This window comes from Muntiacus reevesi, chromosome 5, assembly GCF_963930625.1.
Source record: "Muntiacus reevesi chromosome 5, mMunRee1.1, whole genome shotgun sequence".
NCBI lineage: Eukaryota > Metazoa > Chordata > Mammalia > Artiodactyla > Cervidae > Muntiacus > Muntiacus reevesi.
The window spans coordinates 124,110,217-124,235,251 of record NC_089253.1 but is presented as its reverse complement, the minus strand read 5'-3'; the positions used below and the strand labels follow the sequence as shown (position 1 = coordinate 124,235,251).

At 61.6% G+C, this 125,035-nt stretch overlaps 3 protein-coding genes across 4 annotated transcripts; all 3 read left to right on the top strand.

The window, feature by feature from the left end:
* Positions 1-28,179: 28,179 nt before the first annotated feature.
* TMEM9 (transmembrane protein 9) lies at positions 28,180-40,197 on the top strand. The gene is made up of 6 exons (XM_065936345.1): positions 28,180-28,271; positions 28,698-28,800; positions 29,773-29,864; positions 33,533-33,641; positions 34,516-34,647; positions 39,410-40,197. Exons 2-6 carry the CDS (start codon positions 28,735-28,737, stop codon positions 39,554-39,556), a joined length of 546 nt encoding a protein of 181 aa, XP_065792417.1. The 5' UTR covers positions 28,180-28,271; positions 28,698-28,734; the 3' UTR covers positions 39,557-40,197.
* Positions 40,198-56,180: 15,983 nt separating this feature from the next.
* Positions 56,181-56,723, top strand: ASCL5 (achaete-scute family bHLH transcription factor 5). The gene has a single exon (XM_065936398.1). The coding sequence runs from the start codon at positions 56,181-56,183 to the stop codon at positions 56,721-56,723; it is 543 nt and encodes a 180-aa protein (XP_065792470.1).
* A 1,120-nt stretch (positions 56,724-57,843) lies between these two features.
* CACNA1S (calcium voltage-gated channel subunit alpha1 S) lies at positions 57,844-115,786 on the top strand. Of its 2 annotated transcripts, none has more exons than XM_065936344.1 (44): positions 57,844-58,256; positions 59,531-59,636; positions 72,339-72,478; positions 74,568-74,710; positions 74,840-74,992; positions 75,316-75,521; positions 76,625-76,728; positions 78,887-79,032; positions 79,433-79,514; positions 81,207-81,367; positions 83,061-83,286; positions 84,268-84,475; positions 84,635-84,755; positions 85,070-85,184; positions 85,569-85,662; positions 86,238-86,307; positions 86,814-86,946; positions 87,515-87,644; positions 88,575-88,634; positions 90,100-90,206; positions 90,573-90,660; positions 90,910-91,017; positions 93,003-93,055; positions 93,259-93,405; positions 93,788-93,989; positions 94,601-94,759; positions 96,114-96,224; positions 96,736-96,819; positions 101,814-101,867; positions 102,657-102,785; positions 103,149-103,214; positions 103,846-103,937; positions 104,486-104,645; positions 105,717-105,844; positions 106,822-106,918; positions 109,329-109,431; positions 110,068-110,169; positions 110,349-110,473; positions 112,126-112,254; positions 112,847-113,097; positions 114,020-114,105; positions 114,766-114,857; positions 115,034-115,174; positions 115,271-115,786. In XM_065936344.1, the coding sequence occupies exons 1-44, from the start codon at positions 58,105-58,107 to the stop codon at positions 115,520-115,522; spliced, it is 5,616 nt and encodes a 1,871-aa protein (XP_065792416.1). In that variant the 5' UTR covers positions 57,844-58,104; the 3' UTR covers positions 115,523-115,786. The 2 variants fall into 2 exon arrangements, with proteins under 2 accessions (XP_065792416.1, XP_065792415.1); XM_065936343.1 differs by having other exon boundaries at positions 57,974-58,256; positions 101,814-101,870.
* Positions 115,787-125,035: the final 9,249 nt, after the last annotated feature.

Here is a 125,035-nt window from a genome sequence, read left to right as displayed (position 1 = left end):
CCCCGCTCGCTCCTTGAGGACAGGGATCCGGTTTGTGGAATCCAGTGAGCAAGGCGTGATCGCAGATCCAGACAAAGCGAAGGGGCCGAGGGTCCTCTCAGGGGAGGGCACGGTGAGGCACGCCCCTGGCACACCGCGGCCCCGGGCCTCACTTGTGCGTGTACTCCCGGGGCAGGTGTCTGACCGCTCACACTCGGGGCGGTGTGTGCGTGTGTGCGTGTGTACACACACACGGGTTGCGTGTTCCCAGTGCCGCATCGTCTGGGCTGGCGCGGGTAGCTTGTAGTCTCCCCAGAGCCCGAGGCAGCCCCCAGGCCTGCTCAGACGCGCCGGTCCGCTCCGCACTGGCCACGGTTGAGATGCCTGGACTCTGAGGAGACGGGCCCACGGCTCTCACGCATCCTCTCCCCTCCATCCCGCATCCCGTGTCCTGTCAAAGGAACGTGATGTGCAGCCAGGTCGGCCACGCACACCATGGAGGTGAGACTTCCCTGCACCCCCCGTCCTGGGCTAGCACTGGCGTGGGCCTCTGTGACGGCAGAGGGTGAGAAAGGGGTGCAAACGGGGTCGCCTAGCCCCCAGCCCAGCCCCTCCGAGGTATTCGCTGGCTACCACGCACGCCCATGTGGGGTGTTCTGACCGTCCTCCAGGACCTTTCCCAGTGAGCCAGGGAAATCTTACACCCTTCCCTGGGCATGGCCTTCCTGGCCCTCCTGAGGGCTGGAGGCTCAAGCCCCGGGGGCCCTTGGTTAGAGGAAGGCTCCCCACCCCCCAGAAGCACCCCGGGCGGGAGCTGTGCTGTTTTCTCCCCCTGGGTGACTCTGGGTGAAGACACAGTCGGCTTACTATCACTCTCCTGTCCCCACGGGACGAGGAGCTCAGGCCCGCACGGGACCCCTCTTGCTCCCCATGGCTTGGGGCGACTGGGATGATCTCCGGAACCTTCTGGAGTCCTGTCACCTGCTGCCCGAGTGGGTTCCCAGGTTGAGGCCCATGGATTTGGAGGCCGGGTGACTGATACGGGGGAGCACTTGAACTCAGAGGCCATGACCTCTCTGTGCGGGTTGGCTTAGGATCGCCTCTCTGCTGGCCTGGGGTGCAGGTGAATGTGCTGGGCAGGCTTCTGACTGAAGACCTGTACACACGTGCCCACGTACATACATCACAGCGACACCAAAAGACGGGACTCTGCATAAATGAAAAGCCTGCCTGCGGCCCTGCGGAGACGGCTGCAGGATCTGGGCCCACGTATGGGCTGGGGTCAGACCCAGGGCTCCACTCCACCGCTCCTTCCTCGGGGAGGCACAGCTGAGAGCTTGAGGGCGCACACCCCGGCCCCCCGCCTCCCTCCAACCCCCAGCTGCTCTCCGGACCCGTCCACACCCACCCCCCGGCACACAGCTGTCCGTGCCCCCCACCGCCCCAGCTCCAGCCCCGCCACCGGTCAGGCTCAGTTCACGTCTTTCTCACCTCCTGCTTGTGACGAACCCCTGTGGCCTCCCAGGAATGAAGCCCTCAGCCCCGAGGGCAATTTCATGCTTGAAAGGCAGCTTTTAGCCTCGGACGAGCCTGGGCCCACACTCTCCTGAGAAAGGGCCTGCAGACCCTGGCTTCCTGGAGGGCCGGGCCTCCGCAGGCCCCGTCTCCTGGGGCAGGTGGGGCCTCCCGGGGCCTGGGGCCCGACAGAACCTTCCAGAGCCTCCAACAGCAACAAGACAAGCTCCCTTCCGGTGGGACACTCTTGAGTCTTCTCTTGAGTCTTTGATGACTCGGTCTGCAGTTTCTTTACGTGAACACGGCCAATGTACAATAGATACCCTGAGCCTCTCCAGGGTCCAACATTTGCTCCATCATGAAATGCTCTCCATGACGAAACGCTCTCCAAGATGAGTCAGCTTTCCCAAGTCATCCCTGTCCTGTTTGCTGGGTTCCTTGTGTTTTCCATCGCTGCCGCTTGTTTTTTTACAGCTGGAGACTGGAACCTCTTAAGGCCCTTCCTCCGTCCCCCACCTGCACCCCTGTCACCCCAGAGCGCCGTTTGCCCTCATGACAGCCCCGGAGGTGGACGCACCGCGTCGGTTCATGGAGAGGTTCATGGAGAGAGGTTCATGGCGCCGGGCCGAGAGCCGTCGCCCAGGGCTCCCTCGGGCCGCAGCTCGTGAGTGATCCAGGCTGGGGCAGCAAGGGTGGGCTCATCTCGTTACAGCTCAGCCTCCTCCCCCTGACGTTCTGACTTTTAAAAATTAGATAAGTCAACATTTTCAGAAATAAAATAATAATAATAATAAAGTCAACATTTTCAGCCTCCAAGCTGTATTCTTTGCTTGAGAACCTCATTGAAAGGCACACCAGGGCCTCTCAGAAGTTGAGAAGGGCCCAGCTGTTTGCAATTTTTGAGCCTTCTGGTATTTTTTTTCAAGGAAGAAATGATAAAGCAGGGCTAAAGCATGAGTAGTAACCTGAAACTGTTACAGCGATGTTTGTTAATCGGCTGTGAGCTCAGTTGCCCAGTTGTATCCGACTCCGTGACCCTGTGGGCTCCTGTCTGTGGGGTTTTCCCAGCAAGAATACTGGAGTGGGTTGCCATTTCCTCCTCCCGGGGATCTTCCTCACTCAGGAACTGAACTCGCGTCTTCTGTGTCTCCTGCATTGCAGACGGATTCTTTAGACTGAGCCAACGGGGAAGCCCCATTAATTAGCTATACCCAATACAAACTTAAAAATAAATAAAACATGAGTAGCGTATTTTAAATGTTTACATTGGAGCACTCGGCACCTGTAGCCCAGAGGCACACACGCCAGGCACAGATGACCGCTGGCGATGAACGGCTAATCCTTGGCGCTCTGCCAGTAGCGCAGCGTGGGTGTGAACACCATCTGTGCATGGAGATGTAAAACGTGCCCTTGTCTTTCGCTCCCATCGGAGTTTTTTCTGACCATGTGGATGACCTACTGGAGATGGTGAGGGCCCTGCCTCGGGAGCCCTGGAGGCAGCCCAGCTCAGCCTCCTGACTTAGACCCTGGGGCCCCTTGGAGCCCCCAGCCGTGCAGAGCCTGTTTGCCCTGAATCTGAGCTCCTGGTGCTGGCCGAGCTTTCTCCACCCACTGACACCCGCCCCCACTCCCAACCTGCATGCTTGTCCGCTCCAGCTCGGGCACACCAGCCTCTCGACCCCTGCATTCACCGTCTCTCCTGTCCGCAGGATGACCCGCCCACCCTCCTGTGACCCCCACATGGAGCATCCGGTCCCTGTGGCCCCACGGGCTCGCCTGCGCGCGTCTCAGGCCTGCCTCCCCCTAGCCAGGGGTCCCCCAGGGCCCTGGTGTCTGCCTCCACCCTGCACCCAGGCAGGCTCTCCCGCACCCACAGCCCCCGGGCTGGCAGCTGGTCAGAAGTGTCTCTACCCTGCGCCCTCCCCGCCCCGCAAGGACGCGTCCCCTCTGGGCAAAGGAGAGCGCCGCCTGTCCTGGGGGGGCCTCCGGGCTGGAAGGGCCTTCTCCAGCAGGCCCACCCCCGCCAGCACTCATAGTGATTTCTGCGCCTGCCAGGAAGTTGGCATTTGTTTTGGAGTGGGTGAGGAGCCGCGATAGGTTGCCAGGCAGAGAAGTGACGGGGCTGTGTTGTAGGAAGAACTCTTGGGTGTCAAATGTTGGCTAAATTGAGCGGAGAAACGCTGAAGTCAGGACCTGTCTCCCCAGTAGACTGGCGCTCCCAGGGGAGGGGCTGGGTCTCCCACATCAGCCCAGGGCTTCCAAGGGCGGGGACGGGGACCCCCACCCCTGTGCCTAAGCCCGAGACACCCCCAGGGAGAGCTCGATGCTGTGGGCTGCTTGACCCGGGGAAACTGAGGCCCACTGGGGTCATGGCTGCCCCCAGACCCCCATGCCCACTGCCCAGCTGGGGCCAGGACCCCGGCGGGGGGACCGTCTGAGGCCGCCCCGCCTCCGGTCCCAAGGGCAGCAGGGCTGCCTCCCGGGGTCGGCTCTGCTCCGTCTGGCACCAGCTCCCCGAATTCCCAGCAGCCTGGCCGCACACAGCTGGTGCTAAAGATCAGGCTGAAACCCCATCCCCGACCTGCGGTGCGGCCTGGGGGCGCCGTGCCCAAGCAGGACGCGTGGGCAGGGTCCAGCCCAGAGCCGGGCAGGGAGCTAGGCTGCAGCCAGCACTCGGGTCCTCGGGGGCCCAGCCGTGGAGGAGACGTGGCTGTCAGGGCCCCGCTGAGAGATCCATGGACGGGACCCTCCCAGGGGCCTGGAGTGGAGACCGCCTGCCCTGGGGTGGGGGCGGGCTCCCCTTCCTCCTCAGAGAGCTCCCGTCCAACTGGGAGGCTTCAGCTGCATGGCCAGGCCACAGTAAACGGCGTCTGTCCCCGCCCCAGGCGGCGCTGGCGGCCACAGTAGGGATGGGGAGCCACTGGTTCTGAGCCTCTGCAGCGGGTGGCTGAGCGGCACTGTGGTGTCACTCACCACCTCGCCTGCCCTTCCGGTTGCCCCTGGGGCGGTGGGCAGCCTCTGCCCGCCTCCTCCTCCTCTGACTCTCCAGGGCCGAGTCGCTCCGGCCACTGTGCTGACCGAGCCCTGTGTTTGTTTACTGGCCCTCTCCCCAGTTCGCAATGTAACCCCCAGCCCCCTGGCAGAGATCGTCTTCTTTCCCAAGTTGTGAGTGTGCTTGGCCCTCACTGGTTGAGGGAACGACCAGCTCCCACCCCCCCAGAGGGTATTCGGGGTGCAGACACTTCTGGTCACCACTGCTTGGTTTCAGGTGGGCACGGGGGACCGCCGGGAAGGATGGTGCCTGAACGGCAGGGAGGCAGGAGCCTCGTCTGTGCTCTGTACAGGAAAACTGGGGGGACAGGACCGCTGAGCCTCCAAATGGAGCGGGGCCACGCGGGATACACAGGTGCTTCAGCAGCAGCTGCGGGAAGAGCACTTGGTCACAGCCTCAGAGTGGGGCCTGGAGGGTGGGGGGCAGGGCATAGGATCAGTCGAGGGCCCTTCCTTCCTCCGCCCTCGCCGCCTTGTCCCCAAGCCATCCACTCCCCTGCTTCTGCGTGGAGAGGAAAGGGAAGTGAAAGTGAACGTCACTCAGTCGGGTCCCACTGCTTGCGACCCCACGGACTGTACCCCGCCAGGCTCCTCTGTCCATGGGATTCTCCAGGCCAGAATACTGGAGTGGGTAGCTGTCCCCTTCTCCAGCGGATCTTCCCAACCCAGGAACTGAACTGGGGTCTCCTGCGTTGCAGGCGGATTCTTTACCAGCTGAGCCACCAGGGAAGCCCTGGGTGGAGAGGGAGGGTTGGTTAACATCCGAGGACACAGGGGGAACCGCAGCCAACAGGCAAATCCAGCTTCCCTTCATTGATTAGGGGCTCGGCTCCCAACCCGAATCAGAGATGCAAAGTGTTGGAACTCCAGGAAAGAGTTAAATGTTCTCGAATACAGATACTAGAGCAGCAGCAGGCAGTAAGCACCGAGTCTGGGAGGACTCAGGTCACTGCGTAAGGATGAGAATCACACTTTACGAGGGCCGTCCAGTGAGACACAGGCACGGTCTGCAGATGCTGGAGGAGCCGGCCTGAGAGGTCTCAGCGCTTTCGACACACGTCACCTCCCTAACCTCCACCAAATATTTCTACTGCAATTGGTCCCCACGCAGTTAACTTCTCAAACCTGGCTCCAAATAAATGCTTGATTTCTTTTCCAAAGCCTACAGTTCAAGATCCCAGGAGGTGTGGGCTGCTGTCAGAGTCCAGTTGACGACGGAGGGGTCGGGCAGACGTGACATCCTTGACCAGACGGTTGCCAAGGGCCCTGACCTCATGGCAGGCGCCTCCTGGGCTCTTGTAGGCTTGGGCACCTCTAAGCCCACAGCTATCCTGTGGGGGGTTCCTGTCGCCATGAGACGCTGGGGCTGGGGAGCCCTGACAACTCAGCCACACGGCTGGGAAGGGTGCCAGGTGGACAAGCCTCTTTGCACCTCAAAACAGGGGTTTCTCCATTTACAAAATGAGAGACCCAGGTCTGCTCGCCCACAAGCCTGTCCAATCCCCACTACAGATCTTCCTCCTAGGCACCAGAAAAGACAGAAAAAGAAAGAAAGCGAGGAAGGAGCGAGAAAGAGAGAGAGAGAGAATCCCTACCCCCCGTAAAACAAAGAGTGTTCCAGCAGAGCAATAATCCAGTGCCAGTCACGGAGGAAGGTCACTGAGCCTTTGGTTTGCTGGCTCGGTGACACTTTGGTGCTGCTCCTTCCAAACGCCCAGCCAGCAGCCACAAGTGATTTCATGACCCAGAGGTGCACCTTTGCCTAGGTCCCCACTTCCCTCTTCCTAAAACCCTCATGCCTCCCACCGTCCTCGCAGAGAATTCTAGAGAATGCCCCCAAGCTGCCCCGGGCTCCCCACCTACCACATCTGGGGAGGGGGCACCTGCTAGCCTAGGTCGTTGGATGCCTGCCCCGGGGAGATTGACAGCGGCCGGCTGGGTCTCACTAATGCCCACGGCGGAAAAGGAATTTACTGCCTGGTGACGGGTTTGCGCTCCTGGAGGCGTGCTTGATGGGACCCCAGGGTGCTGACTCCAGGGACCAGGAGCCTGACCACCTGAGGCCCAGTCGCGTCCCAGCCTGGTGTCCACCCTGGAGGAAGTAGCCCTGGGCCCATCTCCACGCAGGAGAAAGTAGGCCAGGGCCCTCTTGTACGGGCGTGATCTGAACAGTGTGGGTGGGACATGTCGTCCGGAGCTTGTGGGCCCCTCAGGGGCCTGCTACACTTTCCTCTGCTCCCCGGCGACGATTCCGCTGATGATGCAGCGAAGGCCGGCACCCTCTGAGACCGGCCTGGACTTAGCCTCTCTGCAGAGGCTAGGGGCAGGAGTGAACTCGGGCCTCCCAGGGGCCAGAAGGCTTTATTTACAAAAATTATGGGGATGAAAAAATTGCCCTTATGTGGTGGGTAGCATGAGCATTTAAAGGAAGAAAATTGTCGTCTCCTGGCTTTCTGAGATGGGTTAAAAATGATCCCAGGCTAAAGAGACCAAGCCCACAAGTTGGGCTGTTGAGGTGGTTGTTCAGTTGCTAAGTCGTGTCTGATTCTTCGCGACCCCATGGACTGCAGCACGCCAGGCTTCCCTGTCCTTCACTATCTCCTGGAGCTTGCTCAAACTCATGTCTAAAGAGTCAGTGATGCCATCAGACCATCTCATCCTCTGTTGCTACCTTCTCCTGCCTTCAGTCTTTCCCAGAATCAGGGTCTTCTCCAATGAGTCGGCTCTTCGCATCAGGTGGCCAAATATTGGAGCTTCAGCTTCAGCATCAGTCCTTCCAGTGAGTATTTAGGGTTCATTTCCTTTAGGATTGACTGATTGTTTGATCTCCTTGTTGTTCAAGGGACTCTGAAGAGTCTTCTCCAGCACCACAATCCTGAAGCATCAATTCTCTGGCACTCAGCCTTCTTTATGGCCCAATAAGCTGGGCAGAGATAAAATCCAGGGGAATATGGTGGTAGAAGTGAACAGCCAATGACCTTATTACCTGGTCAACACTAGTGGACATTTGTGATCTTCTATAAGAAGCGGTGGGAGATGCCCCAGGATTTAATTCTATGGATAATGCTGATATAATTTCCTAGTCACATAAGCATAGCCTGGTCTTATGCAACCTAGAAACTTATTTATTTGTTTCTAGGTTGCATAGCAGGTGGGACTCAGTTCCTCAACCAGGGATTGAACCCCGGTCCACAGCAGTGAGACCACGAGTCCTAACCACTGGACCGCCAGGGATTCTCTAAACACATTGAACATCTGTTTTCTCGTTGGTAAAAGAGGATGATACTGTTCTCAATGGAAAGGGTGTGAACTCTTGAATCAGATGGACTCCGGTTTAAATACCACTTTTACAACCTGGAGGCTGTGAGCCTGGAGTGGCTGGGACAGAGGGAAGCAGAGGGAATTTTGTCAGCCAGGCAGAGGGTCATCAATCACGGGGCCGCGGGCCGTGGTGATGAGTGGCCTCGTACTCTGAATGAGACGGCAAGCCGCTGCAGTGTCCTGAGCGCAGGGATCATGAGGTCTGACGTGAGCTGGTGGTTTTCAATATTTACTCACTTATTTTACTTCTGCGGCCGTGCTGGGTCTCCGCTGCTGTGCGCGGGTCCTCTCTAGTTGTGGCGAGCAGAGGCTCCTCTCTGGCGGCGAGCAGGCTTCTCGCTGCAGTGGCGTCTCTTGTTGCTGACCTCGGGCTCTAGACACGTGGGCTCTGTAATTGGGGTGCACAGGTTTAGTCGCCCCACAGCATGAGGAACCTTCCCGGACCAGGGACGGAACCCAACTCCCCTGCATCGGCAGGCGGATTCTTAACCCCGGACCACCAGGGAACTCCCGGATGTGCGTTTCTGAAGGACCCTCTGGCTGCTGGGTAGAAAACAGACGGAAGGGAAAGAGAGTGTGCAGGGGAGCAGATGGGCTTCCCGGAGGGCTCGTGGTAAAGAACCCTCTGCCAGTGTAGCAGACGCCAAAGACACAGGTGCGATCCCTGGGTCGGGAAACTGGGAGGAGGAAATGGCAACCCACCCCAGTGTCCTTGTCTGGAAAATCCCACGGACGAGAAGTCCATGGGGCCGCAAAGAGTCAGACACGACTGAGCAGGCCTGCACACGCCGCCAGGGGAGCAGGTGAGCAGCCCCGCAGTCATTCGGAGAGAGGAGGTGCCCCGGGCCCGCCGGGGAGGGAGACCTGGTCAGGTCCTGGAAGCCCCTGCGGGCAGGACGATGGGGGTCTGGCTGGACCGTCACAGTCTGTCACTGAGTGTTGGGGTCACATCAGGTGTCAGTTCCCCCGGACGGAGCTCCCGGCAGAGACGTGAGCTGCTACTGTCGCCCGCCGGTGCGCCCAGCTCAGCCGCACTTGGTGAAGGACGCTGAACCGTGGCTGCCCCCGCGTGCCCCTGACCCCAGGCCCTCCCGCCCGCCCTGCGGCTCCGCCCCGGGTGTTCCGACTCCAAGGCCAGAGGAACGAGGGTGGGGCGGGGCTGCAGCCACAGCAGGCGGCCGGAGGAGCCGGTGCTGAGGCGAAGGGCAGGGAGGGCGGGAGCAGAAAACCCCGAGGCCGAAGAGGAGTGGTGAGGAGAGGGCCCGCGAGGAGAGAGAAACAGGCCCCTGCGAATACAGCTGGTGAGGGCTTTCCCGGCGGTTCAGAGGTTAGGAATCTGCGCTTCCACTGCAGGAGTCGCATGTTCAACCCCTGGTCGGGGACTAAGATCCCACGTGCTGTGTGGCACCGTGCGGCCAAAAGGAAAAAAGGAAGGAAGCAACAAGAGGCTCACGGCTGACCCGACGCTGGCTCTAGGGCAGCCCACCAGCCCCGGGGTCAGGGGAGCGGGGAGGGGAGGGGGTGCCTGCACACCTCGTGCAGGAGCTGGGCCGTGCGCCCCGCTGGGCCCCGAGGACGCGCCCACACCTTGGCACAGGCGACTCAGCCTTGGGATGGACGGCCGCCTGGCTCCGGTCTGCAGGGAAGAGTCTCGCACTGGCCAGCAAACCTCCAAGGGTTGTGGTCCTGCCCTCCCGAGGCCCCCCAGTTGCCTTGAGCCCTGTGTGGATGTCACTTAATCCTCCCTGAAGCGGGGTCATTTTCTTTCTGTCAAGCACCATTCTTTAAGGCCTGCGAAGGCCCTCCTCTGCCAGAATCCTTCCCTGGTTCATCCGTCTTCACCCACACTGCCCCCTGTCCTCCCGTTCCAGCTGGTGCCATTCCAGCGTCGCACACATGCCAGGCCGCCCACCTGCGTGCGGTCCCCTCTGTCCTCTGTGCCCCCTGAGGAGAGGATGGTGCCACCGTCTCCCTCTGGCCATCCCCACCACCCCATCCTTGGGTGTCTCCCGGGAGTTACTCAGCCTTGGGAGCCGCGCCAGGAGATGGGAGCCTTCAGGCAGAAACCTGAGCAGATGCAGCTGATCACGTGTTTGCAGATGACCCGAGGAGAGGGGGGTCGGGCCTGGCAGGTGGGATGGTGGCCGTGGCCCGCCCGGGGCTGCCGGGGAGCCAGGCCCAGCGTCCTTCCCGCGTGACCTACAGGCGGTGCCCTTGACAGCTGGAGAAGGTTTAACGGGTCTTAGCGCTGGCGTTTCATGAGCCAGCCAGGCTGTTAATTGCTTCGTCAGCTTTTCTGCCAGGGCCACTCTCTGGCGAGGACAGGAGACGAGAGGCTGCAGAGCGGCCTGGAGTCGTGAGGGCAGGTGTCTGCGGGCCCGGGGAAGGCACCGAGGGCAGTCAGGCTCCTGCCTCCAGGGTCCCCGAGGCGAGTAGCAGAGCAGAGGCCAGGAATAGGAGAGATGATGTCTTTGTCTGAGATCTATTTTTTGCTGTTTTGCTCATCACCAAGGCCTGGCTGAGTTGGCAGGCAGGCTCATCCCAGTTGCGGTGCCCGCCACCCACCCACCCAAAGGTCATCCCATCAAAGACCCAGAACCCTGAAATCAAAAGAGGCAGCCACTGCCCAGCCGCAGGCTGGTGTAGCGGGGCAGTGACCCTGGGGCCCTGGGGCTGTGACAGTGGCCGTGTAGCCTGGCCCCAACGAAGAGCTGACAGGCATCCTCAGACAGGCTCACTGAGAGGTGAGCAGAGGGGGGCATGAAGGAGAGCAGCCTTGAGAGCAGGGGGGCCCTCCCTCCGGCCCCTCCCCGTCTGCCCCTCCCCCACCACGTGGAGCCCATGCGGCCTCTCTGGACCCCGGCCCTGGGGGTGGCCCTGGGCTGGCAGGGAGCAGCGCACCCCTGCAGGGACCACGACAGGGGAGGGACCAAGATTGGGCTTGGAGGTGGGCTGCGATTTCAGTTCACTTTCCCGTGGGCTTTGGACCCGATTTTCTTCAACTTGCCTCCCAGGCTGCCCAACTCTACAGCACCCAGGTCCGCCCCTCCCATCCACTGGGGACACGGGCTAGCCTGGTGCTGACTCTTGGGAGACAGCCACTGTGCCCACTGGGGTCCTTCAGGGCCCCTGGACTGCAAGCCTGGCCTCCGTGCCCCAGCCGGGAGGTGGGTGCCGCGGGTAACCAGCGGCAATGTGGAATCCTGACCCGGATACAGCCAGTGAGCTAACAACAGGCGAGTTCAGAAACTCCCTTTAACAAGAAGACCCCTCCAACCACTCAGAGATAGCGTTCACTTTCCGGAGGGTTCCTTCACAGACATGGATGCCAAGTCTGACTCCATGCTGGATCTGTTTCTGTGACTTTCAGTGTGAGGCTGCGCCATGACAGGCAGCCTAGATTAGGAGTAGGCCTGGTTTTCCAGGGTAACATGATTATCAGGCCACCTGGAGCCAGCCAATCAACATGCGCCTAGCAAGCAAAAGGGAACCTATCAGGGGAAAGCTGAAAAGCCCGCGAACGCCCAAGTTTGAAAAAAGCCCGCAAAGGTTTGGGCCAATAAGATTACTTTGCAAACACATAACCAATCTGCTTAAGCCAGCTACCAACTGCTTATGCTCACCCTATAAATTTGGGTAACAGCTTGGGCTCAGCACTCTCTGACCCCGCACCACTGCATTGGACGCGGCAGGAGCCCTGACTGGAGTCAGCAATAAACTTCCCTTTTTTTGTGAGTTGCATTGTCTTGGAATCCTTCTCTCTTCCCGCTCAGGGATTCGGACATCGGGCATAACATCAGTTCAGTCACTCAGGGTGTCCAGCTCTTTGTGACCCCACGGACTGCAGCACGCCAGGCCTCCCTGTCCATCACCAACTCCTGGAGCTTGCTCAAACTCATGTCTATCAAGTCAGTGATGCCATGCAACCATCTCATCCTCTGTCGTCCCCTTCTCCTCCTGCCTTCAATCTGCCTGATATCAGGGTCTTTTCCAATGAGTCAGGTTTCTCACATCCAGTCCCATCACTTCATGGCAAATAGATGGGGAAACAATGTGGCCAAAGTATTGGAGCTTCAGCTTCAGCATCAGTGAATATTCAGGACTGATCGCCTTTACAATGGACTGATTTGATCTCCTTGCAGTCCAAGGGACTCTCCAACACCACAGTTCAAATGGATCAGCTTTCTTCATGGTCCAACTTTCACGTCCATACATGACTACTGGAAAAACCACAGCTCTGACAGGATGGACCTTTGTCAGCAAAGTAATGTCTCTGCTTTTTAATATGCTGTCTAGGTTTGTTGTAGCTTTTCTTCCAAGGAGCAAGCATCTTTTAATTTCACGGCTGCAGTCACCATCTATAGTGATTTTGGAACACAAAAAAGTAAAGTCTGTCACTGTTTCCATTGTTTCCCCATCTATTTGCCATGAAGTTATGGGACCAGATGCCATGATCTTTATTTTTTGAATGTTGAGTTTTAAGCCAACTTTTTCACTCCCCTCTTTCACTTTCATCAAGAGGCTCTTTAGTTCCTCTTCACTTTCTGCCATAAGGGTGGTGTCATCTGCATATCTGAGGTTATTGATATTTCTCCCGGAAATCTTGATTCCAGCTTGTGCTTCATACAGCCCAGAGTTTCTCATGATGTACTCTGCATATAAGTTAAATAAGCATATAAGTTGATATCTGTGACTTTAACCTTTGTTTTTCTTTGCTTTTGTTATTATAATAACACATAATGACCTCCTGGGGAGCCCCGCCCCTCTGTTGAAGAGATTAACACACCCCTTTCTGATGCTGGCCATTCCTGGAGATATTTGAAAGATAATGGTCTTTCTTTCCTCACCTCCTCCCCTTCTCTGTCCTATAAAAGAAGCTGGCACCCAAACCCCAACAAGATGGTTATAATTGGAGACATTATTTGGCCATCTTCTCAGTCAGATCACTTTCTGACTAAAGTCATATTCCTCGCCTCAGCACCTCATCTCTGTTAATTGGCCTGTCGTGGCGCAAGCAGTTGGAGCTTGGACTCAGTAACACTACCACAAGCCTATCACAACACCCCACGTTTCCACACCATGAAAGTGAAAGTGAAAGTGAAGTTGCTCAGTCGTGTCCGACTCTGCGACCCCACGGGCTGTGGCCTACCAGGCTCCTCTCTCCATGGGGTTCTCCAGGCAAGAATACTGGAGTGGGTTGCCATTTCCTCCTCCAGGGCATCTTCCCAACCCAGGGATCAAACCCAGGTCTCCCACATTGCAGGCAAATGCTTTACCCTCTGAACCACCAGGGAAGCCCACACACCACGAACACATTATATATACACACCCCACAAACACCCCACAAACACCCCAAAAACACCCCACAAACACACCCCACAAACACCCCCACAAACACACCCCACAAACACCCCACAAGCACCCCACAAGCACCCCATACACACCCCACAAGCATACACCACAAACACCCCACAAGCACCCCACAAACACCCCACAAACCCCCCACAAACACTCCCCACAAGCACCCCACAAGCACCCCACAAGCACCCCATACACACCCCACAAGCATACACCACAAACACCCCACAAGCACCCCACAAACACCCCACAAACCCCCCACAAACACTCCCCACAAGCACCCCACAAGCACCCCATACACACCCCACAAGCATACACCACAAACACCCCACAAGCACCCCACAAACACCCCACAAACCCCCCACAAACACTCCCCACAAGCACCCCACAAACATCCCACAAGCACCCCACAAACACCCCACAAGCACCCCACAAGCACCCCACAAACACCCCACAAGCACAGTAACTCCCCCTTGTGAAGGTGTCAGCTACAGGTGGCCCTTGCCAGGAGCGCTTGCCGGCGACTGAGCAGCAGCAGTGTTTGCATCCGCGTCTGCAGACTGAACACGTTGCTGCGGCTGTCGACCTCAAGACCCCCGAGGGAGCTCAGGGTGCAGTGAGGCGCTCTGCTCCGGGGAATCTAGTGGCTCTCTGCAGTTAGATATTTTCAGGAACTGGCTTCCTGATCCCAGTCCTTGTACGCCTCATATCTGGAAAACCACTAAACCCCTTCATGGTGGCATCAGCGCCACATGGCTGGCAGAAACCCTTTTGTGAAGCAAGAGCTTGATTGCGCTGACGCCCCCTTCGCCATTTTCTCGCCTGCGGGCCTTCCCCACCGCCCCTCCAGGGCAGCCTCTCAGAGCTGTCTGACGTGCCGTCTCCCGGGCACATCCTCGTCCACAGCCCTCGTGTTGCCCCAAATGAAACTTCACTCACAAGTCTCAAGTGGTGCCTGTGCTTCAGCTGACAGGAAGTGACCGGGCACGAGGCAGGCGGGAAGCCTCGTTTCGGCAGAGCTGGGGGAAGCATCGCCCCAACGCCGGCCCTCCCCCGGCGAAGGCCACGGACAGAACGTGCCAGCCTCCACCCAGACAGCCCGGGCGTGTGTTCAGATGTCAGTCCATGGAGTCGAGCTGAAAGGAAAGACTGTCTCTGTCACCACAGAAAGGACTGTGAACAGAGAAGGTGGCCGCCCTGGAGAGAGGACTGGGCGGAGCCTTCTTGACAGCAGCGAAGCCATTTTTGGCCTGAGTCGGTTTGTGATCTGAGCCTGGCACGGCGCTTGTCCTTGAATAGGTCTTAGAAACCAGCACCCTCAAGGGGTTCCCCTGAGAGCAAATCGTTACTGGGCAGAGCTGTAACGGCAGCAGTGACAATACACCAGTTGTGAAGACTCCAGTTCTCAGTCAATGGTGAAGGTCAGCTTGAAGCTCGGCCACCGGACAGACAGGGACACCCGGGAGGAGGACGCTGACCTTTTCTGACCCCATGACTTCAGTCGGCCAAAGGCCGGGCTCTGTGGACCGCTGCCCCGATCATGTGCTGACTTCTCCCCTGCTCAGGCCCCTTCATGAACATACCCTTAGCTTAAAAACCCCCGAGTCCTGCTGCTGAGGACACACCACTTTGGGAAAGATCCCAGTTTTCTTCTTACTTGTTACAGGAAAAATAATAATAATAACCCTTCCTTCTGATCTCTGGCTTGGTTGTGTCTTCTGGCTCAACACTCACGAAAAGGCAAACCCAATTTTGGGGGTAACCGTTTACCCCAGACTGGGACTCAAACTCATGTGCTGGGACTTGAACCCATGGTACCTGGTTTCAGGACCTAATGAAGCTCAGGTTCTTGATGTCTCATCGCAGAAAGAATTCAGTGAGAGACAAACTGATAGGTAAGAAGCAGATTTATTCTGATTCAGAGAGAAGTACACTCCACAGACAGAGTGTGGGCCACGGCAGGGGGTGAGTGCAGCCCCGAAATTTGGCATGGTTAGCTTTTAAGGGCTGGGCAATTCATATGCTAATGGTGACAGGATTATTCCAACTGTTTTGGGAAAGAGGTGGAGATTTCCAGGATTTGGGCCGCCACCCACTCCTTGGTCTTTCAAGAATGCCTTGGAACTGTCACGGCACCTCTGGGTTTGTCATTTCACTTGCGGATTGAGGATCAAGGCCTAGCCTTAATCTGCCAACTTGGTCCCATTTGATGCTAGTTGGTTTATGTCGTGTCCCTGGGTTATGTCATTTTCAAAAGTTGTGCCCTGCCCCTTCCCTCCTGTTACAGCAGGACCTCTGCCCCCTCCAGCTTCTTGGGCAGTTTAAAGAGGGTGTGGCACACACATTTATTCCCACGGTAGTTATGGGAAATCTCTGCCTGTGACGCGGGTGAGATCCATGCATTCACTGCATCAGTATCTGTCAAGCAACTGCCGTGTGCCGGGCGAGAGCTGGGGTCCTGCCTCCGGGGTTTTCAGTCTGACTCACATTCTAGCCGGGGATCCGGGAAAGCATGCGATTATGAAGCAGGAGGCGAGGGGGCAGGTCTCAACTTCTGAAAGAATGAAATAGCCTGAGGACACGCCATAAACTGATTCGAACCAATGGGTCCAAGATGGCAGACGAGCCCACCTCCACTGGACCTGGAGCCTCAGTGCACACTCGCCGTGACACACGGCAAGCACGTGACACCCCCAGAGTCAGCGTGACTGTTCTGAGACTGACCACCAAACACCAAAAAGTGAAGTGTGTATGTGCTTAGTCACTTCTGTCCGACTCGTGTCACTCGTGTCTGTCTGACTCTTTGCGACCCAGGAAAGTGTAGCCTGCCAGGATCCTCTCCATGGGATTCTCCAAGCAAGAATGCTGGAGTGAGTGGGTGCTGGTCCAACTCCTGGAAATCCCACCTCTTCCCCCAAATACCTGGAATAATCCTCCCACTCATTAGTTTACGAAATTACTCAGCACACAGAAACTAACCATCCCAGATTTTGGAGCCTCTCTCAGCTTCTCAGATGACCCACCCTCTGTACAGTGTTTCTCTGTAAATAAATCCACTTCTTACCTATCACTTTGTCTCTCACTGAATTTTTTCTGCCGTAGGACAGCAAGAATCTGAGCTTCATGAAGTTCTGAGATCAGGTGTGTGATCTCAGTTAAAAGATCACAGGGTCAAGTCCCAATGTGAGGTTCAGTTCAGTTCAGTTGCTCAGTTGTGTCCAATTCTTTGTGACCCCATGGACTATAGCATGCTGGGCTTCCCTGTCCATCACCAACTCCTGGAGCTTACTCAAACTCATGTCCAATGAATCGGTAATGTCATCCAACCATCTCATCCTCTGTCATCCCCTTCTCCTCCTGCCTTCAATCTTTCCCAGCATCAGGGTCTTTTCCAATGAGTCAGTTCTTCGCATCAGGTGACCAAAATATTGAAGCTTCAGCATCAGTCCTTCCAATGAACACCCAGGACTTATCTCCTTCAGGATGGACTGGTTTGATCTCCTTGCAGTCCAAGGGACTCTCAAGAGTCTTCTCCAACACCACAGTTCAAAAGCATCAATTCTTTGGCACTCAGCTTTCTTTATGGTCCAACTCTCACACCCATACATGACCACTGGAAAAACCATAGCTTTGACTAGATGAACCTTTATTGGCAAAGTAATGTCTCTGCTTTTTAATATGCTGTCTAGGTTGGTCATAGCTTTTCTTCCAAGGAGCAAGTGTCTTTTCATTTCATGGCTGCAGTCACCATCTGCAGTGCTTTTGGAACCCAAAAAAATAAAGTCTGCCACTGTTTTCATTGTTTCCCCATCTATTTGCCATGAAGTGATGGGACCAGATGCCATGATCTTAGTTTTTTGAATGTTGAGTATTAAACCAACTTTTTCACTCTCCTCTTTCACTTTCATCAAAAGGCTCTTTAGTTCCTCTTCACTTTCTGCCATAAGGGTGGTGTCTCTGTGTATCTGAGGTTATTGATATTTCCCCCACCTATCTTGATTCCAGCTTGCACGTCAACCAGCCTGGCATTTCGCATGATGTACTCTGCATATAAGTTAAATAAGCAGGGTGACAATATACAGCCTTGACGTACTCCTTTCCCAATTTGGAACCAGTCTGTTGCTCTATGTCCAGTTCTAGCTGTTGTTTCTTGACCTGCATACAGATTTCTCAGGAGGCAGGTAAGATGGTCTGGTATTCCCATCTCTTGAAGAATTTTCCATAGTTTGTTGTGATCTACACAGTGAAAAACTTTGGTGTAATCAATAATGCAGAAGTAGATGCTTTTCTGGAATTCTCTTGCTTTTTCGATGATCCAACAGATGTTGGCAACTTGATTTTTGGTTCTTCTGCCTTTTCTAAATCCAGCTACACATGTGGAAGTTAATGGTTCACATACTGATGAAGTCTGGCTTGGAGAATTTTGAGCATTATTTTGCTAGCATGTGAAATGAGTGCAATTTTGCGGTTGTTTGAACATTCTTTGGCATTGCCCTTCTTTGGGGTTGGAATGAAAACTGACCTTTTCCAGTCCTGTGGCCACTGCTGAGTTTTCCAAATTTGCTGGCATATTGAGTGCAGCACTTTCACAGCATCATCTTTCAGGATTTGAAATAGCTCAACTGGAATTCCATCACTTCCACTGGCCTTGTTCGTAGTGATGCTTTCTAAGGCCCACTTGACTTCACATTCCAGGATGTCTGGCTCTAGGTGAGTGATCACACCATTGTGGTTATCTGGGTCATGAAAATCTTTTTTGTACAGTTCTTCTGTGTATTCTTGCCACCTCTTCTTAATACCTTCTGCTTCTGTTAGGTCCCTACCATTTCTGTCCTTTATTGAGCCCATCTTTGCATGAAATGTTCCCTTGGTATATCTAATTTTCTTGAAGAGATCTCTAGTCTTTCCCATTCTATTGTTTTTCTCTATTTCCTTGCATTGGTCACTGAGCAAGCCTTGCTTATCTCTCCTTGCTGTTCTTTGGAACTCTGCATTCAAAAGGGTATGTCTTTCCTTTTCTTCTTTGCTTTTTGCTTCTCTTTTCTCAGCTATTTGTAAGGCCTGCTCAGACAGCCATTTTGCCTTTTTTGCAATTCTTTTTCTTGGGGATGGTCTTGATCACTGCCTCCTATACAATGTCACAAACCTCTGTCCATAGTTCATCAGGGACTCTGTCTATCAGATCTAGTCCCTTAAATCTATTTCTCACTTCCACTGTATAATCGTATGGGATTTGATTTAGGTCACATCTGAATGGTCTGGTGGTTTTCCCCACTTTCTTCAATATAAGTCTGAATTTGGCAATAAGGAGTTCATGATCTGAGCCACAGTCAGCTCCCAGTCTTGTTTTGCTTCTCCATCTTTGGCTGCAAAGAATATAATCAGTCTGATTTCAGTATTGACCATCTGGTGATGTCCATGTGTAGAGTCTTCTCTTTTGTTGTTGGAAGAGAGTGTTTGCTATGATCAGCATGTTCTCCTGGAAAAACTCTGTTACCCTTTGACCTGCTTCATTTTGTACTCCAAGGTCAAATTTGCCTGTTACTCCAGGTATCTCTTGACTTCCTGCAGTCCCCTATGATGAAAAGAACATCTTTTTGGGGTGTCAGTTCTAGAAGGTCTTGTAGGTCTTCACAGAACTATTCAACTTTAGCTTCTTTAGCATTACTGGTTGGGGCATAGACTTGGATTACTGTGATATTGAATGGCTTACCTTGAAAAGAAACTGAGATCATTCTGTCATTTTTGAGATTGCACCCAGGTACTGCATTTTGGACTCTTCTATTAACTATAAGGGCTACTCCATTTCTTCTAAGGGATTCTTGCCCACAGGAGTAGATATAATGGTCATCTGAATTGAATTCAACAGTATGAAAAGGCAATGTGAGGTACATAGTTTCAAGTACAATGAGGTAAGGGGACTTTTATTGACTATGCCAAAGCCTTTGACTGTGTGGATCACAATAAACTGTGGAAAATTCTGGAAGAGATGGGAATACGAAACCACCTGACCTGCCTCTTGAGATATCTGTATGCAGGTCAGGAAGCAACAGTTAGAACTGGACATGGAACAACAGACTGGTTCCAAATAAGAAAAGGAGTACATCAAGGCTGTATATTGTCACCCTGCTTATTTAACTTATATGCACAGTATGTCATGAGAAACGCTGGGCTGGAGGAAGCACAAGCTGGAATCAAGATTGCCGGGAGAAATATCAAGAACCTGAGATACACAGATGACACCACCCTTATGGCAGAAAGTGAAAAAGAACTAAAGAGCCTCTTGATGAAAGTGGAAGAGGAGAGTGAAAAAGTTGGCTTAAAGCTCAACACTCAGAAAACTAAGATCATGGCATCCGATCCCATCACTTCATGGCAAACAGATGGGGAAACAGTGGCAGACTTTATTTTTGGGGGCTCCAAAATCACTGCAGATGGTGACTGCAGCCATGAAATTAAGACACTTACTCCTTGGAAGAAAAGTAATGATCAACCTAGACAGCATATTAAAAAGCAGAGGCATTACTTTGTCAACAAAGGTCCGTCTAGTCAGAGCTATGGTTTTTCCAGTGGTCATGTATGGATGTGAGAGTTGGACTCTAAAGAAAGCTGAGTACCAAAGAATTGATGCTTTTGAACTGTGGTGTTGGAGAAGACTCTTGAAAGTCCCTTGGACTGCAAGGAGATCAAACCAGTCAATCCTAAAGGAAATCAGTCCTGAATATTCATTGGAAGGACTGATATTGAAGCTGAAACTCCATACTTTGGCCGCCTGATGCGAAGAGCTGACTCATTTGAAAAGATCCTGATGCTGGGAAAGATTGAAGGTGGGAGAAGAAGGGGATGACAGAGGATGAGATTGTTGGATGGCATCACCGACTCGATGGACATGAGTTTGAGTAAGCTCTGGGAGTTGGTGATGGACAGGGAGGCCTGGCGTGCTTCGGTCTATGGGGTCGCAAAGAGTTGGACACAACTGAACGACTGAATTGAACTGAACTGGACTTTCGGGATTCAGAGGGAGCGTGTGGGGTGACCCCAGGGACAAGACAGTCTGAGGAGCCTTCCGGGAGAAAGTGACAGGAGGAGCAGGGATTGGTGGTGGTTTAGTCACTAATTCGTGTCCGACACTTGTGACCCCATGGACTGTAGCCTGCCAGGCTCCCTTGTCCATGGGATTTCCCAAACAAGAGTTCTGGAGTGGGGTTGCCATTTCCTTCTCCAGGGGATCTTCCCAACCCAGGGATTGAACCCGGGTCTCCTGCATTGCAGGCAGATTCTTTACCAACTGAGCTACAGGGAGGAAGATGGAGGAAGAGTGTTCCAGGAGAGGGAACAGCATCTGCAGAGGCCTCCAGGTAGAAAAGAGAAAGATGCCCCCAGAGGAAAAGAAATAATCCTGTCTGGGAGGATTCCTCCAGTCCCTCCCCATCAAGGACAGGAAAGTCCTCAGGAGCCCTGGCCTTGGGTTTTCTCCCAAGCCCAGCAGCAGCTGAGGGTGTCAGCCCACGATCAGGCGGGGGCCGCCCCCCCTCATCTGTGCAGGTCACCAGGGCTCCCCCAGGGGTCGGCACCTTGGGGCCCCATTCCCGGCTGCTTCCAGCAGCAGCCCCGACCCTGCTCCCCAGAGGCCTCTGTCCGCTCAGGATCGCTGCAGGTGTGGGGGAGGCAGCTGCCTTTGTGCAGGGTGTGCCTTTGTGCCCCGCCTGGGGCGCTGTCGGTAACCCTGGCCCCCAGGCCGATCCAGTGCAGCCCGTCTTTGTCAGGAAGGTTTTACTGGAAACAGCCTCGCCCTTTCGCTGACATGTCTTCTACCTTTGTTTCTCTGTTACAACAGAAGAGAGTGACTTCCAGGGAGCTTGTACAACCTGAAAAAGTAGCCTACAGACCTCTGGGCTAGGTGCACAGAGTACCTCAGAGCCTGTAAGGACCCTCAGTAAATTCCTGGAGACCTGCCGCTCCCCACCCTTCCCTGAGATCCCATCTCAGCAAAGCACTGGTCTCATGGCCTTGCCATGGCTGAGGCCTGTTGACCAGCTTCCTGAGGAATGTCCTACCAGGGAGACTTTCAGGGAGAGCTTTTGGTGGGCAGGGAGGAGGAGATGGGGGCTTCTTAGCCCTTGGAGTGAGCCGGGACCAGGTGGCCAGGGAGAACCTGGAGGGTCTCAGGAAAACAGCAGCTGTGCGGGGCGGGGCGGCTGGAAAGGAGAAGGGCCGGGTCACGGGGAGGCCAGGGCGGGAGCGGGCAGCAGGCTCGAGGCTCAGCCCTGGGGGCAGTGAAACGGAGACGCCTGTCAAGTGATCCTGCTCCCTGGCGGCCGCCTCGTCCGTCAGCACCCCTAATCCCGTGGAGTTTGCACAGCCCTCTGCCGGCCCACGACGACAGCTGACGGCCTTCATCGCGAGGCCGGACCAGCCTGGGGACGGGGCGGAAAGGAAAGCCAGGGAGGCTGGGGAGCCAGGGCCTCTCGGGAGGGTGTGAGGCCGGCTGGCCCCGCTCCGGGGACGGCCGCACCCGCGGCTGGAGGGCAAGCTCTGGGTGAGGACTGAGTCTGACCACCACGGCCGGGAGCCTCGCCCCAGGCCCGTCCTCTCCAAGTGGCTGCAGCGTGGTCCCTGGAGCCGGACAGCCGGGCGGGAAACCCGCCCTGCCACTTCCCGCTCTGGGACTTTGATCAGATAATTCAACCTCTCTTCAGGTCCGTTTCCACACTTGCAAAATGAGGATGAAATAACACCTGCTTTGCGGGGTTGTTGGGAACGGTAAGTGAGACGATATCTGAGTAACACGTAGCAGAGAGGCTGGTGTGGGGGAGTCCCTGCGTGTGGTGCGGGGGTCCCAGCCCCTTAGGCGGTCCTGTCTCCTAATTTATACTCACTCGCTGATGTTCTAGGCTCAAGCATCACAACAAGTAGCTGGCAAAAGCAGAGGCAGATACTTCCTCTGATTTAGACCTTGAGGGGACCCGATGGCTCAGTGGTTGCTCTGGGGCACAGCCTGACTGTGGTAGAACGTTCTAGAACAGGACAGCTGGCCTTCCTACCCACTCTGTCCTACCCAGGACTCTGTGGGCAGGCCCCGAAAACCGGTCTTCCTGGTCTTGACCCCGAGAAATCCTGGAGGCACTCCAGACTTCAGGACCCAGAGCCCTCTGACTCCGAGGCTGTGGAGAGAGAAGGAAGCCCTGACTGTGATGTTCACATCGTGACCGCACCGGCCGGCCGGGGCCCCAGCCCGCTGCCCCTGGCAGGGCTGAATCTGCCCCCCGCTAAGGGGCTGCCTCTCTGCCCTCAGGGCGCTAACAGCTGCAGGGATCTCGCGTCCAGCCAGCAGCTGACGCCCCCAGAACCTCTCCTTCCCTCTCTCATGGTGACTGGGGGGGCAAAACCTCTCAAATACGGACTCCCTTCTAAAGCAGTCAGTAAGCACCTACTGTGCGCCAGCCACTGTGTCGGGCGCTCTGCTCAGCCCAGGGCATCTGGGGGCGCGTACCAAGAGGGAGACCCCTGTCGCGCGAGTCACCGCGTCCAGAGCACGTGTTCCCACCGGCTTCCCGGGACGGGTTTTTGGTTCGGGGTAACTGAAAGAGAAGGAGGCCCCTGTCTGAGCCAGCTGCCCGTGGCCGTGATTGATGGCCTCTATTAACAGCATGCTGTAAACTGATCGAGCGCGGGGGCCAAGCGCTCCCCCCTCGCCGAACCCCCACCAGGGAACACTCTTCACCCCCCAGCCTGCTGGCCCCGGCGTGAGGACAGCGTCAGAGAACGCCCCGCTGTGCTGAACCGCTCCTGAAGCCCATGCCAGTCCACCGGCCCCTGGGCAGAAGGGCCCAAACCCCGGAAGCCGACTCCTTGCGGGGGGGCGGGGGGCAGGCTGGTTAGGGAGGACTTTCCGGAGCGACCCTGGCCGGCAGGTGTGTCCCTCGGGCAGGTCACACGCCCTGTCTGGCCTCAGCGTCCTGGTGAGTCACAGGAGCTGCCTCCTCACCGGGACCTTTACAGTGTCTCCCTCCCCGCCCTCCCACCCAGCATCCCTGAGACAGGGCCTGCAGATCAGAAGCCCTCACCCAGGAGGGCACCCCCACCTCCCCTCTCCCCCGGACAAGCAAGTAGCTGGGGGTCCTTCAAGTTGATACAGACTTTGCAAAGGGAAAATAGCAGGCAAGCCAGAGGGGTGTGAGGGTCCCAGGCAGAGGAGACCTCTTTACTCCAGATTGACGGGCTTTAGCTTTTCGACTTCGGTGGGGTCTCTCTTTCATCCTTACAAGGCAGTGACGTGCAACCGGCTTGGTCTCACCCATTGAACAGGTGGGAAAACTGAGTCCAGAGAGAGGCTGCAATCTGGAGCAGGGGCAGCCCCACCCCTGAGGCTCAGTCCCACGGTGGCCCTCGTGCTGAGCCGGCCCCAGCCCTGCCCCGATCCCTCCAGTTGTGAGAGGGACATAGGGAGGAGAGGAGTGATGACGGTTAAAAGCCGTGGATGAGTGTCTCTGCGGACCGCTGGAGCGGTGACCTCAGGGCTCAGAAAGTCAGGCTGGCGCCAGAGCCCCCGGAGCGCCCCCCCGCAGTGTCCTGCTGCTTCCAGCCCAAGGCTCTGCTTCCCGCTGCCATCTTGGGTGGGCCGGGGGCTGGCGCTGGAGCCGGGACCCCCACGGAACCCCGCCGGCCACCCCGCGGCTCCAGGAAAGGGAGGAGACCTCCCCCCAGTTTTCTCCCCGCGTCTGCCAGACCCAGACCCGGGGCCTTGCCAAGAAGGCCCAGGGCTGGGCAGCGGCTGCAGGGCTGCCCAGGGACCTGTCACATTTTTTCGGGGTTAATTACCACTGCTTGGAATCTGAGCTGCGCCCGTCTGGGCACAACAAGCCTTGTGGCCGGGTAGGGGCCCTCAGTCTTTCTCAGGTGACAGCTGCTGGCCCAGGACAGAGCTGTCCTCATTCTGGGGGCACCACCTCCCCAGGGGACCCCAGCCTCTGGTCGTGAGCAGGGCCTTGCAGGTGGAGGGTGGTGACCAGACCGTCACGGTGTGAAGTGGCCCGTGGGTGGCGCAGGGGCCACGCGAGGGTGGCGGGGGCCCAGGCCAGAGGGGCGTCCTCCGGCCGGCCCCGGGCGCTGCAGGTGCCCTTTGCGTCTGAAGGGGCAAGTATGTAACCTTTCCATTTTTGCACCGGCTTAAACAGTCTCGGGGCCCCAGGCAGCGCTGGACGCCCAGCGGGCACCCGACACCGTGGTGGGTGGCGCGTCCCCCCGCCCGCCTGTCCCCCAGGGGAGTCGTGTGCCCAGCGCTTTGGCACCCCAGCCCCCGCCCCCCCGCGGGTGAGGACGTGTCACATGTGCGGCTGGTGAAAACCGAAGCATCCAGGGGGATGCGTTTTCACTTCTAAAGATAAGCTAGAGCCGGCCGGAGAGGATTCCTGATGAGATGTGTCACATATTCATTCTCTCAGCACCGAGGTGTCACCCTGATACGCGAGAGGAGGGCGGTGTGCGCGGGGACCCTGACTGTCGCTTCCCGGGAGAGGCATCCCATCCCTATTTGTCTATGAGCCCCTGTGCATTGATTACTTCAGCCCAGGCTCACTGTTCTGTCTCTGGAGGTCCACCCGCCCCGGCACTGTTGGTTGAGAAGTTTATCTTTCCTCCACCGCTTTGCACTTTTGTCAAAAATCGGTCACATATATTTGCATGGACCTATTCCCGGGTCTTCTGTTCTGTTCCATTGATCTATGCGTCCAATCCTCCACCAACAGCACACAGTCTTGATTATTGTCTTTTAAAAAGGTTCCTGGTGTGTAGAAGATGCTTGAGAAATGGTCATTATCATTTATTCATTCATCAGATATATATATAAATATCACTACTAACAGAATTGCTGATATTCTTTCTATTTCATTTGCAGGAAAATGTAGTTTATCCAGAGGCCAAAATTTTAGGAGCCCAAGGGTCTCTGAGTCCTAGAAATGACTGCCAAAAATGTCTCTGCATTTAAAGAACCAAAAAGTTCTTTTCCAAAAAGTGTGCATATAGAATTTAACTGACAGAAAAATGGATTCCAAATGGTAGAGTCCTATCTGTTGATACTCAGAAAAAGTACCCAGGAGTTACTGGAGCAGCATTTCCCAAAGTATGCTCCTTGGTACATGAGTCTTTAAAGATGCTTCTCAAAAAAAAAAAAAAAGAATTTATCATCAAAATGTTGGGGAAATATCATACACAATTATATGTATTTTTAAAGGAATTCACAATGTGTGTTATCACACTGAAGCATTCTAAAAAACCCTGTAGTAAAATCCATATGTGCAATTTGCTTTAAACTAAGGTCTCCCAAGAAGCTTCCCAAAGGCCTCCCAGGTGGCGCCAGTGGTGACGAACCCCCTTGCCAATTCAGGAGACTCAGATTCGATCCCTGGGAGGTCCCCTGGAGAAGAAACTGGCCACCCACTCCAGTATTCTTGCCAGGAAAATCCCATGGACAGAGAAGCCTGGCGGGCTACAGTCCATGGGGTTGCAGAGTCGGACACGACTGAGGTAACTTAGCATGCAAGGCTTCCCAGACTAATTTATTCATAGAAACCACATTTCTCCACCCCCCACAGTAACATCCCATGATATTATTCCAGGGAACATATTTTGAAAAACACTATCATGGGGATTGCCAGAAAGTCCACAGTATGTTAGGAGTCTGGGGCTTGTATATGAGCCGTGTTCACAGTGTGATCTGAGGACCCAGGGCATTCCCAAGGCTCTCTTGGGGAGATCAAACTGTTTCCTACAAATTCTAAGAGGGGATTTGCCTTGTTCACCCTCATTCCGCTGCAAGTGCACCGTGCTCTTTCCCAGAGGGTGGGTGACATGTGATCTCACAAGGGGCTGAGGGCAGAAGCACATGTGTGAACCCAGCTGTCTCCCACTAAACCAGACGCGGAGGAGATTTACCAAAAAATGTCAGACAACACCACTCTTCTCACTTGATTTGTTTTCTTTTGGAAAATGTAAGTTTTTAGAAAGCTCTTTATTGATTTTGTTATTACTTTCAGCTGCGCTGGATCTTCGTTGCCGCGTTCAGGCTTTTTCCAGCTGCAGCCGGGGCTGCGCTCTGCTGACGTGCACAGGCTCTAGGCACACAGGCTTCAGAGGCTGCAGCTCGCGGCCTGCAGCCCCCTGCGCGGGCTCAGCAGGCGTGGCGTGCAGGCTCAGAGCTCAGGCTCAGTAGCTGGGGTGCAAAGGCTGAGCTGCTTCACAGTATGTGAAGTCTTCCCAGACCGGGGACCAGGAACCTGTGTCTGCTGTATTGGCAGGCAGATTCACAGCCACTGGACCATCAGAGAAGTCCTATTACTGTCACTCTGAAACAAATACATGTGAAATTTCTGTTGTAATTTTAATGCTATAAATATTGATAGATATGACCATATACACAAAGCTTTTTGGGGTCCTCAATAATTTCGAAGAGTGTAAAGGGGATGTGAAAATGGGGAAGACACTCCTGTATCCCTTACTGTACTCAGCCATTTAAATCAATACTTCTGTTACCAGATGTGTGGGTTTCCACAAAGCAAGCAATTCCTCAATACCCGCTGGGAGTCTGACGCTAACAGATTAGTGCGGACTCACGGGCTCAGGCCCACGGGTGGACACGTCTCCCCCAGCTTCAAGTCAGTAACGAGTCCTGGTGGTCCTTGAGCTTCTGACTCATGGGTGTAAACAAGGTGTTCTTCCAGGACCTAAACTGTCCCTCCTGCCCCTACATAGCAGGCATTCTCTGCCCCAGCCTGCTCCCCAAAGCAGCCACTGTGACCTCCAGAATGAGCTGAGGTCTCCACTGAGACAGCCCCCACTGTTCCAAGTGCTTTGCACAGGTAGACTCATTATACCGTGAAAGTAGGTCACTTTATGCACATTTAATGGATGTGGAAACAGAGGCTCCCTAACGGATAAACCAACCGCCCAAATTCCCCCAACTAGGAAGGGAAGAACTAGGATTGGGTGCCTCCTGCCGGTCCTCCTGCTGGGAGGACTTAAATTCTACCCAATCTGGGACACAGGGACCCTGCTGGGGCTGAGGATACAGGGAGGGACAGCTCAGCGGGAGGAACCAGCACAAACCCCATGCGCCCCACAGAAGCGCCCACCCCGTCCACAGAGCCCGCGGAGGCCTGGGGCTGGCCACTTCAGGCCTCCTGGACCCAGCTGGCCCCCACGCAGGCCACATTAAGCACGCCCCGACTCCGGAATCCCAACACAGGGACTGAAAGCGTCTTTGCATCCAGCCAAAGCATTTCACAGACAAGGAAGTCGAGGGGGGAGGTGTCTTCCAGGTTCACACCACTACTTAGTGGCAGAGCAGGGCCAAAGCCCGGATGTCCTCACCGGGGTCGGCGTCCCAGACTGGGACAACTCCTCTCGTCCCTTCGCTGCTGGGCCGAGCTCACCCCCGCCCCTCAGCGGCCCAGAGGCCCACCGCCCACCCCCGCCGCCCGCACACCCTGCCCCCGCCTGCGGGGTCCAGAGCCCGCACCCGGCAGGGGGCAAGGCTGGGGGCTGCGGGCGCACCCTTCACGGGCCGGCCCCTCTCGCCGCCCTGGTCCCTCCTCCTGTGGGAGAAGCAAGGGGCCGCCTCTGCAGCAAACCCGCGACTCTAATAACATTTCCGGATTGTGAGTGCAGACACAGCCCTTGAATTTGCTTTCATCGTTGTCTTTGTTTATCAAGACACTTCTCTATAAAACGGCAAGACTGATCAGCCCAGGTCCTCTCCAGAACCCCGGCTTTTAAATACTGCAAGGGGCGACCTCGGCGGTGGAACTCTGCTGCCCCTAGGAGGCCAGGCCCCTCCCGCTGCTCGCTCGCTTGGCCGACGCTCCCTTTTCCTTTTTGGTCGGGTTGAGAAATGCCTCCCTCTCCCTTGCGCGGATCCTCGGCGCCCCGGCGGAGGCGGGCCTTGTTGCCTTGGAGACAGCCAGGTAGCGTTGAGGGGTCGCCCCGGCAGCCAATAGAAGCGTGAGGGGCGGGGCCAGTCGGGTCCTGTGCTGCCGCGGCGGGGCTTGCAGGTTAGCAGGGGCGCGTTGGGGGAGGGGGAGCGGGGGTTGTGGGGTCCTAGGGTCCCGGGTCCGCGGCCTGGTCGTGGGATCGCGGCTCGGAGACTCAGCGCCTCAGGGTCTCCTCCGCCCTGGGGGAGGAGCCGCGGGTGGCGATGGGGGAGGGCGGGGAGAGGCGAGGCGGGGGTCGCCCGCCGGCCTCGTCCTGGAGATCCGAGGCTCTTCCTCCCGCCCAGGAGGCCCCGCCGCCGATCCCGCGCGGTGGGCAGTGGGAGACCGAGGCCCGGGCGAGAGGGAAGCGCCTGAGCGGCCGGGCTTGGCATGCCCAGGACCCCGGGCCCAGCCCCCGCCCTCTTCCCGTGCCGGAGCAGGCCGGTTCGCACCGGGGCCGAGGGTGCCGCGTGGTCATCCGCCCCTTCCCCGCCTGCGTTTTTCCAGGTGGGGGATCTTGCCGGTCCCGTGAAGGCCCGAGAAGATGAAGCTCCTGTGTGTGGTGGCCGTGGTCGGAAGTCTGCTGGTGCCCCCAGCCCAAGCCAACAAGGTGCAGCGCCCATGCACAGCCCACCCTGCCTGTGCCCCGGCGTCCCGGAGGAGAGGCCGGCCCCTCGCTGCCCTGCGGGCCGTGCCGGGCTAGGGGCGTGTTCTCTCGGGCCTAGGCTGCAGGCCCCTGGGGAGGGGTGGGCCGCAGGGCCCACGTCTGGATCTGAAACGCGCAAGGTGGAGTTCCAGACAGGGTCCTGTGTTTGCGGAAGTTGTCTAGGCTCTCCGGCCCTTCCTTTGCTCTTGAATGTCTTTGGGCTGGTGCCAGTAGCACCGCTGTACTGGGAGCTTCAAGTCACCTAGGGAGTGGGTGTAATGTAAGGGGTGTGAGGTTTGTGCAGACGCAGGTTTCTGGGTGGAGAGTCCTCACCTCTGAGCAGGGATTCGAGATCACTTTCATTCTTTAGGGGTAATGACCCTGAGCTGGGTTTGAGTAGGTCTCTGGAATTTGAGATTGTGAAAATTCCTGAGGCTTTTAATCCGACTGAGCCTGTGGTTTGCTTCCAGTTCCTCTGGGCAATTCCTAACTGGAATGAAAATTCTGTGTTGTCTCTGACCTGTTCCAGAGAGGGAGAACTTCCAGAGGGTTTGCTAGAGTGTTTCCACGGAAACATCCACTTTCTGTGGTTCACCCCAGCCTTTCCTTTCCCTGACCTTTACCTAAGAAGTTGGAGGTGGGGTGGGGAGAAGAGGCCGGCCACTAAGACTGCTGGACCCCGGTACACACAGGTGTGAGGCCCAGGGCAAAGGGCTGCCACCTTGCTTGCCCCCCCTGAAGCTGTGAGTATCATTTGCAGCCCCAGACAGTTTCTTGAGGACCCTGTGCAGATGTCATTCCTGCTGAACTTGGGCCTGGGAGAAGGTCGGGAGCGTTCATACAGTCACTTTACGGAAGAGGGAGCTCAGAGTTGACAGTCTTGCTTGAACTTGAACCCAGTGACCCTGCCCACCTGACCCGCGACTTCTCTTGCAGAGTTCTGAAGATATCCGTTGTAAATGCATCTGTCCGCCATATAGGAACATCAGCGGGCACATTTACAACCAGAATGTGTCACAGAAGGACTGGTAAGGTGTTGCCCAGGCTGGCCCTTGAGGTTGTGGGTGCTGACTGGGCCTTGTGGACCCCCAGAGGATAAGCTCACTCCCCCATTTCCATGGAAAGCCTTACAAAAGAATATTTTGTCCCAGGTCATACATTTGATTGGAAATAAGACCCAGATGTCTTTAATTCTAGCTGAGGGGTTCCTGGTCTGAGGAGTGGACTTTGCTTTGTTTTGGGTGTTTGTTCATGTCTGCAGAATGGTAACACGTCGGGAGAGAGAGGTTTCAGGGCCACATACTGTGGGAGTTTTCTCGAAGCTCTGTTAGCTGTGTTCTTTGGTGCCAGGGTTGTGAAGCCATGCTCCCGTGATAATTGCAGAGATGGAGGCCCAGAGAGAATGTCCATTCTACTCCTGGAGTCTTGAATCCAGGAGTAGATGGAATTCCATCCAGATGGAATTCTGGATGCCTCACTTCAGAAAAGAGGGAAATAAATAAGCATTCCTTCAGAGAAAGGAGGTCTGCTTGTTGAAGGGAAGTTTCAACGTGCTGTCCTGGGAAGAGCAGTTTAAGGACCTGTAGTCCTTAAAGGAGTCCTTAAAGGCGAGGCCTTGGGGACACAGGTATCTGAAAGGGCGGGGAGTGGTGGTGTGCTCTGGGGGGGCTCTGTGTAGGTGCGTTAGAGCGGCGGGGGACCAGATTGCAGTGTGGTGTGAGGGGCCGCATCCAGGCCGTGTCAGGAGCTGGGGCGTGTGTCCTGAGGGCTCTGAGCACAGGGGGGCTGATGCCTGGGCCAGCTCCCTGTGGATGGGGTTCCTTCACATGATGGGAGTCGGGCCAGGATCACCAGGGGGCTTTGAGAAAATAAAGAGTTCCAGTACCCCCTCCCTTGAGATTTTTGGTTCTTCTTGTTGTTGCCAGCTTTTCTGAGATAAATCAGACATATGATGTTGTTTAAGGTTTCAATGGATGGCATGACTTGATACACACATATTGCGGGGTGAGGTTAGATAACACCTCCGTTGCCTCGCCTGATTACCGTGGTGGGGTGGGGGGTGGTAGATTGTTTAAGATCTCCTCTCTCAGCAGCTCTCCCGTGTATATAATACAGTGTTGTTAACTGTAGTCACCACGCTGTACAGTTGATTCCCTCCCCGCAAAAGACTTGGATTCAGTGACTGGGGGGGGGGTGGGGGGGCACGACTGTGATGCCGTGCCGTGGCCCAGAGACCACGTGGGGATTTGAACCCATCCTGCCAGCCCTGAGTCGTCAGAGTGTGTGATTTTCTGAGAACCATTCTGGTCAGATGCAGACCCTGGATCCAGCCTGCCCACCTTCAAACATAGCTCTGCTCCTTGTTCATTGGGAAACTGGTTGCTTAATCCCCAGTGTGTTCTGTTTCCTCATCTGTAAAGCAGTGGCAGTATTCCGAGTTTTGAATAAGAGTGTGTGTGTGGGTGTATGCATGCTTGCGCAATGCATGCACAGCATAGCACTTGGAACAATTCCTGGCATGTGCTGCGTGCTATATAAGTGTTGGCTGATAGTAATGTATATTGTGGCAGTCTGAGCAGTTAGAGAAGAATTCCCAGACACAGAGTCTTGTAGAAAGGAGTGTTTGTTAAGAGCAAAGAGCAGAGACGATGTGGGCACTGCATGCATAGTGGGCCATCCTCCTGACAGACCAGGGACAGCTGATGCTTTTTGTGGGTTGTCGTCATTGTTGTTAAGTCGCTAAGTCATGTCCAACTCTGCGATCCCATGGGCGATAGCCCGCTAGGTTCTTCTGTCCGTGGGATTCACCAGGCAAGAATACTGGAGTGGGTAGTCATTTCCTTCTCCAGGGAATCTTTCCAACCCAGGGATCAAACCCCAGTTTCCTGCATTGTAGGCAGATTCTTCATCTGAGCCACCAGGGAAGCCCCTTTGTATCTTGTGGTTTTCATTCAGATGGCATCAGGAATAAATGGATAGACTGTCCCAGCCTGACACCAGGCAATAAGGCTGCACCCCTCAGGTCCTGGGGCGAGAGTAAGGCCTGAAAACCCAAGTGTGGATTCCCCTGGAGGACAGGGTCCTACCTGGGCCTCTCAGGCTGTGGTTCATCTCCTTCCTGAGCAGTCAGTGTTAGGGGGCTCCAGTCCCATGAAGGCTGGTGGGTGGAAACATGCTGGGATGTTAGACCCCAGGGTCCTGCAACCCCGTGACCCTGGCCATGGGCTGTCACGAGGGGAGGCATCGCAGACTGCCTGGAGTTCCTTCGGGAGGAGTGGGGCCTGGCCCTGTGATCCTTGACCCTGGTGCCGGGGCCAGAGGAGCCCAGCCGTGTCCTCAGCCCCTTCCCCGAGCCCCGGGTCCAGCAGGGGAAGCCTGGGCGTCTGCGCTGCGCAGGCCTGCTCCTGTGTTGCCATGCTCTGCCATCTTGTGGTGGGGGTTCCCGTCCCTGCGAGGGGCAGAGACCCCGACACCTTCGCCCTGAGGGTGGGGCAGCCCCGGAGCAGCAGAACACCTGAGAAGCTGGCTAGGGCAAGTCTTCCATATTTCTAAAAAAAGAACCTTTTTTCAAACCAATCTGTTTGGAAACACACCGAGTAAAGCAGTCAGGACTGCCCTCCCTCCAGCCTCCCGCACAGAGGGCCCTAGGGTGCGCCAGGGAGCATAGTTCAGCCTGCTCTATGAGGATCCCGAGGCCCAGAGAAGTTACCCATATCACCTGCAGGAGACAGAGCCTTCAACCAGCTGGCGCCTCTGTGACCCTCTCCCCTAAGGTGTTGTAACTGATCCCCCTGAAGTTTCATGTCACGGTTTCACTGTTCTCTGGGGGAGAGCACATCCCTGGTGGGGAACCCATAAATCCTGCTGACCTGCCAGAGTGACCTCCCAGACCCAGGGAGGAATCCGGGCCTTGGGAGGTTGGCCCCTGAGATGGGAGGCGCCAGGAGTGATTACCCAGTGCCGGGAGTGGGCCTGACCCTGTCCGTCTGTCGGCCCCTCCCTGGGCGCTGCGCTGAGTTAGAGCAGAGAGCCACACGCCCAGCGCGAGAACTGGAGTCATAGGGGTTTAGGTAAAATCACACCACATACTGGACTTCTAAGGGGACAGAGGCCATGGAGGACAGGCTATCCGACACTGTTGGTGCCTCTGCCAGAAGCCCAGCCTCAGCCTGAGGGGCCCTGGGGCGGCTCAGGACAGGCCGGTTGACTTCAAGGATTCAGGTCAGAGCTGGAAGGAGGGCCTAGAGGGTCATCTGGCACTACCCCTGCAGCTCCTTGGGAGGGTCAGGCCGGGGGCATGGTCAACGCCAAGGCACAGCCCCGGCTGAGGCAGGAGTGGGAGGGGGTAGGGAAGTGGGGTTCAGAGACCTGGAAGGAGGCCACGTCACCGGTGGGAACTTTGGTGGATTCATGGGTCAGGTGTGGCTCCTGGCCTGACCTGGTCAGGGGAGCGGCTGGTGGAGGCGCTGCCTGCAGCGGGGACAGACCTCGGACCCTCGGGACTGGAGGTGGGGTGGGGGTGGGGTTTGTGCCAGTGGGACCCTCACCCAGTGAGTCACCGAGGGCAAGGGCCCTGAGGCTGTGGGCTGGGAAAGGGGTTCCCCCCCACCCCCAGCCCATCAGAGACCCTGCCCTCCCTGGGGAGCCTTCTTCCCCACCCCGCGCCTGGCCCCCCACAGCCCTCTGTCTGTTGCAGCAACTGCCTGCACGTGGTGGAACCCATGCCGGTGCCCGGCCACGACGTGGAGGCCTACTGCCTGCTCTGCGAGTGCAAGTACGAGGAGCGGAGCACCACCACCATCAAGGTGCCCGGCCGGCCCCGCCCACCACTGCAGGCCCCGCCCCGCGGCGCCCTGGCCCCGCCCTGCACACCGCGGCCCTGCCCACCACTGCAGGCCCCGCCCCCGCGGCGCCGCGGCCCCGCCCCCCCAGCTCGCTTCCTTTTGGAGCCCCTCTCAGCTCTCACCCCGTCGCAGTTGCAGGGGGAACCCAGGAGAGGGGCTGGATGCCCCGCCCCCTACTTTTCCCTTTTCCCCTTCCCGCCTGCCACGCGTTGAGCGGACAGTGGCAGGGTTCCCGTTGTGCCGTGGGCACCGTGCACCATACTGGGAGGGGAGGTAGCCGCCCTCCGGAACCCCAGGTTTGGTTAAGCTTCCAGAGCAACACCAGAGCCGCAGGCCTGGCAGGACGGGTCCCAGACGCCCCCCTTTGCTGCCCCTGAACCCCGTTCCCGTGGGTCACAGGGAGACTCAGCAGAGCTGGTGGGAGGCTGGGAGAGGCCTGGTCCCTGGCCCCTGCCCCTGCTCCCGGCAGGCTTGCCTCCTCCCGCTCCACCCCTACCGTGGGGAGCCAGGCTTGCTTGCTGGTTTCCAGCATAAGCTTCTCCTGGTCCAGCCAGCCTTTACAGGCATGTCTGTGTATGTTGTGAAGGGTTTGGAAATAATAGTGTCAGGAGAGAACCCTCCAGAATTTGGCAGCACTGCTGAGCCCTCATCGTCTGTCGCCTTGGTGCTGCCAGAGGACCGGTGATCCTTGTGGGGTCCCCTCCATCGAGGGCGTGGTCAGTGAAGGTGGGGTGCGCTGTCCCCCACGTCCGAGGTCTCCTGGCCCGTCTGCAGGCAGCAGTGGAAGCCACATGGCCCACAGTCCGCAGGGCAGCTGGGTCTCTTCTGCACGCAGGTCATCATCGTCATCTACCTGTCTGTGGTGGGCGCCCTCCTGCTCTACATGGCCTTCCTGATGCTGGTGGACCCTCTGATCCGGAAGCCGGACGCCTACACCGAGCGGTTGCACAATGAGGAGGAGAGTGAGGTACGGGCTCTGCCGGCCCCCCTGGTCCCTGAGTGGGGGCCGTGCTCCCCGCCCCCGGGCCCCCATTCACTCTTCTCCGTTCAGCGTTCTCCCTTCTGCAGTGTTTTCCTCAGGGAGGGCTGCCCTGAACCCCGCTGACCTGGCATCAGGCAGCCTTGGCGCACTGGCAGAGGGGCGTGAGCCCGCCCACACGTGGGTGCCCAGGTCTAGCGTCCGGCTGACAGTGGACTTGGAGCGGGCGCCTGAAGAGTCAGCAGAGCCCAGGGGGGCAGCTCTTTGTGGGCGTGGGGGCAGGGCACGCCAGGCCCAGGGCGCTGTCGGTGTCAGGGGCCCCTGGAGCGCGCCCCTCGGGCCTGCCCTGTGCAGCTGTGCCCGAGACGGGTGAGGGAGGAGCCCCAGCATCTGCAGGGGGCGGGGCTCAGGGCCTCAGGCCCTGGGTTCGAGCTTCTGCAGGCAGGGGCCACGGGCTACCCACTGCTGGGGGAGATGCTCCTGTGTTCTTCCAGGGGCGGACTGGGCCATGCATCCCCTGGGGGCTGTACCAGGGCCATCTGGTGGTGGAGGGTCTGAGTCCAGGGAGAGTTAGTGGAAAACATGGAAAGATGTTTTAGCATGAAAGAAAAACAAGTCCAGGCTGAAGAAGGTGCGTGAGAGCCTTCCTTCAGGGTGTCGCACAGAGCTCGGCCTCAGCCTGGTTTACGTAAAACCAGGGCAGAAGGACCAGAGCCAGGAGGGTAGCGCCAGGTCAGAGGGCCTCCTTTCACAGAGACAGGGTGAGCCAGGGCGAGGGGCGCTCCGGTGAGGGGGTGAGTGGTCACTCAGGGCACCAGGCTTAGGCTGCCCTGCCACCGGCCTGCCCCCTTAAGAGCGTCCCATGCAGTGCACGCCTGGAGCAGGGAAGGGCAGGTCCCCACCCGGAAGGTCCGGGGCTGGGGCCTCAGGGTGAGGCTCCCGGCCAGGTGGGGCCCTGGCGGGGCCTTGGGCCTCCTGGCCCCTCCAGGGTGCATGCCTCCAGCCTCCTGCTGACACGTGCTTAGCAAGGTGGAGCCGGGCCGGGAGGTGGCGAAGCTGGCAGTTGGGTGGTCCGCATCCAGGAGGAAGCCTTGAGCACCTACCTGGTGATTAATGTGCGGTAATAGCAGCTCTGCTGGGGAGGAGCCCGCGGCTGAGCACCGGGCGATTAGGGGGAGGCGGTAATTGCAGTCCTGGCCGGGGAGCGGCTGAGAGATGGGCGATGATTACACACCCCACTGCCTCCCGGAACGCGTGCCTCGGGGCTGCGGGGCCCCAGGGGCGGGCGGCCCGTGCGGCTCTGTGTGCGCCCTGTCCTGGCGCCCTGGCCCCTCCTGCGTCCTTTCCCTTCCTCCTGCTGTGTCCCGGCCCTACGGGTGCCCGTGTGGACGCACAGACCTCGGGCTGAGCCCAGCGGGGGTGCAGGATGGATGTTAGGAGATGGCGTGGGGGGCCAGGTGCCTGGGCGCTCCGGATAGGCAGGAGGTGGGCACTTCTTTGGGTGTCAGTGGGCGAGGGCTTCCTGGCAGTGGGGCTCCACGGGGGGGTGCTCGAGTGCTGAGGGCGCTCGGGCTGAGTGAGTGGGTACCCGGGTGTCTCCCGCTGTGCAGTGCACGTAGGGTCTGGGAGGGGGGCCTGCCAGGCTCAGGCTGTGTGTCCGGGTGACTGGGGTCTGAAGAGCACGCCCCTTAGAAGGATGGGGTCCCCCTGACGCTGGGAGCCAACTTTCATCCCAAGAGGAAGAAAGGCTCTAGGCCTGGGCACCTCAGTGACCTTGAGGCGAAGGCCCCCCCACTCTGGGAGTCAGGGTCAAAGGTGAGATGGGAGGGTCCACCGCGTCCCAGGACTGGTGCCCCTTGGTTCAGCGCCCCGTCCCTGTAGCCGGGAGCTCCTGCCCTGGGGCTCAAGGACTAGTAGGAAGGGGAGGCCTTGCCCGCCGCCTGCAGGAGATGAAAGCCTCACTTCCTTTGAAGGCGCCGGCGGGCTTCGGTGGGCCCGGCGCAGGGCGCTGCCTCCCCAGGATTCCAGCGGCATCTGCGGTAATCCCCAGGCTCAGACGCCCTTTGAAAGGAGGAAGCCAGCCTGTTTGCTGGGCAGAGATGGCAAACGGGGCCGCGTCACATGTGCAGTTTGGGCCCCTTTGAAGACAGGAGGGAGGGTTTCTGCACCTCACAGGCGTAGGCCTGAGCTCTGAGGGTCCCCCGAGATCGCAGCCCATGGGCAGAGGAGGGAGAGGGACTTGAGGACACGACCTTGCTGGCAGCCGGGGCCCCCAGCCTCCGAGCAGCCCTCTCCTGGGCGGAGGGGAGCCCAAGATGGGCGGTGTGCCGGCCCGCTAGCCAGGGCGCTGGGGTGGAGGGCCGCCGCGGGCCGGAGCCCGCTCTGCACACACTGTCCCGGGTTAGCCTGGTCAGCTCTCCAAGTCTGGGCTCCTGTCCCGGTGTGGCTGCGGCAGTGCTGTGTGTGCCTTGAGAAGGAGGCCCCTCGGTGGGGCCCCAGCACGGAGCAGCGCCCTGACTGCTGGGGGGGCGGCCGGACGAGGTGGTCACCGGCACGGCAAGGCCGGAGACCCGGGGCCGGGGAGGCCCGCCGAGGGCTTGAGTGCGCGGCTCAGGACGTGTGGGTGCAAGTCCGCCATGACCTTGGGCAGCAGGCGCGTGGCCTCGGAGCCGGGGCCGGTCTCCGAGCCTGGGGATGGTGCAGGTGACGCACCCGCGGAGCGTCGGGCGCCCGGAACGCCCGTCCTGCCGCCCACTTTCCTCCCGTCGGCGGGGCTCCCCTCCCACCCTCTGTCCACCGGCCCAGCTCTAGCGTGGTAGCACCTGTCCGTCTGTCCTGCTCTGGGCGTCTCTAGGACAGGGGTGGCTTCTCTAATTACCGCTAATCAGACTGTTAGCAGTGGAAGCGCGCAGCCGCTCAGCTGCAGCTCTCCCGCTTAGGAGCTGTTCATTAAGACTTTATGTGAAGGAGTAACCGCGGTCTTGCGGGAATGTGGTGAATCTCAGCTGCTCACTTACTGCCCCGCTCTTGGCTCCCTCTGCCTCCCCCCAAGACAGGACAGGAAAGCAGCCAGGGCAAGAATGGCCTGCCCGCCCGCTCCCAGGAGGGGCAAGAGGATGGGCGGGCGGGCAGGGAGAGGACCCCCGGGGCCCCAGAGCCGGCGTGGCTCGGTCCTGGCGGGCCCACACCTCCATGGCGGCCTTCTGCACCCCGTCACCTAGACGCCCACGCAGAACCCGGAAGGAAGGGACCTGAAAGGTGGCTGTCCCCCTCCGCCTGCCTGGGGGCTCCCAGAGTGGGTCTCACGCTGGCAGTTGTTGCTGTGAATTGAGCACTTGCAATCTGCCAGGTGCTGCCAACCACCGTGCTCACTGTCCCTGCGGCGCCGTCCACGGCGGGGAGCAGGGTCGGAGGACGCTGGTGCTTGGCACTGCGCTCCCGATCAGAGCCCGGGCGCAGGGGCAGCTTTGAGTCCACGGCCGTGTTCCCACCCTGGACTGCTGCGGGCAGGGACAGCGAGCTCCTGCGGGCTGTATAACCGCCGCGCCGGACGTCAGTGCAACGATGAGGAGCGGGGCAGGGAGTCAGCGTCCTGTGAAGCTGTGTGTGTGTGTGTCTGTGTGCGCGCGCTGAATCGCCTGGTGCATGTGATTCCTGCCGACAGTTTAGTCAAGTTGAAGACGGGCTTTATTAAGCTGGAGCCGGGGGAGGTAAGGTCGCTCGTCAGGGACACGCAGCTGCTGAGTGGCTCGGGGCGGAGAGCGTGCCCCTCGGGGCCCAGGCCCGGAACCCAGGGGTCCTGAGACGCCGCCCACTCGGCCCTGCGGCCCTGGTCCTCGCCCAGCCGGGCCGAGCACGCTTCTTCAGGGTCGGGGGCAGCGCCCCTCTCCAGCTGCCCCGGGGCCAGCCCGCCAGCCTCACCCCTCCTGCTGGTGCTCGGCCTGCTGTCCCCTCACCCCCCACTCCCCACCCCTATCCCCCGCCTGGCAGCTGCCTGGTGACAGAAGCCGTGCCAGCTCAGGGCATTAGCAACAGAGTTGCATTTACTGGGCGGCTCTGGGCTTGGAGAGGTGTGCTAATCCCTTAAGAGATGTGTGGCAGGGGATGAGAGGCAGGCAGAGCTGGGGAGGAAATCCCCCGGGCTGTGGGCCTGGCCCTCGGCTCTAATTCCCCCAAAGATCAGCTTGGGTCCTGCAGGAAATGCGCGGGCTCTGGAGCCTCAGAGGCAGGGAGGTGGTAATTAGGGGACCACGCTGCCTTTGACAGCCACAGTGTGAGGGCGGGTGTGGCGGGGGGAGGCTTCGAGTCCCCGGGTGGAGGGGCCTGGGAGGGCATGCAGGGCAGGCCCCCCGCGCCGTCTCTGCCGGACACCGTCCTTCCGGGAGCGAGCTGGGGTCCTGGCCCCCGCAGAGCAGTCCCGGGGTTCTCCCTGCTGTCTCTGGCCAGCACGGCCGGGGTGTCCAGCCTAGTGCCAGCCGTGGGGCCACGTGCGTGCGTTTCCTCACACGACATGATTGCGTCTGCTGACCAGGCGGGCCTGAGGCTGAGCCCCTGTGCTCCCCTCGAGGGTCAGGGATGCCTGGGGTGCAGCCGGGCCTGGCCCGAGCACCGCTTCCCGGAGCCCTCGCGTGCCCCCCAGCCACTGCCCCGTGCTGGCAGGGCCCTCGGGGAGGCCGGACTCGAGGGCCGCCGTCCCCGCACCCCTTCGGTGTCGGGAGTTTGAGACCCCCTGCTCTCCTTCCCACGACAGGACGCTCGCTCTGCAGCGGCCGCCGCCACCTTCGGGCCCCGGGCGAACACGGTCCTGGAGCGCGTGGAGGGCGCGCAGCAGCGGTGGAAGCTGCAGGTGCAGGAGCAGCGGAAGACCGTCTTTGACCGGCACAAGATGCTCAGCTAGGCAGCCGGCCACTCCCAGCTCCATGCCACCCTCCGGGTCTTCCCCTTCACAGCCCCGGGCAGCTTTCATTCTCTCCCTCTTTTGAAATGTCGTGCTCAGCTGGGTGACCCAGGAAGGGTGCTGGTTCCCCACTCAGGGTGAAGGGGAGGAGACCACAGCCAGCCAGGGCTCTTGGGGCTGGAGCAGGCCTGTCTCCTGGCTGGGCCGTCCCCACCCCAGCCCGCGCACCGCCCTCCCGCCTCCAGACCCTGGGGTCTGGGTCATCGGGAGCTGCCTCCCGAGCGGACCCCCCAGCCCTCGGGCTGGCCCTGCTGGGAGGGCTGGGTGCTCAGCCCGCTGGTCCTCAGGCCGCTGGTTGTGTTCCGGCTCCCCCCACCCCCGTCTTCTCTGGTTGACTCACTCTGCCCCGGCCGCGGCTCCCACCCCAGGAAGACAGGCTGCCCCCCCAGGCCCGTCCCCGCCCCGCAGGCGGCAGTTGCTGAGCCGTTGGGACCACAGGACCCCGAGGCCGCGCGGTGGCCCCAAGCCCCTGGGCCCCTGTCCTCCGATGGCCAGGTGTCCCTGAGCTTCAGCGTCCCCGTGCATGGAGACAACTGTGCTTCTGTCACTCGCCATCATTAAATTGTCTGTTTTTTTCCCTCTCAGTTTGTGGATTTCGAAAGATTCTGAGAGCTGACTGTTTCACAGGCGGGCCCTGGAGCGGTGTCCTTGTGGACCCGGGGGTGGGGTGTCTGCCCCTCTCAGGCTCTGTCCCCTGCAAGGAGCAGGCGGTGGGCTGGCCTGGGGGCTCTCCCGAGTTCGCGTCTCGTCTGCGTGAGTCTCCTGAGGTCAGCACCTTAGGGATGCCACGCCCGGCGCTCCCGGAGAAGCCGCTGTTGGCCGTTTAGTCTCGGAGTCACTGCGACCCCATGGACTGCACCCCCCATGGACTGCACCCCCCCCCCATGGAGTGACCCCCCATGGAGTGACTGCATGCAGCACCGCAGGCTCCTCTGTCCCCCGCATTTCCCCAAATGAAAACAGCAGGTGCTCAGAGGGGAGTGGGGCCAGCAGGGGAGGCCGCGCCTCGGGAGAGGCACTGCCAGGCGTCCTGGACGTGCAGTGAGGGGCGTTTCCGGCAGAAACAAGGACCTGGAGGCCCAATGGGATCTGTTTGAATCTCCACCCTTGGGGTCTGCCTGGGTCAGTGCATTGAGGAGCCTGCTGTGGAGCCCTGAGCTGGGGTCTTGGTGAGGCGGGCATTTCAGGTGGCAGCAATGTGCCAAAGTTCAGAGCCAAGTGCAGGTACTGGGGGGTGTGTGGGGGTGATGCGTCCATGGGGCTCCAGGAGGAACCTGGAGTCTCGAGGGCGGCACTGGAAGCTAGTGAGGGATGATCGGAGGGGTGGGTTCGACCGGGATCCTCGTCCAGCAGGGGGTCGTGGCTGGTTAGCGGGAGGTGCGCCCGCGGGTGGCCGGTGGAGGGCCCAGCGCTGGCTGCGTTCTTGTCCTCAGTCGGCCTGGCGCAGGCCGGGTCATGTGCTGTTTCGCAGGCCTCAGTGAGCCTGAGAATTCCTCCACGACGGGGACGCTTTCTGCTGGTTGGCACACGGGTGGCCCAGCATATCAAGAATAGCCCGTCCAGAAACTGGCGTCTCAGATTCCCAGATCGCCCTGTAACCCCACCGTGGGGGCCTGGGCCCCCTGAGTCTCGGCTGAGTGCTGCAAGCGCTCTGACCTGCCTGTGATGGTCTTACGGGTTTGGCCTGTGGCCGGCAGCTGCTGTGGACTGTCAGGAAGCCTGGTTCACGAGAAAACACTAACGTAAATGTTGAGGAGTGCCTCTTCACTTTCCCTGATGGTTCAGCCAGAAGCCCAGCCTCCACGCACTTGGACTTCACGCGCAAGCTGCTGTCAGACGCCCACCCCGACGTGCCTCGGAGGCTTCTATGCGTGACCCTGGAGCAGGGTCCCTGCAGCCAGCTCGCAGACACCAGATGGAACTCTTCACCTCGTCTGTGAGATGAATTCTAGGGTTGTGTTCAGGAGTCCCGTGTGTGTCCCATCAGCCCCGCAGCCACGCTGACCTACGAGCGGTTGTTGCCACTTGGGACAGAGACGGATGGGGTTTGGCCCAGGGGACCGAGCCTCGTGTGTCTGCTCAGGCGCCCAGTCGTGTCTGACTCTTTGTGACCCCATACACTGTAGCCCGCCAGGCCCCTCTGTCCATGGGATTCTCCAGGCAGGAGTACTGCAGTGGATTGCCATTCCCTTCTCCAGGGGATCTTCCCGACCCAGGGAGCAAACGCAGGGCTCCTGCATTGCAGGTGGATTCTTAACCTTCTGAGCCACCAGAGAAGCCCTTGAATACTGGAGTGGGCAGCCTATCCCTTCTCCAGGCAATCTTCCCGACCCAGGAATGGAACCAGGGTCTCCTGCCTTGCAGGCGGATTCTTAGCCAGTAAGGTCAGTCATCCCGTACGGGGAGGGGGTGGGGCAGAGAGGGAGGCATCAGCCTGCTCCTTACCCAGGTCAGCCCCAGCGCCTTGGCTCTCTTGCTTCCTTGGGTCCATTCCTACCCTGAAGCCCCCACTGTGGGTGTTCAGCCTGGCCTGTGCCCCGGGCAGCTCGGTGCTTCTCCCAAGACTGAGCGACACCTCGGGCTCCCGGCCTGCACCGCCTCTCCCAGCCCTCCAGGGTGCTGTTAGCCCTTGGCGTTAATCCTGGGCCACCTTCCTGTTTGTTCTCCCTCTGCCCGCCCCGGCAAATCCTCCCCGACTGCTTCAGGAAAAGCCAGGCCATTAGGCGTGGTCTCGCCGCTTCCTCACCCCAACCCGCAAAGCCTCCTTCCTGCTTATCTCGACTGCTTTGCTTTGATCCTGGAGATGGCATGTCCCTCCTGCTCAAAGCCAGCCCAGCGGTCCCCTCTCTCTGGGACTTCCATCACCTCCACGCTAGTCCCGCTTCCAGTCCCTTCCAGACTGTCAGCACGCTCAGTCTCCTGCCTGAAAGACCCGTCCCGTCCGCGGGCTCCATGCTCACCTCTGGCCCCGGGGGTCCCCTCCCCTTCCCTGCAGGACCCCAGGCGTGTCCTGGCTCAGCGCTCCGGCCCCCCGCTGCTCTGTGAGGGGTCCTCCTGCCCAATATTGCAGTTTTCCAGGTGGTCCTGCTGAGCCCGCTCAGCTCCATCTACAGTTTAACGTCTGAGTTCTCTCCCTGAGACTGTTCTCACCTGTGGTTTTGTGGTGTTAATTCTAGAATGCCCGTCTCTAGCCCAGACTTGACCCCCAGCTCCAGACCATCTGCCTGGCTTTTAGCTGGACCCTCCCTTCAGAGACCACAGAGACTGTCAAAATCGGCACGTCCGAAAAGTAAACTCATCCTCTCCCAGAAACAGGCTGCTTTTCGGTTCCTTCATCTGGGCGCGTGGCGGTCCCACTGGCCGAGATGCTCAGGCCGGAAACCTGCCACACTTCGCAGCCTGTGGGATCCCAGTTCCCCGACAGGGAACCTCCCTGGGGCCTGAATTCTTCACTGAGACCCTTGTCTGCCTGCCTCTCTGGCCTTTGACCCCAGATGGATTGGTGGGAGTTGCTGGTGGGACCCCTGAGGCCCTGAGAGGGGTGTCGATGGCCCAAGACATGTGCTCACGGGGGGTGGCGGTGCCTGCCGTAGGGGCCCTGCGTCCCCCGCAGGAGACGCTGGCAGGAGCTGCCGCCTCCCCCAGGCTCCCGAGGGCCACTGCCCTGTCTTGGAGGGCTGGAGAGTGGGCAGAAACGGATGCCCAGGTCTGGCTTCTCTGCCCATCCCTGAGGACCTTTCCTCAGTGCCAGGGAGCTGGCAGGGTGGGCGGGCGGAGCCGGCCTGGAAGCGGGATGGATCTGGCTTACTGACCCCGCTCAGCCGTTTCATTCCCTCACGTCTGAGCCCGTCTCCTCCATAGTATCCCGTGGCCTGCGGCCTCATCAGATGAGGGGCAAGGATGAAAACCCCCAGAAGGCCGGTCTGCCATCTAGTAACGCAGGCAGGGCGTTAGAAGTGGGTGCAGACCGCAGCTCTGCCTCTCTCTCCACGGCTGTGTAAGGAACACTTTGCGTGTAAAATGCCTGGAACCACCCTGCACTCGGCGTCACTAAGACAGCACTCCGCCCGCCCAGCCAGAGGGCCGTCCTCGCCGAGAGCTCGGGGCCTAGGACGCCAGGGGCCCTGGCCCCTCGCTGGCCCACCTGAGGGAGCTCTGCACTTCCTGGGGGCTGGGCCACTGTGGCCCCCAGCTGGGTGTGGAGCGAGTGGCTGCAGGCGGGCTGACCCTAGGGACTCCTGCATCCGGGCGGCACCGTGGGTGAGGCTCCCCCGGGCGTCAGGAGCCTGGCCCGGCCCGCCGCCCCTCGCCGTGTGACCGGCGCAGACGCGCCCTCCAGACAGGCAGGAGGACCTGGAACCAGAGGCGACTCCAGCTGGTGCCCGGGAGAGCACTTTCTACTCAGCGGTTATGTGGTCATGCTAATAAACTAGGTCAAAACGGCGTTAGCGCAAACGCGTGACTGTGTGAAAGTCGTGTGAAGGGGGCAGGTGGGCACGTGCAAGGGGGGCATCAGGTGCTCAGATTCCGGAAGGAGCAACATGCAGCCCTGCCGCTCGGATCCCCCGCCCCTGAGGTTGGATTGCAGGCCGCCGTCGGCCCTGACGCCTCTTCACTGCCGCCTCCCCGTCGGCCTAGTGGGTGACAGAGCGCCAGGAGGGTCTCGGCCTGCTCTGCCAGCTGGGCACGGCAGCAGGACTCAGAACAGTCTCCGCACGGGCCCTGACGCGGAAACCCCGGACTTCCCCAGTCGGGAGAGGATTTGTCGTGCAGCGGCCAGGTCTGGCGGCACCTGGGTCCGGGCCAGTGCTGACCCTTCCAGCTGCGTGGCCTGGGGAAGATCTGTGCCTTCGTTTCCTCGGCTGGGAGAACGGGAAGAGGAAGTCATGTCCCAGATGAGTGTGTAAGTGCCAGGTGGGTGTGATTTGTGTCTGCATCAGATGTGAGATGTGTCCCCACTGTGGCTCCAGGGGGGCTGCAGGCCCGTCCACAAGGGAGCAGCTTGGGGCTCCGCCTGGGGCGAGGTGACAGGAGGGGCGGAAACACGGGGCTCCCTTCCCCCCGTCTCCCCCAGCGCAGTGGGCTTCATGTTAGGGCTGGGCGCCCAGGCCCAAAGCCACACCAGCCTGGCCTAGGCCACATCTGTCCGCTCTGGGTGCCAGCTTCCTCCACTGACCACCGAGGAGAGTGGCCTGGGCGGCCTCCAAGAGCCCCGCCGGCTTGGTGGCCGCGAGTCCTGGCGGGTTGCCCGGCGGCCCCCAGCCCTGGGGCCACGTCCCTGGAGGGGCCACTGTCCTGGCTCCCAGTCAGCCCCAGGGGTGCCCAGTGACCGCCCACCCAAGCTGGTCTCACTGCAGTCTGCCCGGAGACAGGGCCGTCTTCCCCTAAGCACAAGCACTTCCCCGCGGGAGCCCCTGCGTCTCCCTGAGCCCCGGGCCACGTCCTCCTGCTGCACAGGTGCCCAGTGAGAGGTTCTCCGGCCGCGGGCCGGCTGCGTCGGCCCTCCCTCGGCCCTGGGCGGGCAGCCCTGGAGGACAGCATCCCCAACGCCCTGGGCTCCAGCCGGGGCTGCGTGTGTGTCCCTGGGACGTGGGAGCCAATCATTGGAGGCGGGGCGGCCCCCTCTCCCCCACCCGGGGCCCATCCCAGATCAGAGGCGCCCCCAGCCCGCCCCCCGCCCTCCCCTTCTGGGTGTGTCGCCGTTTGAAGCTTAATCGGGTAGAGTGTACCTGGCTCCCGAGCCGGCGGGAAGCCAGCCAGAGGCGGCCAAGGACGCAGCAGGGGACGGCAGGCCCTCCCGGAGAACCGGTCCCGTTCTGCAGCGGAGTCACCGAGCCGGGGAGCAGCCCAGAGGGAACGGCCTCCTGGCGCGTGGCGGGGGGCGCTCAGCCACCTGCCGGGGGAGGGGTGGAGGCCGGCACCCGTGTGGCCTGGGGCATCGCCGCCAGCGGGGTCCATCCGTGGGCTCACCCTCGGGGCCACTGCCTGCCGCCTGCCAGTCCCCGGAGACTGAAGTGTGGGCCTTCTGGGTGGACATCGTCCCGGGAGGCGTCCTGAAAAGGAGCTGCAGGTGAGGGGTGACGGCTGGGGGAGGCTGGGCCCGGGGCTGACATGGGAGTGGGCCCGGGGCTGCAGACAGGCGTGCAGCAGGCTGACGGGGTCTCATCACGGCCCTGTCTCTTAGGGGCTGAGGGACCACAGGCCACTGGCTGGGCTGGCTTCCCCCATCACCTGTTACATGGTTCCTGCCTCGTCACACGGCAGTGAGGGTCAGACGAGCCAAGAGGTCGCACTCGTGTTCAGCACAGAACAAGGGCTAGAGAAGTGCTTCTGTTGCTTTTTCAATCCTGCCATTCATGCAAGCGTGGGCTTGCTTAAGCTCATGGAAGCTCTCCGAGCCTCGGTTTCCCCATCTGCAAAATGGGAATGAAAAGTCACCTCCAGGGGGTTAAATAGTTTCAAGCACAAGGCAGGTGCCCTGTGAGGGTTCCCTGTCAAGTCAGCTGAGGTCTGTCCCCGTTCAACCCCCAGATTCCCTGCATTCAGGGCCCAGGCTTCTCACCCCGCTGCCAAAGGAAGCCTCTGCATAGAAGTTGCACATTTTCAGCCCAGGGCCTCTGCAGAGCTGCTCTGCACGGACATTAGATGGCAATGTGGCCTGTGAGAGCACCTGCTTCCCAGTGGCGCCCTCCGATCAGGCTGGGGCACTCACGTGTGACCACACACACGGGCACCCCTGGGGACCAGGAGAGGGGCCCGCCCTGCAGGAGGCGGCTGGGACGCGGCAGGCACGGGCCTTCTCCTGGGGGAGCGAGGCACACAGGTGGTGGGGGAACAGCAGGCCAGAGACCCCCAGGGAATGTCCCCAGAGGCACAGGCCTGAGGACTCGGGGAGAAGGAGAAAGCAGAGGGCAGGAGACGGCAGGGTCGCTGTGGACACGGAGAGACCAGGCTGTCTGCACGGGGGATGGGTGGCCGGGGGTCGGGGGTGCCCCAGGAGGGGAGCTGCCCAGCTCAGAGGGGAGATGGGGAGGAGACGGGGGCCACGGGGCTGAGGGCTGGGCTGGGGGCGCGAGGTAGGGCAGCGGACACAAGGGCCTGTGGTCCAAGGGAGCAGTGGTTAAAGCGACCTCTGGAAGAGGGAGCTGAGTGCAGAGGAGTGTGCCCGGGTGGGCGTGCGGGCAGGCGGTGGCCGGGATGCTTCCTCGCAGGGTCCCCCAGGGCGGTGCCGCCCCACAGCGAGGGCCCGGCTGGCCCCAGGTCCTGGCTGGGAGGTGGTCGTAGAGGCCGTGGTTGTAACCACATTTCGGCCAGGCGCAGAGAGCTCCGACTCTCACTAAAATGTGGAAACCTCGTGAGACAGACGGGAGGGTCCTGGGTCATCCTGAACCCACAGGGGAGGGACCCGGGGGCACCTGCCAGCCAACGTCCTCCCAGGGACTCGGGGTGAGGACCCTTCCTCGTAGGGACGTGCAGATGGCCCAGGGGGTCACGCGTGTGAGCAGGGGAGTGCGCTTCTCCCTGCAGACCCAGGCCACGGATCTGTGTCCCAGACAGCCCGCGGCCTGGTGTCACCTCCCACTGACAGATAGCCCGGATCCACACCGGGGGGGGCTCAGGAAAACTTGAACTTCTATTCTGCGACCCCTGAAGGTTTTTTCCCACGAGACCCCAGTCACCTAGAAGGGAGGCTCCCTTGGGTGGTGAAGAGAGCGGAACTTCCTCCTCCGTCCCCAAGTCTGTGACGGCAGGGGCCTCGGGTACCTGGGGTCGGCGCGGGGCAGCAGCCCTGGTGGGAGACGGGCACGCCGCTGGCCTGGCAGGCAGCCCGTGGGGCTGGAGGCTTCCGTGCTGTCCCCCCAGCTCGAGGGACTGGTTGCCGGGTCAGACAGCAGCCCCCGCAGAGTCGCCTGCTTTAGGCTCACGGTGCCTTTACAGCCCCTGGAGGGTGATTTCCCTTCCTCTGTCTCCTCCCTGGTATCAGCCCTGACTAATCCCAAGTGCTCTGAACCCCCTGGAGGGCGAGTCCTGTGCCGGCAGCGACCGGAAGGCCTTGCGGGATGTGCCTGGGGCAGCAGTGTGCATCCCTCCGGCCGGCTAGGCCCCCGGCGCCCGCTGACCTTGTAGCTAGGGTCCCGCCTTTGCTTCCCTCCCCCAGCCCCCCGCCTGCACCCCCAGCCCCATCCATTCCCACGAGGCTTTGGGCATCTCTGAGCTTTTGCTACCCGCACCCTCTCTGGAGTCTGCTGAGGGCCCGCTTTAGCTTGGTGAGGGCTTCACATTGGCACTGGGGGGCTCTGGGCTAAGCGTCCCGATGTCGCGGCTCCTCCCCACCCCACTGTGTGCCGCTTACAGCGGGGGCAGGGGTGGGGGGGCTGCAGCACACCCTCCTGAGCCGCCTTTGCTCCGAGTCTCAGGCTTCCCCTCTCCTCGGGCTGCTAAGGAACACTCATTCCTGGCAGCCTGAGAGTGCTCGGCCAGCCCAAGGTGTACGCCAGCTTCTCTCGAACGCCACGTTCCAAATGCATCAGCTGTGTGACCCTGGGAAATCACTTCAGCTCTCTGTGCCTCAGCCCTCCTATCTGTAAAGCAAGGGTGACGATCGTCCCTACTTGGAGGATTCAGTGACTGTGCATGCATGTGCATGTGTGTGCATGCATGTGCGAGCGTGTGCGGGTGCGTGCGGGCGTGTTCGCGCCCAGGCGTCACTGAGGAGAGTGCCTCCTGCCGGGGACACCGCCCTGTGTCTTCACTTGCTCCTCACCTCCTTCGGCTCTTGCCTCTCAGAGCCTGTAGCGAGCAGTGTTTACCCAGGAGCCCCAGGCCTGGGGGTGGATCTCGGCTCTGCGCTCTGCCAGCCGTGTCACCCTGGGCAGCTCTGTGACCTCCGTGGGCCTCCGCGTCCTCATCAGTAGCAAGGGGCCGCGGGCCCCCCAGGGCTGTGGGGAGCACGCTCAGAGCGGAAGCGAGGTGCGAGGCGCCGCCCTGCCTCACCCCCCCCCCCCCCCCGCCCGGGCACAGCAGTCCGGGTGGTCCCCTGGGAGTGTCCCCGAAGGGGGTCAGGGGAGGTTTGGCGGGCGGATCCACCCGGCGGGAGGGTGCTCACCGGCTGCGTTCACCTTCAGAGACTTGTGTGAGCGCAGTCGCCCCCGCCCCTCAGAGACCTGAGGAGAGGTCTGGGCCCTCGTGTACGGGGTCCCCCCTCTGGACGATCCCCAGGACAGACGTGGCTCTGGGAGCTGCTGGACGCCGTGCTGGGCGGGGGGCGGCACCTGCTGCCCCAGGCTCGTCAGAGTCACACTGGAGGATCTGAGTGCTCCGGGGGTCCTCCCAGGGCCCGGCTGGCCGTGCCGGCAGTGCCAGCTGCCAGGGATCCCTGGCTCGGGGCTCGCGTACGGCTGAGGCATCAGTGCCCCCATTCTGCAGGCGTGCAGACTGAGGCCTGTGCAGTGGCACCTTCTCCAGTCAGGCAGAGCCCAGGACCCAGGCTGGGAGGTCCGGCCTGCAGCCCGCCTTCCCCGTGTGGGGCTGCCACTCGCCCGGGGCTCCTGGGCCGTGAGCCGTTCCTGGGAGCCCGATGGTCCTCCTGGGGGCTGGGGGCAGCTGCCTCCAAAATCACCCCCCATGACACCCCATCGTCATAAATGCTGGGTACAGTCAGGGAGTTAGGAAGGATGAGGCCCTCTGCCAACGCTGGCCCCCAGGAAATCCTGTAAAGATGAGGACTCTTCCCCCTAAGAGTGGGGCGCCCCTGCCTGGCTAAGAAGGTCCTCATGGCTCAGCCTGGACACAGCCTGGTGAGCCGACCCCCGCCATGGGACCCAGGCGCTCCCGCAGCCCCTCTGAGCCGCCAGCTCCTCCTCTGTAACAGGCTGAGGGCTCCGGGGCACAGAGAGCTGGGCGCCCACCAGTCTGGCCTTGGAAGGGCCCTGCCCACGGCCTTCCTTCTGCGCTCCCCTCCCCCTTCCAGAGTCCTGGCAGGGCGCCCACTCAGGGCTCTGCAAGGCTCCTCTCCAGACGTGGCTGCAGGAGGCAGCCTGGGGCAAACCCAGGCAAGGAGGATGGCGTAGGGGGCTCACAAGCAGCCCGGCCTCGTTTGTTCGTCACGTGCCAGCGGGGCACAGGGGCTCAAACCAGGCGCCCAAACCCTGCGGCTGTCCGGAGAACGGCGCGTCACTGCCTAGCCTCGAGGGCACTCGTGGGCTCGTGGTCGCCAGGCCTGATGCCCCTTCTCCTTGGTCAGATCAGAGTATTTTAGAGATTCTGAAATGATCATTGTTGAGTTGAGCGTGTTGAATATAGATGGGGGGAGAGGTGAGGCTATCCTCCTAGAAATAATCACCGGCTATCAGACAAACTCCCAAGGGAGATTGTGACATTTCTTATTTAAAAAAAGAAAATCATTTGCTTATGCTGGAGATTTTAAGGTGAAATTCCCTGAAATGTATTCTACCCAATGTGGGGAGGCTTGAGAGGCCCCCCGGGGGTTTCTGGGCTAAAGGCAAGCAGCTCTCCACTGCAGGGTTTTCTCTGGGATGCGTCTCCAGGACAGGATGAAGGGGCTCGTTTCTCGAAGTGTCTGACCACGGAGCACTCTGGCGAGAGCTCTCAGCAAACACCTTCCCTGGAGGTGAAGGCCACGCGTGCTGTCACTCCAAGTCCTTGGCTTCCTTACAGGAAAGCAAGAGCGTAGGGCTGGGGGAAGGGGGCCGGGGGGCCAGGTGACAGTGGACACCTCGGAGCGGGAGGACCCGGGTGGGCAGGCCGTGCTCCGGAATCATCAACGAGAAGCTGAGATGATGCACCGTTGGGGTGGGGTGGGGGTTGTGGGCAGTGAGAGCCTCCGGCAGGATGCGGACAAGGAGCTAACAGTGGGGTGGAGGGGCGGGGGGAGGCAAATGCCCCTGATGCAGAATCACGAGCAGCGAGGACAGGGGAAGGGAGCCCGGGAGACCCCGCTGGCAGCTGCCTGGCCAGCGCCCAGGAAGGAGCCCAGCCTGCGAGGAGCCAGGTCTCTAGAAGGGTGGAGAGTGTTGCTTCAAGGCCTCCCTTCACTAGCCACTCGTGCCTCGTGGGCGGGGACAGCCCCAGGCGCTATCTCAGAAGCACACTTTTAGCTAGTAAGTTGGTTCATACTGACACAATCTGCTGTTTTTTTGTTCAAACTCCAAAATATGTTTAATGATACATCTTTTCTGTATCTGTATATGATGAACGGTTAACTGATGTGAGCTGATCCACCCGCTCTGGGAGAAAAGTAGTCGATGTTAATGGAAAATCTCATGGCTCTTTTTGGGGATCCTCCCTTAAGCTGAATTTTCCAACAGCCCTGGGGACTCAGGTTCCGGGAGGGAGTCCAGTGGATTCCCGACCTTGAGTTTCAGCAAACTGCAGCTGCTATTGCTCCTCACCGCCACGCGGTGTCGCTGTCGACAATGGTTCCGCCCAGTCAGGGCGCAGAGGCCACGGACTGGTCCCCAGCCGCTGGTCAGATCCCGCTGGGGTTCTGCTGATGGAGGAGGAGCCCGGTTCTCGAGTTCTTAAGCTCAGGCAGGGGCCTCCTGGCCGGGCTCCCGGGGGTAGGGCTCCAGGTGCTTGACTGTCTACCTGGTCCTCCCCTCCCGTGGCCATCCTCCTTAGAGCACGTTCGAGGGGTATTATCTTCCCAGGACCACCAGCTGGCCTCTGGCACCACTCTGGCCTGGCAGAGCTCAGACAGCGCCCTCATCTGAGCCTGCAGCAGAACAGCCCCTCCAACAGGAAGCATAGATTAGTAAGAGGTCAGAGCTGCTCTTTTGAACTTTTGATTCAAATAGGAAACTCTAGGAGAAAGAGAGGGCGAGCTGGGGTGTGTGGAGATGGGTAGGAGTGACAGTTCATGAGATCACTAACTGTGGAACCTTGGGTAAGTAACCTCACCTGTATGAGCCTCAGCTTCCTCACCTCTAAACCAGATGAAATGGGCATCCCTGGCAGCTCAGTCAGTAAAGAATCTGCCTGCAGTGCAGGAGACCTGAGGTCCATCCCTGGGTGGGGAAGATCCCCTGGAGAAGGGATGGCAACCACTCCAGTATTCTTGCCTGGAGAATCCCATGGACAGAAGAGCCTGGAGGGCTACGGTCCATGGGGTCACAAGAGTAGGACACACGACTTAGCAACTAAACCACCACCAGCTCACAAGAATGGTGTAGGAATAAATGTGATGTTTCACTTGAAGCACTTGGCACGAAGCCATGCACATCAAGGGTAATAAATGACAACTGTTAGTGTTACTATTTCACTAAGCATTTTGTGACTGGCTCCATCCCAGTTCCCAGGGCAGTCCCATGCACAGACGCCCTCTTGAGGATAACCTACACCCTATATCCTTCTGCTCCCCGCCAGGGTAGAGCATTCCACAGAGGAAAACACGGATCACAATTCACCTGCAGCCGCGGCCTCACCTGAGCCCACTGCCACCTTATCAGTCAGTCAGGTCAGCCGCTCAGTCATGTCCGACTCTTTTCGACCCCATGGGCTGCAGCACACCAGGCCTCCCTGTCCATCACCAACTCTCGGAGTTTACTCAAACTCATGTCCATCGAGTTGGTGATGCCATCCAACCATCTCATCCTCTGTCGTCCCCTTCTCCTCCTGCCCTCAATCTTTTCCAGCATCAGGGGCTTTTCCAATGAGTCAGTTCTTCACATCGGGTGGCCAAAGTATTGGAGTTTCAGCTTCAGCATCAGTCCTTCCAATGAACACCCAGGACTGCTCTCCTTTAGGATGGACTGGTTGGATCTCCTTGCAGTCCAAGGGACTCTCAAGAGTCTTCTCCAACTCCACAGTTCAAAAGCATCGATTCTTCGGCACTCAACTTTCTTTAGAGTCCAACTCTCACATCCATACATGACCACTGGAAAAACCATAGCCTTGACCAGATGGACCTTTGCTGGCAAAGTAATGTCTCTGCTTTTTAATATGCTGTCTAGGTTGATCATAACTTTCCTTCCAAGGAGCAAGCGTCTTTTAATTTCACAGCTGCAATCACCGTCTGCAATGATTTTGGAGCCCCAAAAAATAAAATCAGCTACTGTTTCCACTGTTTCCCCATCTATTTGCCATGAAGTGATGGGGCCAGATGCCATGGTCTTAGTTTTCTGAATGTTGAGCTTTAAGCCGACTTTTTCACTCTCCTCTTTCACCTTCATCAAGAGGTTCTTTAGTTCTTCTTCACTTTCTGCATAAGGGTGATATCATCGGCATATCTGAGGTTATTGATGTTTCTCCTGGCAATCTTGATTCCAGCTTGTGCTTCTTCCAGCCCAGCGTTTCTCATGATGTACTCTGCATATAAGTTAAATAAGCAGGGTGACAATGTACAGCCTTGATGTACTCCTTTTCCTATTTGGAACCAGTCTGTTGTTCCATGTCCAGTTCTAACTGTTGCTTCCTGACCTGCATACAGGTTTCTCAAGAGGCAGGTCAGGTGGTTTGGTATTCCCATCACTTTCAGAATTTTCCACAGTTTATTGTGATCCAGACAGTCAAAGACCTTGGCAGAGTCAATAAAGCAGAAATAGATGTTTTTCTGGAACTCTCTGGGTTTTTCAATGATCCAGCAGATGTTGGCAATTTGATCTCTGGTTCCTCTGCCTTTCCTAAAACCAGCTTGAATATCTGGAAGTTCACGGTTCACATATTGCTGAAGCCTGGATTGGAGAATTTTGAGCATTACTTTACTAGCATGTGAGATGAGTGCAACTGTGTGGTAGTTTGAGCATTCTTTGGCATTGCCTTTCTTTGGAATTGGAATAAAAACGGACCTTTTCCAGTCCTGTGGCCACTGCTGAGTTTTCCAAATTTGCTGGCATATTGAGTGCAGCACTTTCACAGCATCATCTTTCAGGATTTGAAATAGCTCAACTGGAATTCCATCACCTCCACTAGTTTTGTTCATAGTGATGCTTCCTAAGGTCCACTTGACTTCACATTCCAGGATGTCTGGCTCTAGGTGAGTGATCACACTATCGTGATTATCTGGGTCATGAAAATCTTTTTTGTATAGTTCTTCTGTGTATTCTTGCCACCTCTTCTTAATATCTTCTGCTTCTGTTAGGTCCCTACCATTTCTGTCCTTTATTGAGCCCATCTTTGCATGAAATGTTCCCTTGGTATCTCTAATTTTCTTGAAGAGATCTCTAGTCTTTCCCATTCTATTGTTTTCCTCTATTTCTTTGCATTGATTGCTGAGGAAGTCCTTCTTATCTCTCCTAGCTATTCTTTCTCTTCTGCATTCAAATGGGTATATCTTTCCTTTTCCTCTTTGCTTTTCGCTTCCCTTATTTTCACAGCTATTTGTAAGGCTTCTTCAGACAGTCATTTTGCTTTATTGGATTTCTTTTTCTTGGGTAATATCTTGATTCCTGTCTCCTGTACAATGTCATGAACCTCCATCCATAGTTCATCAGGCACTCTGTCTATCAGATCTAGTTCCTAAAATCTATTTCTCACTTTCACTGTATAGTCATAAGGGATTTGATTTAGGTCATACCTGAATGGTCTAGTGGTTTTCTCCACTTTCTTCAATTTCAGTCTGAATTTGGCAATAAAGAATTCATGATCTGAACCACAGTCAGCTCCTGACTAATTGTCATTTATTTATTTATTTACAACTAATTGTCATTAGATGTAAATAAATGTCTGATCTCTATCAAATTATATTTAAATAAATTGAATATGAATAGTCAGGGATCACACAGGAGAGGACAGTCTGGATCTCGTATTTTTATAAAACAAGAGGACTGACTGCAAATAATTTTGAGCACCCCTTCCATGCCCAGCTCTGGCAAGGGACTGAGGGGCACTGCCTAATAGAGAGAGCACGCCCTGCCTCCGGCAGCTTACTGTCTGCTGAAGACTCAGAACGCACAGCCTCGATCGCCCACGTCGGGGGCTGGAGAATTCAGGCAACCAGCACAGGCGGGACTGGGGAGGCAGAGGGGCCACGACCGGCCGGGTCTGTGTCAAGCGAGGGGTGAGGCCAGGAGCACGCAGTGTCAGGGGAGACTGGTGCTGATGGAGCGAAGGGGCCGTTTGGAAGAGATTGTCTGGAACCATGCCTTGAAGGAAACTTCCCTTGCAGGGGGGTCCCTTGGGGGCCATGGAGCGGGGAAGGGGTATGTGGTTTGTCCCGAAGCCTCATGCGCTCATTCGAGAGCAGGTCCTTAGGGGGCTGTTGACTCCCCAGAGCCCCTCAGTGCAGAGGGCGGGGTAGCTGGGCCCAGCCTGGGAGCTGGAGGAGGGGGTGGTGAGCAGGTGCAGGGGCTTCGCGGGGGTCTGAGCGCGTCCCCCACTGGGGACAGAGTCGGCCCTCTGTCACACGGAAAGCCTGGCCCGGCTTCCGGCCCCCGCTGCCCCATCACTGCCCATGGGGGTGGCGGGACCCTGAGGTCTCCGGTGGGGCGAGCACGATAGCAGATCATGTGATGGGGCAGAGGGTACCGGTGGGGCACGCAGACATAGGGAGAGGGCGGGTCAGTGACGACAGAGTGGAATCTGATAACCGTGGGTGAGGGGGCTGGGGAGGGGACGCAGCCCAGGCCAGTCATTTGTAAAGCGACAGCGCCCCGGAGTCTGGGAAAGGCCGTGTGTAACTTAGTCCCGAGACCAGCCCAGCTTCCTGCCTCATCCCCCCTGTCAGTTATGCAAGAAGCACTTATCTGTGCAGACTGCGCTGGCGGGCTCTGCCCTCGCTCACGGAGGCAGGAGGGACAAACCCAGGAGGCCTGAGCCAGCACACGCCCCCTTCACCCCCTGCCCCCAGCTCCCCACTCCTCCCCCAGGCTGGGGGCCTCCGGGTGTGAGGCCCGGCAGGTGGGAGTGACCAGACCTGCCCCTCACTCTCAAGGGAGAGGACATCGCCGGGCACTTTTATAAGGCAGGCCCTGGAGGAGGTGCCTTCAGGTGCATTTCTTTTCTTACTTGGTCCTCATACAGTACTATTCTGGGAAGGATGTTTTAATTCTCTCCCTACTGGAAACCGTGGCTCAGAGAGGTCACCCCAGCAAGAAGGGGTGAACGGGGATCCAAACCCTGCTCCACGTGTGTCTTCAGCAGCACATCACCTCTGCTCGTGATGCTTACAATCGCCTTGGAGGGTCGCGGGGTGGGGCCCCCACAAAGGAGCCCACAAAGAAAGCCCTTTTCTAACTGACATGTCCACTCTCCTCTTTAGAGACGGTTCCCCGGGAGCCTCAGCGGCGCGGCGCACTCCAGGCAGCAGGCCAGGGTCCCCGAGGGCGGCGAGGACCAACAGCGCAGCGCGGGCCGCGGGAGCCACAGGGTTGCGCCCCTTGGAAGGCCCGTACCCTGCGCGGGATCCCGCCTCTGCGCGGCCGCCCAGTCCGCCGCAATGGTGCGCCTTAGGGGGACCTCGGAGCCTCCCCACAGAGCGGAGAAAAGCGCTGACCAGTCCGTGCGCCCCCAGCCGCGGCCGGCGATGTGACTCGCCCCGCGCGCAGGGCGCGCAGACCCCAAGCCGGGGCGACTTGGGGCTCGCTTGGGTCCGGCTCCGAGCGGCACCATGAACGACGACTTCTGCCGGGCGCTGGCGGCCCGCCGGCCCGCGGCGGCCCCCGGGTGCCTACCGCTGGGCATCGGGCCCCCTCCGCGGCCGGCGCCCCCGGCCGGCGCCGAGCCCCTGGGCGCTGTGCCCTTCCTGCTCTACCCGGGCGCCGCCGGGCCGCCCTACTGCGACGCCTACGCGGCCGCCTTCCCGGGCGCGCCCTTCCCCGGCGCCCTGGGCGCCTGCGACTACCCCTTCGAGCCCGCCTTCATCCAGAAGCGCAACGAGCGCGAGCGCCAGCGCGTCCGCTGCGTCAACGAGGGCTACGCGCGCCTCCGCGGCCACCTGCCCGGCGCCCTGGCCGAGAAGCGGCTCAGCAAGGTGGAGACCCTGCGCGCCGCCATCCGCTACATCAGGCACCTGCAGGAGCTGCTGAGCGCCGCCCCCGACGGCGCCGCGCCCCGCGAGCCCCGGGCGGCGCCCTCCCTGGCGCCCGACTCGGCCGAGCCCTCCTGCGGCTCCTCCTCGCCCTTCCTCGAGTCGGAAGAGTGCAGCCACTGAGCAGGCTGGGGCCGCCGGGCTCGGGGCGCGCCGGGTCCCGGGGTCCCCGCGTCCGGCGCTCCGGGGTCCGCCGCATCCTCCCTGCGCCAGCGCCACCCCGGCCCCAGCCCTGACAGCCGGCGGACAAGGGGCACGAGAGAGGCCACCCCGGGGTCGCCTCCCGCTCGGCCCGGCCCGCGCGGGAACATGTCTAAAAGCCCAGGTTCCGGTGTGTACCCGGCCACGGCGGCCCTGATCCGTACCCCGGGCCACAGGCGCAGCCCAGAAGGCGAGCCTGCTTTGATGGGCGGGCCTCGCCTGGACTCTCCAGGAGATGGCCTCAGACGCCAGCGTCTCTCTGGGAGCTTGCCGGCCGGCCTCCCAGGGACACCTAGGGGTGAGCTGCAGGCCAGGCAGCTTGCACTCGGCGCCGGGGGGAGGGGGGTGGAGGCAGAGCGTGTGGTCCATGCTGCCCTCTGACTGCCTTAGTGGAGGACCCCCAGCCCCCAGCCCCCAGCCCCCAGCGTGGCCTTTTCCTTTTTCCCAGGTCGGGAGAGGACTGCTTTTCCCCTCATACTGCACTCTGTGGGCATGCAGGCCACGTGGGTGTGTAGCGCCTAAATAAAGATGCTGAGTTCTGTGGTTCCGGGTCATGGTCCACCCTCTTTTCCCTGGCGACCCAGCCTCCTTCCACTCAGAGCACTTGCCTCCGGGGTGTGTGGGGTGTTCTGCTCACTCATGCATTCAGCTGACGTTTACGGAGAACTCAGTACCTTCCAGTAAACGGGGGGGACAGAGTCCCAGGGCAGACACCTGCCCCTTGTAGTCGGGGCGGGTGGGGTGTGGTGGGGAACAGAGGTGTGCACGCCCAGGAGCCCCCACCCCGGGGCGTGGGGCGAGAGTGGAGGTCTTGGCTGAACGGCTGCGGGTCGAGATGGCAGGAGGACTGCGGACCCCTCCTGAGCCGAGCCACCCATCACGTTTTCTGGACGGTGCCGTGGGGCAGGGAGGGGGGCTGATCCTGACTCCCCAGAGCTGGTGTCGGTGGCCTCTCCGTGGGCCCAGTGAGGCTGGGGGCTCCCGATCACCTCCTGAACCCTCTGTCCGCTGCTCCAGTCTGGGCCCGCGTGTGACCCTCCCCCTGCCTCCTTGGGGACATACCGGGATGCCGCCGGCCGGGCTGAGGAGGGGTGACAGCTGCCTGGCTGCGGAGCCCGGGACTGGCCAGCGGGGAGCCAGGGGAGGCTAATTTTACCCCTGGAGCAGCGAGAGTGATCCCGCCCCGCCCGGCTGGCTCAGCAGGCCAGGCGCCCCAGCTCAGCCGCCCAGTCCCGGAGGTGGGGGCGCTGGGACGTGGGGAGAAGAGGGCAGCGGTGGGGGAGCAGGACAGGCCACGGGAGCCATGGAGTCATCCCCGGCCCAGGACGAGGGCCTGCGGAGGAAGCAGGCCAAGAAACCCGTCCCGGAGGTCCTGCCCAGGCCGCCCCGGGCCCTGTTCTGCTTGACCCTCCAGAACCCCGTGCGGAAAGCCTGCATCAGCATCGTGGAGTGGAAGTATCCTTCGGGGCCGTGCGGAGGGGAACGGGGGGCTCACAGATCTCAGGCTCTGGGGACCGGCACCGGGGCCCGGGCTGCAGCCGGGGGCCTTTGGGAAGGCAGCCCCGACAGAGGGCCAGGGGCTGGGGGTGAGGCGCAGGGCCCCGAGGCCGCCTCTGGAAGGTGCTGGAAGGTGTGGAGGTCCTGACATGGGAGGGGGTAGCGGGGGCCGGCGGGCCGGCTGGGAGGCCGGGGGGTGGGCACCGAGCTCTATGCGGCCGCACACCCTGAGCACAGGGATGTGAACCCCCCTCACGCTGGCATCAGCTCTGGGAGGAAGAATGATGAAAATGCCTGTCTTGCTGGGGACAGGGGGCGGCGGGGGGGAATGGAGATGAGGACAGAGGGAAGGCCATTGTCATGGGGGTGCTGAGCGCGCTGGCTGGGAATATTTGGAATATTTCTGAGGGGTTTTGGAAGACCGGGCTCCCACCAGCTGTTGCCTAGAAGACAGTGAGGGAGCTGGAGGGGCAGGGAAACCCGGGAGCCGGGACGCCTGGGTGGGACCGGGCCTGCCCCCACAGCGCTGTGCCCTCCCCGGCCCCCTGCCCGCTCCGTCTGGGGAGCCGGGGGCCTCTCTCGCCTGCCTCCCGGCGCCTCTCCAGGCCTCTGCCCTGAGGCCACATCTCTTCAAACCCGAGGAAGGAGGCTGGGAAGGGCACGGGGCCTTCCCGCGAGCCGTGGACACAGGGCGCTCCCCCACCGCCCACTCACGCACAGCTCTGCTCCTCCGTCTCCACCCCCACCTCCCATGGTGGCCTCCCCCAGGGCCCCTGCTGCTCGCCAGCAAGTCCAGGAAGCCTACGGGTAGTCTCCCCTGCTCAGGCCGCAGAGGCCAGGTTTCGGGGCGCACACTCGCTCCCCGTCCCGCCCCGGGGGCCTCTCCCGACTCACACCAGCCCAGCCTCCCCGGCTGCTCCTCCGAGGCCCCGAGGACTGTCTGACTGTAGCGTCTTCGAGGGGACAGAGGGGCTGGGGGCCGGGTGAGGGGTGGGGTGTAGGGACTGAGATGGGACTCAAGACTCCCTGAGCGTTGGAGCCGAGTAGCCCCCAGACAGGAGCCAGCGCGTCATGTCCCTGCATGTCTCAGTCACCCCCTGTTGGAGGAGGGTCCCCGCCGCCCCCACCCCAGGAGCAGAAGAGCCGGGCCTTGTGGTCTGCACAGACCCCCAGCGCACTCTCCGCTCCACCTGCAAGTCCCACGCCTCACTCGCTCCTTAACTCCGCCCCAGACCCTTTGAGACCATCATCTTACTCACCATCTTCGCCAACTGCGTGGCCCTGGCCGTGTACCTGCCCATGCCGGAGGACGACAACAACAGGCTGAACCTCGGCCTGGTAAGAGGGTGGTCCTTCCCCTGCTGGCCATCCCCATGGCCGTGCCCGGTGGGGATGCTGCAGCTTCACCCCCACCCCCCGGGGGGATAGAGACCCCTGTCCCCGAGACCTGCAGGGCGGGCTGAGCGGCTCTGAGCTCTGCAGGGAGGCCTGGCTGGGCTGGACTCCATTGGGTCAGCAGCCAGCACTGAGCGAGCACCGCCGAGCCAGCTCAGTGCTCAGCGCTGAGGCAGTCCAAGCGCGGGCTGCAAAGGAGTGTCCGGACTCAGAGCATTTCAGAAGGGAATGAGTTTGCTAAGAACAAAGATCAGAGAAAATGGGGGCGCTGCGAGCTCAGCGGGGCTGACCTCCTAACAGACTTGAGACAGGCAACGCTTTCCTGGTTTAGAAGCCAATTTTTACAGCCTCAAGACAAAGCAAGTTCCTGCTGGAAAGTTGCTGTTAGGTGACTGGTTAGGGTGGGCTTCCCAGCTGGCACTAGGGGTAAAAACTCCCCCTGCCGAAGCAGGAGGTGTGAGCGACATGGGTTCATCCCTGGGTCGGGAAGACCCCCTGGAGGAGGGCATGGCAACCCGCCAATGTATCTTGCCTGGAGAGTCCCATGGACAGAGGGCCCTGGTGGGCTACAGTCCGTGGGGCCGCAAAGAGTCGGATGACTGAATTGACTTAGCTCGCACACATGCACGATTGGTTAGGGTGCTATAGCGTGAGCATGGGGGTCAGCATTTTGGCCTAATTTGGAGTCAGAAAGCTTGTTAGTGACCATCAGGGGCTTTGGCAAAGGTTACCGGGGCCTCGGTCAGCCTCGGAGGCGACCTTAGTTCTGGCTCCACTTCTGTGGCCGTGGGGCCTCGCATCTGCGGCCTCGGGACTCACCGCTGTGAGTGAGCTGTGTCCCCAGCACCACCGCCCCTAAGCCAGTCCCATTTGACAGATGCAGAAGCTGAGGCTTAGTAAGGCCAGTAACGGGGCTGTAACATCCTTCCGGGATGTAACTTGGAAGAAACTTGCTTCTGTGGAGCTTGCTTTTCTGGGAGAGTTTGTGTTGGCGCCGTGCTCCCTGCAGCCCAGCACCCACAACACGTCCGCAGGCCCGGAAATGCACAGCTGGAGGGGGTTTTCCAGGGTCAGGTTGTTCCGGCTCCTCCCCGCCTCAGCCTGTTTGTGATGAGAAAACTGAGGCTTGGAGAGGATAAAAGATGGGCTTACCCGAAAACCAGGTCATAGTCAAACGCCCGACATTGCCCAAGTGCCTATTAGATGCCCAGTTCTGCACTAAATATTTTGCATTATTGCCTCTTTTGCTCCCCCGTGAAGTCATTAGACCCATTATGAGACGAGAAAGCTGAGACTCAGGGGGTCTGGGTTCCCTGCCCGGGGCTCCCGCACATGTCCGTCCTCCCAGAGAGCCTCACACTCAGGCTCTGACTTCCAGACTTGACTGGATCGCTGTGCCACCGACGTGGCGACAGCCCGGATGCCCCGGGAAAGCCCCTGGAGAGCGCGGCCCCGGGCATCTACCGCCCAGGCTCCCGGGGGGCAGGGCAGTGGGCGCCCCTCATTTCAGCAGGCTTTGGGCACTATCTCTGCGTGGTGGGCAGGGGGAAGCTGGCCGCATGCATCCAGGGCCTGGAAGGACAGCGTCGTCTCTGCCTCTGCGTGGCGCCCGTCTCCATGGGACCCATCTGTCTTCAGTTAGGGAGAAGCTGGGAGTCTTGAGCGTGTGCTTGGCGATAACTGGAAAAATGCAGAGAGTGGGGTCCGACGTGGGCAAGGCGGATGTGGGGAGGCGCTCCTCCAAGCCCTGGGCCCCCGTGGGGCCCCTTCTCGATGCCCTGCGTCCACCCCACCCTTCAGGGGTTCGTGCCTGGGGGCGTTGGTTCCATTTCAAGTCCCTAAGAGGTTGATGGCTTTGGAAAGGCGCTCCATCCTCTGGAGAGCATCAGAGATCTTAGCGGGCACATCGCCTTTCGCCTTGAAACAAAGCAGCCCCCTCAGAAAGTCCAGACGGTGCTGTGGGCTGAGTGACAGAGCCTGCAGAGATGAGGCAATGCGTTCCCGGGCAGGACCACACGGGAAGACTTCCCAGACAGCCAGTGCCACGGCGAGGGTCAGAGCTGGACGGGCTGTCGCTTGTCCGCGAGGGACCCCCACTGTGATGGCCCGAGAGGCAGGGACGCTGACGGTCCCACGGCCGGCTCCCCGCTGAAGCCTCCCGGCCCCCTTGTCCGTTATGTGTTCATCGTCACAAAACTGGCAAGAGGGAAGTGAGGGTGGGCAGAGCAAGGGGCCGGGGTCGGGGGTCTTCTTCTCTTCTTCCCACGGTTGGCTGCTTTACATGAATCTGAGGAAGGCCAGAGAACTCCTGTCCCCCCCAGCCACCCAACAGAGCCACAGTGGGATAAGGGAGGCCCCCGGACCACCGTGCGCTCTCTTGTTCACTTAACAAACATCTGTCACGTATCTGTTACGTCCCCGGCACCTACGGGGGACGGCCTCGTGAACCAGAGTTCCCGTCTTCACAGAGATCAGTCCAGTCCATCAAACAAGCAGTAAAAGGACAGGGGACGTGCGGGGTCGGGGGCCATGAGCATGCTGTCCTGGAGGAAAGCCTGGGTGAGCCATGGGGTCAGGGAGGCCCCAGAGGGTGGCAGGTCTGACCTGGGCCGGGAGGGCAGAGCCAGTGTCCTGGAGTGTGACCTGCCCGGGGCGGGGGGGGGCGCGTGAGGGGACGATGCTCTGCCATCGTGGTTGCATTGAATCATTTCATCATCTCGTCTTTGTGTTTTGTAAGTGGGGCCCTGGGGGGCAGGTGCACGCACCAGGAGCTGGGGCAGTGGCTCACTCACAGTCCGGCCTTCTGCCACCTCCCCGCCTTCCCTGCCTCAAAGGGCAGACTCTCTGCTGGGGCCCTGGGCCCCCTGGCAGGACCTGCCCGAGGTCCTGGGAGGGTCAGGTTTTGCCCATGTGCCGTGCGGGGTGTCCAGACAGCTGTCCCCCACCGGGGCTGCCAGGACCACAGTCAGAGAAGCCCTGCAGGGTCCAGCCCACCACCACCCCTCCGCTGTCAGCATACCCCTGGGGGAGGCCTGCCCCCTCGGGCGGAGGCAGTGGGCCTGTGTGCAGGGGGACAGCCAGTTCTGCTCCTCACCTCAGGCTTGGGCACAGCCAGGTCACGGGGTGGGGGGTGCCCGGGCGGGTCTGCACCCGCCAACATTAAACAGGCCATAGCCCCCCACCAGGAGGGGCTGCTGGGGGGAGCGTGGCAGGAAGGCATCCCAGCACCTTCAGTGGCGCTGGTCCTGGACCAGGCCCACATGGGCACCATCCCCGGCGCGCCAGCCCTGCAGCCGTCCAGAGGGACGCTGGGGCCGCAATGACCCCCAGGCCCACGGGGAGGGGGCCCCAGGCGAAGGCCACACGGACACGGGCTGGGGGCACGAGGTGGAGACGTGAGCTGGGGCCGGAGCAGCTCTCAGGCTCCTCGGAGAGTGGGCTTGGGGCAGGGGGGCAGCAAAGCCGTGTCTGGTGAGCAGAGGCCTTGGAGACAGTGAGGGGGTGGTTACGAGGTGGGCTCCGTGGACCCGGCGCCTGATGGGCGTGGGACGGAGAGTGCAGGCGGAGGGAGGCGGGGGTTTCAGGGAGGGCGACGAGCAGGCGGTGGTGTCACAGGCGTTCCTGGGGGAGGGAACAGCCAGGGCCACCCCCAGCCCTGCGGGTGCCGCCCGATCCTTCCGGCCCTTGGACGTGCGGGGTGGACCCCGTAGGTCCCCCCCCCGGGCCGCAGAGGCTCCCCCACTCCAGGTGACCGCAGACTCCCGGGGGCGGGCCTCGTGCAGCCCCGGGCAGCTGGCCCCGCGCTCGGGAGGGCAGCCCTGACACCTGCTCTGGGAACGAGCCCCCCCCAGGAGGCCGAGGCCCCTCCAGGAGCCACTTCGGTCCCACCCATCGGCTCTCACCCAGGCTGACGGGCTGAGCTGGGGGCCCCCGTGATGCTGCGTCAGGGGGAAGCCCGGGGTCAGAGCAGCAGGGGAAGCTGAGGCCCAGAGAGGCCCAGGAGGCCTGGGGAGACGCCATGGTCAGAGGCCTGTGAAGGCGGGATCGGTGCCCACGTACCGGCCACCGTGACGCCGTCCCAGCCGGCAGAGGGGGCGTGGGCCCTGCCTCAGCCAGGCTGGAGACGCAGATGGCAGCTCAGAGAGGGGGCCCTGGGGCTGCAGCTGGGTGATCTCGGGCGAGTTGCTTTGCTTCTCTGCGCCCTCACCTGTGAAAGGGGTTAGCACCGTGAACTTCCGAGAAGGTTCTGCATGAGTCAAGACCTTGTGGGTTGTGCCACCTCGTCTGTCAACACAGGAGCCTCTATTGTGCTGGGTCTCAGTACCCCTGTGGGGGCTTCCCAGCCACAGGGCCCCGGTCACAGAGGCGAGGCCCTGGGTTGTTCTGGACTCAAAGGATGTAACTCGAAGCGATGACCAAAGGACTGTCTCGGACGAAATCTTCCTCTTCACCTCACCCACCATCTGTGTCCGACCTCTTTAACCCTTTTCTTCTCCTTCCAACTTCTGACTTCTCTGGACGGCTTTCCTGGCCTCCACCCCCTCCTCCAGCTGAACGCCATCATCACCATCTTCATCACTATCTTCGTCTTGGGCGTCATCCGTTGGGCCCCTGCCCTGTGCCAGGCGCAGCTCTGACATGCTCAGGGCCTCGTCCCCTGAGCACCCGCCGTGGCCCCAGAGGGCAGCACAGTTTACTAACAGAGGCACAGTGCCCGTCCAGTGGGCTCTGCGGGCAGACCTGGACCCTTGGTTGGCCACTGCATGTGGCTCCCTCCACACGCAGGGGGTCTCTGCTTTCCTGGGCGGGGCTGGAGGAGGGGGCGTCAAGGACAGCAGCTCCCGGCCCCTCCCCAGGACCCCTCTCTCTAGGCTGTGGAGTTGCTGCCATGCAGGCCGGAGAGGATGCTCAGAGATCCAGCCCCGCCTCCACGACCCCCAGAGGGCAGGCTGCTTTATGTCTGCAGGACTGACCGACCCTGACTGTGCCAGGTCCCCCCAGCCTAGTGGAGGCTGCGGACATCGGTCACACAGGGTCAGCATGTGTCAGGGAAGCAGGAGGACGGAATAGACCCTGAGCCCTCCTGGGGCCTGCAGAGGGGCAGCGGGATGGAAGCCCAACTAGGACCCAGGGCACCGGCCGCAGCCCAGCCCAGGACCCCGGGAGGTCAGCTCTGCCTCTCGAAGGCCCACCTGCTTCCTGAGCCCTGAAGGGGCCTGCCCCTGGGGGCCCCCGACTGAATGAACAAAAGGAAACCTTTGGGAGTGTCTCCATCCAGCCAGGGCCAGACCGAGGGGACCCACGTGGAAAAACTGGCAGCGGCGACCAGAGAGACCAGCTCTGGGACAGGCTAGAAACATTGCTTTACCTGCTTATCTGTCACTTTGCCTGCAAGCAGGAAGTAAAGACAAGACTGATAAAAATAGAGAAGGAACACATGTTATAGGTTGATTCAATGCACAGACATCAAGGAGGAGGGTACAGCTGGTTCAAAGAGAATTCGAGAAACAGAAATCTACGGCCCTGGAGGAAGCATGCCAGGCTGGGGTTGCCAGGTAAACACACAGCGGGCCAGCGTCCTACAGGGCGGTGAGCGCGTCCATCAGGGACGGTGTCTATCAGGCAGGAGTCTGTGTTCCTACTAGGCAGAGTCCTGAGGGTCAGAGGGACAGACCCCGGTCAGTGGTGTTCAAGGTGGGAAGGGGAGGGGCTCTCGCTGACAGTCTAGAGACTGGAGGGAGCGTGCGTCCTAGGCGTGTGCCCTGAGCGTGTACCCTGGGTGTGTGTAAGCGTGCATCCTAGGCATGAGTCCTGAGTGTGTCTCCTGAGCGTGTGTCCTGAGTGTGTCTCCTGGGCGTGCGTCCTGAGCGTGTGTCCTGAGCATGCGTCCTGAGCGTGTCTCCTAGGCATGCGTCCTGAGCGTGTCTCCTGGGCGTGCGTCCTGAGCGTGCGTCCTGGGCGTGTCTCCTGGGCGTGCGTCCTGAGTGTGCATCCTGAGCGTGTCTCCTGGGCGTGCGTCCTGAGCGTGTCTCCTCGGCGTGTATCCTGGGCGTGCGTCCTGAGCGTGTCTCCTGGGCGTGCGTCCTGAGCGTGTCTCCTGGGCGTGCGTCCTGAGCGTGTCTCCTCAGCATGTATCCTGAGCACGTCTCCTCAGCGTGTATCCTGAGCACACCGCTAGTGTCTACAGGGCAGAGGCCGGGGATCTGCCCTGCCATCCCCAGTACCCAGGACCACCCCCTACTGCCGACCAAGAGCCGTCCACCCGCGGGAGAGGCCGGGCGGAGGTCCCGACAGACCCCTCGGCCAGGCCTGCTAGCAGAGGTTCCAGCAAGGACCCAGTGCTGATTTCCGAGGTCTGGAGGGTCTGCTGACACCGGTCAGGCCGGCCTGGGGCGGCCATGGGGCTGAGGGGCCGGCCGTCCCCGCACCCACCCACGCCTGCCCTCCGACGGGCCCCTGACATTCCTGGGCTCGGGTTGCCATCTTTTTATAGGGTCTGGAATGCGCCCGCTGCCGCTCAGCTGCCCCACCTCCTCGGGAAGCTGCCCACACTGGCCTGGCCCGTCAGAGACCCCGGGCCAGCCGGGCACAGGGGTCCGAGCCGGGATCACTGCTCGGGGGTCTGGCAAAATGCCTGCCCTCTCCCGCCAGGGAGCTCAGAGTTCCCCATGCTCCTCCATGCCCCCCTCAGCCCAGGTGCCATGTGGGCACCGAGATGGCGAGTGGGCAGAATCGGAGCTGCCCTGCACACCTGGCCCAAGCGGGTCGGCCCGGGACCCCGGCGGAGCCCAGACCTCAGGCAGCCTTGGCGCCTGCCGCCCCCGCCCCGTCTGGCTCTGGCTCAGATCCCTGCAGTCTATGAGCCCCAGCCAGGGTGGGGGCCGTCCTCCAGAACTGTTGGGGAAGCGTGTCTGTCCAGCCACACGGGGGTGGCTGAGGAGGTGCCTGTCCCCTCCCCGCTTTCCCAGCCCACCACCAAGCCCTGAGGAACCCAGGCCTGGAGGGCAGAGGACGGGATCTGACGAGACCCCTGAGTCCCCGTGTGAATGTTCTCCCCTCCCAACATGATGCAGTGGTTGAGGCCACGGGGCCTGGGTTCTCATCATGGGCTTGCCAGTCGGCCGCTGTGTGATCCTGGAGAAATTACTTAACCCTGCGGTGATTTGGTTTCTTCATCCGTTCGGTGGGGGTAGAAGCGCCGCCCTTCCAGGCCCCTGTAAGGATGATGTGCATGTGTGTGCACACGTGTGTGCGCACGCATGTGTGTGCATATGTGCGTGTGTGCGTGCATTTGTGTGTGCATGTGTGTGCATGTGTGACTATAGCAGGGCCTGGCACACGAGCTCAGTGAACCAGCGCAGCCGTCACCACGCCAGCCCAGGCCCCATCTCCTGCCCACGACATGGGGGTCTCGCTTTCCTGCCCCCCCAGGTGACCGGGCTCCCCCACTGTGGCCCTCAGCCCTCCGGCCTCCTCTGGACACACTGCCGACCCCCGACCCCGGCGCAGGCCCCGCAGGAGCTGGCTCTCCCGGGAAGGGAAGGGGAGGCCGCGGGGCGGGGGCTCAGGTCCCGTCCATGCGGGGGAGGGTGCTTCAGGATGAATGCGGCCACTGCCTTCCCGCCAGCGGGCTCTCCTCCCAGCCTGGAGGCTGACGGGTCCTGCAGACACACCCCAGGGCCTGCACTCCACAGGCCAGCTCCCCGGGACGCCTGGGGCTGAGCCAGGGCAGGCGGGCCGGGGCATCGCTCCTCTCCCGTCACCCCCTCGCCCCTCACCTCTGCGTAGGAAAAGCAGCAGAGTAGGGGTGCCCAAGAGGTGCCCTCTTTGCTCCCAGGGGCCGACTTTGCCGGGGCCCCACGCCCGGCCCTCCGGGATGGACAGAACCGGGCCGTGCTTGGTCTCCGCTCGCTCACCCTGCGGCCCCGCGCCGCTCTCAGGCGGCACCCGGGAGCAGCGGCCAGCGGCCCCGTCCACCCTCGAGGCCACAGTGTTCTAGACACGTGGATCCCCAGGCCGCTGTCTGCTGTCCCCACGGGCAGCTCAGGAAGCAGGAGTCCTTGGCAGGGCTGCCCCCTGCTGTCTCGGGGGTCTCCCGGTGCCCTCAGACGCTGCCGCAGCCTGCGGAAGCAGGCCCTCGAACCTCCAAACCCTGGGCTGAGGCTCTATTTTGCTGGGGAGATGGTCGCTCCCTTCAAGCCCTCCCACATGCCGGGGTGGGGGCTTTAGGAGACAAAGCTCCGGACGTGCCCCCAACCTCTCCCGGGGCAGCAGGCCCAGCGTCTGCTTGGGGAGCACGCCCGGGAGGATGCAGCGGGGAGCGTCTTGGAGCCGCAGCACCTGGGGGGCCCGCTCCGAGTGAGACCCCACAGGCTCCCTCCCTCAGCCAAACCCGCTCCGGCCCTAACAGTGAATGACTGTGACTGGAGAAGTGGAATGCCCCACGCCCACCCCAGTAAGATTTGTGTCCGAACAGGCCACAGCGCCTGGGCCCTAAGGGAGGAGACTCAGGCCTGGGGGTTGGGGAGGACCCGCCGCCTTCGGAACTCTGACAGGAGCTACCCCGCTCCATGTGCCCTGCCCTGGACAAGCCTGGGGGCCTTTCTGTGGACTCTGCAGAGCCCAGAGCCCTCCAAGGGGCCACGGGCGTCAGGGACGCTGTCCTGAAGGCCCCAGTGCGGTCAGACAAGGGGGCTGAGGCCGGCAGACCCCCGGAGGGAGCCCCACCCTGCCCCCATCTCCCCTCGGAGCCCAGGGCCTCGGGGCACGGAGAGTCAGGCCAGGACAGCAGACCCTTGGAGACAGAGGCAGCGGCGGGTGGGGTGCGGTCTGAGCCCCGCTGTTCTCAGCCCAGGGCTTGTGGGGGTCTGGCTCCGATGCCCCAGGAGCAGCTGCACGGTCTGTGGGTCAGGGTCGCAGAGCAGGCCCGCCTCCAGCCAACAATGGCCCTGGAGCCCCAGTAAGAGGCCTGTCTGTGGAGGGACGTTTGCTAGTTAAGGCCCTTCCTTGCTGGGATTTCCCTGGTCTCTCAGTGGCAAAGAATCCGCCTGCGATACAGGAAAGCCAGGTTGGACCCCTGGGTCAGAAGGATCCCCTGGAGGAGGGCACGGCAACCCGCTCAGTGCTCCTGCCTGGGGAGCCCCGTGGACAGAGGAGCCTCGCGGGCTGCAGTCCACGGGGCCGCAGAGTCGGACGCGACTGGAGCGACTCAGAACGCGCTGCGGGGAGCTGGTCTCGGCTCCTGCTCAGACAGGCTCGTGGTCTTGCCTGGGCAGTGCCAGGGCTCTGAGGCAGGCACTGTCTCCCTACGTGGGCATCGCAGCCTGGGGTCCAGCATCCCTTCTCAGAAACGGAGATGGTGAGGGCTCTGACGGCTGCCTCTGAGGCGTGCAGCGTCAGGGATGGATTTTCTGCTGTGTATTCACTCATCAAACATTGCTTGAGGCCCTACTGTCTGCCAGGCGGTCCTGCGTGCTCCAGCACGGAGCTTTGCAGACGACCTGTGAGACCAGCGCCGTCTGTGGTTGGCACGTCCCGGCCCCCGTGGTCTGACGGGCGCTGCTCCCCCGCGGACCTCGTCGGCGGTGAGCTGGGTGGGCTGGCCCCAGGGCTCGCCGCGTGACTTCCGCGAGCCCACCTTGGCCTGTACCCGCCCGCGTGCCTGGGGGTAGTGTGCAATGCTCTGACGGTTCCCAAAGGCCACTTCTGGAGCCTGCGTGGCCCCCATCGCAGGCAAGGACCGAGGGCCGGCGCCGGGGACACCAACGCCCACGCGGCCGCTGGGTGTCAGACGCCGGGGATGGGGCAGCGGCTCTGGGCGGTCCAGTCAGGCGGGTGGACGGTCAGGAAGGACGAGATGGGGCGTGGCAAGTGGGGACGGCTGCGGACAGACACCCCAAGCGGGGCAAGAACACAGCCGGGGGAGGGGAGGGGGGATCCTGGGGCCCAGTGATGACACTGGAGTTAGGGTCCCTGAGAGAGAAGACTGCAGCCCTGGGGCTCTCTCAGAAGGACAGTCCTGGCAGGAGAACAGCAAAGGCGGAAGCCCTGAGCCCCGGAGCCTTCATCAGGATTTGGGGGGAGCCGTGCCTGGCGTGGGGGTGGGGGTGGAGTCCCCCCACGAAACCTCTCCTCGCCCCCTAAGGTGACCTTTGCCCGCTCCCCAGTCCCATTGCTGATGGGGACCGCCGCCGAGAAACCACGGGCAGCCCCGAGCTCTGGGAGGCGTGGGGGCATAGGGTGTGTGAGTTTGGGGACAGGCGGATCAGAAAACGTTAGGGTGCAGAAAGTTCTGGTCGTGGTGGGTGCTGGGGCCCAGGGCAGAGCGGTGGGAGGCGTCCAGAAAGAGCCAGGTGGAGTCCCGCTCAGCAAGTTGGTGCCATTGACCGAGCTGGGGGCCCTGGAGAGAGGCAGGACCTGGGAGGGGCGTTCAGGTCAGAGGCGGGACACGCAGGGCCCAGCCCTGGCCACCCCCGGACGCAACCGCGAACCACGGCTCCATGAGAACCAGTGGGGCGGTGCAGGGGGACGCAGGAGCAGCAGAAGGGAAGGGGGCGCGGGGGGAGCAGGCAGTCGGGGAGCTCCGGGAAGCATGGCCTCCGGGGCCACCGTCACAGACGGCCTCCAGGGCGGCCCTCAGTGAGCCCCGGGGAGACAGCCGGGGCTGGGGGCTGGGGGTGACTCCATGTGACCCCATTCCTGTGACGAAGGAAGGGGCCCGGCCCCCTGCCTCCGGGGGGGTGCACGTGTACGCAGGGCGCCCACCCAGAGTTCAGTGACTCCACGCGCTTCAGGGCCGGGCCAGGAGCTAGCGGCCGCGGACCCTGAGTGACCCGCGGCCTCCACGAGCTCCCTGGTGGCAAAGCGGAAGCAGGATGGACAGGGGCAGGTGCGGGCCCCACCCCCAGTGCATGGCCGGCCGCCCGGCCTCTGAGCCCTGCAGCTATTCTGGGCCCTGTTTCCCTCCGCTGAGCCCACTTCTGCCTCTGGGGCAGCAGCGGCTGCAGGGTTTAAATGCTGACTTGACTTCACTCGCTGCACCTGCCTGCCCCGTCGGGCTGCCGAACTCCCAGTGGCCTGCCCTGCAGGGGCCGGGACCCCCGCCCCTCAGCTCTGCGGTGCGGCCCCCACCCTTGCAGGGAGCCGCAGGACAGTCCCTGGACAGCGACCCCCCACCCCGGGCGATGGCCCCGGTTCCCGGCTGCCTTACCTAGCTCAAGCACAGGCCCTACACAAGCCCTTCAGGAGGATGGTGCGGCCTTGCATTCCAGCCCTACGGGGCCGTTTTCTGGAAGAAGGAGGAAGCTTTGGGCTTACAAGCTGGTGGAAGAAATGAGGGGCCCGTTGAGGGAAGCAGACTTAGCCCATATGTGCCTGTTTCCTCCTCTGGATGGAAGGGGAAATCGTGCCTTCAGGAAAATGCTCTAAATACTAAATGGGGAGGTCTCTGCGACCGGCTGCATGTGAGCGAGCTGTTGGGGACCTTGCCTCCCACGGCCACCCTCTTGGAAGTTAAAGTGACTTCCCGTCCGGCTCGTTAGCCAGGCGGCCCTAACGCAGCGACGGCTCTGCCGGGTGCTGGCCTGGCGGGGGCGGGTGACCTGTGGGGACGCAGGCGTGGGTGGTGGGCTCAGGCCTCCCTGGGGGTCGGCTCCGGAGGGCGCTGTCTGTGCTCCCGCGGGCGGTTGTGCAGGGCTGTCCAGGGGCCGAGGCTGTGGGGGGCGCGGGGCGGGGGCGGGTACAGAGCTCAGAAGTCGGTGCCGTCAGCCTGCAGCCCTGACAGGGTGAGCTGCCACTTTGGAAACAGCTGCCTCCTGGGCCCGGGACAGGGAGGGGTCACTGGGCGGGGTCAGGAGAGGCCTGGAGGAGCCCCCGTTCTGTCGGGGTCGGGGTGGTGGGGGCCGAGCCCGGAGCCTGAGCCCCTGGACTGCGGGGCCCCTCCACGGCAGTGACCCCGCAATGCCCCCACCATCCGTGATGGCGCCTGTGCCCGCCGAGTGGTGCCTGTCGACCTTGGATGTGGGCAGGTGGGATGGGTGGAGGGGGTCACAGAAAGTGGATGAAAGGGAAGACTCTGACCAGCCCGGAAGGCCCCTCCGGAACCCCAGTGAGTGCTCCCCCACCCTCCTCCCGTGAGTCCTCGGGATGAGGGAGAAGACCCCTGCACGGGAGCCACCTGGGGCCTTCATCGGGGGCTGTCAGGCTGTTCTTCCATTCGTCCCATGCTAGGCTGGTGTAGAGTCTTTTTCTAAAAAAGGAGGAACTTCCCTGGTGGTCAGTGGCTGACTCTGCCCTTCCACTGCAGCAGCCGTCATTTTGGTCCCTGGTCCTTGAACCAAGGTTCCACAAGGCAGCGTGGCCAAAAAATAAAAGAGCAGAAAATCAACAACACCCCCCTCCCCCGGCAGTTTATAGTCTAGTGAGGAAGACGGGAAAGAAACCAGAGAGAAAAGCGTGTGGTTTTTTCAGCTGGGGATACGCCCAGGAGACAGAGTGGGAGGAGGAGCAGAGGATGTCAGAGGCAGCCCCAGGGCTCGGTGTGGCCCCCGGGGGAGGGGCCCCGCGGGAGGGAGGGACCCAGGTTAGGGTAGCAGGGGCAGGGGTCCCGAGGCGGCTGAGCCCTGGTGTGACCCCCTCGCCCCGCAGGAGAAGCTGGAGTACTTCTTCCTCATCGTCTTCTCCATCGAGGCCGCCATGAAGATCATTGCCTACGGCTTCCTGTTCCACCAGGACGCCTACCTGCGCAGTGGCTGGAACGTGCTGGACTTCATCATCGTCTTCCTGGGGTGAGCGAGGCCGGGGTGCGGGGCTGAGCCTGGCGGGGAGCCCAGGGCCCAGAGGCAGGTGCAGAGGTGAGGGGGTGGGGGCAGTGGGGGCGCCAGCAAGTCACACCCTCCCCAGCCAGGCATCGCCAGCCTGCTTGCCCTCTGCACACGGTTGGAAACAAGAGCGTGCTTCCAGGGCCCAGCAGCTTCTGGACGTTCATAAATTTCTCGGCCTTCATTATCATCTCTCCACGGACCTGTGTGGAGCACGTGTCACTCGAGTTCACGAGAACGGGCATTTAGTAGTAACCTGTGGGAGTCTGCTTGGGCTTCCCAGGTGGTGCTGGTGGTAAAGAACCCGCCTGCCAATGCTGGAGACGTAAGAGATGCAGGTTCGGTCCCTGGGTCGGGAAGATCCCCTGGAGGAGGGCGTGGCAGCCTGCCCCAGTGTTCTTGCTGGAGAATCCCAGGGACAGAGGAGCCTGGGGGGCTCCTGGTGCACAGCCCCTGGGGTCACAGAGAGTCAGACGCGACTGGAGTGAGTGAGCACGCAGGAAGCACGCGACAAGGTGCCACAGCCTGGGGGCTGATGCCACAAACACGTGTTTGCTGACGGCGCTGGAGGCTGACACCCAAGGTCAAGCTGTTGCCAGTCCCCTCCTGAGGCCTCCCTTCTTGGCTTGCGATGGCCACCTTCTTGCTGCGTCCCCGCGTGGCCTTCCTCCATCCACACGCACCCCCGGTGTGTGCCCACGCGGTGTGTGCCCACGTTTCCTCTTGTTCTAAGGACACCAATCGGACAATCAGAGCCCACCCTAACAGCCTCCTCTTCACTGAGCCGCTTCTTTAAAGTCCTTCCTTCAAATACAGTCATATTCTGAGATCCCAGGAGTTAGGGTTTCAGCTTATGAACTGGGAGTGGGGGGTGGGGAGCATGGCTAAGCCCATGACATAAGACCTAGCAGCCACCACCTAACTATAACAGGGCTTCCCAGTGGGCATGTATGGGTGTGAAAGCGGGACGGTAAAGAAGGCAGAACGCCAAAGAACTGATGGCTTTGAACTGTGGTGCTGGAGAAGACTCCTGAAGGTCTTGCTCAGACAGCAAGGAGATCAAACCAGTCAATCTCACAAGAGATCAACCCTGAATATTCACTGGAAGGACTGATGCTGAAGCTCCAGTATTGTGGTCATCTGATGCCAACAGCCAACTCATCGGAAAAGTCCCCGATGCTGGGAAAGATGGAGGGCAGAAGGAAAACGGCATCAGAGGATGAGATGGCGGGACAGCATCACTGACTCGATGGACATGAGTTTGAGCAAGCTCCAGGAGATAGTGAGGGACGGGGCGGCCTGGCGTGCTGCAGTCCATGGGGTCGCAGGGTCAGACACGACTGACCCACTGAACCGAACACACAACTCTTACTCCGGAGGCTGCTGTCTTAACCACTAAGCTGCCCTGAAAGTCAATAAAAGCCGTGGTGCTAACTTGCCAATTGTAAGTACTGCTCTGGGCAGAACGCAGGAAGGAGGGGGATTCGCGAGTCAGCCTCTGCCCTGGACGGGCTCCTGGCTGGAGGCCGCGCTCCCGCGTGGTGAGGGCTGGGGGCGGCTGTCAACAGGATACAGAAGGGCTTGAGACGGACCTCAGAGTGATCGGAGAGCAGGAAGGACGGACCGGGGCTTTGTCAGATGGGCAGCAGGAGGAATGCCCAGGGAGAGCCAGCCCCGGGCTCTCTCCTCCGCGTCCCCCCCTGGAACCGCCCTCCGGGGTGGGGCCCCTGGAACCGCCCACCCACCCCGGGGTGCGCTCCGCCGCAGGCCTGACACTGATGCTGTGACGCCCGCAGCTCCACCCGCCCCTTCAGGGCCAGAGTGGACACCACAGATGGACCCAGTGATCGTCTCACTGAGCCTGAACACGGTGGCTGGGGCGTCTATAAACTTCCCCAGACAGACAGACATCACCCGAGCAGCCCCGGGCCTGGGGCCCCTTACCTGCCCCGCGGCCCCGCCGCCCCCCTACAGGTCCGCGGACGGGACAAGCGCCCCGACCCCGGGCAGCGGCCTAGCTGACCGCGGGCCGCGCCTCCCCCTCTCGTCGCTGCAGGGTCTTCACCGTGATCCTGGAGCAGGTCAACCTCATCCAGAGCAACGCGGCCCCGATGAGCAGCAAAGGCGCCGGCCTGGACGTCAAGGCGCTGCGGGCCTTCCGCGTGCTCCGCCCGCTCCGGCTGGTGTCCGGGGTGCCCAGTGGGTGGCGCCGCCCCGCCCCTGCCCCGGCCTGCTCCCCGCCCCGGTTCTGGGCCCCTCCCGGCTGGGCGTCCCGGGGAGGGCCGGGCGCGCGGGAGGGAGGCTGAGTCCGCGCCCCCCGCCCCGCAGGCCTGCAGGTGGTCCTCAACTCCATCTTCAAGGCCATGTTGCCGCTCTTCCACATCGCGCTGCTCGTGCTCTTCATGGTCGTCATCTACGCCATCATCGGCCTCGAGCTCTTCAAGGGCAAGATGCACAAGACCTGCTACTTCGCCGGCACGGGTGCGCGGCGCGGCGGGGCGCGGCGGGGCGCGGCGGGGCGCGGCGGGCTCCGCTTCCGCGGCCAGACCGCGCTCTCCAGTGCCGGCGGGAGCCCTGCGCACAGCTCCGCCCCGGTCGCCGCTGCAGTCTGTGCGTGCAAGTGACCCGTGGCGTGCCTCGCAGCCTGGGGTCCCTAAAGCCTCGCCGCCAGGGAGGCCTGCCCGGAGCTGCGGCCCGCAGGCGCCACCCTGCCTCCCGGGGCTGTCCTCCCGACTTCATACTCTTGTTGAGATGCCCCCTCCCATTCCCGCCGGGGGCTCACTGCTCTCGCCTCCCGCCCTCAGACATCGTGGCCACGGTGGAGAACGAGAAGCCGTCCCCCTGCGCCCGGACGGGCTCCGGCCGCCCCTGCACCATCAGCGGCAGCGAGTGCCGGGGCGGGTGGCCCGGCCCCAACCACGGCATCACCCACTTCGACAACTTCGGCTTCTCCATGCTCACCGTGTACCAGTGCATCACCATGGAGGGCTGGACCGACGTCCTCTACTGGGTGGGTCTGGGCCCGAGCCCGCCGGCTGCCCCTGCCCCTCCCAGGCGAGCGTCCCAGCATCCCGGGGGGAGGGGTGAGGTACCGCCTGTGTCCGCAGCCCCAGGAGCAGTGAGGATGGAAACCGGGAGCTTGGCGGCTTCTGTCTCAGCTCCTACCCTGTCCCCAGGCCTGGCTGTGAGTGACTCACCTCTGATGGCCAGGAATCTCAGATTTCCCGAGGGAGGAAGGGCCCTGTGAGTCTCTCTCCTCACTGCTGGGCAAGGTTGCTCTCCCGTAAAAAGACGATTGGATATCAGGCCCCTCGTCTGTAGGATAAAAGCACCAGCTCCATCATCGGGTAGTTATGACGCTCAGTGAGGCTGTTAACTGAGTCTCCACATTGCCGGTGCACACCCAGAGTGTAGCCCTCCTGTTGAGAAGGCTCTTTATTTGGTGTTACTCAGAGCTATTTCATCCTCCAACAATGGAAGGCATGATCCCATTTTCTGGATAAGGAAACTGAGGCTCAGAGAGCTTCGGTGACTTGGCCTCCGGTGGCTAGTGAGCGACATGGCCGAGACTGACCTCTAATCCACCCGCTCCAACCCCGGAGCCGGGCCACGGGGTGACTGCCTATGGGGGACAGTCATGGAACTGTCAAATGCTTTGCAAATGCAAAGGATTAGTGTGACTGGCTCTCGTGAGCTCAGATTATGGGAGCCAATTATTAAACGTTTCAAAGGACTGTCACACGTGTCGTTTCGCCTGTGACCAGCCTGTGATGAGCGAGGGCACGTCATCAGCCCGGGCTGTGCTGGGACAAGGCTCAGAGATGCCGGGGACTCGTCAGAGCCACAGGTGGCTCCTGAAGGAGCCGGCCGAGTGCAGGCCAAGGCTTGGAGCGTTTGTACTCGGAGAAATCTTGGCTGGAAAGGAGGCTGGAGGCAGCCGGCAGGACGGGGCCAGGCAGGGAGCCGGGCGGTTGGAGGGAGGCAGGGCTCCGTCCCGCCGGCCAGGTAGCCGTCAGCAAGGCCCCAGTGCTGCGTCTCAGGCCGGACCCGGGTGGCCAGCTTGCGGAGGGCCTGGACCCGCACGCCGGGGACTCACACCCGTGTCTGGACCAGGTGAACGATGCCATCGGGAACGAGTGGCCCTGGATCTACTTTGTCACCCTCATCCTGCTTGGCTCCTTCTTCATCCTCAACCTGGTGCTGGGCGTCCTGAGCGGGTGAGGGGCGAGAGGCAGCCGGGGGAGGGGGATCGAGGGGGCGGGGGGATGGAGGGGGAGGGGGGATGGAGGGGGCGGGGAGGGGGGAGAGCGGGAAGAGGGAAGGGGCTGTGACTTAGACCTCCCGCTCCTCCCCGTCCCCTTTAGCCAGGAGCAGGCTCCCCGCTAGCAAGGGAGAGCAAAGATGCAGGGAGAGCCCCCCTTTCTCCACCTCCCCTCCTCAAGCCTTCTTCTGTCCTCGCTTCTTTCGGCCCCCCTGTGTGAAGCCCCCGAGACCCCAGCCTGCTGCCCCTGGAGGTGCAAGGTCTGAGGCTCAGCTCCAAGAATGGCCTCTGGGCTGAGCACGCAGACTGGGGCACGAGGCCCCAGTTTAAACCCTTGCACTGCTGCTCGCTGGCTGCGTGACCGTTGCTAATTCCCGAACCCCTCTGTGCCTCGGGGTCCACCTCTGTCACAGAGGAGTCATGTCAGGGCCTGATCCACGGGCTTGTTGGGAGAACCGCACGAGTCAGTTCCTGTAACGTACTCGGGCAGAGGCCGGCACACCTCGTGGTCATTCCTCTCTGAGGCTGCGCCCCAGCCGCGGCGGGCAGCCTGGAAGTGGCCACCACCAGCCCCAGGAGCTGCCCTCCTGGCATTGGCGGGGGGTTGCTGTCTGTGGACTTGGAGAAGAAGGACATGCTTTTGTTTTTATTGCGTCTAACTGGAACTTGACACTTCCTTTCAGGAAGTGGTCACAGCGCCGCCCGTGACTGGTCCCAGTAGGAAGCCCTTGTCAGACCCCAGTGTTGCAAGTTTCACTACCTTAAAGTTATGATGGTTATTAGACCTGCGACTAGATCTTGCCAGTTAATGAATTACTGAAGCAGCATTTGTTCAGCCGCTAAGTCGTGTCCGACTCTTTGCAACCCCACGGACTGCAGCACGCCAGGCTTCCCTGCCTTTCACCAACTCCCACAGTTCTCTATGTAATTTTAACACTATTTCTTTATGTCTCAACAACCACGTTTTCATAGCACTGGTTCTGTTGTCAGGCTCTGGTTTCTAAATGAAACATTTTACAATGCTCCCCCAAATCCTCCCAAAGGGAGCCTTTTCCCCGTGGCTCTGAGGAGTGACGCACAGCTTTCACAGGAGCACTGAAGGGACCAGGGCACGAGGTGGCCAAGAACCCTCTTGGACCCTGCCGCGGCAGTGTGAGGGCGGGCGGGGTGAGCAGACCCTCCCGCGGCCCCCCGCCCCTCCAGCTGGCTGCCCCCCGCCCAGCTCAGAGCCTTCCCCGACCCTCGGTCCCACTCCCCCAGTGCAGCCTGGCTTCTTCCAGGCCCAGGACCCCCCCCCCCCCCCACCCCCGAGGCCTTAGGTCTGTAAGCAGGACTCAGGGCTGCAGGGAAAACGAGTGATACCAGGCCATTCTCGGCCTTCCCCAGACAATGTAAACTGCCTAGGGCCAGACCAGGAAGTCAGGCCAGACGTCACTGGGGCTCCGGCACCAGCTCAGGAGGGAGCCACAAGCCAGAGCCCGCCTTGCTAGCTCCTGGGGTGGGATGGACGCAGTGGTGTGTGCAGGGGCTGGGCCGGAGGAGGGCCGAGGTGGAGTGCCCACCCCTCTGTGGTGCTGAGCACGGGCGTGTGCAGTGAGCTGCTCTCACTCCTGGCTCTTCAGAAATGGCAGTTGGGGGCGGGGGGTGGGGGCGGCTGCCCTGGCATCTTTTGGTCCAGAGCTGCCCCAGCTACACGTGCACGCAGGGGTTTTAGTCCCAAGTACTTTCTTTGTATCTTGTTCTTGGAGGAGAGGTGTGTCCAGGTGCAAGCAGGGGACAAAGGGTCGCCGGTCCCAGCCTGTCTCGGGAGGGTCCAGGCAGTTCTGTTAGGCAGTGGATGGTCGTGTCACTAACCCCTGCCCAAGGTCACCCAAGACGAGCCGGGAGAAATGAGAGGGGATGAGAAGAAAGAACAACAGAGGGAGGCTGAGTGTGCCAAGTATCCTGGAGGGCGGGGCTGGGGGGGAGGGCTGCCCTTGGCCCCCGGAAGGTCCCTGGACCTGGCGATAGCCGGGCCAGGAGGATGGGCGCGTCCAGCCTGAGAATGGGCTTGGTGACCCAAGAAGCTCCATCTCCCCAACTGGTTCCTCCTCCTCCTCCCCGGCCCCCTGCAGGGAATTCACCAAGGAGCGGGAGAAGGCCAAGTCCAGGGGAACCTTCCAGAAGCTGCGGGAGAAGCAGCAGCTGGATGAGGACCTCCGGGGCTACCTGAGCTGGATCACACAGGGCGAGGTCATGGACGTGGACGACTTGAGAGAAGGTGGGAGCCGCGGGCCACGGTCAGCACCCCGCCCCGAGCTGCCCTTGCACCAGCCCCCGTAAGGGCATCCCCACGCCCTGCTCCCCCACGGCCCTGGGGCCTGATGAGCAGGACTGATGGCTCCACTTTGCAGATAAGGAAGTGTGGCCCCTAGAGGGCAAGCCTGGCGCCTCGAGGTGGAGGCGGCCAGGTGGGCCCAGGGCCTGCCCAGAGCCCTGACTACTAAAGTGCCTCGCTGCTCCCAGGAACCACCCTCCCATCGGTGCAGGCTCTCTGGCTCCCAGGAGGGAGGGGTCCAGGCCCACCCAGGGCCGCTGCCCCAGGTGTCCCCGGTCAGCGCCCTTTCCTGGTGCGTCCAGCCCAGAGGGAAGCAAGGATTCCTGTGCCTCTCTGTCCCCAGGGAAGCTGGCTCTGGATGAAGGTGGCTCCGACACGGAGAGCCTGTATGAAATCGCGGGCTTGAACAAAGTCATCCAGTTCATGTGAGTGTCTGCCCGGCTCCGGGTCCCCCTACCCCAGTCACCCCCCCGTGGGTGGCTTCTGGGTCACGTTCCCTGAGTGTGGGTGGAGGGCAGTGAGCAGATGACCTATTTCTACATCACGTGAGGAAGACACTGGGAGCCTCCGCTCCAGCAGAGCAGGCGGGCAGCATCGCAGGCCTCTGGGGCAGGGGGCTGGGGCCCCGGCACCTTTGTCTCAAGAGGACTGTGTGTTTATTTGATTGGCTGCTTCCAAATTCACACACAATTGTGACTTTGAGAGATCCAACAATAGAGAAATGCATCAAAGAAAAGATGAAATCCTTGCTGCCCTTTAAAGAGGTAACCATGGTAACAGATTTGCATCCCTCCAAGGCTGCTTCTATGCATTCATCTTACACACACATGCACAGGTGTGCACACACACACCTACACACATGAGTTTTTTACATGACAGGGTTTCTCATATTAACCACTGTCACTTCAGAACCAACAAAAGTACCCAACACACAGGAGGGCTTGCTGGATAAATGAATACGATCCACACATAAACTAGTAACTGACATTCTAAATTTAGAATGGTCTATTTAGGGCAAATTTATACACACGAAAACTTGCTTTTTTAAAAAAAGACTTTCTTTTTTTGGAGCAGTTTCAGATTCACAGCAAAACTGAGCAGAAGGCACAGAGACGGCCCACCTGTCCCCCACCCCCCGACCCTGCCCGGGGCCCCCACCATCAGAACCTCCACCAGATGGTCTGTTTATTACAACTGATGAACCTGCGTGGACAGCATCATCACCCTGAGTCCAGTTTATGTTGGGGCTCATCCTGTGTTTGATGATGCATAGCCACCATTATAATATCATATGGAGTATTTTTGCTGCCCTAAAAAGACTCTCTTTCTGCCTATTCACACCTCCACCCCCCACCCCTGGCAGCCTGCTTCTCCAAAGTCTTGCCTTTCCCAGAATGTCACAGTGTGATCTCAGGCGGGCTCTTTTTACTTAGTGACACGTATTTAAGGTCCCTCTGCAGCTTTGCAAGGTGTGATAGCTCAGACACACACCTTCTGGTGGTAGATCTTTGAACATAAAATATTCCACAGCATGAATATGTCGTAGTCTACTTAATCTGTCCAGTCTGGGGCAGTACACACAGTGCTGAAGGGAACAGTTGTCAGAGTGAACATCTCTGCCCAGTGGATTCCTAGAAACAGACTTGCTGGGTCAGAGGGCATGGAGAGTCTGAACCCTGGTAAACGCCACACAAAGGCTGTGCCAGTGATGGAGGTGCCCTTTCTGTGAACCCTCCCCAACACCAATATGAGCCATTTGCTAAAGAATTGACTTTATGACCAGCGAAACGGGGCATCCCAGCGTGGCCTTACTTAAGATGGAAACGTATGGAGCCCTACTCTGGGCCCGGCACTGCACTAAACTCGGCACCCGCGTTGTCTCTAGTGACCCCCAAGGTCTGCATCACTGCTGTTCTCCTCTGAAATGTGAAGATATTTGCTCTAGGAGGCAAGATTTGCCACCTGTCTCTGCAGCTCATTCTTGTCTCCTCTGGTGTGGCTGGAGGAGGGAGTGGGTGGTCAGACCAAGTGTGGCCGGAGTGGCCTGAAGGCAGCCTTGGGAAGGTGGGGGCTCTGGCAACACAACCTTTTCCCCTCCCTCCCTGCCTGCTTCTCAGCCGACACTGGAGGCAGTGGAACCGTGTCTTCCGCTGGAAGTGCCACGACGTGGTGAAGTCCAGGGTCTTCTACTGGCTGGTCATCCTGATCGTCGCCCTCAACACGCTGTCGATCGCCTCAGAGCACCACCACCAGCCCCTGTGGTTGACCCACCTGCAAGGTGAGACACGTGGCTGACGGCCAAAGCCAACGGTGCCTCAGGGTCTGTGAAGTCAGTTAGACGTCGACATCATTTTCTAGAAACTCTAGTGGTGGTCCTCTCCTCGTGGCATTACCAGGGGAAATATTAATAATAGCAACACACTGCGGACCCGCCAGGTGCTTGCCAGGTGGCTGGGCAAATGATCACAAACACAGCTACTGGATGGACCGGTAAGCAGTAACTGAGCGCTTCACACATCCAAGTTCGCTCAAGCTCTACTCCAGACGTAGCAGCCTCTCACCAAGCGTTTATAGCATACACGCTCTATGTAGGCCTAGTAAAGAATGCGGGGAACACAGAGAAGGAAGGTACCTCTCCCACCTTCAAGGAGCTTCCTGAGCCAAAGAAGACAGATATTGATGAGTGATGTCAGGTCACAAGGGGAGGGCAACAGTGGAGATAAATCTAAGAGGAGGATTACAGAGGAGGGGAGGCTGGATAGGAGCAAGACACTCTGGTTAAAATGATGAAAAAGATAAAAGAAGGAAAATTGCTAGAACACTATCTTTTTCTATGGGAAGGAGACAGGAAATGTTACAGATCAGATGGAAGTATGCATTCATCCATCTGTTCGTCTATCCACTAATCCATCAATCTATCCATGCATCTGTCCATCTGTTCATCCATCCATTCATTCATCCGCCCATCCATCTAACCATCCACCCATCCACCATCCATACATCCACACATCCGTCCATCCATCCATCCATTCATTGCAGCCAATATTCTTGAGAACCCCTTAAATGTGTCAAGCATTGTCAATGCATTGTCAATAACTAACGTGGACAAAATGTGGACACTGTCCACCAAGAGGGGTCCAAAATGAATTTGAGGTCCCTGGCCTATGCAGATAAGTGAATGGCAGTGCCACTTGCTGAGATAGGGAACACAGTCAGTGACCAGGTATTTTTTGGGGGTGGGGGAGGACAGGCAGTCCCCATCAGCTTAGTCTTGGGCCTGTTGAGTTTGAGGTTCCTCTGAGACACCCCAAGAGATGTTGAGGAGACAGACGCAAAGTAGGTCTGGAACCCAGCGGAGAGGTCTGGGTTGAAAAGTCAGAGTCTGGAATCGCTGGCAGGCATGATAATCAAAGCTTGCCCTTAGAAGACATCACCAGGTCCCCAGAGGGTGATATGTACTCACGTGTTCAGCTCAAGTGCAGCACTCAGGGTGAGGTGGGGGTGCCTCTGTAGAGGGGTACAGGAGAAGCTGGAGGAATCCCAGGGGGATGTGGTGTCCAGGATGCAAAGGAAGCAAACGTTTTAAAACTCAAGAAGGGACTTCCCTGGCAGTCCAGTGGTTAGGACTCTGCCCTTCCACTGCAGGGGACATGGGTTCGATCCCTGGTTGGCTGTGTTTCTGGGAGGCCAAGAAAATGGGGTTAAAATACCGTGGCTTGATTGCTGGAGTGAGGAGGGTGGGCCTGCCAAACACAGGACGGTTTACCTTGTTAGAAATCTAGGCTGTGTTCCTTCAATGGGGAAAATTCACCAGGTTTTACTGGATCTGGAGGGCAGGGAGAGGAGGGTGCCCTGGAAACGCAGGGAGGGTGCCGGGTGAGGGGCCTTGTGTCGCTGGCAGCGGGGGGTCACTGGGGGCCTGGCCCAGGCGTACGCGCAGGGGAGTGGCGCTGAGCTGGGCCTCCCTGCAGACGTGGCCAACCGAGTGCTGCTGGCCCTGTTCACCGTGGAGATGCTGATGAAGATGTACGGGCTGGGCCTGCGCCAGTACTTCATGTCCATCTTCAACCGCTTCGACTGCTTCGTGGTGTGCAGCGGCCTCCTGGAGATCCTGCTGGTGGAGTCGGGCGCCATGACGCCCCTGGGCATCTCGGTGCTGCGCTGCATCCGCCTGCTGCGGATCTTCAAGATCACCAAGTGAGCGGGGGCGTGGTCCCGGCGCCCCCGCCCCTCCCGCCTTGCCCCGCCCCTCCCGCCTCGCCCGCCTCGCCCCGCCCCTCCCATCCACCCTCCCAGCAGGGGCGTGGCCCCAGCGCCCCGCCCTCCAGGCGCCCCGCCCCGGCCCTCGACCCTCCCAGCAGGGGCGTGGCCCAGCGCCCCGCCCTCCAGACACCCCGCCCCGACCCTCGACCCTCCCAGCAGGGGGCGTGGTCCCGACGCCCCGCCCCTCCCGCCTTGCCCCGCCCCTCCCATCCACCCTCCCAGCAGGGGCGTGGCCCCAGCGCCCCGCCCTCCAGGCACCCCACCCCTTCCGTCCGCCCCGCCCCGCCCCTCGACCCTCCCAGCAGGGGGCGTGGTCCCGGCGCTCCGCCCCTCCAGGCGCCCCGCCCCTCCCGCCTCGCCCCGCCCCTCCCATCCACCCTCCCAGCAGGGGCGTGGTCCCGGCGCCCCGCCCCTCCCATCCACCCTCCCAGCAGGGGCGTGGCCCCAGCGCCCCGCCCTCCAGGCGCCCCGCCCCTTCCGTCCGCCCCGCCCCGCCCCTCGACCCTCCCAGCAGGGGGCGTGGTCCCGCCCGCGCGGCCCCGCCCCTCCACCCTTCCCCCTTCCACCTCCTCTCCTGTTTCCTTACCTCTCACCAGGGTTATTGAGGGTCATGGAAAAGAGGGAGAAAAAGGGAAGAGACTGGAAGAGGAAGGAAAGGAAGACGGAAGGGGAGGAGGAGAAGGGGGTGGTGAGGAAGGATACAAAGAAGGGGGCGTGGAGTGGCCGCGGGCCGTGGGTGCAGGGGAGGAGTGGGCCTCACCCCCGTGGGGTTTAGAGTCTAGTGGTGGCCCCGGAAGTCAAACGGCCACCCTACTAAGGAGAATGAGTGACAAACCGGGATGGGAGCTTTGGATCCGGCAGCCCCAGCCTCCCCGGCCGCCTCACCCCGGGGCCCCGGGCCGCCCCGTCTTGCAGGTACTGGACGTCGCTGAGCAACCTGGTGGCGTCGCTGCTCAACTCCGTCCGCTCCATCGCCTCGCTGCTGCTGCTGCTCTTCCTGTTCATCGTCATCTTCGCCCTGCTGGGCATGCAGCTCTTCGGGGGCAGGTACGACTTCGAGGACACCGAGGTGCGGCGCAGCAACTTCGACAGCTTCCCGCAGGCCCTCATCAGCGTCTTCCAGGTAGGCCCGAGCCGCTCGCTGCCTGCCCTACCAGGCGGGGCCTCGCTTCCTCTGATGCGCCCCCCGCCCGCTCCATTGTGGGCGACGTTGGAAGGGGACTCTTGGACAACGTAGTCCCCAGGGAAGACCCTCACATCCCTCTGTTCCCCCCGACCCCAGGTGCTGACAGGCGAGGACTGGAACTCCGTGATGTACAACGGGATCATGGCCTACGGCGGCCCGTCCTACCCCGGGGTGCTCGTCTGCATTTACTTCATCATCCTGTTTGTCTGCGGCAACTGTATCCCCTGGGGCGCAGGGCTCAGAAGAGAGCCCGGAGTGGGGAGGGGCCGGGAGAGGGGCTGGGACCGGGGGTCCAGGTGCCCAGGGCCTCTGCAGGAAGGGGGAGCGCCTAGGATCCGGAGCGGGGGAGGGGACACAGCAGGTGCCGTGTGGGGACAGCGGTAGGGCAGTTCCTTCCAGCAGGAGGTTAGGCGACCTCAGGGTGACTAGTGACAGCGGGGAGGAGTCAGTCCCAGAAAGACGGGGGCCCGGAGCACCGGGGCGGGCAGGTCCTGCCGAGCCCAGCACCCCAGCTCCTTAGCGGCACCCCAGACATCCTGCTCAACGTCTTCCTGGCCATCGCTGTGGACAACCTGGCAGAGGCCGAGAGCCTGACTTCCGCCCAGAAGGCCAAGGCTGAGGAGCGGAGACGCAGGAAGATGTCCAAGTGAGTGGGTGACCCAGCGGAAGGGACCTGCGAGAGGGACGGAGGGAGGGCGGCCCGCACAGGAGAGCTGAGCCGTCCTGGACCAAACCGCGCTCCGTGCTGTGAACCCAGACAGTGCCACCCCGGACGGTGCCACGGCTGCACTCTCACCGGCCGGCAGGCCCTGGGCTGGCTGACACCGAGGCTGCCGGCGCTGCTCGCTCATCATGGGGAGAGGACGCGCTCGGCCTGTGCTGCTCCTGCCCCCATGGAGCGCCCCCCTCCTCAAGCCCTGGGTGGGGTCGGGGAGGGCGCCCTCAGGCTGAGCGGACCTCAGAAGGTGGAGGTTCTCTTCCATGGAGGAGCGGGGCCTCCACTTTGGGTTTGCTTGGTTTTCCAACTCAGGGGGCTCCCGGACAAGTTGGAGGAGGAGAAGGCAACGGTGGCCAAGAAGCTGGAGCAGAAACCCAAGGGGGAGGGCATCCCCACCACCGCCAAGGTGAGCCCGTCAGCCCATGGGGTGCTCTCAGGGGCCGCAGGGAGGGGCCTCTGAAAGTCCCCCTTTCACCCATGCCTTAGGGTGGGTGCTGGGGAAGGGGGCTGTCTGCCTGCGCACCAGCCAGGTGAGGGCAGCTCCATCGCAGGGACGCCTTTGCGCTGAGGGCACACACACCCCAACCCAGGAAGCAGACTTCCTCTGTAGCGTGCCCCCTTCCCATCTGATACTGTCTGCTCCGCGGAGCAGCACAGACCAGCTTCCAGCCCTGCCATCCTGTCCCGGCCTGGGGGCTGAGGGAGTGGAGCTCAGAGGGGCAGGGGGTGGGGGGTGGTTCCTGGCCTGGGGACTCCTCTGTCTTCTGAGAACTAAGCGGGTATGGGGGGACAGTGCTCAGGCTCAGACAGGCGGGGGTCCCGGTGGCTTTCTGGGCCTGGCTTCCCCTTCGTGAGACGGGAATGACAGTGACAGCAGCAGCCCAGGCCGGAGGGAGGCTCAGGTGAGCTCACACCTGCACGCCCTCCGGCTGGTGGGGACCACAACTCTGGTTTTCATCTTCCTCGTGTTCCTCCTTCCAGCTGAAGATTGACGAGTTTGAATCCAATGTCAACGAGGTGAAGGACCCCTACCCCTCGGCCGACTTCCCAGGTGAGGGTCTTGAGACCGAGGGCGGGGTGTGCTGGGGTGGCTCCTCCTGCTGGCTGTCCCCCCCACCCGAAGGAGGGTTTGTGGAACCCGACCCCAGGAGAGAGAAGCTCAGAGTCCATTTATCTCAACGGGACTCCTGCCCTCATCAACAGCATGAGCTGGGGGCCTGCCTGCGGGCAAGTCAGGGGCAGAGCCGGGCCCAGCATTGCAGTCGCTTACAGAGCAGGGCCCCCTGCAGCCCCAGCTTGTGAGTCACCCCAGGGGGGTGCATCCAGCCCCGAGACAGGAGCGACAGCAGCAAGGCTCTGGAACCTTGCTCCAGGCCCCACTTCTGGAAGGTCCTGAGGCCAACAGCTCTCAGGCCGGCGTGCTGTGGGGAAGGGAGGTGCCCGGCTGGACCCTGCTGGCCGCCCCCCCTTCCCTGTTCACGGTTGGGTTCAGGGCACAAGAGCTAAGGGGAGAGTGAAACATGGAAAGACACCCCAGCCTCTCTCCCCTCCCCCCAGGGGATGATGAGGAAGACGAGCCCGAGGTCCCAATAAGCCCCCGGCCCCGTCCGCTGGCTGAGCTGCAGCTGAAGGAGAAGGCAGTGCCCATTCCAGAAGCCAGCGCCTTCTTCATCTTCAGCCCCACCAACAAGTGGGTGGCCCCTCGGCGGTGGGGCAGGGTGGTGGTGGGGTCTCAGAGAAGGCTGCTTCTTGCTCCGAGAAGACCACCTTCTCCCAACTCTCTGGGCCTAGTTACACTGTGAGAAAGGCACTCCTTTAACTTTGGATCTCTTGCCCCATTTAAAGTGCCAGCATCCCCAGGAGACATATATTTTAAGCCTCACGCATTACTTACACCCGAGAGGGACCGAATATGTTGGTTCCTTTCTGACAGCAGAGTGGGTCTGTATTTCTCACGGGCTTCAGTCTGACACCTTTAGATAACAGACCATAGTTCTCCTGCGGTTTCAGCCATCAGCCTCAGGGCTGGAGAGCAGCCTGCCTGTGTTTCGATGGGAGCCATGGGATGGGCAGGGTGTTGGGGGAGGGCTTGTCGGGGGATGGGATAGGGCTGCATGGGAACAGAAGGTGGGGCGGGGCCCGGCATGTCCAGCCAGAGGCCGCCTGGATGCAGGCTGACCTTCCCCCCTGAGCAGGGCGGAGGCTGCTGAGGCCCGAAGGCCCCGTTCAGAGCCTCCTGACCCGCCCCTCGCCCACAGGATCCGCGTCCTGTGTCACCGCATCGTCAACGCCACCTGGTTCACCAACTTCATCCTGCTCTTCATCCTGCTCAGCAGCGCCGCCCTGGCCGCCGAAGACCCGCTCCGGGCTGAGTCTGTGAGGAACCAGGTGACGGCAGCCAACTCAGCGCCCCCCACTCCAGGCCTCAGGCACCCACACCTCACCCTGAGGCCCCGTGTTCAGCTGTATCCGCTCCGTGGCCTCCCGCATCACAGTTGCTTAGAGTTTAAGTCCCCAGAGGGCCAAGACTGCCCAGCTCACTCCTTCTGGAGAGTGTGGTCACAGCATGCGCCCGGGACCGGCTCTGGGTGCTGGGTTTTAGCCGTGATGATGGTAGGGATGGTGGTGGTGATGGTGGGGATGGTGAAGATAACGGTGGTGATGGTGGAGGATGGAGGAGGTGGTGCTGGTCCTAGTGGTGGAGGGGTGGGGAAGGTGGTGGTGCTGCTGACAGTGAGGATGGTGGTGATGGGGGGATGGTGATGGTGGTGTTGACCATGTTGATGGGGATCATGGTGATGGTGGTGGGGATAGGGGGTGATGGTGGGGATGGGGATGGTGGTGGGGATGGGGGATGGTGGTGATGGGGGGAGGTGGGGGGGATGGGGGTGATGGTGATGGTGGGGGGAATGGTGGTAGTGGGGTGGGGTGGTCTTGACGGTCATGGTGGTGATGGTGGTGGGGGCAATGGTGGTGATGGGGGATGGTGGTGGGGATGGGGGGATGGTGATGGGGGATGGTGATGGGGGGTGGGGGGGATGGGGGATGGGAGATGGTGATGGGGGATGGTGGTGGGATGGGGGATGATGGTGGGGGATGGTGATGGGGGTGATGGTGGGGATGGGGGATGGTGGTGGGGATGGGAGTTGATGGGGGATGGTGGTGGGGATGGAGGGGATGGTGGTGGGGGATGGGGGTGGGGATGGGGGGTGATGGTGGCAGTGGGGTCTTGACGGTCACGGTGGTGTGGTGGCTGATGAGGGTAATGATGCCGTTCCTGCTCTGCCCTTCTCTCGCTGACTTCTGCCCTGCCACCAGATCCTCGGGTATTTTGACATCGGATTCACCTCTGTCTTCACTGTGGAGATTGTCCTCAAGGTGCGTGAAGGCCATGAGACGACACCCCGGGCCGGCTGGGACCCCCGCTTACACAGGCTGTGCTCCCTCGGGGGTGGGTCGCAGGGAGGAGGGACAAGCTGGAAGGCAGCAGAGAGCAGCAGGGACAGACTCTCAAGACCCAGGGGACCGGGTGGTCTCAGCTCAGAGCGGGCATGAGCGGGCGAGCAGGCAGGTGGGTGCAGGCCTGGGGTACGGTCAGCGGGCAGCCTGTGCACCTCTCAGCAGAGCACCCTGCGTGTCTGTGACGCCTTGGGCACCTTCTTCCACCGTCCAGGCTCGGCTCGCCCAAGTGCGGACAGGGAGCAGTGATCTGTTCCCAGGCCTGGGTTGTCAGTGACTGAAAGGGCTCCCCCAGGGTCCCAGAGAAGCGGCTGTTGCCCTGGGCGGGGTTTCTGGCAGCTCCGCCCTCTAACGACCCCCCAGCCCATCCCCCACATCCATAGCACACCGCTGCCCTCCTGTTCTCACAGTGAACCCACTGGGTTCACACCATCATGATGGGGGGTCTGGGGGCAGAGGCCTCCCATCTGTGACTGGGACCCAGAGGGTTACCTCCACGAACCCGGAGGGGAGAGGGGAGCCATACAAGGGGAGCAGGCCCAGAGCCGGCTGCAGAGTGAAGGGAGGACAGTCCCTTCATTCAGGGGCCTGTTTATTGAAGGAATTGATCAGAGGAAAATGGTGATTCCTTGGGGTCCAGGAGGACTTCTTGGAGGTGGTGACGTTAGAGTTAGGACTTGAAATTGGACAGAACTTCATCAGATAGACGGCAGGGCAGTCCAGGACGAAACAGTGACTGATGCATTGTACAGAGATGTTTGAGACGTGCTCAGAGAGGAGAAAGTGGCCCCTCTGGGCTGAGATACAGCAGGTTTGGGGTGGGGGGTGGCGCTGGGCAAGATCTTCAGTCTTGACGGGCTAACCCTGACCCAACCACGCCTAGGACACTTTCCAGGAAGGAAGAGGAGGAGGGAGGAGGAAGAAGAGGAAGAGGAGGGGGAATTGTATCTGCAGGGCAGAGGGCAGGGCTTCCGTAAGAAGGAGACCCAGGGCTCCCATGGCCTCGCTGCCCAAGAGAGGTCCCTGAGTTTCCAGAACTGGGCGCTGAGGATGGGGCAGTGCCCTGAGGACTCAGCTCGGTGTGTCCCCAGGCGTCACCAACAGGGGGAGTGTCCCAGCCACCCGCCAACAGGGGGAGTGTCCTCAAGCTCCACCCCACCAGGGGGGAGAGTCCCCAGGCTCCACCCCCAGGGGAGTGTCCCAGCCCCCCACCAGGGAGGTGTGGCCCAGGCTCCACCCCCACCAGGGGGGAGTGTCCCAGGCTCCTCCCACCCGGGGAGTGTCCCCAGGCTCCGCCCCCACTAGGGGCGTACCTCCAGGCCCCACCCACCAGGGGGCGTGTCCCCAGGCTCCACCCCCCCCAGCTTGTCACCTCTGCTCCTAGATGACCACCTACGGGGCCTTCCTGCACAAGGGCTCCTTCTGCCGAAACTACTTCAACATCCTGGACCTGGTGGTGGTGGCCGTGTCCCTCATCTCCATGGGGCTCGAGTGAGTGGGGCAGCCGCCCGTGTTGGTTGGTGGGCACCGAGCTGCCCCGGGGATGGCGTTCAGAGTCCCTTGGGCTGGCACCAACTGGCCTGAGTGACAAGGCTCGGCGGGCAGAGTGTGTGAGAGGCCGGGAGGGCATGTGGAGAGAGGGCAGTCGCCCCCAGCCGCGTGGGGAACACGGCGCTCGCGTCCGGGGAGCTCCTGTCTGACAGAAAGGCAGGTCTGTGGGCTGCCGGGAGGGAGGCAGCCCGGGGAGGGAGGCCCCTCTGTCCCAGGACATACGCTACGCAGCCCCAGGGGAGGGCCAGGCGGACAGGCGGGGGTGCAGGGAGCTGGGGTCGGGGAGGCTGAGCAGGCCGCCCCCAGGTCCAGCGCCATCTCCGTGGTGAAGATCCTGAGGGTCCTGAGGGTGCTCCGACCGCTCCGGGCCATCAACAGAGCGAAAGGCCTGAAGGTGAGAGGGGCCCAGCGGGACCCTCGGGGGGAGGGGACCCCAAGCCTGACTCCAGACTCGGCCCAGACAGCACCGGCTCGGCCCGCCCCCTTTGTTCAGTGAGGATGGGGGTGCGCCTGGGCACTCTGTCCCTGTGAGCCCCTTCTGTCCTTGACAAGCTGGGAGGCAGCTAGGCTTGCACCGGGGGGCCCCTGGGCTGGGCTGGGCGGCGAGGGGGGCAGGTGCCGACCAGGGCCCCCACCCCCGCAGCACGTGGTGCAGTGTGTGTTCGTGGCCATCCGCACCATCGGGAACATCGTCCTGGTCACCACCCTCCTGCAGTTCATGTTCGCCTGCATCGGCGTCCAGCTCTTCAAGGTGAGCCCCGCCGGCCCCCGGCCCAGCGCTCGCCAGCCCACGTCCCCTCCAAGCAAAGGGAGGCCGCTTTGAGGGCGGGTGTCCCGAATGCACAGGTGCAAGGCGTGCTGTGAGGAGCCTGAGCGCGGACCCTCAGGGGTGGCCCCCGGCTGCCCCGCTGGGTCTGCGGATCGAGGCCCCGGTCTGCTGGCCTGAGCAGCATCCTCCCCGCTGTTGCTCCCTCCACCCTTGGGGACAGGGCCGGGCCTAACCCTCGCGCACCATGTGTCTGCAACACGAGTGCCCGCCGGTGTGTCCACCGGGAGCCTCTGCAGGGCGGGGGTGGGGGTCTGCTGTGTCCCATCTGGGAGCTGCTCCCTCCAGTTCTGTTTCCTGGGAGAACTCAGCCATTCACTCCCGTCTGGGACTCAGCCAGCCCTGCAGTCCAGCTTCTCTTCAAGAGCTGACTGCTGGATGCCTCTGGCTTTTAGATCACATGCAGGACACAGACACGGACCCCGAGGACACATCCACATTCATGACCTTCCTGGTCCTTCCAGAACCCTCTGCTCCCGCCCCCAAAGCACTATCTTTTCAATGGTGGTTATATAACCTCAATCATTCTTAGACAGGCAATAGCTTCATTTTACAATCCTTCATTGATTCAACTAACATTTCAGGAGCAATTTCTCTGAGTCCAGGCCTCTGCCGAGGCTTAAGAGGGCCATGCAGCAAACCCCACCATGTCGTCCCTGCAGGCAGGGGCAGGCTTTGGGGAGAGCTGTCAGGGTGGGGCTCCCAGAGGACATTTAGGGGCCAGGTCCTATGGGTTTCTGTCCTGGAGGGGCGGGAGGGGCGTCTGAACTGACAGCTTAATCTCAAAACAGTGCTCCCAGCAGGCTGCACGCGGCCCATCCCCAGCTCCAGCCAGACTGCCCCACCCTCCTGCCCAGCCTTGGCCTCTGCAGACTGGGGACCCTGGCCCCCCTGAGGGCGGGGTCTTCCATGTGACCGACTCATGCTCACCTTGGCACCATCTGGGCCGCCGCATGGGAGCCCACCAGACTCACTCCCGAAGGAACAAGCAGCAGCTGCCCTTCCGCCCTCACCCCCTCTGTGCCTTAGTCTCTTGTCAACCCACCCCCGGTTCCCGCTCGCCCACATCGCAGTCAAACAGCAGGCGCGGGTGGTGTGCACGCCGCATCTGTAACACGCTTGTCTCGTGCATCTGTATCACATCTGCCTTCCATGCTAGACTGGCCGTTTGGCTTCAAGTGCCCGGAGACCTGCCCAGGGGCAGCCGCGTCCTCTGCCTCACCCTCACCTTCTGCTCTGAGATGTCAGGGGAGGTGGTGACAGGGCGGGGTGTGGCCTTCAGCTTGTCCTGTGTCCCTGGCCAAGGCAGTCCCCTCTCTTGGCCCTCGAGGGACCCGGAGCAGTATCTGCGGGTTCACACTTAATTTAGCCACAGTCAGACTGCAATCACCCCCTTTTGCCCAGATGAAACCTTCCGTGGGTGCCCAGTGTGTGAGGTAGATCAGAGGAGAAGCTGCTCGGGCTGAAATCTGCAGAGGGGCTCACAGGGCCCACCCACTGAGCCCTGGGGGTGGGCGTGCCAGGACCCCCGCGCCACGTGGTGATAAGAGGTCTCATCCGGCCCAGCTGGGCTCTGTCCCCTGGGCCTGAGCAGGGCATGGGGAGGCAGGGCAGTCTGGTCCTTGCCCTGTGATGGGGAGACCCAGCAGAGGGGGCGGGGGCTGTGCCCACACTTCCCTTCCTCGGGCCGGCCTGGGCGCCAGCAGCGCCATCACCCAGGAGCCGGTGCCCAGCCTCGCTGCCATCTGCCCGGTGGGGAGCAGGGTGTGACGGACGGTCCTGGGTGCTGCCCCATGGCCAGGCCGCCCTGCAGAGACAGACCCAGATCCCACCCTCCTTCCTCCCTGCCGCCCCATCTTTCCACCCTGTTTCCATGACAACCGGTCTCCCTACCTCCCTCCGGGACGCAGGGGAAGTTCTTCAGCTGCAACGACTTGTCCAAGATGACGGAGGAAGAATGCAGGTGTGCGGGGGTGGGGGTGCCTCGTGCGGGGCAGGGTGGCCCTCCACTGGGGAACTGGGGAGCCTGAGCCCCTCGGGCTCAGAGGCCCCTTCCTCGGGTGACCTTGGGAAGGGTCCCGGGTCCAGACCACCTCACCGCCCAGGACTGGGACGACATGGTGGGGGAGCCACGTGCAGTGTGGTGACCTGGCCCCCTGACCCCAGGGGCTACTACTACGTGTACAAGGATGGGGACCCCACACAGATAGAGGTGCGTCCCCGCCAGTGGGTACACAACGCCTTCCACTTCGACAACGTGCTTTCGGCCATGATGTCCCTCTTCACTGTGTCCACCTTCGAGGGATGGCCTGAGTGAGTGAGTGGGGACCCTGGGGACATGGCCACACCCGGGGGAGGCCCGGGAACCACCCGCCCCCTGGTACCAGCCGGGCGTGGTGGGGGCTCTCACGGCATATGTGCGGGATGGGGTGCTGGTGGCTCCCTCCAGGGACAGCCTGACCGGGGTCACGCAGGGCTGGGCCTCTCCGGCCACGGGGGCGCCCCCCTGAGTGACTGGGGGGACACGGCACCCCGTGCAGGACGGGAGGCAGGCCCCTTCCCGGATCGGCCGCAGCCTTTGCGGGCAGGGTCCTAACTTCTCCCCCACGGCCGGTGGGACGGAGCCTGCCCTTCCTATCCGGGCTCGGCCTCAGCCTAGCCTGTCCAGCCTGCCTCTGTCTTCTGCCCACCCCAGGCTTCTGTACAAGGCCATCGACTCTTACGAGGAGGACAAGGGCCCCGTGTACAACCACCGCGTGGAGATGGCCATCTTCTTCATCATCTACATCATCCTCATCGCCTTCTTCATGATGAACATCTTCGTGGGCTTCGTCATTGTCACCTTCCAGGAGCAGGGGGAGACTGAGTATAAGAACTGCGAGCTGGACAAGAACCAGGTGCTGGGCCCCTGCCGCTGGGCTGAGGCTCGGGCCAGGGACAAGGGCCCTCCCCCAACCCAGCTCCCACCCGGAGCAGCACTCGGTGGCCGGGTGGGGTCCCCTGTGGACCTGTCGTGATGCCCAGAGCCCCTAGAAATGGGCATTTTCGGCGTCAGAGGAACCACAGCCTGGGGGGCACCCTTCCCTGGACAGCCCGGCAAAGGCCACAGCTGCCCTTGGTCTGCCGAGGGCGGGACCCTCCGGCCCGGGGCGTGGGCGTGGGCGTGGGCGTGGACGTGGGTGTGGGCGTGGGCGGAGCGTGGGCGTGCACGTGGGTATGGGCGTGGCGAGTGCGCGGGCGTGGCCGTGGGTGTGGGCGTGGCGTGGGCGTGCACGTGGGCGGGGCGGGGGAGTGGGTGTGGGCGTGGCGTGGGCGGGCGTGGGTGTGGGCGTGGCGTGGGCGGGGCGTGGCCGTGGGTGTGGGCGGGCGTGGGTGTGGGCGTGGCGTGGGCGTGCACGTGGGCGGGGCGTGGGAGTGGGTGTGGGCGTGGCGTGGGCGGGCGTGGGTGTGGGCGTGGGCGTGGCGTGGGCGGGGCCCCAGCGCTGACCTGCCGATGCTCCCGTCTCAGCGCCAGTGCGTGCAGTACGCCCTGAAGGCCCGCCCCCTGAGGTGCTACATCCCCAAGAACCCCTACCAGTACAAGGTGTGGTACATCGTCACCTCCTCCTACTTCGAGTACCTGATGTTCGCCCTCATCATGCTCAACACCATCTGCCTGGGCATGCAGGTGAGGCCGTCGGGACCAGGGCCCCGGGGGAGGGGCCTGGGCAGCCCGGGGGAGGGGGCTCCAGGCTGGACGGCCCGCTCTGTGCCAAGCGTTGTGCTGAGGTGCCCCGCGGGGCAGAGAGGGGAGCGGGGCGCAGGCCCGGGTGCCAGGCACTCAGCGGTGTTTGAAGGCGGTGATTCAGGCGCCCACTCTGGGACGGGGCTGGCCGCACAGGGGGTGGGCCGTGTGGGAAGCCCGAAGTGCCTTCCCTGTTTCCCTTCTGCTGTTGCACGTCTGGGTGGTGGAGGTAGTTGGATTCTTGGTTCCAGTCCCAAGAAAAGTGGGTTTAACATGCACAGAGCACGTGTCTGAGGAGACCTGAGCACAGTCACAGTCAGCAGCGTCACTGCGTGCTCAGTCCCTCAGGCGTGTCCGACTCTCTGTGACCCCGTGGACTGTGGCCCGCCAGGCTCCTCCGTCCATGGGCTTCTCCAGGCAAGAGTACTGGAGTGGGTTGCCATGCCCTCCTCCAGGGGATCTTCCCCTCCCAGGGGTCGAACCCGGGTCTCCTGCATTGGCAGGTGGGTTCTTTGCTGCCAGGGAAGCCCCTCAAGCAGCATGGTTATCAAGCCTTAATTAAGCATCTGATCCCTTACGCCCGTGAACCAATAGAATCGCACAGCAGGCCCCTGGGCCAGGAGTCACACACGCTCCCAGAGACCACAGGCTGCCGGGTGGGCTGGGTCTGGAAAGGAAGTCCCAAGCTGGGGGCCCAGAGCGGAGGAGCTGGGCTCATGTGGGGGCCCGAGGCAGCAATGGATCCAGCAGCCCGGCCAGGAGTGGGGGGCTGGGGCGGGGGCAGTGCCAGAGCCTCTGCTGCCTGGGAAGGTCTCGGGTAAGAAGTGAGCTTCTGTCAACTTTATTTTTAAAAGGGTGAGAGAGTCCTGGGAAATGCTGATCTTAGGAGGGTTGCGGGGAGACTCGAGGGGGTTGAGGGCGCTGCTCCGGGCTGCCTCCGTGTCCCCGGGGGCCAGCTGGCAGGTACAGCTGATCGCAGGCGCCACCCACGGGTGGTGGTGGTCGTCCCAGCCTAGAACCAGGGGGCTTGCCTCCTGGTCCTACACCCAGGCGGCTCCGGGGAGCTGGCCACAGAGCCCCCCCCCTGGCCTCCCAGAACAGATGTGTGTGGGTAACCTGCTCATGGGACTGCGGCTGGGCCCCCCTCTCCTCCCCTCACCGTCCTTCCGGGGAGAGGGCATGGCCATCAGGCCTGGTGGGATTCCGGACGTGGCCGGAGCAGGCTTCCGCGGAGCAGGGCTGGGGAAGAAGTCGGGGCTCTGGGGCGCTGCCCAGCGCCTCCTTGTGCCGCCCACAGCACTACAACCAGTCGGAGCAAATGAACCACATCTCCGACATCCTCAACGTGGCCTTCACCATCATCTTCACGCTGGAGATGGTCCTCAAGCTCATGGCGTTCAAGGCCAGGGTGAGTCCTGGGCTCTGGGGAGAGGCGAGCACATGTGGCTGGTGTTGGGGGGCCTTCCCATGGAGCCCCCCACAGCCTCGTCCTCCCAGGCAGCCCCTCGGGCACTCAGAGTTGGCCGGCCACTCAGTTCTGGCCGCAGGAGTGGGCAGTATGTGCCGGTCCCTTCGGTCGCTGAGCGTCTGAGCGGCAGCCCCAGGGCCAGGAGTGTCCTGGTCCCCAAGTCCACGCTGCCCTCCCCCACCCCGTCAGGTCTGCCTGCAAGCCCCAGACTGGGTTTCAGGGGGTCGGGCGGGGAGGCTTCCCTGTGTGGACAGGACCCCAATCCTGAGTCTCTCAGGCATGCTGCCTTCCCGTTGGGCCGCTTTATGCTCTGGAGGGAAGGGGGCAGAGGAGGGGCCCTGCAGCGCCCCTGGGACGTGGCATCATGCCCTCTCCCAGCAATTCTGCATCCCTCGGTCAGGGCCGCCGAGCTCCTTCCTTCCACAGCTCACCCTTAGACCCCCTCCCCCAGGGCTATTTTGGGGACCCCTGGAACGTGTTTGACTTCCTGATTGTCATTGGCAGCATCATCGACGTCATCCTCAGTGAGATCGACGTGAGTACCGGGCGGGTGGAGCCATTGCTGGGGCGGGGCTGAGGCCACAGACCCTGGTGGGGCACCCACTGGTGTGCAGTCCGGCACCCGAGGCCACACGTCCTGCAGAGCAGACACTTCCGAGTCCAGGCACGGGGGCGCCAGGCGGCCCACGGCACGTGCCACAGTGAACAGGAGACGTCCTTTCCGGGTGGGGTGGTCAGGAAGGCTTCGTGGATGTGGTGACACGTGAGGGGACTGTCAGTAAAGGAAGGTGGGGCGGGGACAAGCCACAGGGTGGCTGCAGGAGGTAGATCAATAGACAGAAGGTCCAGGGTGTGGAGAGCTCAGCTCGGTAGAAGCAGGCAAGCGTGCAGGGGTGGGGGGACTGCGGGAGAGGCACGTGGGGGGCTCGAACCTGTGTCCCTGGCAGTGGGGGGGCCACTGGGGGTCTCTGAGCAGGGCGGTGGAAGGATCAAAGCTGCACTTCTAAAAAGTGAGTCTGGAGGCGAGGGCCGGAGGTGAGATGGCTGAGAGCAGGTGCAGTCAGGGAAGCGGTCCTCTCCTCCTCAGACACTCTCCTCGTGCCCCACGTGGGCTGGAGATACAGCAACGAACAGGGCACCAGGGCAGACGGGCAGTGAAAGCCAACCCAGCACGTGGCAGGTGTGGCCAGTGAAGGGGCGGGAGGTGGTGTCGGCTGGCCCCAGTCCAGCCCTGCAGGAGGCATGGGTGGGTGGAGGGGGCAGTGCACGACCCTGTGGTACGGGGGAGCTAGGAGGGTGTGGGCTGAGGCCGAGGGCGGGGAGCTGAGCTCAGACACAGGGCCGGGGCTGGACAGGTCCTTTATTCAGTTCAGTCGCTCAGTCGTGTCCGATTCTTTGCAACACCATGGACTGCAGCACGCCAGACTTCCCTGTCCTTCACTGTCTCCTGGAGCTTGCCCAAGTTCATGTCCATTGAGTCGGTGATGCCATCCGACCGTCTCATCCTCTGTCATCCCCTTCTCCTCCTGCCCTCAATCTTTCCCAGCATCAGGGTCTTTTCCAATCAGTCAGTTCTTCACATCAGGTGGCCAAAGTACTGGAGTTTCAGCTTCAGCCTCAGTCCTTCCAATGAATATTCAGGACTGATTTCCTTTAGGATGGACTGGTTGGATCTCCTTGCAGTCCAAGGAACTCTCAAGAGTCTTCTCCAACACCACAGTTTAAAAGCATCAATTCTTCCACCCTCAGCTTTCGTTATAATCCAACTCTCACATCCATACATGACTACTGGAAAAACCATAGCTTTGACTAGACGGACCTTTGTCGGCAAAGTAATGTCTGCTTTTTAATATGCTGTCTATGTTGGTTGTAGCTTTTCTTCCGAGGAGCCAGTGTCTTTCAATTTTATGGCCACAGTCACCATCTGCAGTGATTTTGGAGCCCAGGAAAATAACGTCTGTCACTGTTTCCATTGTTTCCCCATCTGTTTGCCATGAAGTGATGGGACTGGATGCCATGATCTTCATTTTTTGAATGTTGAGTTTTAAGCCAACTTTTTCACTCTCCTCTTTCACTTTCATCAAGAGACTCTTTAGTTCTTCTCTTTCTGCCATAAGGGTGGTGTCATCTGCATATCTGAGGTTATTGGTATTTCTCCTGGCAGTCTTGATTCCAGATTGTGCTCCTTCCAGTCCAGCGTTTCTCATGATGTACTCTGCATAGAAGTTAAATAAGCAGGGTGACAATATTCAGCCTTGACGTACTCCTTTCCCTATTTGGAACCAGTCTGTTGTTCCGTGTCCGGTTCTAACTGTTGTTTCTTGACCTGCATACAGACTTCTCAGGTAAGGTGGTCTGGTATTCCCATCTCTTGAAGAATCTTCCACAATTTGGTAATCAGTTCTTTGTTACAGTCCGAGATTTTGTTCTGGGGGGATGAGAGCCCCTGGAGGCGCTTACACCTGGTCTGACTTTGGTTCTCAGAGGCCCCTTTGGATGCTGCGCTGACAGCAAGGTGCAGGGAACACTGGGGGTCACCCAGGGGAGCGGTCAGGAGGCACCCCGAGCACCCAACGAGGGGTGGCGGGTGAGCTGTGGAGGGGCCAGGTGACCAGCAGCTGGATCTGCTTGGAGCATTGAGCTGACAGCATTTGTTGATGAACTTGATTTAGGCGGGGAGGAAAAGTAATCAACCGTGACTGCAAGGATCTTGCCCAAGAAACTGAGCTTCTGTTTTCTGAGACGTGGAAGCTCCAGGAGGAGTGGGAGGAGGGCAGGAACCAACAGTCCTGTTCGGGGCGTGACAGCTCAGGATGCTTGCGGGGCGACATGGAGCTGGCTTGGATTCACGGGCCTGGAGCGCAGAGGCTGCTCAGGCTGGGGCACTAAGTCGGAGACTCTAGGAAGGAGTTGGCATTTAGAGTCGTGGGAGGGAGTGAGGCAAGCGGCAGAGAGCAGGGCGTCTGAAGGGCGAAGGTCCGGGGGCTGGATGGTGGCGCTCCTCCAGGAGCCCTGCCCTACGGCCTCCCGGGGAAGGACGCCCGTCGGGGGTCGGGACAGGTGAGAGGCAGAGCAGGCTGCGGGCCTGGACGGGTCTCTCTTTTTCCTACAAAGAGAAAGAGCCTGAAAGTTGGAGAGAGTGTGCAGCCAAGGAGAGCTTCTTTAGAAAACGGGAGAGATTACAGCGCATCCTGGGCTCAGGGGAGAGTCAGGCTGTGGGGGGGGGGCGGCGACCGCAGGAGCCACGTCCTTGGGTGAGAGGGCGGGAGCCCTGGGGTCCCGGGGCAACGCTGGCTCTGGGAACCTGGTCCCCCAAGCAGGAGGGGGACGTGAGTCCCGTGGGCCCGTGGGCAGCGGGATGAGTTGAGTGCTGCCCAGGCCCACGGGAAGGAAGGCGTCAAGGACACGGGCGGGGGTGGGGGTAGGCACCTCCATGATTCTGTGCTGGGGCTCGGGGCTCGGGAGCTGCCCTGCGTGTGGGGGGTAGGTCGTGCGTCATTGGAAACAGAGGCCGGGAAACACGGGTCTCTGCCCCCAGCACGTGGCAGCCGCCCCATGAATGAAGGGAGGGGACGGCTGGAGCCCAGGGAGTGGAGGTTCCCAGGCATCCAGCCAGCAGGGCCTCCGGGCTGTGGCCAGGGAGCACCCAGGCCGTGGGCTGTGGGGGTGACAGATGCAGGGCGGCCTCGCCGAGGACCTGAAGCTGGGGAGGCTGCGGGTGAAGGTGGGGAGCAGGGGACAGGAAGGGCATCCCGGAGCCCGAGGCTGGGGTCACAAGGCCGCCTCCCCCAGACCGCGTGGGGAAGAGCGTCCCGCCTGGGACGTGGGTGGCCGTGGCAAGGTGACTGCAGGGGTCCAGGAGAGGACCAGCCCCCAAGCCAGCGCGCACCACGGCCCACCAATGAGCACCGCAGCCCTGCCAGCTCGGGGCTGGCCCTCGTGGGTGGGGGGGGCGGGATGCGGGGCTGGGGGGAGGGGCAGCCAGGACAAGTCTGGAGTCTGCAAGGGAGGAACCTGGCAGAGAGCGGCGCCTTCGGTGGTGGGGGGCAGGCCTGGCCTGGGGTCCAGTTCACCCCACACGCGGGACACACTTTAGGCACTCCCGGCTGGAGGGGGCGGGGCCGAGGCGGCAGACCAGGGCGACCCGGGGCCTGTGTGTACGTCTTCTTCACGCTCAGGCCTTCCTAGGAAGTAGCCCCCGTGGGCCCAGAGTTTGGGGCAGCACCTCTTGCTGGCTCAATCTTGGCCTGAATGACAATCAATCACTTCTTGGAGCTTGAGGTCCATGTGGGGGGTGGGGGGTGTTGGGGTCAGGTGGAGCCCTTTCTTCCGTGCAGGAAGGCCAAGGGTGTCGTTGGTCACCGTGAGATTTTTAGGGACAGCAGATGTCCGTCACCAGGCCTGTCTGCTTAAAGTCATGTTAAGACTTTAAATTAAAATGCTGACTTACATTCCTGCTGTATAATCCAGAGAGCAGGAGGGCGGCAACGTCTGTTAGCGCTTTCTGCCAGGAGGGCTCTGCTCTGTCCGTGGCGGCAGCCACTAGCCACAGGTGCCTGCTGGTCATGTGAAATGTGGCCAGTGCAGCCGGGGACGTGAATATCTACATCTGTGTCATTTTCACCATAATCCAAATGGCCACATGTGGCTGCGGGCACCCCGTCAGCAGCACAGGTCTGGCACATGGCTTGTCATCACTGGGGTCTTAAATCACCTGGGTGCAACACCTTGGAAGCCAGACCCAGTCCCTAGGAGCTGACTTAATCAGCCAGGTGGGGACCCAGCAAAGGTGCATATTTTTTTAAGTTCTCTGTGCGATTCTGATGTGCCGCCTTGGCTGAGAACCCTTGGTCCAGGAGAAAGCTGCCCAGGGAACCAGTCTCCCAAATTATTAAAGATAAAACCATGATTCCCCATCCCAGGGCTCCAGAAACAGGGCTTCTCTGGAAATGTGGCCCCAGGGAGGAGCTCAGAGTAGACAGGAGAAAAGGCTGGCCCACAGCCCAGCTGGTCTGGGAGGCTGGCCCCTGAGATGGAAGCCTTGGTCCTGCTCCCCACACAGCCCAGCCCGTCTGGGAGGCGGGCCCCTGAGGTGGAAGCCTTGGTCCTGCTCCCAGGCAGGGGTTCTCAGACTCTCCCAGGCCTTTGCCTGGAGCATGGGACCCCCCGTGGGGGCCAGCACCCCTGGCTTCTCCTGCAACCGTGAGCAGGGCTCTCCTCCATGCCCTCACACACACAGCCCCGGCTCCACAAACCCCAGACGCACAGGCTGCATCTTGGAGGCGAGGGGAGCTGCCTGTGTTCCGTCTTCCCTCCTCTTCTTGCTCCCCGGCCCCGGCCTGTCGCCTCACCGTCCCCAAGCTTCCTCCTCACCCCCGCCCACCCAGCCCCTAACAGGCAGCCACCGGGGGTGCTCACCCGCCGCCTCGCCGCCCTGTTCTCTCTGTAACTCTCCGCGGTCTGTCCTCTGACGCCTCACCTCCCTCCCACCGTGTCCCTCCTCTCTCCCCTCCCCCTCTCTCTCCACAGACTTTCCTGGCCTCCAGCGGGGGACTGTATTGCCTGGGTGGCGGCTGCGGGAACGTTGTAATTCCAGGCTGCATGAGCCTGCCCAGCTCGCCCGCCAGCTCTGCCCTGCAGCTTGCATGCCCGGGCCTGGCCGCTGGACTGCATGGGGCGGACGCACTCAGGCCCCTGCCCCGAGCAGGCCCCCGAGGGTCCGGTTGGGGGTGGGCGGAGACTCTGTGCCACCAGAGTGTGCATGGGTGCGGTGGGAAGTGGGGCTGTGTGCTGGCGGGAGCATCCAGAGGGGACTGGATGGCAGAGAACCTCAGTGACGGGTCTCCAGCACCAGGCTTGTGGGGACTCCAAAGGCCAGGCAGGGGTCTCCCTGGCCATTCACCCAGCGTCTCAGGGGCACAGGGCCTTCCGGCTTGGGACAGCCACGTGCGGGGCAGGGTGGGCGTGGAGTGGCCATCGAATCGATGGCCACAGCGCAGCTGAGCTTCTGGGAGACTCTGCGCTGGGGGGGCCCTGGGGAGGGGCGGGAGCGCTGCCGGGGTCCTCGGCTGAGTGGCAGCTTGGGGAGGAGGTGACACGAGGCAGGACAGAGGGCAGGTACGGGGCCTGGCCGCTGCCTCCCCCAGGGCGGACGGAATGCCTGTCCGCCCAGCTCACCGCTTGGCGCCCCGCCCACCCCGCCTCGGCTGAGCAAGCCTAGGGCCCCGGGCCCCGCGAGGGCCCAGCAGGCCCCAAGGGGTGGGCTGGAAGACCTCCACCGCGACACGTCCCGCACACACTGCCCTCCCCGCCTGCCTGCCCTCTCCCCGCCCGCCCCCGGCCCCAGACTGACCCTGGGGCTGCGCCCCGCAGGACCCCGATGAGAGCGCCCGCATCTCCAGCGCCTTCTTCCGCCTGTTCCGCGTCATGAGGCTGATCAAGCTGCTGAGCCGCGCAGAGGGCGTGCGCACGCTGCTCTGGACCTTCATCAAGTCCTTCCAGGTATGCAATCCCGGCCACCCGGGACCCCGCCCACACGGGACCCCGCCCACACGGGACCACACCCACGCATCGCACCCCGGGACCCTGCCCACCATGGAACCCGGTCCACCCACGGACAACACCCACCCAGGGACCCCACTCACCCACAGGACTCCGCCCACCCCGGGAACCCGCCCACCCGGGGACCGCACCCATGGGACCCCGCCCACCCGCCGGACTGTATCCGCAGGGGAGGGGTTGCGGGGACGTCGGGGCCACCCTGGGTGCGGCCCGTGGGCCTCGGGGCCCCGGTGAGCTAAGGCAGGGCCGCGAGCCGGGCGCACGGTGGAGCCCTGCACCCTGAGCCGCCGTCCTCGCCCGCAGGCCCTGCCCTACGTGGCCCTGCTCATCGTCATGCTCTTCTTCATCTACGCGGTCATCGGCATGCAGGTGAGGGGCCCGAGGGGCCCCGGGAGGCCGCCGGCCTGCAGCCTGGACCCTCACCCAGCCTGCCTCCTGCATCCTGGCAGCCCAGGGCTTGGCCACAGCCCCAGAGGAGGAGGTGGTTCCCAGACGGGCCAGCATCAGTCAGGAGGAGGCAGCCCAGGGGAAGTTTGCGGGCAGATGGACAAGGCCGGAGCTGCTCTCCAAGGCCCCTGTTGGAGGCTCTGGTGGTCTCGGCTACCCTCTCCTGGAGCACCCTGCATTGAGACTCTAAGTCAGCTCTTGGTTAGGAACACTGTCCCCCCTCCCAGATTTATTTGGCTTGAGGGGGAAAACTTCACCAACCTTGGAAACACAAGTGAGCCTTGAACAAGGCAGGTTTGAACTTTGGGTGTCCATATATCCGTGGATTTTTCAGGGAACATGTACTAGGGCACCATGGGATTCATGGTTGGCTGAATCCATGGATGTGGAACCGTGGGTACAGGGCAGGGGGCTGACTGTAGACTTATACCCTGGCGTTGCTCAGGGGTCGGCTGCAGCCCGGTTTGTGTGACCTGAGGTGGAGGGTATTGGGGGAGCTGGGGACAGTGGGAGACCTGTCCAGGTCCACAGTCCAGCCCTTCGTGGCCTGCAGATGTTCGGGAAGATCGCCTTGGTGGACGGGACCCAGATCAACCGCAACAACAACTTCCAGACCTTCCCCCAGGCGGTGCTGCTGCTCTTCAGGCAGGAGGCCCCCTCCCCGCTGCCCCCTCCCCCAGTCCATGGGAGGCCAGCTGGCTTCCTACACGTGGGCCCTGCGCTCACTCAGAAGGGCCAAGGCTTTGCTGTCCTTCTCGATGCTCACCCTGGACAGCCCACGCCCCCGTTTTAGTCACTCCGGGACGAGCACTCCATGGTGCTCTGGGGTCCTGCATGTCCCCCACCCTCGTTGCACCAAGGCGGGAGGCAGAGGTCCAAAGGTCCCTCGGAGGGAGAGTGAGGCCTTGACGACCTCTGACCCCATGTTCCGGGGTCAGCTCTCTTGCTGCCCCACTGATGACGTGAGTCCTGGACTGACTTTGCAGCCCCGTCCAGAAAGCCCCCTTTCTGTTTAGCCCCTGCCCGGGGCACCCCACGTGGTGTAGAGCACGGGAGCCTCAGTGCAGAGGGGCAGCCCGGGGACCCCAGGTCCTGAGGGGCGCCAACCTGCTCCCAAACGTCCTGCTCGCTCGGGGCTGGGGCTCCCTCCCCCGGGGCCCAGAGTGAGAGGCGCGGGGACATGTGCCTTCCAGGTGCGCCACGGGCGAGGCGTGGCAGGAGATCCTGCTGGCCTGCAGCTACGGCCAGCTCTGTGACCCCGAGTCGGACTACGCCCCCGGGGAGGAGCACACCTGCGGCACGGACTTCGCCTACTACTACTTCCTCAGCTTCTACATGCTGTGCGCCTTCCTGGTGAGGGCCCGGAGGCAGGCGGGACGCGCCGAGCCCGGGGGGAGCCCCACGCCCCGCCCCGGCCGCCTCTGCCCCTCCAGGGACGCAGCTCAGGGACACAGGAGACAGACGGGGCTCCGGCTGGCGTCCCTGCTGTGGTCAGTCTGGGTGTGGCTTCTTTTCCTAGGTGTGATTCTCAGGCTCCAGAGGAGTTGTTCAAAGGTTTTACCTTTTTGTTGTTGTCATTAGCAATTAGTAATCAAAAAACCAAAAGAATTTACTGAGACTCTGCATTAAAACAGAGGCTTCTATTTTACTTCCTAAAATAGAGAGCAAAGCCATCTGCCCCTCTCTCTTTCCTTGGAAGAAAAGCTTGCCGCCCCTGAGAGGCTGAGAGTCTGGAGGCAGAGCCATCGCAGGGGCCTGGAGCAGAGAACAGACGGCTTTGCGGCTTCAGGGCACCGTCTCCCACACAGGGGGCAGAGCGCCCCGCAGCCCCGGACCCTCGCTTTTTTTCTTTCCTATGTTTATTAAAACAGTTTGAGTATCTCACGTTCCCTGAGCTCAGGGCAGAGGACAGAAATGTGAACCTGAATAGGACACTGTCCTGGCCCTGAAGACACCCCCGGGAGCCAGGGGTCCATGTGCAACAAAGCTTGCATTTCAGAGGCACACCCAGTGATACAGAACAGGCGAGAACAGCCAGGGGCAGTGTCCAGGGGGGACCAGCGTCCCTCGGGGGTGAAGGCGAGAGGCTGAGGTTGGGACTTAAAGCATGAGTCCCTGGAGCCCTGGCAGAGGACACCTCCTGGACCTGAGCAGTGACAGAGGCTGCTCATGTGCGGGACGCAATTGCCAGAAGGGCTGGGAGACAGGGCCCCCCGGAGAAGCTATGGACCCAGGCCCCATGGACACCCCCAGGCCCCGTGGACACCCCCAGGCCCCATGGACACCTGCAGGCCCCGTGGACACCCCCAAACCCCGTGGACACCCCCAGGCCCCGTGGACACCCCCAGGCCCTGTGGACACCCGCAGCCCATCACCGTGCCACCTGCCTTTCCGTGCAGGGACCCCTCTGCTCTCCTCCCACAGATCATCAACCTCTTCGTGGCCGTCATCATGGACAACTTTGACTACCTCACACGGGACTGGTCCATCCTGGGCCCTCATCACCTGGACGAGTTCAAGGCCATCTGGGCGGAGTACGACCCGGAGGCTACGTGAGTTCAGGCTGCCTGCCTGGGGCTGGACCGTCCCTCCACCAACTCCTCCGATTCTAGTGGGAGATTTAGGTCCCCCACCCAGCCTGGCATCTGACAGCGGGCCACCCTCCAGTCCAACAGGAAGGAGCGGACTTTCCCTCCCTTTGCCACCCAAGGCCCCGGAGCAGAGAAGTGGAGTCTCTCCGGGTTAGGAGGGAACCCACCGCCCCCGGGGCAGAAGCCCCCTGCTCTTCGCTGGGAGATGGTCGTCCAGCTTCGCTTGGACACTTCTAGGGGCAGAGAGCTCACTACCTCCCCAGGCATTCTAGGCCCACTGCTCAGGATGTGGGCACTGGGCAAGCAGCTGAGGTTGAGGAGAGTGCAGGCCCCGGCCTCGCCCGACACTGACCGGACCAGGGTCTGCTGGGGTAACCTGGCCTCCGGGCCTCGAGTGCACTTGAACTCTGGGGAGGCTGGCTGCCTTACGCTCTTGCCAGGAAGGCCGCCTGCTCACGGGTGATGACTTCCCAGGTGTCAGGCGCTGTGCCAACCGGGACGCGTTAGTTAGCCTGTGACAGCACTGCCGTCCCCACCCGTCTCTGCGAGTGGGCTTTACCTTCCCTGATCCACACCCTCTGCTTCTGTTAATACAACCCACGAGCCCCCAGACAGCTTGACTAGAGCCCAAGGAAGGCTCCCCCGTGGGAAAAATGAGGTCTGGATCCCAGCCCTGGAGATTCTGTATCTGAAGGGACACTGGCCTCTTCTCACCTGCCGCCCCCACCCACCCCTGCCAACAGAGAGCCCATTCTGTGTGCTGGGCAGTGGTGAATTCGAACATTGTTCCTGCTTCAGAAAGGAAACAGCTTCCGCTGCCCACACAGGGCTGGAAGGCAGGAGGCGCCCGGTCTCCTGGCTGCCTCCCCGGGGCCCTTCTCCAAGCAGGGAGGGAGGTCCGGGGCTGCCCGGTGCACAGGGCTGGTGTCCCCCTGCAGGGGCAGAATCAAGCACCTGGACGTCGTGACCCTGCTGAGGAGGATCCAGCCCCCGCTGGGCTTCGGGAAGTTCTGCCCCCACCGGGTAGCATGTAAGGTAACCAGCGCTGCCGGCCAGGGGTGGGCACCCCCTCCCACCTCCACTGACCCCCACCCCGGGCGGGAGGAGGAGGCAGGGGCCCTGGGGCGGGGAGAGTGGGTGAGTCACCTTAGAGCAGCTGTCCCCTGGGTGCCCACATCCCTGCCCGGGACCTAAATCTCAGCAGCGTCCCCAGCTCACATTTTACCCCCTCAGGGAGGGGACCGTGGCCACCCCGCACCCCAGGCCCGCCCCCATGGTCGGCCTCCCCCAGCCCCGCCCCCCCCATGGTCAGCCTCCCCCAGCCCCGCCCCCCCATGGTCAGTCTCCCCCAGCCCCGCCCCCCCCATGGTCGGCCTCCCCCAGCCCCATCCCCCCCCATGGTCAGTCTCCCCAGCCCCATCCCCCCCCATGGTCAGCCTCCCCCAGCCCCGCCCCCCCATGGTCAGTCTCCCCAGCCCCGCCCCCCCCCATGGTCGGCCTCCCCCAGCCCCGCCCCCCCCATGGTCAGCCTCCCCCAGCCCCGCCCCCCCATGGTCAGTCTCCCCCAGCCCCGCCCCCCCCATGGTCGGCCTCCCCCAGCCCCATCCCCCCCCATGGTCAGCCTCCCCCAGCCCCATCCCCCCCCATGGTCAGCCTCCCCCAGCCCCGCCCCCCCCATGGTCAGCCTCCCCCAGCCCCGCCCCCCCCATGGTCAGTCTCCCCAGCCCCATCCCCCCCCATGGTCAGCCTCCCCCAGCCCCGCCCCCCCATGGTCAGTCTCCCCCAGCCCCGCCCCCCCCATGGTCGGCCTCCCCCAGCCCCGCCCCCTCCCCACGGTCAGTCTCCCCCAGCCCCGCCCCCCCATGGTCGGCCTCCCCCAGCCCCATCCCCCCCCATGGTCAGTCTCCCCAGCCCCATCCCCCCCCATGGTCAGTCTCCCCAGCCCCACACCCCCCCATGGTCAGCCTCCCCCAGCCCCGCCCCCCCATGGTCAGCCTCCCCCAGCCCCGCCCCCCCCTATGGTCAGCCTCCCCCAGCCCCGCCCCCCCCATGGTCGGCCTCCCCCAGCCCCGCCCCCCCCATGGTCGGCCTCCCCCAGCCCCGCCCCCTCCCCACGGTCAGCCTCCCCCAGCCCCGCCCCCTCCCCACGGTCAGCCTCCCCCAGCCCCGCCCCCTCCCCATGGTCAGCCTCCCCCAGCCCCGTCCCCCCATGGTCAGCCTCCCCCAGCCCCCTCCCATGGTCAGTCTCCCCCAGCCCCGCCCCCGCCATGGTCGGCCTCCCCCAGCCCCGCCCCCCCCATGGTCGGCCTCCCCCAGCCCCGCCCCCTCCCCATGGTCAGCCTCCCCCAGCCCCATCCCCCACCATGGTCAGTCTCCCCCAGCCCCGCCCCCCCATGGTCAGCCTCCCCCAGCCCCGCCCCCCCATGGTCAGCCTCCCCCAGCCCCGCCCCCCCATGGTCGGCCTCCCCCAGCCCCGCCCCCCCATGGTCGGCCTCCCCCAGCCCCGCCCCCTCCCCATGGTCAGTCTCCCCCAGCCCCGCCCCCCCATGGTCGGCCTCCCCCAGCCCCATCCCCCCCCATGGTCAGTCTCCCCAGCCCCGCCCCCCCCATGGTCAGTCTCCCCAGCCCCGCCCCCCCATGGTCGGCCTCCCCCAGCCCCGCCCCCCCATGGTCGGCCTCCCCCAGCCCCGCCCCCTCCCCATGGTCAGTCTCCCCCAGCCCCGCCCCCCCATGGTCGGCCTCCCCCAGCCCCATCCCCCCCCATGGTCAGTCTCCCCAGCCCCGCCCCCCCCATGGTCAGTCTCCCCAGCCCCGCCCCCCCCATGGTCGGCCTCCCCCAGCCCCGCCCCCTCCCCACGGTCAGCCTCCCCCAGCCCCGCCCCCCCATGGTCAGTCTCCCCCAGCCCCGCCCCCCCATGGTCGGCCTCCCCCAGCCCCGCCCCCTCCCCACGGTCAGCCTCCCCCAGCCCCGCCCCCCCATGGTCAGTCTCCCCCAGCCCCGCCCCCCCATGGTCGGCCTCCCCCAGCCCCATCCCCCCCCATGGTCAGTCTCCCCAGCCCCGCCCCCCCCATGGTCAGTCTCCCCAGCCCCGCCCCCCCCATGGTCGGCCTCCCCCAGCCCCGCCCCCTCCCCACGGTCAGCCTCCCCCAGCCCCGCCCCCCCATGGTCAGTCTCCCCCAGCCCCGCCCCCCCATGGTCGGCCTCCCCCAGCCCCGCCCCCTCCCCACGGTCAGCCTCCCCCAGCCCCGCCCCCCCATGGTCAGTCTCCCCCAGCCCCGCCCCCCCCATGGTCGGCCTCCCCCAGCCCCGCCCCCCCATGGTCAGTCTCCCCCAGCCCCGCCCCCCCATGGTCAGCCTCCCCCAGCCCCGCCCCCCGCCCCCTCCCGGCGAGGACGAGCACCTGCCCGGTGGCCCCGCCCGCAGTGAGCCCCACTCTCCGCACAGCGGCTGGTGGGCATGAACATGCCCCTCAACAGCGACGGCACGGTCACCTTCAACGCCACGCTCTTCGCCCTGGTGCGCACGGCGCTGAAGATCAAGACGGAAGGTGTGGGCGGCCCCTCCCCGGGGCCGGGCTTTCCCGCAGGTCCCGCCAGGCCCTCTGAGCTGAAGGTCGGGCTCGGGGGTCTTGGGGAGAAGCAAAGGGCGACCCCGGCCGAGGCCACGTTGGGCTCAGCGGCCGCCCCCGGGTTCTGTAGGACAGAGTTCCCCAGCCTCGGTCCTCACACGGCCAGCTCTGACGGGGGTGGGGCGGGAGGGTGGGCCCCGGGGGGCGTCAGACAGGAGGACAGACGGGGTGGGGGGTGGCAGCCGCAGGGAAGGCTTCCTCGGGAGGGCAAGGAGAGCAGTGCCGGGGTCAGGGAGGGGCCGAGGCCGAGCACCTGGAGGGCTGCCTGGAGGAGGCGGAACAGACCAAGTGTGCAGGGGATTGATGACTGTCCTGGGACGGCAGGGAGGACAGGAGGGGACAGCCTCTGCAGTCGGCCACTCTGGGTGCTGGAAGCCAAGACCTGGGGCAAATGTGACCTGAGGCTGGGCTGCCCCAGGGGCACAGCAATCGTCCCCCCGCCCCCAGCAAAGTCTGTGCCCAGGGCAGCCACCGCCACAGGGGAAAGCCAGCCACCGTCTGCTGAGTGAGGGGCGGCCCTGTCGAGTGCGCTGACCCGGCCTGTCCGCTGCCCAGGTAACTTCGAGCAGGCCAATGAGGAGCTGCGGGCCATCATCAAGAAGGTCTGGAAGAGAACCAGCATGAAGCTCCTGGACCAGGTCATCCCTCCCATAGGAGGTGGGTGCGCGCGGGGGCCCAGAGGCAGCCCTACCTGCATGGGGAGCCCGGGGTATCGGGGCTCAGCCCGGCCCTCTGTAGCCTTGGGCGGACCCCATGCACTCAGGCCAGCGAGAGGAGGGGACCCCACGCAGACCCCAGCCTCAGACGCCCTCCGGCCGCGGTCGGCCCCTCTGCAGATGACGAGGTGACGGTGGGGAAGTTCTACGCCACGTTCCTCATCCAGGAGCATTTCCGGAAGTTCATGAGGCGCCAGGAGGAGTATTATGGGTACCGGCCCAAGAAGGACACTGTGCAGATACAGGTAAGCCCGCCCCGAGCTCCGGGGCCTCCGCTGCTGACCTGGTCTCCGGACTCCAGCTCCCTCTTTGCATGTTTGGGGGCCGGCAGGGAAGGCAGGCAGGGTGGGAGGGGCCAGGATGCGTGGGGGGTGAGATGATGGCTCTGGATGGAAGATGCTTCAAGCTCAAGGGAGGAACCCGGAGCCCTTCCGTCCCTGGGATGATATGACCCAGAGCCATGGTCCTACCCCCTGAACACAAGGGAGAGATTGGGCTCGGTGACAGCTGTGGTCTCCAAAGAGGGCAGGTTTCCCAGGGGAAGGAAGGGCTTGAAATGACCCACTGGGTATGCAAATATATGTAGAATTTTGTGTTATCTTGCCCGTTTTCCTTCTTACAATTTTTATTTTATTAATTTATTTTTTGGTTTCGCTGGGTCTTCACTGCTTCACGGGCTCTCCTCTCATTGTGGCAAGTGGGGGCTACGCTTGGTTGCACGGGCTTCTCACTGCAGTGGCTTCTCTTCGAGTGGAGCACAGGCTCTAGGGCACTCAGGCTTAGGAGTTCCAGTGTGTGGGTTCAGTAGCTGTGGCTCCAAGGCTCCAGAGCACAGATTCACTGGTGGTGGTGCTCGGGCATAGCTGCTCCACGGCATGTGAGATCTTCCCAGACCAGGGGTCAAACCCATGCCTCCTGCACTGTCAGGAGGGCTCTTGACCACAAACCACCAGGGAAGCCCTTGTCTGTTTTTAATTTCAATGTTTTAAGTATAGTGCACATAATGGATAAATTAAAAGAGCATCCACATAATTGGGCTGTATGTTCAAAATTTTATTTCAATTTTTACTGTGAAACAATCTCAGAGTTTTAAAAGTTGCATGTGCAATATAAAAGTCTTTTTTTTTTTCTGAACCATTTGAGAGTCATGCCCAGTGTTCCATCAGTCCCGAACAGGTCAGTGTCCATTTCCTGAAAACAAGGGCATGTTCCTCCGTAAGCCTCCTGCATACCCGTGATGCAGCCGCCAAGATCAGGAAATGGATGTGTTTAGTCCCATGGAATCCTTAGGCCCCATGCACGTTTCACCAGTGGTCCCAATAACGTCCTTCACGGCAAAAGGATTGGACCTAGAATCACGTGTTGTGTTTAGCTGTGCGATCTCTTTAGTCTTTAGCTCCTCAGTCTTTCCTTGATGCGACCTTGACACTGGGAAGATTCCAGCCAGGTTTGTGGGACGTTCCCTCGTGACAGGTCAAGGGCGTGCTTCCTGGACAGGGATGTCCCAGCATGGATGCTATGTTCTCTTTGCAGACTGTCAGGTGACACCAACCTTGATTTGTCCCATTGCTGATGAGATGAACTCTGATCAGCTCTCAGTGTGGCATTAATGACACTGCAATCCAAAGAAGTCATGTGTATGAAGATGGTGTAGAGTGAGAGGACTTCCCAGCCTGGAGACCTGGGCGGGGATGAAGTCCCCGTGAGGGCAAAAGAAGACTGCTTGAGAGTTTAGGGCTTGGATGATCCCAGAGGCTGGAGGAGGGGCCCTGGGGCGTGAAAGAAGGGCCTGGGCCTTCAGGGAAGCCCCGGTTGCCAGTATTAGGAGAGAGTGAGGGAAGCACTCTATCCTCCCCTCCTGGCCTGGAGCACCCCTGAGTCCCTTCTCCATCCCCAGGCCGGACTGAGGACCATCGAGGAAGAGGCAGCCCCTGAGATCCGCCGCACCATCTCGGGGGACCTGACGGCCGAGGAGGAGCTGGAGAGGGCCATGGTGGAGGCCGCGATGGAGGAAGGGATCTTCCGGGTGAGCGAGGCGGTGGCCCTTGGTGTGTGTGCTCCAGGACAGAGCCTGGGAGCCCCGCCACGCCCTCAGGGCTGAGGACGCCTGCTGCCCCACTGCCCACGGCTCCCGGGACGCCCACGCAGTGACCCTCCTGCTTGAGGTGCCCCGTCCCTCCCCCCGTCCCCTCCCAACCTCCCCCTCCTCCCCCTCCCGAGCCCGAGGCAGCTCCACCCATCAGATGCCCACCCACCTCGCTGGAGGGTCTCTGAGGACCACCTTGCTGAAGCTTCTTGGGTTATTCATAGGAATGGGGGCCCAGAGAGACCCTCTGATGTCCAGTGCCGCTCTCCAAGTGACTTTTGGAGGCGGGACTAGAGCCCTTCCTCCAGACGCCCGGCTCCAGGCTTCCCACTCCCCACATTCCTGTCCGAATATCTGGTACCCTACAGTTCTTAGGGGAGTCTAGTCTATTCCCCCAAACTGAGGACGCCCTGAGGGCACCGGTCCCTCCTGTGACCTCAGCCTGGCCCGCCCCCCTCTGGCCTGCGTCCGGGGGCTGGTCCCTCCGCTCCGGTCCCCACTCTCAGTCCCTCCCCTCTCCTGCTCACCCCAGAGGACCGGCGGCCTGTTTGGCCAGGTGGACAGCTTCCTGGAAAGGACCAACTCGTTGGCCCCGCACATGGCCAACCAGAGACCCCTCCAGTTTACTGAAATTGAGATGGAGGAGATGGAATCGCCCGTCTTCCTGGAGGACTTCCCTCAACGTCCGGGCGCCCACCCCCTTGCTCGCGCCAACACCAACAATGCCAACGCCAACGTGGCCAGCAGCAACAGCAGCCATGGGAACAGCCAGGCATCCCCCAGGTAGTGGCAGCGGCCCGCAGCCCGGGATGGAGGGGCTGGGGTGGGGCCAGGCCGACATGGCTGGCGGGCTCCGGGCTTTTGAGGGGCACTCTCTGGGGTCCAACCTTTGCCATGCTGCGAGACTGGCCTGGACGGCAGAGACGCGTGTGGCCAGCAGGGGGCAGCCTCGGGTCGGCCTCAGTCAGCGCCCGGTGGCTTTTCTTCCATTGTCTTGGCTGGTCCAGAATAGGACCCGCAAGGTTAGGAGAGGCACATCCTATGAAAACCTGATCAGTTACGGTTCTGTTGTTGCATCTGGGCTCCGGTGGTTCCCCTGTCGCCAGCCCCGGGCTGCGGACTGGATATAACCTGTGACTGAGAGCCAGGGATCGAGGGATGAGCAGAGAGGGCCTTGGCCCTCCACGCAGACCTCCTGTTCTAGACCTGAGGCCCAGGGCTGGGGTGTGCTTGGCCTGGAGAGCCTGGGTTCCTCACCCTCCGTAACGGGTACGACAGGGCAGAGGTCAGGGGAAATGCCACGTCCCAGGCCAGGCTGCTTGCACGCCGTTCCAGCCAGAGAGCCCCTGAATTAACTCCACACGCCTAGGAGGGTGCCTGCACTCCCACGCCTGCAGGGTCAGTGTGGTGTGGGGCGCTATGGACGTGCAGATCCGGGCCTGTACCCAGACCCTTGCAGTCTTGTCGGGGGGTGTGCCATGGGGTACAGCTGTGACCAAATGACCTCAGAGAGTACCTCCTGAGAAGACAGAGGGCCTGGGACCCAACTAGCTAGGGACACTGAGGGAGCTTCCAAAACCAAGGACTCAGGAGTCAAGGCCACTCCACAGCAACGGGCCCAGGCCCGAGGGGAGGCTGTGGGGCCCAGGAGGGCCAGGGTGAAGCAGCAGCAGCCCGCGGCTCACTGGCCCCGCTCCCGTTTCAGCGTCCACTACGAAGGGGAGCTTGCAGAGGAGACAGAGACGCCTGCCGCCAGAGGAGGACCCTTCGGCCGGCCCCAGGGGGCCCTGGGTCAGTCTCTCCTGTGCCCCTGAGGGGCTGGACTTCTCCCAGAGAGGCCTGGGGAGCCTACTGTCCGGCTGGGGAACTCGGTCAGGAGAGCCCGTGATGACGGGGGCAGCTCGTCACCCAGGCAGAGGAAGGGACCACACAGGAACCAGAGTGAAGAGAGGGGGGTGGTGTCTGCACTGTGAAAGGGCCCTCCCCGGCCAAAGGAGAGCCCCTGGGTGCACTGGCAGCTCAGCTCTGCCCTTCAGCAGCTGACCTGGTGGCTGCCCCGTGGGTCCTAGACCGCCGCGCGGGACAGGAGGGAACTGAGCAAGCTGCAGTTCACGGGGGACGAGGGTGCTCGGCACATGTTCTGACCCTGACACATTTTCACACTCATGCACACCCACACACACCTCGCAAGTTCACCCATGCATGCTCACACAAAGATCAGCTTGGCCAAAGCTGGTCAGGGTCTGGCCTTGATCCCCTCCCAAGCCCACAAGGACAGAGACCAGGGCAAATGGGGTTGGGGAGGTGCGGTGGGGGGGTGGTCCTGCCCGGCCCGGGGTAGGTGGACCTCTAGGACCCTGAGGGCCTCAAGGTGGGGCTGGCTGGCCGAGGGGAGCTCTGTGGACCCAAGGCCCCCAGGAGGACGGAGCCCTGAGCCCACTCTGCCCACAGGGCCCCACAGCAAGTCCCGAGTGGAGAGGCTGCAGGGACAGCAGCCCTGGAGAAGGATGCCCGGAGCCCAGGCCCCCGCCGCCTCCTGCCAGGTAACAGGCCAGAGACGACAGGAAGCAGGCTCCAGGCAGAGAGTGGGTAGCAGTGACTCAACAGCAGAAGGGACGGGACCCCCTGTCCTCTCCCGCCTGGGTCTTGGCTGGGGCTTCCCCATCCTCATGGGCTCTGGCCTCCCTGAGGGGTCTCTGCCTTGTTGCTTTCTGAACAGCTCATGGGAGAAGAGTCTCCGCTGCCTGAGGCGAGGAGCCCCACCCCAGGGTCCCTGCCCGGGGAGGCACCCCCCGGCAGCAGGACGGAGGACGGAACCCCCGGGGGCCCAGCTCCAGCCACGGCCCTGCTGATCCGCGAGGTGAGGGTGCTGCGTCTGGGGCAGCCCTGCCATGGCCTGGGGTGGAGAGGGTGGGGGGCGCCTCGGGACCACCCACCCGGCCTGCCCTCCCTGCAGGCTCTGGTTCGAGGGGGCCTGGACAGCTTGGCGGCGGATGCTAACTTCGTCATGGCCACGGGCCAGGCGCTGGCGGAGGCCTGCCAGATGGAACCGCGGGAAGTGGAGGTGGCAGCCGCAGAGCTTCTGCAGGGACGAGAGGCCCCGGAGGGCGTGCCTGGCGCCCAGGGGTGGTCGGGCCTCGGGTCCTCCCTGGGCAGCCTCGACCAGCGTGAGGGCTCCCAGGAGACCCTGATTCCCCGCAGGCCATGAGGGCCCCGGCATCAGCGTTGGCCCGGGCTGGCGAGACTGAGGGTGGGGGAGCTGGAAGTGGGAGGGTTAGCCCAACTCATCAGCCTCGATGGACAGAGGGATGGGCTGGGGGCGGGCAGGGGGTCAGGAAGCACATCCAAGATCAGCGGGCAGAAGGTGAAGCCGCTTCTCACCGGCAAGCTGCGTGAGTGGACAGAGCTTCTGTATCGTTCAGAGGCCTGGTCAGTGCCGGCGGGACATTAAAGTCTCCAGGCCTGCGACAGGGCGCTGCCTCTGCTTGTCTCCTTCCGGGGGCCCCTCTCTACCTCCCCCACCCTGCTCCCACGGAGGGGCCTCCGGATGGGCCTCCTGCAGGGGCGGAGGGGCCGCTGAAGACGGCGTGGAGCTTCTGCCCGGCTGGGCCCCTCACAGCCGCCCTTCCCGAAGCCTGACCGGAATCCGCTGTCTGCCCGCCTCCCAGAGCCTCAGGGGGTCTGCTTCCGGCCCCGGGGAGCAAGGCCCTGACATCCACCCCCTCGCTCTGCCTGGTGGTGCTCCCCCGTCACGTGCTCCCTCCGCCGGCTTCCCGGTGACCTCCCCAGGCCGCCCACCTCACACGCGAGGGCGTCCTCAGGGTGCTGGGTCCTCCCTCCTTCCTGCAGGGTCAGCCCCCTGTCTGGACATCACCTTCCTCTCTTAGTGCCGAGCACCCCCGCCCCCACGGCCCGGCCCCGCGCCCACGGCCCGGCCCCGCCCACGGCCCCGCCCCACCCCGTGGCCCCGCCCCCACGGCCCGGCCCCGCCCCCATGCTCGTCCCCACCTCCCGTGGCCCGGCCCCGCCCCCACGGCCCGGCTCCGCCCATGGCCCCGCCCCACCCCGTGGCCCCGCCCCCATGCTCGTCCCCACCTCCCGTGGCCCGGCCCCGCCCCCACGGCCCCGCGCCCACGGCCGCGCTCCGCCCCCGTGCTCATCCCCACCCCGTGGCCCGGTCCCACCCCCGTGGCCCGGTCCATTTCGCCTAAACGCCGCTCGGTGTCCTGCTCCTCAGCTCCGAGGATGTCCTGCTTGAGGCGAAAGCCCGTCATGCCCAGAGCCGACCTCCTCACCCGTCCCTGCAGCCTGCGACCTGGGGCCCCACTCTGCTCAGGCCTCGCGTCTGAGGCGGACCCTCCCCCGCCCTGCCCCATCGGCCCCGATCCCGCTGTTTCTCCGCCCGGCCCCTCCCGCGGAGGCGCCCCTGACCCTCGGTCCTCGTTCCAGGCCTCACCTACGGCCACAGCCGCCCAGGGGCCTCGCAGCTCCCTGCCCGCCCCCAGCCTAACCTTGATCCATCTCAGTGGCGAAACCTGCCATCTGAGCCCCTCGCTTAAATCCCCTGAAGCCCCCAAAGCCTCAGCATAGGGTGCACAACCCTTGCCTGGGCTGACAGGCTGCCCTGGACCCAGCCCCGGCCCCCGGGCCTGTCTACCCACCCTCCAGCCGCTGCAGCCCAGCTGGGGACAGCTGCCCCGCCTTTTAGCCAACCCTGAGCCCAAGAGACCCCTCGCCTGTCATCAGCTTCGCTGTTACTTCCTTCAGAAAGCACCCTTCAAATGCTCCCAAAGGCTTGGGCGCTCCACGACACACGTCCCCATTGCAGCAAGTCACCACTGTGACATTATTTCACACCAGCCCGAGGCCTTCCCTGGTGGGTCAGCTGGTAAAAAATCTGCCTGCAATCCAGGAGACCTGGGTTCAGTCCCTGGGTTGAGAAGATCCCCTGAAGGGGGGAATGGCTACCCACTCCACTATTCTGGCCTGGAGAATCCCATGGACAGAGCAGCCTGGCGGGCTGTAGTCCAGGGGGTCACAAAGAGTCAGACACGACTGACTCGCTAAAACTTTCCCTTTCAACCTGAGGCCACGCTGTACCAAGGCAGGAGCAGGCCCCCCAGGCTTATTCTGAACCCCAGAGCTGAGCACTCTTCTACACAGTGTTCAGCCACTGTCAAACAAAGGCAGGGAAATGCTGACCAGCGTGCCCTCTGCCCTGGCTGGTGCCCACCCATGGCCTGGGGTCACCCGCCCAGAGCTGCAGCCTTGCGCCCTGTCTGTCCAGGACCCGGGGAGGGGGCGGGGGCACGGGCCTCCCGAGGTAGGGGCTGCCTCCCCGGCTCCACTGTCTCGGAGAGGACTCACACGTCCCTGCCCCCCTGCCTCCTCTGGGGGAGAGAGAAGATAGTCCACCTGCAGCCTGGCTGAAAACTGACGAGAAAAAGTCTATAAAAGGAGGTTTCCATTCACAAGCAGAATTATTAATGAGCGTAATGCCCAGCTTACAGAATGCCAGCTCTATGGCAGGCCCTGCTCCAGGGGCCCCGCATCCATTTCTTCTTGTTCTCAACACGAAGCATCATCCTCCTTTTGCAAGTAGGACCAGGACAGGACAGGACAGGTAATGTGCCAGAGGCCCCGCGTTGGTAGGAGGGCCCAGGCGGGACTCAACCCCACGCCGAGGCTCCACGGCCCTCACGGGAGGTCTGGCTGGCCTCCCATCCTGAGGGTCAGGTGCACGCCAGCCCCGAAGAAGCCTAGCTCTCACTCTCTGGGAGAGTCCAGGCCATTTCCTCCGCCACACACAGGACCTTCTGATGGTCGGCGTGTACACAGTCTTGCCTATCCCCAGCTCCCCTTCAAATGATCAGTGGGTGTCTCCATGGAGGGCTGTCAGACCCCCAAATAAAGGACAAAGGGAACACAGCGTGGAAGGCTGCAGGCGGGGGGCCACGGCGGGGGGGCAGGCAGGCCCCTCTGGTCAGCAGAACCTTCCAACCAGGTTCCCAGCCAGAGCGCTGCCTGCTGCACCCCTGCTTCTCCCAGCCTGTCCCCTGAAGACCTAGGGCCCAGCTGTGGTGGGGGATCTGCAGAAGGGGCAAGGTGAAGGGGAGGGGGCAGCCACTGAGCCATGTTCGGGGCCCGGGAAGCCCCCTCTCTCATCTGGAAGCTGTGGAGCTCAGATGGTGCGTCTCTGAACCTAGGAGGCGGGCCCAGCTCCCAAGTGCAGAGGCGCCCTGGCTCTGGTCCCGGTGCATCTCCAGGCCCAGCTCTGACCGGGCCGAGTGGTCCTTGAAGCCGAGCTGCCCTGTGCAAGGTGACAGAGCACAGCCCTGGAGCCAGGCCGGTGAAGCCCCAAGGCCCTTCACCCGCCCCACGCCCCAAGCTTCTTCCTCCTGTAAATGGGGGAATGCTTTCTGTTCCCAGCCTGTTGGGAGGCATGACGGTGACTGTGGAAGGGCCCGGCCCTCCAAGAAGTGGCTGCTTGGACTGGGTCAGAGCTGGTCACTGAGAGAGCCCAACCTCATGGGGCAGAGGCTGACCTGATGGGGCTCTGAGTCTCTCGTTGGGGAGCTGGGCGGCTCGGCCCCCAGCCGCACATCTCAGCATTGGGCTGGTCCTCTCACAGGCTCTGCAGCTCTGACCCTCAGCCAGCAGGTATGGAGGCCAGGCACACAGGTCACTGGAAAAGCCACAGTCAACCCAGACCTTACCCTGGCCCCATTCCCTGGCATCTGACCCCAGTTACACGTCACTCCTGCCTTGGGCCTGACAGCTATGGTGGCGGGGGACACTTACTCCCCCTCCCCTGCAAGGGTCCTGCTGCCAGTTTACTGATGAGCCAGCTGAGGGTGGCGTTTGCCCGGCAGGGCTGGATTCGTCCTCCAGCTCCCTGCCCCATCGCGTCTTCCTCCTATGCCATACAGCTGTCCCCCAGTGGAGCCTAAATCCGGTTTAGAAGCATTCTAAAAGAAGTTGGCCTAGATACGTAGGGCAAATAATAATCTTGGTGTCAAACAAGAATTGAAAACACTAGGATGTCAGAGAAGCACGTGGAGGATCAGCTGCTGGGGTTTGGAGGGTTCAGAGGAGGGAGAGCCAAGCAGTGTTTGTTTAAAATGATCAGAAGAGGAGATTTCATCGTGGTCAGAAAGGAAGCCAAGACCCAGAGGAGGAACGTGCATCAGAGTCCACGCAGGGAGCCCGGCTCCAGGAGGAGGCCCGAGAGACAGGCGGGCCCAGCGGAGGGGCTGCCCAGTCCACTTCTAGTCACGAGCCCTTTAAAACACCTCCGCCAGTTTATCGTTCTGTCATCATAGAATGATAGTAGCGACCTTATCAAACCCAGTTCATTAAGTGCCTGACGCAATGTCTCATTCAGCCTTGCGACACCATCCAGGAAGTGGGTTATTAATAAAGTCATTCCAGGAAAGGCCGAGTTAGCTTTCAGGCCAGGGGTCCAGCAGGGGCCCGGACACCACTCTGGAGCTGCTGACTTCCCGTTATCAGGAGGATGGCAGGACAGTCCCTAACCCAGCCCCACCGCACCCCCTACTGATCTGGGCCACGCCCTGCCCAGCACCCACCCAGAATGGGTACCCCAATGCTCTCGGCTCCTCTATGCACCCAGCAAACTTCCTCCTCCATCCCAGCCCATCTCCTCTGGCGGGCCTTCTCCGATGACCCCGGGAAACTCTGTGCATTTGAGAGGGCCACTGGCCACCTGGTTCCATAAGAATGACGTCACTGGCCACTGCAGTCGCCAACCTTCAATACTCCCTGAAAGAGCTCAGGGCAGAGATCAGAAATGAGGCCCTCTGTGCTCCAGAAAAGCCTGCAGAGCAGACCTTCAGAGTTAGATAGTTTCAGATTTTATGAGCCTAATTTCTTGTATCTTCTCATACCTAGAAAAGCACTAAAATCATCATCAGAGACATCCGTCCCCCATGACTAGCAAACCCTTAGTGAGATGTTTGCTCGGGGGGACATACCCCTTCTCCAAATCACATGAGGCTGACCTGCTCTCACCTCTTCTGAGCAGCTCCGTGTTGCTGCCAAGAGCCTGTCTCCCGGGTTAGCTTTCAGGCCAGGGGTCCAGCAGTGGCCCGGACACCACTCTGGAGCTGCTGACTTCCCGTTATCAGGAGTCTTCAGGAAGTCCCAAAGCAGAACTGACCTCACAGCTCTCAGCTAATGACTCTTTCTCGTTGTTCAGTCGCTCAGTGGTGTCCAACTCTTTGTGACCCCATGGACTGCAGCATGCAGACCTCCCTGTCCATCACCAACTCCCAGAGCTTGCTCAACTTCATGTCCATCAAGTCGGTGATGCCATCCAACCATCTCATCCTCTGTCGCTCCCTTCTCCTCCCACCTTCAATCTTTCCCAGCATCAGGATCTTTTCCAATGAGGCGGCTCTTCGCATCAGGTGGCCAAAATAGTGAAACTTCAACTTCAGCATCAGTCCTTCCTACGAATATTCAGGATTGATTTCCTTTAGGATGGACTGGTTTGATCTCTCTGCAGTCCAAGGGACCTCAAGAGTCTTCTCCAACACCACAGTTCAAAAGCATCAATTCTTCGATGCCCAGCACCACGGTCAGAAATGGCAGCAGCTGGTACTCTGTCTCTGAGAAGACAGATCTGTCTGGGGTCTCCAGGCAGTTACCCAGCCCTTTGCAGAGGCCCTGTTTCACAGAGGACTGACGGAGTGCTGTGGGGAAGGCTGAATGAGCAGGGCCAGGGTCAGTGCTGAGGGAGCCACTGTCCAAGACCACCACCCTGACCAGGCACCATGGTAGCCACCTGCATGAGTGATCTGACAACAGGAGGGCCTGGGAAGGAACTTGGAACCAACAAGCCCTCACCAACCAGAAGAATTTGGAAAAGGTCACCAGTCCATGCATCCTACCACCTCCCAGAATCCTCCTGGCTGGAGTTCCTCTTGGCCGAGTGATGCCCGCCCCCAGGAAGGACCCTGAGTCAGAATGATCGGCCAGAGACAACCCAGAAACTAACTTCATCAGCATAAAACCCGAGCCTGCGAGCCACAGGCCAGAGCGGTTCTCCCGGGCTCTCTCACCCCCCTGCTCTCCGCCCGGGCGCCCCTCCCCAATAAAGCCTCTTGCTTTGTCAGCACATGTGTCTCCTCGGACGGTTCATTTCCGAGTGTTAGACAAGAGCCCGCTCTCGGGCCCTGGAAGGGGTTCCCCCACAACATTAGCGCAGGTGTGTCCTGACACCCCCTCCATGGCCACTCCTCGCCAGGTGACGGCCAGTGGTGCGGAAAGGCCCTGGGGTTTTCCTAATTGCTTCTCTGAGCGGTTCCTGAGGATGCCTGTCCCCTTCTACCTGCCAGCAGGGCTCCACGTAGCCTGGAGGCCAGAACCCCAAAGTGGCGTCTGTGGGTCTGCGTGAAGAGCTAGAGTCCTGAGAGACAGTGGGCCCGGGGCGTCTTTCCAGACCAGACGCCGCTCTGTGCCTTCTAGGGGCGTCGGTACAGTCGGGGGCGCTGCCCAGGTAATGCACCAGCTTGTGGTCTCTGCGGCTCCTCACAATGCAAGCTCACTGCTTGCGGATACCCTAAGCCACGTGCAATTGCGTGTCGTGCCCCGGTGTGCAAAGCATCCACCCAGAAGGGATACTTGTGCGTTCTGCTCGCATTTCATTGATCAAAGGAAGTCACGGAGCCACAGCTCACACCAGCGTGAGGACACGACGGCCTGCCCTGTGCCAGAGGCAGTGAGCCGGAAATACTTGCCGGAGACACTAATGACCAGACACTAGCCAAGTGACCTCTGAGCCCATTTCCTCTTCTGCAAAATGAGGACAATGAGTGTTTGCCCCACAGACCGTGAGGAGTGAAAGAGAAAGCGCATTAACACCTTCGGTGTGGTGCGTGAAAGAGAAAGCGCATTAACGCCTTCGGCCAGGGCAGCCCTGAGGCAGGTAAAATAAAGTGGAGACCCCTCCAGGTGGCACCTGGGGAGGCTGAACCTGGGGCATCCATGCCCTGCAAGGGTCTGACGTACCCAGGGGCCCTCTCGCCCTGCAGACACCAACCTGACTCCTGGCCCCTCCACCGCGGAGGCTGGAGATCCTCCCCACCCCCAGCGACGAGGACAGCTTGGGCAGGCAACCGCAGCACACCCCCTGCACCCAGCCTCACGCACACTCATCTCCCACTTCCTGTCCATCTTACGACAGGTTGGTTCTCTGTCCAATTAGAGGATGGGGGCTCGTAGAAGAAGAGACGGAAAATGAAGGAAATTCATCTCCATTCTGTGCAGAGCCTTGTGCGGGGTGTTCCACCCAGGTCACCCCATTTCCAGCTCATGACAGTCCACGATGAGGGAGAGGACTGTCTCCATTCTGGGGTGGGGGGACGGACGATGGGCACAGCTCCCTAACTTGCCTGGGTCACTCAGCCCGAGTGGTCTAGCCGCATCTCTGTGACTCTGGCTTCCGGCTGTCTTCTGTTCCTTTGTGCAGACTCGACTCTTGTGCAAACCATGAGCTCACACTGGCAGTCCGGTGTTCAGCCTATGGGTCCCAACATGCTGTGGGGGGCACTGCCCCCTCTGGGGTTTCGGGTGTCAGTTCAGCAGCTCGCTGCGTGACCCTGGACTCATCTCTTCATCTCCCTGGGCCTCAGTCTCCTCACCTGAAAAGGGCTCTTGCTGAACTAGATGACCTTAGGGCTGAAGGCTGAGGTTGCCCACACCTGCTCTGTCTTAGAAAGCACTGCAGAGAAGGGATGAAGCTCCTGTGTTTGAGGTTATGTGGTGCATCAAACCCTCATCTACATCTGAAACCAAAAATAGTGTGTGTGTGTGTGTGATTTTTTTTTTTATTTGTAATCCACAGCACTTCTCTCTCTTCCTTGTTATTTATAACAAATTCTGGTTTCCTCTACGGCCGAATCTGTCTTTCTCTGTAACAGGGGAAGTCAGGCTGGGCCCTCGCTAAGCGGAGGTCCCCGCATCTGCACACTAGTAGGCCATGTCTGGGATTCACAGCTCCTGTGGGCAGGCAGGACTGGGCTCTGTCTCCAGGTGGGCTCAGGAGGTGCAGTGGGCCCACCACCAGCAGGGTGGGCTAGGGCCTGTTCTCCCAGGAGCCCAGTTGGGCAAGGCGGGGAGCGGGGGGGGGGGGGGGGGAGTGGGCGTTGTGGCCGGAGGCCAACCGCCACCCCCCCAGAACTCCAGAGCAAGGCTCAGACACTTCCTCCCACAGCCAGGGCCTGGTGCTCGCCTAAGGAAGAATCACAGAGCAGACTCAAGGGCAGGCCACCCCTGGGGAGCCTTCTAGGGCCTGTTACTGTCGGGCTGCTGTGAAGAGCAGGGTTGGGCAGGAGAGATCTGGGCCAGATGGCTGCCCCCGTCGCTGCCCGAGTCTAGTACTATCACCACAGTAGCGTGGGAGACTCCTGCCACGGACAGGCCCCCAGGGTTCCATCTGCCCAGACGCCCACCACTCCTGTCAGAAGAGATAATGGAGCCCAAGATGCCCAGTGCGGGGTGGGGGTCTTGGATTGGGCCCAGAACTGAGGCTCACACTGCAGTCCAGTGTGTGTATGTGTGCACACACACGCATGCACATTGTGCGCATGCATGTGCACGCATGTGCCTCGCGTGCCTGAGTGTGCACACATGTGTGTGCATGACTAGGGCACCTGTGTGCACACGCACCCGTGCATTGTGTGCATGTGTGTGTGCACGTGTGAGACTGTGTGCATGCACGTGTGTGTGCATGTGCGAGCGTGCAGGTGTGTGCATGTGTGTGGCCGTATGCATGTATGTGTACATACATGTGTGCACGTGCGTGCACATACGTGCGTGCATGTGTGTGAGCGTGTGCACATACATGTGTGCGTGTGTGCATGCGTGTGTGGGTGTGTGCACACGTGTGCATGTGTGTGCATGTGCGAGTGTGCAGGTGTGTGCATGTGTGTGGCCGTATGCATGTATGTGTACATACATGTGTGCATGTGCGCGCACATACGCGCGTGCATGTGTGTGAGCGTGTGCACATACATGTGTGCGTGTGTGCATGCGTGTGTGGGTGTGTGCACACGTGTGCATGTGTGTTGGTGTGTGCACATGTGTGTGCATGTGTGGGTGTGTGCACACATGTGTGTGCATGTGTGTGGGTGTGTGCATGTGGGGGGGGAGATCTGCACAGGCAGCTGAGGCAGAGCAGCCCCGGGGGTGGGAAGGAAGGAAGGGAGAAGAGCAGTGGGAGGATGTGGGGGTGGTGGGGACACACCCAGGGAAGGAGCGGGGCTGAGCTGAGGCTTGGGGGCACGGAGGAGTGCCAGCGCCATCCCAGGCTTCCCCCGACCCTCTAACCAGATCTGCCCAGGCTGTGGTTTAAGCTTCCTGACCACCCCTTGGATTCCCATCTGACCTCCTTGCCTCAGACTGGCAGCTCCAGGATGCAAGATCTGGTCAGCAGGCTGCCCTGCGGCTCCCTGGTGGCCCAGGAGGGAGCCACCCTGAGGTCCTGACCTCTAGGAAGCCCTAGGGTCAGCCTGGGCGCCTCCTGGCTCCTCCAGGCTCAGTACTGTGTGCCCTGGAGGGATGGGGGAGGGGAAAGCGCAGGGCTCTGGCGCCGTTTCCCAGCAGTGAAGCAGTGAAGCTGTGAGTCAGAAGGTCACCTACTCTCGGAAGTCTGAGGGGACCTCCAGGAGGCAGGAAACCAGAGCCAGCCCCTGGAGAA

Coding starts and splice junctions, on each gene's coding strand:
- TMEM9 (XM_065936345.1), top strand. CDS start 28,735: ATGAAGCTCCTGTGTGTGGTGGCCGTGGTCGGAAGTCTGCTGGTGCCC. Junction 29,865..33,532: donor AATGTGTCACAGAAGGACTG/GTAAGGTGTTGC, acceptor TGTCTGTTGCAG/CAACTGCCTGCACGTGGTGG. Junction 33,642..34,515: donor GGAGCACCACCACCATCAAG/GTGCCCGGCCGG, acceptor TTCTGCACGCAG/GTCATCATCGTCATCTACCT.
- ASCL5 (XM_065936398.1), top strand. CDS start 56,181: ATGAACGACGACTTCTGCCGGGCGCTGGCGGCCCGCCGGCCCGCGGCG.
- CACNA1S (XM_065936343.1), top strand. CDS start 58,105: ATGGAGTCATCCCCGGCCCAGGACGAGGGCCTGCGGAGGAAGCAGGCC. Junction 86,308..86,813: donor CCCCTCGGCCGACTTCCCAG/GTGAGGGTCTTG, acceptor CCCTCCCCCCAG/GGGATGATGAGGAAGACGAG. Junction 114,106..114,765: donor CCGGCCCCAGGGGGCCCTGG/GTCAGTCTCTCC, acceptor CTCTGCCCACAG/GGCCCCACAGCAAGTCCCGA.